Consider the following 102,510-nt stretch of genomic DNA (forward strand, 5'->3'; position numbering starts at 1 on the left):
TGTGTAAATGAAATGGCGCAAAACCTGCGAAAAGAACCTGCCTAATTCAGCGATGGAAGCAATAAAGAGATTTTTCTAAACGTGCATATCTTTTAAAAATGTTGGTCACTTTGCTAGTTACTCAGGGATGGAAAATACAATTTTTAAGAAAGTACAAAAAAGGTATTTTTTGAGCGGAAAGGTACTTTTTACTAAATTTCAACAAAAATTTCACTGGAAGATTATTGTCAAGAGACTGAATTTTAAAGAAAATAAAATTTTGACAAAATTTTCTATATTTTCTATAAAATTTTGACAAAATTTTCTATAAAAATAAAATTTTGCAAAAATTCTATATAGAAATAAAATGTTGACAACTATTTCTACCGAAATAAAAAATCGATAATATAGAATCGAATTCTTTTTTCGACTAAAACTTTCTTGAAGTTCAATAAAATCCTGTTTTTGACTATGTCTTTTACAAAATCGAGATTTTCTTCCCTCTGAACATGTCTGTTTTGCCATATTTGTAAAAGACTATTAGCAAATAAGGTTGATAAAGACTTTCTCAAAATATTAAAATATTTTGTCAAAGCTATTGTACCATAAATCTGATATCGACTTAAAAATGTCTACACAAAAGTTACTAAATCATTCCCGGGGGTACTACGATACTGACCGGGCTGAGAAAGGTTTGAAAAAAGTACTATAGTGCTGCATTTTCCATCCCTGCAGTTACTACGTGCTCATCCGAACGTTCATTTTCAACAATGAAGAGATTAAAGACGTATCCTTGAAATTCGACTAGCGAGAGTCGAATAAATGTGCCGACTGAAGAAGTCATTGATTTATTTGCTGCCCAAAAAGCCCGTCGGCTCAATTTAATATTATAACAAGTATATACAGCACTAAGTTCGGCCGGGCCTAATCTTAAATACCCACCACCATGAACCAAATATTAGGGTTTCCTTTGAAATTTCAGGAGGGCTTGAGGACTTGAGGATATTCCCGAAGATAAATTTAAAGATTTCACCTATGAGGACTATATCAGATTCTGGATTTATAAGAACCATTTTTGTTTGAGTTTTAGAGGAATCATTAACATCTCTTGTAAGTGTGCAAGAAAATTATAAAATAAAGTCTTGATTTGAAATCTTAAATCTGTAGAAGTAAAATCTGGAAATTTTACATTGAGTTTCAAGCAACTTTCATGATCAGTGCGCCTTCTACACCCTCAAGAAGTGAAGTCGGTCTATATGGAGGCATTACCAAATGGATCGATAAAAACTTAATCCGATACACGTTTTTGTGAGCCTAAAATACCAGAATATTTACAATTTCAGGCAAATCATATAAAAACTACGGTTTCTAGAAACCTAAGGAGTTAAATCGGGAGATCGTTCTTATGGGGGCTATACTAAAATACGGACCGATACTCACCGTTTTCGGCACACCTCTTTATGACCCGAAAATACCTCTAGATTTCCAATTTCAGGCAAATAGGATAAAAACTTCGGATTCTAGAAACCCAAGAAGTAAAATCTTGAAATCGGTCTATATGGGGGCTATACCAAAATATGGACCGATACTCACCATTTTCGGCACACCTCTTTATGGTCCTAAAATACCTCTAGATTTCCAATTTCAGACAAATTGGATAAAAACTAAGGTTTCTATAAGCCCAAGACCCCCAAATCGGGAGGTCGTTTTATATGGGGACCATACCAAAACATGGACCGATACTCACAATTTTTGGCACACGTATTTGTGGTCCTACAATACCTCTAGATTTCCAATTTCAGGTAAATTGAATAAAAACTGCGGTTTCTATAAGCCCAAGAAATAAAATCGGGAGATCGGTCTATGTGGGGGCTATACCAAAACATGGACCGATAATCACCATTTTTGGCACACCTCTTTATGGTCATAAAATACCTCTAGGTTTCAAATTTCAGGCAAATTGGATAAAAACTACGATTTCTATAAGCCCAAGACCCCAAATCGGGAGGTCGGTTTATATGGGGACTGTATCAAAACTTGGACCGATAAGCCCATCTTCGAACTTGACCTGCCTGCAGACAAAAGACGAGTTTGTGCAAAATTTCAGTACGATTGCTTCATTATTGAAGACTGTAGCGTGACTACAACAGACATACATACGGACAGACGGACATCGTTATATCGTCTTAGAATTTCTCCCTGATCAAGAATATATATACATTATATAGTCGGAAATCGATATTTCGATGTGTTACAAACGGAATGACAAACTTATTATACCCCCGTCACCATTCTATGGTGGTAGGTATAAAAATATTGTATACATACCTATGCATAAATAAAATTTTCTACACATGAGATTATATGAATATTTTTTTTTTAAGTTGAACCCCCCCCGAATTAAAATCCTGGCTACGGCCTTGATGGGAGCTATATCTAAATCTGAACCGATTTCAATAAAATTTGGCGCACTTGACTACACTACTAATTGTACTCGTAGTGCAAAATTTCAACCAAATTGGGGTAAAACTCTGGCTTCTGGGACCGTATTAGTCCATATCGGGCGAAAGATATATATGGGAGCTATATCTAAATCTGAACCGACTTCTATAAAATTAAGCACACTTGACTATAGTACTAATTGTTCTTATTGTGCAAAATTTTAAACAAATTAGGGTAAAACTTTGGCTTCTGGGGCCATATAAGTCCATATCGGGCGAAAGATATATATCGGAGCTATATCTAAATCTGAACCGATTTCAATAAAATTTGGCACACTTGACTATAATACTAATTGTTCTTCTTGTGCAAAATTTTATATATATATATATATATATATATATATATATATATATATATATATATATATATATATATATATATATATATATATATATATATATATATATATATATATATATATATATATATATATATATATATATATATATATATATATATATATATATATATATATATATATATATATATATATATATATATATATATATATATATATATATATATATATATATATATATATATATATATATATATATATATATATGTCCGTCTGTCTGTCTGTCTGTCCGTCTGTCTGTCTGTCTGTCTGTCTGTTGATGTATTTTTGTGTGCAAAGTACAGCTCGCAGTTTTAGTCCGATTGTCCTAAAATTTGGTGTAGGGTCCTGTTTCGGCTCAAAGACGATCCCTATTGATTTTGGAAAAAATCGGTTCAGATTTAGATATAGCTGCCATATATATTTTTCATCGATCTGGTCATAATTGGCGTGTATATCAACCGATCTTCCTCACATTCCGTACATCCGAATATTTCATGGGTCTCGAAAAACTTGCAAAATATCAGCCAAATCGGTTCAGATTTAGATATAGCTCCCGTATATAGCTTTCGCCCGATTTACACTCATTTGCCCACAGAGGCCAATTTTGTGCTCCGATTTAGTTGAAATTTTGCATAGGGAGTAGAATTAGCATTGTAACTATGCGTGCCAAATTTGGTTGAAATCGGTTCAGATTTGGATATATCTCCCATATATAGCTTTCGCCCGATTTACACTCATATGACCACAGAGGCCAATTTTTAACTCCGATTTAGTTGAAATATTGCACAGGGAGTAGGATTAGCATTGTTACTATGCGTGCCAAATTTGGTTGAAATAGGTTCAGATTTAGATATAGCTCCCATATATATGTTTTTCTGATTTCGACAAAAATGGTCAAAATACCAACATTTGCCTTGTAAAATCGCCACTGCTTAGTCCAAAAGTGGTAAAAATGACTCTAATTTCCCTAAACTTCTAATACATATATATCGAGCGATAAATCATAAATAAACTTTTGTTTCCTTAAAATTGCTTCAGATTTAAATGTTTCCCATATTTGTTTACTAACATTGTGTTCCACCCTAGTGCACTAACCGACTTAAATTTTGAGTCTATAGATTTGTAGAAGTCTATCAAATTCTGTCCAGATCGAGTGATATTTAAATGTATGTATTTGGGACAAACCTTTATATATAGCACCCAACACATTTGACGGATGTGATATGGTATCGAAAATTTAGATCTACAAAGTGGTGCAGGGTATTATACCCTGCACCACTTTGTAGTCGGCCCTGCCCGACTTTAGACTTTCCGTACTTGTTTATTTATTCAATATTTCGTCTTTTCATTGAATAAATAAAAAATAATCATACAGACCTCAAGCTCGTTTTTATCAACAATTATCAATTGGAAAATCTATATACAGGTAGAATATAATAAAAACATCCATAATATAAGAAATTAAATTTTGAAAAATTTTCTATATAATAAAATTTTGACAGAATTTTACATATAAATAAAATTTTGCCAAAATTTCCTATAGAAATGAAATTTAAAAAAAAAATCCTATAGAAATAAAATTTTGACAAAATTTTCCATAGAAATGAAATTTTTGCAAAATTTTCTATAGAAATGAAATTTTGGCAAAATGTTCTATAGAAATTAAATTTTGAAAAAATTTCCTATAAGAAATGAAATTTTGAAAAAAATTTCCTATAAGAAATGAAATTTTGTCAAAATTTTCCGGATTCGATGAACTTTCCTTCTCGAGAAGTCAAATTATAGGGTTCGATTAATATGGGGACTATATATAGTTATGAACCGATATGGATAAATTTTTCCATGCTTGTTCGCCCACCAAATTTCCAGCAGATCAGATGAAATTTGATCCTCCAGGAGGCTCCGAAAGTCAAATTTGATGATCGGAAAATCGTACATTCTTCTATTCATTCAGCGTTTTTTTCGTTTTACTCTAAAATAAGCCTCGCACTAAGAAACAATTTCGAAAATTGAATACCCCTAACTATTAGGAAATTTTGTTCCACTGTGCACCATTTTCACGCTCTCTCTCTCTTGCTATGACCCACATTGTAGCATTTATTTTAGGGATATTTTCATAAAATTAGTACACTACACTGATGAATAGTTTTTCTTTAAGGCACGTTTGTTTGTTTGTTGTGTTAACTTTCTTGTTGTTGTTGTTGTTGGTGGTAACGTAAACATTTGAAATGCTATTCAAATGTGTTATAGTAAAAATAATGAGAAAACCCCATGTAGCTGTTGACGAGACCAATCGAATCGTCGTCATTCACAGCTTCCATAGCACAAGGCAGCATCATTTTTACGTGAACTGTCTGAAATTGGAAATATTTTGGCTACTTTTGGCAAGCCTTCATGTGTTCATTCACATGTCATCATCATGGCTGAGTATCTAAGGGAAATTCAAGAAGAAAATTAGATTTCAGATACACGCAAAGAAAAAAAAACGTTTGGAAAACGTGTACCGAAAACGTTTTTCTTTTGTTAGAGTTTTTTGAATTGCTTCGAAAATTTTAAACTTTTATCACCAAAAAAAATTCGTTTGTTACAAAATTTTTATTTTTTCAATAAAAAAAGTTATTTTTGAAGCAACAACACAGTCCATTTCGTTTATATCAAACACTGTTCTTTTCTGACTTTAGGTCTTTAATAAGACACATTTTACAGTTCAAAATTTTATATACTACAATGTAATGTTGAACATTTTTCGAAATCTTCCGAACATATCTGGAATATATGTAAAAAAAAAATAAAAAAAACTTTGGTCGGAGCAGGGATCGAACCCACGACCCTTGGCATGCAAGTCGGACGTAGCAACTACTGCTCCACGGTGCCAAACTAAATGTTTGTTTCTGTTAAATAAACTTTGTTTATTCGGTTCGTGGGCGCCGCAAGCTATGCTATATAAATATAACTTATATGGATATTTATCTATTGATGACCATAACAGGTACATAGCTCAGTTGTTAGTATGTTGGCTTACAAAGTGCATGGTCCGCGGTTCGATTCTCCGTCCAGGCGAAAGGTAAAAAAAAATTTAAAAATTTATAAAATCGTATAATTTCTTCTACATTGTTGGTATTACAGGAAAAGGTGTTAAGAACTAAAAAACATTGTGGATGTGAGAAAGATGTGAGGGAAAATGCAATTAGCAAGAAAACATTGTTTTTTTTTTTTGAGTTTGTCCTTATGAAATTGTTTTTACGTCCTGCAAAAGAATAAACGCTTATCACAAAAAGTATATACTTTTCTCCCAAATACACTTCCTTACATCGAAAAGCAAATGAGAAACGAACTTTGTTTGTCTAAAATTTCGTTTGGGAGGAAAGAATTATTTTTTTGCGTGTACCACACCAAGTGATACCACAGTGGTGAAGTAGTGCCAAATTGGAAACAGAAATGTTTGTGGAAGAACTGCCAATTTTTGATGGGTATATTTGGCATTGCGCTCTATGGATTTAAATACATCAAGTTTTTAAATTTTAAGTGATTCGGATAAAAATTGTCCCTTCCATGCACGGTTGCCTATCAAAAACGGCAGATTTTTTACTGTTTAGTAGATTGGTAGAATTCTTGATGTTTTGGTAGATTTTTCAAAATATTCCTTTCCAACTAAGAGGTAATTCATAAATAGAAATGAAATTTTGACAAAATTTTCTATAGAAATAATATTTCGACAAAATCTTTTATAAAAACAAAATGTTGAGATTTTTCTATATAAATGTTGACAAAATTTTCTATAGAAGTAAAATTTTGACAATATTTCTATAGTAATAAAATTTTGACAAAATTTTCTATAGTAATAAAATTTTGACAAAATTTTCTATGGTAATAAAATTTCGACAAAATCTTCTATAGAAATAAAATTTTGACAAACTCTTCTATAGAAATAAAAAATTGACAAAATTTTCTATAGAGATAAAGATTTTACAAAATTTTCTACAGAAAACAAAATTGACAAAATTTTCTATATAAATAAAAATCTTGCCAAAAATTTCTATAGAAATAAAAACTTGACAAAATTTTCTACAGAAATAAAATTTTGACAAAATTTCCTATATAAATAAAATTTTGACAAAATTTTCCATAGAAATAAAAATTTGACAAAATTTTCTATAGAAATAAAATTTTGACAAAATCTTCTATAGAAATAAAAAATTGACAAAATTTTCTATAGAGATAAAGATTTGACGAAATTTTCTACAGAAACCAAAATTGACAAAATTATCTATATAAATAAAAATGTTGCCAAAATTTTCTATAAAAAATAAAAATTTGACAAAATTTTCTACAGAAATAAAATTTTGACAAAATTTTCTATAGAAATAAAATTTTGACAAAATTTTCTATAGAAATAAAATTTCGACAAAACCTTCTACAGAAATAAAATTTTGAAAAAACCTTCTATAGAAATAAAATTTTGACAAAACCGGCTATAAAAATAAAAATTTGACACAATTTTCTATACAAATAGCTCTCATATAGAACCATTTGCCGATTTAACTTCTTCAGGGCTTGCAAGTGCAAGTGCCACTCGAGTCAAAAATAATCTACCAAAATTTGGAGAAAAATGTACAAAAAATACTACTAATTCACTATAGAAAATTTTGTCAAAAATTTATTTATATGCAAATTTTTCCCAAAAACGTATTTCTGTAGAAAATTTTGTCAAAATATTACACATATGACACAGACCACTGTGCACAGATTTACAGAAATCTAATACAAAATCGCAAACACAATTAAGATAATAAATCAGTTAGACATGAGCATTGTAAGGAGAAAGTCTATTACTTTGTAAAATGTAAATATAATTAATGTTATATTTTTGTTTCAAAACGTTGTTGAAGTTAATATTGTTAAATATTTAAATTATTACAATTTAAAGATAATATCTCGCTGAAGATGATCACCGATGGTGTATCGAAATATCCGAGAATATCAATATTTCAATAAAAAGTAATGAAAAACATTAACACCAGCATTTTTCATTAGTCCATGACCTCAAGCAAAACAAATAATCCCAAAATTGTAAAATATTATTTCTATAAAAATTTTGTCAAAATTTTATTTATATAGCAAATTTTGTCAAATTTTTATTTCTATAGAAAATTTTGTCAAATTATTATTTCTATAAAAAATTTTGTCAAATTTTTATTTCTATAGAAAATTTTATCAAAATATAGAAAATTTTGTCAAAATTTTATTTCTATAGAAAATTTTGTAAAATTATTTTCTATAGAAAATTTTGTCAAAATTTTATTTCTATAGAAAATTTTGACAAAATTTTTTTGTGGAAAATATTGTCAAAATTTTACTTCCATAGAAAAATTTGTCCAAATTATATTTCTACAGAAAACTTTGTCAAAATTCTATTTCAAAAAAAAAAAATGTAAAATTTTTATTTCTATAGAAAATTTTGGCAAAATTTTTGGACTGTACATGTTTCGGTTCGGGCGAATGAAAAATAAGATTAAGGGACTTGTAAGTTATATGAAAAGATGATGTACAGTGGGAGAAAGATGATTCAATTTGTAAGAAAAAATTTCCCAAATGTTTTCTACATAAGGAGTTAGCATAAAGGGCCCAAAATTGAGTTATCTCTCCCAGCCAGATCTATACTAAAGGCTGTGGAAAGGTTCATTCGCCCGAACCGAAACATGTACAGTCCAGGCGTGTATAGATTTGTATCTGGCGTTTTCTTTTCAATGGCTCTATTAAACATGTTCCTTAATCTATATCTGTCCGTGAAGCTCGAAAAATAATTGTATAATTAAAAATTTTATTTCTATAGAAAATTTTGGCAAAATTTTTATTTATATAGAAAATTTTGTTAAAATTTTTTCTGTAGAAAATTTTGTCAAAATTTTATTTCTATAGAAAATTTTGTCAAAATTTTATATCTATAGAAAATTTAGTCAAAATTTTATTTCTATAGAAATTGTATATAGAAGAGACAATTTTTTCAAAATATTATTTATATAGAAAATTTTGTCAAAATTTTATTTCTATAGAAAATTTTGTCAAAATTTTACTTCTATAGAAAAATCTGTCAAAATTGTATTTCTAGAGAAAATTTTGTCAAAATTTTATTGCTATAGAAAATTTTGTCAAATTTTTATTTCTATAGAAAATTTTGTCAAAATTTTTATTTCTATAGAAAATTTTGTCAAAATTTTATTTCTTTAGAAAATTTAGTAAAATTTTTATTTCTATAGAAAATTTTGGCAAAATTTTTATTTATATAGAAAATTTTGTCAAAATTTTATTTCTATAGAAAATTTCGTCAAAACTTTATTTCAATAGAAAATTTTGTCAAAATTTTTTTCTGTAGAAAATTTTGTCAAAATTGTACTTCCATAAAAAAAAAAAATTGTCAAAATTTTATTTATGGAAAGGTTCATTCGCCCGAACCGAAACATGTACAGTCCAGGCGTGTATAGATTTGTATCTGGCGTTTTCGTTTCAATGGCTCTATTAACCATGTTCCTTAATCTATATCTGTCCATGAAGCTCGAAAAATAATTGTATAATTAAAAATTTTATTTCTATAGAAACTTTTGTCACAATTTAATTTCTATAGAAAATTTTGTCAAAATTTTATTTCTATAGAAAATTTTGTCAAAATTTTACTTCTATAGAAAAATCTGTCAAAATTGTATTTCTATAGAAAATTTTGTCAAATTTTTATTTCTATAGAAATTGTCTATAGAAGAGACAATTTTTTCAAAATATTATTTATATAGAAAATTTTGTCAAAATTTTATTTCTATAGAAAATTTTGTCAAAATTTTACTTCTATAGAAAAATCTGTCAAAATTGTATTTCTAGAGAAAATTTTGTCAAAATTTTATTGCTATAGAAAATTTTGTCAAATTTTTATTTCTATAGAAAATTTTGTCAAAATTTTTATTTCTATAGAAAATTTTGTCAAAATTTTATTTCTTTAGAAAATTTAGTAAAATTTTTATTTCTATAGAAAATTTTGGCAAAATTTTTATTTATATAGAAAATTTTGTCAAAATTTTATTTCTATAGAAAATTTCGTCAAAACTTTATTTCAATAGAAAATTTTGTCAAAATTTTTTTCTGTAGAAAATTTTGTCAAAATTGTACTTCCATAAAAAAAAAATTGTCAAAATTTTATTTATGGAAAGGTTCATTCGCCCGAACCGAAACATGTACAGTCCAGGCGTGTATAGATTTGTATCTGGCGTTTTCGTTTCAATGGCTCTATTAACCATGTTCCTTAATCTATATCTGTCCATGAAGCTCGAAAAATAATTGTATAATTAAAAATTTTATTTCTATAGAAACTTTTGTCACAATTTAATTTCTATAGAAAATTTTGTCAAAATTTTATTTCTATAGAAAATTTTGTCAAAATTTTACTTCTATAGAAAAATCTGTCAAAATTGTATTTCTATAGAAAATTTTGTCAAATTTTTATTTCTATAGAAATTGTCTATAGAAGAGACAATTTTTTCAAAATATTATTTATATAGAAAATTTTGTCAAAATTTTATTTCTATAGAAAATTTTGTCAAAATTTTACTTCTATAGAAAAATCTGTCAAAATTGTATTTCTAGAGTAAATTTTGTAAAAATTTTATTTCTATAGAAAATTTTGTCAAATCTTTATTTCTATAGAAAATTTTGTCAAAATTTTTATTTCTATAGAAAATTTTGTCAAAATTTTATTTCTTTAGAAAATTTTGTAAAATTTTTATTTATATAGAAAATTTTGTCAAAATTTTATTTCTATAGAAAATTTTGTCAAAATTTTATTTCAATAGAAAATTTTGTCAAAATTGTACTTCCATAAAAAAAATTGTCAAAATTTTATTTCTACAGAAAACTTTGTCAAAATTTTATTTCAATAAAAAATGTTAAATTTTTATTTCTATAGAAAATTTTGTCAAAATTTTATTTCTGTAGAAAATTTTGTCAAATTTTTTTCTTGTAGAAAATTTTGTCAAAATTTTACTTCTATAGAAAAATTTGTCAAAATTTTATTTCTACAGAAAACTTTGTCAAAATTGTGTTTCTATAGAAAATTTTGTCAAATTTTTATTTCTATAGAAAATTTTGTCAGATTTTTATTTATATAGAAAAATTTGTCAAAATTTTTAAAAATTGTATTTCTACAAAAAAATGTATTTCTACAGAAAACTTTGTCAACGTTTTATTTCTATAAAAAAGGTCAAAATTGTTTCTATAGAAAATTTTGTCAAATTTTGTTTCTATAGTAAATTTGTCAAAATTTTATTTCTTTGGAAAATTTTGTCAAACATCCAAATCACTGAATTCGAATTACACCTTAAGAAGTGGACATCCGTCCTATGGACAGCCCATATTAAACGCATCACTTCTGCGCTAATTTTGCGTCCACTTCCGAATCCAAAAAGAATATTTTAATTACTTTTTTGGCGACGCTTTTTCTTTGCTGGGTATTATTACAAATTTTGATTCTCTTCCAGTGAGAAAATAGAAAATAAGTGAAACAATTGCAGAATTAATAAAAAAAATACATTTAGTTCATTTTGCATATTAAGTGATTTTGTACACTGTGTGCATTCTTTTTTTGTAATTCATAAATAAGGAAAAACAAATCATAATTAATTGATTTTTAATTTATTGGGCATTAGAAATCGCCCACACCACAAAGAGAACATCGGACATTATGGTCTATATGCATTTTTATTAAAGCGTTTTAATTTCCTAATCAACATCGAGCAGAAATTTTCATCAAATTCGGCTAAGCAATTCGAAGACGAAGAGGCAGCAGGAAGGTTCTAATATAGCAAATCAATCATTTCAGCATTGATCATTGCCAAAAAGAAACCAACACAAAATTAATTACAAAACAAATCAAATTATTCGAACTGGACCATAAACCATTGCCAAACCAAAGCAAAGCAAATCAAACACTAACCCATAGTCGAATTTTTCTTCCCGAACGGTAATAATGTCGACTCGCCGAGCCCATTCACTGCCGCCACATATGCTTGAACCGGTCAAGCGGGAACGTGGACGATGCGTCACAGCCATCTGCTTTTCATGGAAGGTGATCACTTGTATTGTGTCGCACGTGACATTGATTCTGATGGTGGTGTGCTATTGTGTCGGTGGGGCCTATCTCTTTCAGCATTTGGAAGGGGATCACGAAACTGAGGTAAGTGAAAAAAAAAACGAAAAAATATTTCTTTTAGCCCATCCGATCGTCCACTCATGGCTAGCAGATAATGACTACTATAAATGAATCACCCACCATACATAGAAAATAAGCATGCCTCACATCTGGTGGTCTAGTGGCCAACCACTATGGTGTTGCTGGTCAATATGATCATTTTTGCTTGTTGTTTTTTTGTAAAATTTTTTAGAAATATTTAAGCGCCTTTATTGTTATTTATTGGAAGTTTTTATTGAATCATAGAATTATGAGAGTGTCGTTGCAAATCACTATGGCCAATAAAGTGTAGGGCAGATTATTCGAATTTATTTGAATTGAAATTGAAAGAGATTTCTTTAAATTCAAAATCCATAAATATTTCCCATGAGGGAAATTTCTTGTATCCATGATTTTCTTAGAACATTTCAATGATTAGCTTCTAAACCAGTACTATATAGTGTTAGGCACAGAAGTTTTGTAATATTGTAAGTAGGGTTGCCAGGGTTGGTTAATTTTTGTCCGATTTTCTTCAAATCGGTAATTTTTCAAAATTGTTAAAATTTTGAGAAAATTTTCTGTAGAAAAAAATTGACAAAAATTTTCTATAGAAATAAAATTTTGATAAAATTTTCTATAGAAACAAAATTTTGATAAAATTTTCTATAGAAATAAAATTGTGACAAAATGTTCTATAGAAATAAAGTTTTGACAAAATTTTCTATAGAAAAAAAAATTTTGACAAAAATTTCTATAGAAATAAAATTTTGGCAAAATTTTCTAAAGAAATACAATTTTGATAAAATTTTCTATAGAAATAAAATTGTGACAAAATGTTCTATAGAAATAAAATTTTCACAAAATTTTCTATAGAAATAAAATTTTGACAAAAAATCTATAGAAAAAAAATTTGACAAAATTTTCTATAGAAATACAATTTTGACAAAATTTTCTATAGAAATAAAATTTTGACAAAATTTTCTATAGAAATAAAATTTTGACAAAATTTTCTATAGAAATAAAAATTTGACAAAATTTTCTATAGAAATAAAATTTTGACAAATTTTTTTTATACAAATAAATAGAAATGTTTGCAACACCCAGAAGGAGACGAGATAGACACATGGTGTCTTTGGCAAAAAATGCTCAGGGTGGGCTCCTGAGTCGATATAGCCATGTCCGTCTGTCCGTGAACACGTTTTTGTAATCAAAGTCTAGGTCGCAGTTTTAGTCCAATCGATTTCAAACTTGGCACAAGTATGTGTTTGGGCTCAGAATAGAACCCTATTGATTTTGGAAGAAATCGGTTCAGATTTAGATATAACTCCCATATATATCTTTCGCCCGATATGAACTAATACGGTCCCAGAAGCCAGAGTTTTACCCCAATTTGGTTGAAATTTTGCACAGGGAGCACAATTAGTAGTGTAGTCAAGTGTGCCAAATTTTATTAAAATCGGTTCAGATTTAGATATAGCTCCCATATATAGCTTTCGCCCGATTTACACTCATATGACCACAGAGGCCAATTTTTTGCTCCGATTTAGTTGAAATTTTGCACAGGGAGTAGAATTAGCATTGTAGCTATGCGTGTCAAATTTGGTTGAAATCGGTTCAGATTTAGATATAGCTCCCATATATAGCTTTCGCCCGATTTACACTCAGAGGCCAATTTTTAACTCCGATTTAGTTGAAATTTTGCACATGGAGTAGAATTAGCATTGTAGCTATGCGTGCCAAATTTTGTTAAATCGGTTCAGATTTAGATATAGCTCCCATATATATGTTTTTCTGATTTCGACAAAAATGGTCAAAATACCAACATTTTCCTTGTAAAATCGCCACTGCTTAGTCGAAAAGTTGTAAAAATTACTCTAATTTTCCTAAACTTCTAATATGTTACATATATATCGAGCGATAAATCATAAATAAACTTTTGCGAAGTTTCCTTAAAATTGCTTCAGATTTAAATGTTTCCCACATTTTTTTTAGTAACATTGTGTACCACCCTAGTGCATTAGCCGACTTAAATTTTGAGTCTATAGATTTTGTAGAAGTCTATCAAATTCTGTCCAGATCGTGTGATATTTAAATGTCTGTATTTGGGACAAACCTTTATATATAGCCCCCAACACATTTGACGGCTGTGATATGGTATCGAAAATTTAGATCTACAAAGTGGTGCAGGGTATAATATAGTCGGCCCCGCCCGACTTTAGACTTTCCTTACTTGTTTCACAATAACAAAAGTTGCTTCACAAAAGACGCTCTATCTCACAAACTAATTGACTTACAGACGTCAAATTTTGACACGAATCAATTGAAGGTTGGTACTATATAAAAATAATATGCATTTAATACTAGCGGCGCCATCTATGTGTCAGACCGGGGGCTTATCAGCCAACCTGTTACAATAGCAGAACAAAAAAATCTTTGTGCTTGTGACAATATTTTTTTCAGTGTATCAATTTTTACTTTAGAATGTTTTTTTTTTTTTTTAATTTCAGGTGAAAAAGGATATCCATAAAATGCGCTATAACTTAACGGAAATAATCTGGAAACATTCGGATAATCAAACCTTCCTCCAGGAAACGGAATGGAAAAATCAAATACAGGGTAAACTGAAATTTTTCGAACAACAAATATTGACAGCTATGAAAACCAATGGCTGGGATGGTGACGACAATGTCAATACAACACAATGGACATTTGCTGGATCATTGTTTTATTCAATTATTGTTATCACAACAATAGGTAAGGAATAACAAAACTTAAAGCTAAAAAATATACATTGACATTAAAAAAAAAAAACTAAACTTAAATTTAGGATGAATTTTAAGATGAAGGTGAATAACTTAATTTTAATATTACAATATTGTTTGCTATACAACAGTGAACACAATAGTAACAGTTGGCGCTTTAAGGGGAATTTCGCCAGCCACTGAAATTGTTGATTGCATTTTCTTTTTATGAAAATTTAAATATATATGAAATATTACTTTATGGAAACCTATCACGATGAATGAATTTAGTATTGGCCTCTAAGCTTAGCACGCAAATGAAAAACAAAATGTTTCTCCTCACATCCAACAATATATTTTCCTTCGGGACGAAATTTTAGACAATTGAAATTACACACAAAAATTGTTTTCACATTCAATCACAAAATTTAATTGATCAAATAACTTTTTTAATTGAAAAAAAAAATGTCGAACATGATAGTATGAAGCACAGTTTTAATTGAGCATCAAAAAATACTTGATTAAAAAATTAATTGATTTCATTAGAAAATTTCAATTAATTTTTTAATTGATTCAATTAAATTTTTAATTGATATTGATTGCAAAACTTCATTATTTTTTTAACTAAAAACGAAACAATATCGCTATACTATATTTCAATCACTTTCTATAACTATTTTTATTCCTTTTAGTTTGATTCAAAAATTTATAGTTAAAAAAAAATAATAATAATAATTAATTAAGAATTTAAAAACAAAAATATCCATAATTTTTTGACGAGTTTGATTAAAAAGTTAATTGTATCAATTAATTTTTTAATTGAAAAATTTAAAAAAATATCAATAATGTTTCTAGTTTTATTCAATGGTTAATAGTATCAATTACTTTTTTCCGAGTTTGATTAACAAGTTAATTGTATCTATTAATTTTTAATTGAAAAATTCAAACAAATATCAATAATGTTTCTAGTTTGATTAAATGGTTAAGAGTATCAATTACTTTTTTAATTGAAAAAGTTTTCAATTTCGATCAACTTTTCAATTGGGAATTTTTTTGTGATATTTTTTACTGTGTAGATAATTTTTAATAAGGTATTTTGTTTAAGAGCAACAACATTTTTATTTGCTTCTGAAGAAATATATTTAGTGTCACATTATATTGTAATCACGGTTGCCACAGTTCCACAAATGGTAGTTTTTTTATTGTTTGGTAGAATTTTCTATAGAAATAAAATTTAGACACAATTTTCTATAGAAATCAAATTTTGACAAAATTTCCTATAAAAATAAAATTTTAAAAAAAATTTCTATAGAAATAAACTTTTCACAAAATTTTCTATAGAAATAAAATTTTCACAAAATTTAACGAAATTTCGTATAGAAATAAAATTTTGACAACATTTTCTATAGAAATATAATTTTGACTAAATTTTCTATAGAAATAAAATTTTGACAAAATTTTCTATAGACATAAAATTTTGACAAAGTTGTCCACAGAAATAAATTTTTGACAAAGTTGTCTACAGAAATAAATTTTTGACAAAATTTTCCATAGAAATAAAATTTTGACAAAATTTTCTATAGAAATAAAATTTTGACAAAATTTTCTATAGAAATAAAATTTTGACAAAATTTTCTATAGAAATAAAATTTTGACAAAATTTTCTATAGAAATACAATTTTGACAAAGTTGTATACAGAAATAAATTTTTGACAAAATTTTCCATAGAAATAAAATTTTGACAAAATATTCTATAGAAATAAAATTTTGACAAAATTTTCTATAGAAATAAAATTTTGGCAAAATTTTCTATAGATATAAAATTTTGGCAAAATTTTCTATAGAAATACAATTTTAACAAAATTTTCTATAGAAATACAATTTTAACAAAATTTTCTATAGAAATAAAATTTTGACAAAATTTTCTATTGAAATAAAATTTTGACAAAATTTTCTATAGAAATAAAATTTTGACAAAATTTTCTATAGAAATAAAATTTTGACAACATTTTCTATAGAAAAAAAATTTTGACAAAATTTTCTATAGAAATAAAATTTTGACAAAATTTTCTATAGAAATAAATTTTTGACAAAATTTTCTATAGAAATAAAATTTTGACAAAGTTTTCTATAAAAATAAAATTTTGACACAATTTTCTCTAGAAAAAAAAAATGTTGACAAAATTTTCTATAGAAATCAAATGTTGACAAAATTTTCTATAGAAATTAAAAAAAACGTATTTTTGACTCTGGCTTTTACAAAATCGAGATTTTCTTGCTGCATGAACATGTCTGTTTTGCCAAATTTGTAAAAGACCATTAGCAAATAAGTATGCTAAAGATTTTCTCAAAATATTTAAATTTTTTGTCAATACTATTGTACCATAAATATCGGCTCAAAACTTTATCTGTATTTGGATATGGGAGTAAAGTTCGTTCTTCACCTGCGTAGAAATAAAATTTTGACAAAATTTTCTATAGAAATAAAATTTTGACAAAATTTTGTATAGAAATAAATTTTTGACAAACTTTTCTATAAAAATAACATTTAGACTAACTTTTCTCTAGAAAAAAAAATGTTCACAAAATTTTCTATAGAAATACAATTTTGATAAAATTTTCTATAGATATAACATTTTGACAAAGTTGTCTACAGAAATAAATTTTTGACAAAATTTTCTATAGAAATAAAATTTTGACAAAATTTTCTATAGAAATAATATTTTGACAAAATTTTCTATAGAAATAAAATTTTGACAAAATTTTCTATAGAAATAAAATTTTGACAAAATTTTCTATTGAAATAAAATTTTGACAAAATTTTCGATAGAAATAAACTTTTGACAAAATTTTCTATTGAAATAAAATTTTGACAAAATTTTCTATAGACATAAAATTTATTTCTACAGAAATAAATTTTTGACAAAATTTTCTATAGAAATAAAATTTTGACAAAGTTTTCTATAAAATAAAATTTTCTCTAGAAAAAAAATATTGACAAAATTTTTTATAGAAATCAAATTTTGACAAAATTTTCTATAGAATTAAAAAAAAAAATCTCGATTTTGTAAAAGCCAGAGTCAAAGGCTTTTACAAAATCGAGATTTTCTTGCTGCATGAACTTGTCTGTTTTGCTAAAATTTTCTATTGAAATAAAATTTTGGCAAAATTTTATTGACAAAAATTTCTATAGAAATAAAATTTTGACAAAAATTTCTATAGAAATAAAATTTTGACAAAATGTTCTATAGAAATAAAATTTTGACAAAATTTTCTACAGAAATAAAATTTTGACAAAATTTTCTATAGAAATAAAATTTTGACAAAATTTTCTATAGAAATAAAATTTTGACAAAATTTTCTATAGAAATAAAATTTTGACAAAATTTTCTATAGAAATAAAATTTTGACAACATTTTCTATAAAAATAAAATTTTGACAAAGTTTTTGATAAAAATAAAATTTTGACTAAGTTTTCTATAGAAATAAAATTTTGCCAAATTTTGTATATAAAAAAAAATTTTGACACACTTTTGTCAAAATGTTATTTTTATAACATTATAAAAAAAATATTGAAAAAATTTTCTCTAGAAAAAAAAATTTCTATAGAAATACAATTTTGACAAAATTTTCTATAGAAATAAAATTTTTACAAAATTTTCTATTGAAATAAAATTTTGACAAAATTTTCTATGGACATAAAATTTTGACAAAGTTGTCTACAGAAATAAATTTTTGACAAAATTTTCTATAGAAATAAAATTTTGACAAAGTTTTCTATAAAAATAAAATTTTGACAAAATTTTCTCTAAAAAAATTTTGACAAAATTTTATATAGAAATCAAATTTTGACAAAATTTTCTATAGAACTTAAGAAAAGCGTGTTTTTGACTCTGGCTTTTACAAAATCGAGATTTTCTTGCTGCATGAACTTGTCTGTTTTGCCAAATTTGTAAAAGACCATTAGCAAATAAGTATGTTAAGCTAAAGATTTTCTCAAAATATTTAAATATTTTGTCAATACTATTGTACCATAAATCTGATATCGGCTAAAAGCTTTATCTCTATTTGGATATGGGAGTAAAGTTCGTTCTTCATCTGCGTACTAACTTTTAGATGGGATTGATGATTTTTGTTGTTGTTTTTTTGGTACAAACTAAGCAAAATTTGTTTTAGGAATTTTTAAGATTTTTCACCACTTTATCATCGATTCTCTTTTCGTTGTTTTTTACACTGGCACTTTTTTCTCGAAACTGGGGAACATATTCATCTAGGCCGGGATAGCCTCCATAACCAGAATAACCATTGAAATTTTGTTGTGGTGCTACATTTGTTGGATAACCATTCCCCGGTTGATATGTTGATAAACCATAGCCTTCAGTGAATTGAGGTGGTAGAACTGGTACAGGATATTGTTGACTAGGAGCTATGGGATATTGAGGTCCACCGAACTGTTGTTGTTGCGTATTGGGATATGTGGGTCCAGCAAATTGCCCAACACCTCCATTATACAGTGTATTGGGATTAGTGGGTCCTAAGAAATTTTGTGTATTATAGGCAGGATATCCGGGATAACTCACTTGACCGGGATAGCCAGAGGGTGGACGTCCTATGATACCCGTAGGACCACCAGGACCTACTAGAATTCCAGGATTAGAATGGCCAGGATAACCAGGTGCTCCAACTCCAACTCCCCCTGGACCACCATATTGGGGATATTGATTAAAACCTCCATAGCCCGATCCTGCTCCATAGGCTGGTTGTGCTCCTCCAAAATTATCTCCTGGTAAATAGGGGCTATTTTGTCTTGTTGGTGGCTGTTCATTCTCATCATTATAGTCTTCGATTTCATCATTGGCCACTTCACCAGGTAAAGGTCTTCGTGTTGTAGGTTCACGATCTCGATCCTTATCGGCGCGGGCATAGGAATCTTCTGTGTAGTACACTTTCTTATTGGCCGAGGGATAATAACCGAGTACCTTTTGATTTTTCGATTTTGTCCAAACCCATTTATCCTGGGCCCCAATGACACTAACAACCAACGTGAGGCTTAGTATGGCCAAACGATATATTGACATGACGGCTTTGATTCGGATATGTTCTGTTTTCGTTTTTTTATTATTTAATTAATTAACTGATGTTTGATTCTTTTCCAAAATTTCTTGTTTATTATTTCGTATGCGCGTCTTTATTTTGTTGTGTCAAATTCCCGGCGCGTTGTCTACAGCGTGGGCGCTGTAAGAATATTTTGTCTGCTTTGAAGTGCAGACGGTTTTATAAAATTTGGTTGGCCCTGTTCTCGTTGGCTTGGTTGGTGTGTGCGACAACAACGATAATCACACAAATCACTCAAGCATAGCCGGCCATCAGGTATCATAAAGCTGGCCGCCTCATCCCGCCTCCACCATAAAACATCACAATGGAATGGATCAGAAGAAGAAAACGTCATCGTTTCTTTTATAGTTTTTTGTTTTTTGTTGGGAACATCATCAAACTAGCTATAAAATATACGTCCGTCCAGAGCCAATATCATCCGAAAGACTTGTCATGCTTCTGATCGTACATCCATTCGGTACGCCTGGAATTCGAACAGTAGGATAGAAAAAATATCACAAAATTTTTTAACATTTAAAAAAAATAAAATTTGCCTACATTTTATTTCAAAGAAAATTTTGTCAAAATTTTATTTCCATAGAATATTTGGTCGCACTTTTATTTCTATAGCAAATTTTGTCAAAATTTTATTCCTATAAAAATTTTGCCAACATTTTATTTCTATAGAAAATTTTGTCAAAATTTTATTTTTAAAGAAAATTTTGTCAAAATTTTATTTCTATAGAAAATTTTGTCAAAATTTTATTTCTATAGAAAATTTTGTCAAAATTTTATTTCTATAGAAAATTTTGTTACAATTGTATTTCTATAGAAAATTTTGTCAAAATTTTATTTCTATAGAAAATTTTATCAAAATTTTATTTCTATAGAAAATTTTGTCAAAATTTTATTTCTATAGAAAATTTTATTAAAACTTTATTTCTATAGAAAATTTTGTCACAATTTTATTTCTATAGAAAATTTTGTCACAATTGTGTTTACAGAAAATTTTATCAAAAATTTATTTATATTGAGAATTTTGTCAAAATTTTATTTCTATAGAAAATTTTGCCAACATTTTATTTCTATAGAAAATTTTGTTAAAATGTTATTTCTATAGAAAATTTTGTCAAAATTTTATTTCTATAGAAAATTTTATCAAAATTTTATTTCTATAGAAAATTTTGTCAAAATTGTAACATATTTCTATAAAAAATTATGTCAAAACTTTATTTCTATAGAAAATTTTGTCAAAATTTTATTTCTATAGAAAATTTTGTCAAAATTTTATTTCTATAGAAAATTTTGTCAAAATTTTTTTTCTATAGAAAATTTGTCACAATTTTATTTCTATAGAAAATTTTGTGTTTACAGAAAATTTTATCAAAATTTTATTTCTATAGAAAATTTTGTCAAAATTTTATTTCTATAGAAAATTTTGTCAAAATTGTAACATATTTCTATAAAAAATTTTGTCAAAACTTTATTTCTATAGAATATTTTGTCAAAATTTTATTTCTATAGAAAATTTTGTCAAAATTGTAACATATTTCTATAAAAAATTATGTCAAAACTTTATTTCTATAGAAAATTTTGTCAAAATTTAAAATTCTATAGAAAATTTTGTCAAAATGTTTTTTCTATAGAAAATGTTGTCAAATTTGTATTTCTATAGAATATTTGGTCACACTTTTATTTCTATAGCAAATTTTGTCAAAATTTTATTCCTATAAAAAATTTTGTCAACATTTTATTTCTATAGAAAATTTTGTCAAAATTTTATTTCTATAGAAAATTTTGTCAAAATTTTATTTCTATAGAAAATTTTGTCAAAATTTTATTTCTATAGAAAATATTGTCAAAATTTTATTTCTATAGAAAATTTTGTCAAAATTTTATTTCTATAGAAAATTTTGTCAAAATTTTATTTCTATAGAAAATTTTGTCACAATTTTATTTCTATAGAAAATTTTGTCACAATTGTGTTTACAGAAAATTTTATCAAAAATTTATTTATATAGAGAATTTTGTCAAAATTGTAACATATTTCTATAAAAAATTATGTCAAAACTTTATTTCTATAGAAAATTTTGTCAAAATTTTATTTCTATAGAAAATTTTGTCAAAATTTTTTTTTATAGAAAATTTTGTCAAAATTTTATTTCTATAGAAAATTTTGTCAAAATTTTATTTCTATAGAAAATTTTGTCAAAATTTTATTTCTATAGAAAATGTTGTCAAATTTGTATTTCTATAGAATATTTGGTCACACTTTTATTTCTATAGCAAATTTTGTCAAAATTTTATTCCTATAAAAAATTTTGTCAACATTTTATTTCTATAGAAAATTTTGTCAAAATTTTATTTTTATAGAAAATTTTGTCAAAATTGTATTTGTATAGAAAATTTTGTCAAAATTTTATTTCTATAGAAAATTTTGTCAAAATTTTATTTCTATAGAAAATTTTGTTACAATTTTATTTCTATAGAAAATTTTGTCAAAATTTTATTTCTATAGAAAATTTTGTCAAAACTATATTTCTATAGAAAATTTTGACAAAATTTTATTTCTATAGAAAATTTTGTCAAAACTATATTTCTATAGAAAATTTTGTCAAAACTATATTTCTATAGAAAATTTTGTCAAAATTTTATTTCTATAGAAAATTTTGTCAACATTTTATTTCTATAGAAAATTTTGTGAAAACTATATTCCTATAAAAAATTTTGTCAACATTTTATTTTTATAGAAAATTTTGTGAAAACTATATTTCTATGGGAAATTTTGTCACAATTTTATTTCTGTAGAAAATTTTGTCAACATTTTATTTCTATAGAAAATTTTGTCAAAATTTTTTTCTATAGACAATATTCTCAAAATTTTATTTCTTTAGAAATTTTTGTCAAAATTTTATTTCTATAGAAAATTTTGTCAAAATTTTATTTCTATAGAAAATTTTGTCAAAATTTTATTTCTAAAAAAATTTTGTCAAAATTTTATTTCTATAGAAAATGTTGTCAAAATTTTATTTCTATAGAAAATTTTGTCAAAATTTTATTTCTGTAGAAAATTTTGTCACAGTTTTATTTCTATAGAAAATTTTGTCAAAATTTTATTTCTATAGCAAATTTTGTTAATTTTTTTTCTATAGAAAATTTTGTCAAAATTTTATTTCTATAGAAAATTTTGTCAAAATTGTAACATATTTCTATAAAAAATTTTGTCAAAACTTTATTTCTATAGAAAATTTTGTCAAAATTTTATTTCTATAGAAAATTTTGTAAAAATTGTATTCCTATAGAAAATTTTGTCAAAATTTTATTTCTATAGAAAATTTTGTCAAAATATTATTTCTATAGAAAATTTTGTCAAAATATTATTTCTATAGCAAATTTTGTCAAAATTTTATTTCTATAGAAAATTTTGTCAAAATTTTATTTCTATAGAAAATTTTGTCAAAATTTTATTTCTATAGAAAACTTGTCAAAGTTTTATTTCTTTATTTTATTTTATTTTATTTCTCTAGAATATTTTGTCAAAATTTTATTTCTATAGAAAATTTTGTCAAAATGTTATTTCTATAGAAGGTTAGGTTAGGTTATGTGGCAGCCCGATGTATCAGGCTCACTTAGACTATTCAGTCCATTGTGATACCACAGTGGTGAACTTCTCTCTTATCACTGAGTGCTGCCCGATTCCATGTTAAGCTCAATGACAAGGGACCTCCTTTTTATAGCCGAGTCCGAACGGCGTTCCACATTCCAGTGAAACCACTTAGAGAAGCTTTGAAACCCTCAGAAATGTCACCAGCATTACTGAGGTGGGATAATCCACCGCTGAAAAACTTTTTGGTGTTCGGTCGTAGCAGGAATCGAACCCACGACCTTGTGTATGCAAGGCGGGCATTCTAACCATTGCACCACGGTGGCTCCGTATTTCTATAGAAAGTGTTGTAATAAAAATGTTATTCTATAGAAAATGTTGTCACAATTCTGTTTACAGAAATTTTATCAAAAATTTACTTATATAGAGAATTTTGTCAAATTTTTATTTCTATAGAAAATTTTGTCAAAATTTTATTTCTATAGAAAATTTTGTCAAAATTTTATTTCTATAGAAAATTTTGTTAACATTTTATTTCTACAGCAATTTTGTCAAAATTTTGTTTCTATATAAAATTTTGTCAAAATTTTATTTCTATAGAATATTTTGTCAACATATTATTTCGATAGAAAATTTTGTCAACATATTATTTCGGTAGAAAATTTTGTCAAAAGTCTTCATAAAAGCAACGAAAACATTCATTAGTATGTAGTATGTTTTCGTTTTTTTATTTACTCTTCATAACAATAACGAAAAATTTCATTGAATTTATGACTTGGTTGCATTGGCTTTATTTTAATGAAAATTTTCGTTAATAGTACCAAATATTTTCTGCCTTTACACTGGCAGAAAATGTCCAAAACTTGAAAAGTCGACTTTTTGATTCATGATTCATAACGAAAATATATCATTAAGACAATGAAATTGTGCATTAATAGTTCGAAAATATCGTAATTTATCAGAATATTCAATAATTGTATTGAATTTATGAATTTAGCTCAATTTTAATGAAAATTTATTTAACATTAAGAGTGTATAATTTACAGTGAAACCTCTCAAAATTGGTGCACACAAAAAAATTATTTTTTTTGATTCAATCACGAAATTAATTGATCCAATTAATTTTTTAATTGAAATGTCTTCAATCACACAAATGATAGTATCAATTAAAAAATTAATTGAAGATCAAGTAAAAAATTAATTTATACTATTAATTTTTGTTTCAATTAAAATATTTGTTGAATCAATTAAATTTTTAATTGAATATTTTTTAAAACTCATTTAAAAATTTAATTGGAATAATTTTTGTGAATTTTGTTTTTCTATGTGGACAACTTTCTTGAGACGTTTGCTATATTATCACATTAAAATTAACCTCTCACAAGAGGACATGTCTCAAATTTGGAGAAAAAAATTGAGACGTGGGGATTTTAATAGACCTCAAGATCTTTTTTCATTCAAGCCCACTGTGCTTAATTTTGTCCCATCCAATGTAATGGTTTTTTTGTGAATTTGCGTGGACATAAATTTTAGTTAAATAAAATTCCGATTCATAAATTTATTTTCTTTACACAATAATCAGTTATCCACTTGTGCATGCGCAATTCATGCAATCAATCAATGGTACACGGATGGATGGATTGCTTTGTTGGCTATGGTGGATACTCCCACTTCTCGACTTCCTATCCTAAGCCTATCGACAACAAATCTTTGCGTGCTTCACTGAGCTCACGTACTCAATTGTGGCCCAATGTGTTCTCGTTAATCACGTAAACTGATTTATTTTTTTTGTTTTTAATTTCTTTCCAAGATTTTCTAATTGTTAAGAATAATATATCGCTGACAGGCTTTTGTTATGAACAAATTATTGGGCCTTACATATTTCACCGTTCGATTCGGCGAAACAGAGGATTTATCAACAGTTCTCAGAATTTTATTACAAAAAACAAAAACTATATTGTGAGAGGTGTGAATCTTGTTCATTGGGATAATAGGCTCAGTCACACCACCATCACTGCCACGAAGGTTGGCCATTGACATTGATTTTCAAGTGATGTTATCAGATTAATATGCCCAACACAAAGGGCTTATCTTGGATGTATTAATTGGTAGAATATTATGAAATTGGAAGGACTCGTGCGAATAAAATATCCACCAAAACGAGGAAAACGAGGTTTACTTGAAATTTTCAAGAATTTTAAGGGGGGGGGGTTTATTATTATTTGATAGGGAGCCACCGTGGTGCAATGGTTAGCATGCCCGCCTTGCATACACAAGGTCGTGTGTTCGATTCCTGCTTGGACCGAACACCAAAAAGTTTTTCAGCGGTGGATTATCCCACCTCAGTAATGCTGGTGACATTTCTGAGGGTTTCAAAGCTTCTCTCTAAGTGGTTTCACTGGAATGTGGAACACCGTTCGGACTCGGCTATAAAAAGGAGGTCCCTTGTCATTGAGCTTAACATGGAATCGGCCAGCACTCAGTGATAAGAGAGAAGTTCACCAATGTGGTATCACAATGGACTGAATAGTCTAAGTGAGACTGATACATCGGGCTGCCACCTAATCTAACCTAACCTAACCTATTATTTGATAGATTCGTAGAACTCTTGATGTTTTGGTAGATTTTGCAAAATATTCCTCTCCCACTAGAGGTACTTTACAAATTTTTATATAAATAAAATTTTCACTAAAAATTGTATAAAATTTTCTATAGAAATAAAATGTTGACAAAATTTTCTATAGAAATAAAATGTTGACAAAATTTTCTATAAAAATTAAATATTAACAAAATTTTCTATAGAAATAAAATTTTAACAAAATTTTCTATAGAAATAAAATTTTAACAAAATTTTCTATGGAAATAAAATTTGACAAAATTTTGACAAAATTTTCTATAGAAATAAAATGATGACAAAATTTTCCATAGAAATATAATTGTGACAAAATTTTTTATAGAAATAAAACTATGACAAAATTTTCTATGAAAATAAAATTTTAACAAAATTTTCTATGGAAATAAAATTTTGACAAAATTCTCTATAGAAATAAAATTTTAACAAACTTTTCTATGGAAATAAAATTTTGACAAAATTGTCTATAGAAATAAAATTTAGAAAAAACATTCTATAGAAAAACAAGTATATACGGCCGTAAGTTCGGCCAGGCCGAAGCTTATGTACCCTCCACCATGGATTGCGTAGAAACTTCTACTGAAGACTGTCATCCACAATCGAATTACTTGGGTTGCGGTAACACTTGCCGATGGCAAGGTATCTTAAAACTTCCTAACACCGTCTTCTAAATTACAAGGTAGTCCATACGTAGTATATATTAAACTAAAAAAGGCCGATTAAATACGTATATAATTAAGTTTAAAGTTTCTATAGAAATAAAATTTTCACAAAATTTTCTATAGAAATAAAATTTTTACAAAATTTTCTATAGAAATAAAATTTTTACAAAATTTTCTATAGAAATAAAATTTTCTATAGAAATAAAATTTTGACAAAATTTTCTATAGAATTAACATTTTGACAATGTTTTCCATAAAAAAAAAATTTTGGTAGATTATTTTGGCAACCATGAATATGAACCGATATGGACCAATTTTTGTGTGATTGGGGATCGGCTATATATAACTATAGACCGATATGGACCAATTTTGGCATGGATATTAGCGGCCTTATACTAACACCACGTTGCAAATTTCAACCGGATCGGATGAAGTTTGCTCCTCCAAGAGGCTCCGGAGATCAAATCTGGGGAACGGTTTATATGGGGGCTATATATAATTATGGACCGATATATACCAATTCTTTCGTATTTGTTAGAGACCACATTCTAACACCATGTTCCAAATTTCAACCGTATCGGATGAATTTTGCCCCTCCAAGACTCTCCGGAGGACAAATCTGGGAATCGATTTATATGGGGGCTATATATAATTATGGACCGATATGGCCCAATTTTTGCATGGTCATTAGAGAACATATACCAACACCATGTACCAAATTTCAGCCGGATCGGATGAAATTTTCGTTTCTTAGAGGCTCCGCAAGCCAAATCGGGGGATCGGTTTATATGGGGGCTATATATAATTATGGACCGATATGGACCAATTTTCGCATGGTCATTAGAGAACATATACCAATACCATGTACCAAATTTCAGCCGGATCGGATGAAATTTGCTTCTCTTTGAGGCTCCGCAAGCCAAATCGGGGGATCGGTTTATATGGGGGCTATATGTAATTATGGACCGATATGGACCATTTTTGGCATGGTTGTTAGAGACCATATACTAACACCATGTACTAAATTTCAGCCGGATTGGATGAAATTTGCTTCTCTTAGAGCAATCACAAGCCAAATTTGGGGGCTATACGTAAAAGTGGACCGATATGGACCAAGTTTTGCATGGTTGTTAGAGACCATATACTAACACTATGTACCAAATTTCAGCCGGATCGGATGAAATTTGCTTCTCTTAGAGCAATCGCAAGCCAAATTTGGGGGTCCGTTTATATGGAGGCTATACGTAAAAGTGGACCGATATGGTCCATTTGCAATACCATCCGACCTACATCTATAACAACTACTTGTGCTAAGATTCAAGTCGATAGCTTGTTTCGTTCGGAAGTTAGCGTGATTTCAACAGACGGACGGACATGCTCAGATCGACTCAGAATTTCACCACGACCCAGAATATATATACTTTATGGGGTCTTAGAGCAATATTTCGATGTGTTACAAACGGAATGACAAAGTTAATATACCCCCGAAATATGGTGGAGGGTATAAAAAATTGACAAAATTTTCTACAGAAATAAAATGTTGACAAAATTTTCTATGGAAATAAAATTTGGACAAAATTTTCTATAGAAATAAAATTTTAACAAAATTTTCTATGAAAATAAAATTTTAACAAAATTTTCTATGGAAATAAAATTTGACAAAATTTTCTATATAAATAAAATTTTAACAAAATTTTCTATGGAAATAAAATTTTAACAAAATTTTCTATGGAAATAAAATTTTGGCAAAATTTTCTATAGAAATAAAATTTAGAAAAAATATTCTATAGAAAAAAATTTTGACAAAATTTTCCATAGAAATAATATGATGACAAAATTTTCCATAGAAATATAATTGTGACAAAATTTTCTATAGAAATAAAATTTTGACAAAATTTTCTATAGAAATAAAATTTTAAAAAAATTTTCTATAGAAATTACATTTTAACAAAATTTTCTATAGAAATAAAATTTTGCAATCTAAGTTTGTTTTGTTGTTTTTGATTTCAGCTTAAAACCATGCATTGACTAAACTACAAGTGTAGCTTAACCAACAGAGGAAAATAATGTTTGTCAAATTTATTATTTATATTATTTATGGTTGGATGGACGCACGTTTCGGAATTACCACATTCCTCATCAGCATCCTCTACTTGCAGCAAAACTATCAACCAATTATCAGAATAAATTCAGGCAGTTCACTAAACCCAAAAGTGAACCACACTTGAACCTTCCGAAAAAAGTTTTACAAGATAGCCAGCTTATGCCGAAATAAATTCGTACAAACATATATCTTTTCCTTTGCCACCGTCAAATCATCATTGGGCAAAGCCCAAATAAATTGGTAACATCTTCTCCAAATTTTGGTATATTATTTTTGGCTCGAGTGCACGCAGAGAAGGAATATGATCACCTCAAACATGTTTCAAGAGCAAAATGTTATTTTTGTATGGTGACCATGTAACATGTTTGTCACTAAAATGTTATTTTCTCCTCAAATATAACCTGCTTGCCGAAATCAGATACATGATTTCCGAGAAAATAACATGGTTGCGAAAACCATGTTACATGGTCACCACCGAAAAATAACATTTTGCTCTTAAAACACGTTTGAGGTGATCATATTCCTTCTCTGGGTATGGCAACCGTGGTTGGAACCCACACAATTTGTCAATTGCTCTCAAAAGGCTCATTGGTCGATAGAAATGCTACAAAAACACGATCGCAGTGTTTGGAAATACGTCTAAGACATCGTAAAATTTCTTTCCTTTGAAAAGAAATCTATTCTTTGAGTGTATATTCAAAAAAAAATAAACAAATATATAAATAAAATTCACGAAATTTCCAAAAAAAAAAATCTAACAAAACTTCCAAGAAAGTAAAACGACAAAGGGTGCACCCAGCTGGTGCAAAATTTCTATAAATATATTATTGGAAATTTCACAAAAATTAATAAAATTTAACTAGAAACAAATAATTTTTTTCCAACAAAAAAAAAGGTTACAAAATTTAAAATTAGCGTTTTTATACCCTGCTCCACACTGTGGAACAGGGTATTATAAGTTAGTGCATATGTTTGCAACACCCAGAAGGAGGCGAGATAGACACATGGTGTCTTTGGCAAAAATGCTCAGGGTGGGTTCCTGAGTCGATATAGCGATGTCCGTCTGTCCGTCTGTCCGTGAACACATTTTTGTAATCAAAGTCTAGGTCGCAGTTTTAGTCCAATCGACTTCAAATTTGGTACAAGTATGTGTTTTGGCTCAGAATAGATTCCTATTGATTTTGGAAGAAATCGGTTCAGATTTAGATATAGCTCCCATATATATATTTCGCCCGATATGCACTAATATGGACCCAGCAGCCAGAGTTTTATACCGATTTGCTTGAAATTTTGTATTAGCATAACACTTAGTCGTATAGTCAAGTGTGCAAAATTTGACTTAAATCGGTTCAGATTTAGATATAGCTCCCATATATATCTTTCGCCCGATATGGACTTATATGGCCCCAGAAGCCAGATTTTTGGCCGAATTTGGTTGAAATTTTGCACTTGGAGTACTATTAGTAGTATAGTCAAGTGTGCAAAATTTGATTGAAATCGGTTCAGATTTAGATATAGCTCCCATATATATCTTTCGCCCGATATGGACTAATATGGTCCTAAAAGCTAGAGTTTTGACCCAATTTGGTTGAAATTTTGCACAGGGAGTAGATTTAGCATTCTAGCTATGCGTGCCAAATTTGATTGAAATTGGTTCAGATTTATATATAGCTCCCATATATAGCTTTCGCCCGATTTACACTCATATGACCACAGAGGCCAATTTTTAAATCCGATTTAGTTGAAATTTTGCACAGGGAGTAGATTTAGCATTGTATCTATGTGTGCCAAATTTGGTTCAAATCGATTCAGATTTAGATATAGCTCCCATATATATCTTTCGCCCGATATGCACCAATATGGACCCAGCAGCCAGAGTTTTATACCGATTTGCTTGAAATTTTGTATTAGCATAACACTTAGTCGTATAGTCAAGTGTGCAAAATTTGATTGAAATCGGTTCAGATTTAGATATAGCTTCCATATATATTTTTCGCCCGATATGGACTTATATGGCCCCAGAAGCCCGAGTTTTGGCCCAATTTGGTTGAAATTTTGCACAGGGAGTAGATTTAGCATTCTAGCTATGCGTGCCAAATTTGATTGAAATCGGTTCAGATTTATATATAGCTCCCATATATAGCTTTTGCCCGATTTACACTCATATGACCACAGAGGCCAATTTTTTGCTCCGATTTAAATGAAATTTTTCACATGGAGTAGAATTAGCATTGTAGCTATGCCTGCCAAATTTGGTTGAAATCGGTTAAGATTTAGATATAGCTCCCATATATATGTTTTTCTGATTTCGACAAAAATGGTCAAAATACCAACATTTTCCTTGTAAAATCGCCACTGCTTAGTCGAAAAGTTGTAAAAATGACTCTAATTTTCCTAAACTTCTAATGCATATATATCGAGCGATAAATCATAAATAAACTTTTGCGAAGTTTCTTTAAAATTGCTTCAGATTTAAATGTTTCCCATATTTTTTTACTAAAATTGTGTTCCACCCTAGTGCATTAGCCAACTTAAATTTTGAGTCTATAGATTTTGTAAAAGTCTATCAAATTCTGTCCAAATCAAGTGATATTTAAATGTATGTATTTGGGACGAACCTTTATATAGCACCCAACACATTTGACGGATGTGATATGGTATCGAAAATTTAGACCTACAAAGTGATGCAGGGTATAATATAGTCGGTCCCGCCCGACTTTATACTTTCCTTACTTGTTTGGTATAAATGAGTCCAATTTGCTTGGCATCTAAACAAATCTTCGAGAGATTAAAAGTTAAAACCAAAGAAATGAATTTCAAAAACTTATCATTCCTTAATGCGACCTCTTTTTAGTAAAATAAGAAAAATATAAATATATACATATATACAGTACAACAGTTGAATGATCTCTTCAGTATTAGTATTTGGCTTTTATTTATTTTCATTACTCGTATTTTAATTATTGGGCCAAATCAAGTGCTGCAATGCGACTGAATGAAAAAATGAATCAAATGTTTGAACTTGACCTCCAAAAAATGTGTGCTACATTTAATGGGCCAAAATAATATGAAAAGTGAAAACGAGGAAAAATCCCACAAAATAAAAACAAAACCATTAACAAGGTCTCATTCTAAGCTCGAATAAAACAATGGAAAAAAATAATTTAGAATAAATCTCACGAAATGCCGTTGATGGTCCGCTCTGATAAGCTTTAAGTTGACCGTTAAATTTTGAAAACTTAAAACAAATTTGTATACAAACAAAACAACAATCAGTAATTTGGTAAATTCTTATAAGATTTTCTGTTGTTTTGAATTTGCTTAGTCAAATTGTGCTTTTATTACTCTACAGTTAATTGTATATTTTTCCATCATTTCCTGAAGCTGTAAAAATTTGCAATTTATTTGCGGATATAATGATGTGTTTGTTATCATTAGAATATAACTTAGTTTTGTTCCTTTGGAGATTCGCTTCCAAATATTTATTTTGTATAATTTTTTTTTTCTTTTTATTTAAATAATTTTTATATCTACACCCAAAGAAAAAATAATTCTATAGAAAGGTATTTTCGATCAGACTAAATTAGCCCGAATTTTTGGATTTATTTTTAAAAAAATTTAACGTCAAAAGACGACTTCGTTTGTTTAAAATTTCGTTCTTAGGAAAATAAAACTCTTCTTTCGGTATATGTGGTCAGTAATTTTTTTTTCGTAAGATCAAAATCTTGACACAAAAACAAATACGGCAAATACGAACTTTTCACTCAAATTGGATTAAAAATGCGCCTACCAGAAGTCAAATCAGTAATTGGATTCATATGCACGGTTGCCACTCGAGCCAAGAATAATCTATCACAATTTGGGAAAATTTTACCACAAAACTACCAAAGAAAAAAATATTACTTTGCAAAATTTTATTTCTATAGATTTTGTCAAAATTGTATTTATATTTTGTCAAAATTGAAAATTTTGTCAAAATTTTATTTTATTTATTTCTATAGAAAATTTTGTCAAAATTGTATTTATATAGAAAATGTTGTCAAAATTGTATTTATATAGAAAATGTTGTCAAAATTTTATTTCTATAGAAAATTTTGTCAAAATTTTATTTCTATAGAAATTTTTGACAAAATTGTATTTATATAGAAAATGTTGTCAAAATTGTATTTATATAGAAAATTTTGCCAAAATCTTATTCTATAGAAAATGTTGTCAAATTTTTTTTCTATAGACGATTTTTTTCAAAATTTTATTTGTACAGAAAAATTTGTCAAAATTTTATTTCTATAGAAAATTTTGTCAAAATTTTATTTCTATAAAAAATTTTGTCAACATTTTATTTCCATAGAAAATGTTGTCAAAATTTTATTTCTATAGCAAATGTTGTCAAATTTTTATACCCTTCACCACTACTGTGGTACAGGGTATAATAAGTATGTGCATTTGTATGTAACGCCAAGAAGGAGTAATCATAGACCAACCTTTTAGTATACGGATCGGCTTAGAATTAAATTCTGAGTCGATTTAGCGATGTCCGTCCGTCTGTCTGTCTGTCTGTCCGTCTGTCTGTCTGTTGATGTAATTTTGTGTGCAACGTACAGCTCGCAGTTTAAGTCCGATTGTCCTAAAATTTGGTATAGGGTCCTGTTTCGGCTCAAAGACGATCCCTATTGATTTTGGAAAAAATAGGTTCAGATTTAGATATAGCTGCCATATATATTTTTCACCGATCTGGTCATAATTGGCGTGTATATTAACCGATCTTCCTCAAATTCCGTACATTCGAATATTTTATGGGTCTCGAAAAACTTGAAAAATATCGGACAAATCGGTTCAGATTTAGATATAGCTCCCATATATAGCTTTCGCCCGATTTACACTCATTTGCCCATAGAGGCCAATTTTTTGCTCCGATTTAGTTGAAATTTTGCATAAGGAGTAGAATTAGCATTGTAACTATGCGTGCCAAATTTGGTTGAAATCGGTTCAGATTTGGATATATCTCCCATATATAGCTTTCACCCGATTTACACTCATATGACCACAGAGGCCAATTTTTAACTCCGATTTAGTTGAAATTTTGCACAGAGAGTAGAATTAGCATTGTTGCTATGCGTGCCAAATTTGGTTGAAGTCGGTTCAGATTTAGATATAGCTCCCATATATATGTTTTTCTGATTTCGACAAAAATGGTCAAAATACCAACATTTTCCTTGTAAAATCGCCACTGCTTAATCGAAAAGTTGTAAAAATGACTCTATTTTTCCTAAACTTCTAATACATATATATCGAGCGATAATTTATAAATAAACTTTTGCGAAGTTTCCTTAAATTGCTTCAGATTTAAATGTTTCACATATTTTTTTACTAATATTGTGTTCCACCCTAGTGCATTAGCCGACTTAAATTTTGAGTCTATAGATTTGTAGAAGTCTATAAAATTCTGTCCAGATCGAGTGATATTTAAAGGTATGTATTTGGGACAAACCTTTATATATAGCACCCAACACATTTGACGGATGTGATATGGTATCGAAAATTTAGATCTACAAAGTGGTGCAGGGTATAATATAGTCGGACCCGCCCGACTTTAGACTTTCCTTACTTGTTTTTTCTATAGACGATTTTTTCAAAATTTTATTTCTATAGAAAAATTTGTCAAAAATTTATTTCTATAAAAAAATTTGTCAACATTTTATTTCTATAGAAAATTTTGTCAAAATTTTATTTCTATAGAAAATTTTGTCAAAATTTTATTTCTATAGAAAATTTTTTCAAAATTTTATTTCTATAGACAATTTTGACAAAATTGTATTTATATAGAAAATGTTGTCAAAATTGTATTTCTATAGAAAATTTTGTCAAAATTTTATTTCTATAGAAAATTTTGACAAAATTGTATTTATATCGGAAATGTTGTCAAAATTGTATTTATATAAAAAATTTTGTCAAAATTTTATTTCCATAGAAAATGTTGTCAAATTTTTTTTTTATAGATGATTTTTTCAAAATTTTATTTCTATAGAAAAATTTGTCAAAATTTTATTTCTATGGAAAGATTTGTCAAAATTTTATTTCTATAGAAAATTTTGTCAAAACTTTATTTCCATAGAAAATTTTGTCAAAATTTTATTTCTATAGCAAATGTTGTCAATTTTTTTTCTATAGACGATTTTTTCAAAATTTTATATCTATAGAAAAATTTGTCAAAATTTTATTTCTATAAAAAAATTTATCAAAATTTTATTTCTAAAGAAAATGTTGTCAACATTTTATTTCTATAGAAATTTTTGTCAGAATTGTATTTATATAGAAAATGTTGTCAAAATTGATAGAAAATTTTGTCAAAATTTTATTTCTATAGAAAATGTTGTCAATTTTTTTTGTGCTATAGACGATTTTTTCAAAATTTTATTTCTATATACAAATTTGTCAACATTTTATTTCTATAGAAAATTTTGTCAAAATTTTATTTCTATAGAAAATGTTGTCAAAATTTTATTTCTATAGAAAACGTTTGTCAAAATTTTTTTTCTATAGACGAATTTTTCAAAATTTTATTTCTATAGAAAAATTTGTCAAAATTTTATTTCAATAGAGAATTTTGTCAAAATTTTATTTCTATAGAAAATGTTGTCAATTTTTTTTTTATTGTTGGTTTTGTTCTTTAAGCATTGTTGTTGTTTTTTGATTTCAGCTTAAAGCCATGCATTGACTAAACTACAAGTGTACCTTAACCAACATAGGAAAATAATGTTTGTCACATTTATTTGGGCAAAGCCCTATAGACTGCAAGATGGTTGGATGGACGCACGTTTCGGAATGCCACTGTCAAATCATCGATTTGAGTGCAGTTGCATAGGAAAAGAGATATGTTTGTACGAATTTATTTCGGCATAAGCTGGCTATCGTGTAAAACTTTTTTCGGAAGGTTCAAGTGTGGTTCATTGTTGGGTTTAATGAAGTGCCTGAATTTATTCTGATAATTGGTTGATAGTTTTGCTGCAAGTAGAGGATGCTGATGAGGAATGTGGTAATTCCGAAACGTGCGTCCATTGATAGACCATCTTGCAGTCTGTAGGGCTTTGTCCAAATAAATTTGACAAACATTCTTTTCCTCTGTTGGTTAAGCTACACTTGTAGTTTAGTCAATGCATGGTTTTAAGCTGAAATCAAAAAACAACAAAATTTTATTTTTATAGAAAATTTGTCAAAATTTATTTCTATAGTAAATTTTGACAAAATTTTATTTCTATAGAAAATTTTGTCAAAATTTATTTCTATAGAAAATTTTGTCAAAATTTTATTTCTATAGACAATTTTGTCGAAATTTTATTTCTGTAGAATATTTTGTCAAAGTTTTATTTCTATCGAAAATTTTGTCAAATTTTACTTTCTTTAGAAAATTTTGCCAAAATTTTATTTCTTTAGAAGATTTGGCAAAATTTTATTTCTATAGGAAAATTTGTCAAAATTTTATTTCTATAGAAAATGTTGTCAAAATTTCTTTTCTATAGACGATTTTTTCAAAATTTTATTTTTATAGAAAAATTTGTCACAATTTTATTTCTAAAGAAAATTTTGTCAAAATTCTATTTCTATAGAGAAGTTTATGAAAATTTTATTTCTATAGAAAATTTTGTAAAAATTTATTTCTATAGAAAATTTTTTGACAAAAATTTTGACAAAATTCTCTATAGAAATAAAATTTTGACGAAATTTTCTATTAAAATAAAATTTTGTCAAAATTTACTATAGAAATGAATTTTGACAAAATTTTATTTCTATAGAGAATTTTGACAAAATTTTATTTCTATAGAAAATTTTGTCAAAATTTTATTTTTTGACAAAGTTTTATTTCTATAGAAAATTTTGTCAAAATTGTTATAGAAAATTTTGTCAAAATTTATTTCTATAGTAAATTTTGACAAAATTTTATTTTAATAGAAAATTTTGTCAAAATTTTATTTCTATAGAAAATTTTGTTAAAGAATTTTGAAAGAATTTTCTATAGAGAATTTTGTCAAAATTTTATTTGTATAGAAAATTTTCATTCTTTTCCACTGTTGGTTAAGCTACACTTGTAGTTTAGTCAATGTATGGTTTTAAGCTGAAATAAAAAAACGACAATTTCGTTAAAATTTTATTTCTATTGAAAAATTTGTCAAAATTTTATTTCTATAGAAAAATTTGTCAAAATTTTACTTCTATGGAAAATTTTGTCAAAATGTTATTTCTGTAGAAAATTTTGCAATTTTTTTTCTACAAAAAATTTTGTCAAAAATTTTGTAATTTTTTTTCTATAGAAAATTTTGTCCATATTTTATTTCTGTAGAACATTTTGTCCATATATTATTTCTGGGGAAAATTTTGTCAATATTTTATTTCTATAGAAATAACCGTGTTTATATATGCCAGCTTTATAGAAAATGAAGTGGCAGTATAGTAGTGTAGTGTTTCGTTTAATCGACTCAGTTCAATTTTGGTCTATTCCGTTTTTAATTTTTTTAAGAAACCTGTTAAAATATGTTTGTATTTTTTTAAATTTAGTTCACATGAAAAACATGCCGTTGTTCATGACAACCTTCATAGCTACCCATAGTGTGATAGTAACTCTTCACCCACCACTAACAAATTATCTGCAATTGTCTAAATGTTATTCTTTTTGAGTGCCGGCAAATATTTTAAGAATTAAAAAGTCCATTATCTTGTTGAATGATATACGGCTAAGTGGTTTGATATGAATGCCGAATAACTAATGTGGGAAAAACTTATTTTTCCGGAAGTAATTGTGTCAACGTTTATGAATGGGCTCTAAGGCTAAACAAAATAGTATAGACAAATGGGCTCCACCGAATATTCGGTTTCGATCGGGCAAAGTGTTCGGATTCCCTATGAATTTATAAAGACAAGCCAAAGTAAGTAAGCAACGAGCTATAGTAAGGCAGAGATGGACTCGCCGAATCTAGGAATCTACGTAGTAGGCAAGAACAGTAGGAATCTACGTAGTAGATAGGGTTAATATTAATCTATGAATACGGTATGTATCCAGTAAAAAGGAAATAGTTTTAGAAAATTGATAGAGGATCCCTCCCCAGGATCCTCTATGGCTTTTTTTCTCGTTTGATTCAATTATTTGGACAAGGAATTTATATAGTAGATAGGGATAATAGGAATCTATGCATACAGTATATAAACAACAACAAAATTGGAATCTGTTTTACATAACTAAATATTTAAGCTTATCCCGGGGTCATCTATCAATTTTTTCCACTTATGATTAAGTTACTTTGGACAAGTCTTGGGAATCTGTTTTACAAAACTAAATATTTAAGCTTATCCCGGTGTCATCTATCAATTTTTTCCACTTGTGATTAAGTTACTTTGGACAAGTCTTTGGAAATACGTCATTTGGCCGTTTTAAGTGAAAGTTTTATTTTTGGATTATTAAATGTCGCAGAAAAGAAAAGAATAGAAAATCAATGAAAAAGTAAAACAGAACCAATAAAAATAAAATTAAATCTGAATCTATGTAGTAGATATGAACATTAGGAATCTAATAAATATCTAATCTATTCTAGTATATAGGGATAATAGGAATGTATACCTACAGTATATAACCACTAATAAAATTGGAAGATAGATCTTAAACGCATCCCGGCTCTTCTATCAATTTTCCACTACTGATTAAGTTATTTTTGAAAAGTCTTAGAAACTACGTTATTTGGCTGCTTTAAAGGAAAATTTTAATTTGTGGACAATGTCGCAAAAAGGATAGAAAATCTATGAAAGAGTACCAAAGAAATAATGAAAATAAAGTTAAGTAGGAATCTATGTAGTAGATAGGAACAGTAGGAGTCAGAAAATAAATCCACCGAGTCGAGCCGCCAATTTCAGTTGACGCCGACCATTTTTTGCTAGTCGACGCCGCCGCCGAATATGTCGACTCATCTCGACTCAAATTTAGCCGCCAATTATAATCGATCATATTCAAGCTGCTACAATAATTTTGCAAAAATTAAGCTCAGAAAATTTGATCTAAATGTGATTGTAAGATTGGTTATACAACTAATCTCATTACCATTCGGATAACTTCAAATTGATTTTTTAATGAATAATTGTCCGCCACCGAATAGACAAATTAATTTCGGCTTAGCCGTCAAGCCGCCGCCGCCGGAGGCAAGAAAATTAAAAATTTCCGCCGACAAAAATAGTAGATAGGGACAGTAGGAATCTATGCCCTGATATGATATGATTAATTCATTAATTTATTTATAATATTTATAACCATAATAAATTATGAATATAAATAATGACAGATGGTAGGGAACTAACAACAAAGGTTTTCGACCTAGATATAATTAAGTTATTTCGGAAAAGTCTTAGAAAATACGGTATATGGCCATTGTAACTGAAAATTTTAATTATAGGCAATTAAATATCGCAAAAAGATTTAAAAACATACCATGAACATAAAGTTAAGCAGGAATTTTCTTCACTTGTGCTGTGTCATCGACCTGAGTAAGCTGTAACTCTCCGAATAAACTTACCTCAACATTTTCTTAACGGTTTACAATTTCTGTAGCTTTTTAACTGAAACCCCAACTTTAGTCCGTTGCAGAAAAACTTGCTAGGAAATTGTACAGTAACAATTAAAACAAAATTATTACGAATCAATGTGGTAGATAGGAACAGTAGGAATCTAGATAGTATATAAGAACAGAGGGAATATATAAGGTAGATAGGAGCAGTAGGAATCTTTGCATAATGGAGGTATTAACAGTAGGAACATACGGAAAGTAGGCATGTATTTAGTAGAATCCAAATATTTAGAATTTTGGTTTTAAAAGTGTTATCAAAAACTCCACTTTCCAAATTTCGGATGAGATGAGAAATATGACATCAACTTTATTGTGAATCGGTTCATATGGAGACTATATCTCATAAAGAATAGATATGAACTAAATTTTAAGTGGATGGTAGGTTATGGGTCTATTATCAAAAACAATGAACCCACCAAAAAAGAAACGCAGATTTTATAAAAATAAATAAATAATTTTCGACAAATTAAAGAAAATTTATAAGACAAAAATATTATTTTTCATTTGTTAAAGAAAATTTCGTAGTTTGAAGGAAAATATTGGAGTTCAAAATTGCAAAAATGTCTTTAGTGCTATACGAAGTTCATGATGCGCGTATTGTTGGTAAAATTTACAAATTTTAAGAAATTCTGAATTATTTTATGGGAGACAAAAATTTAGTTAGTCTTTAAATTAGTACAATTTTTCCTATCTTTTAGTTAACTAACGTATGAATAGAATTAAATCGGCTTTAGTGAAATATAGGGTTCTCATTTTTTGAGTGTATGTAGTAGATAGCAACAGTAGGAATCTGTGCATACTGTATATAGTTGTACAAGCCATCTACACAAGCCTAGTTATATATGCTTCATCGGAGGATGGTGCAAATTACCATAGCCTCCCGTATTGATATGGGGGTGAGGTTTATAGCAAAGAAAATCCAAGAAAAGTTTCAACGGAAAAGCGGAAAAATCTTTTTTATATACAGCGCTATCTCTGATGCAACTCCAGAGCGCACGAACCGATTTCCACGGTTTTATTTTCGTTGGAAAGGTCTCGAGCTCTGTGAGGTTTATAGCAAAGAAAATTCAAGAAAAGTTTCAACGGAAAAGCGGGAATATCTTTTTTTTTAAATACAGCGCACATTAAAAAAATGTATAATTTTTTCACATGAAAAATGTTCGGAGAACGTAGAGGGTAATCATGTGATGAAAATAGGATTCCTCATTTTTTGATATCTGGTGGGGAAGGGGGACATCCTCCTTGCCCCTTTATACGATTTTTGTGAAACAATTAAACTTTTCCAATTTACTTGAAATCTACAGAGGATGTGGGGTAGGTTATAACATATTTTTATAATGGATATTTGATTTTGTGATATTCGGAAGGGGCCCCTCTTCCCTTCCGAATATCACAAAATCAAATATCCATTATAAAAATATGTTAGAACCTACCCCACATCCTCTGTAGATTTCAAGTAAATTGGAAAAGTTTAATTGTTTCACAAAAATCGTATAAAGGGGCAAGGAGGATGTCCCCCTTCCCCACCAGATATCAAAAAATGAGGAATCCTATTTTCATCACATGATTATCCTCTTACCCAATGTGCGCTATATCATTTTCAGTAGGGGAAGGATATGAAATCAATATGGTGTACTTGATTTTTGGGTATTTGGACGGGAACCTTCTCCTTGCCTCCTTCTTCGAATTTGCAGATAAAGTTACGGCCGTTTACAAACAATAGAGCAAAATCTGACCTTCTCCGATTTACTTGAAATTGGAAGAAGATGATTAAATTTATACAGGGTACATGATTTTTCGATGTCTGGTTGGGGAAGGGGAATAGTGTATGTTAGTTGGGTAGGTTGTGAAATTAATACAGGGTACGTGAATATACGATATCTGCCCGATTTTTTTTAAATATAAAGTAGAGGATTTTCGATAAATGGGAACTCTGTACATAATTTTATGATTTTTCCACAGGCTTCTGCCATTAAAAAACTTAAATTTACATGAAGTTGACAGGCAACGTAGAGGGTGCTTCATTTTCCGGAAAAGGCGTGTTCTCCGTGTCCAACACTGTAACAAATGTTAATATGGGTAATTTTTAAGTACTTTTACTTTTTCTGATTTATTGGACGGTAAAGGGTGATACGGTCAAAATTTGGTCAAGGGAAAACGCGTGTAAATTGGTGAAATCGTTTATTTAAAAAATCAAATTAAATTTCTTTTTCAAGTTCAATTAGTATAAAATTCAGGAAAAATATTCAGTTAGGCTTTCGCTTTTCCAAATCCGAATTGCCGGGCCTCACGCTTGACACCTGCCATCAGATTTTGTACAGCCACCTTGTCCACCTTCTTCGCCGCAGAAAGCCAGTTTGCCTTGAACTGCTGCTCGTCCTTAGCAGTTTTTTTGGTCTTTTTTAGGTTCCGCTTGACAATAGCCCAGTATTTCTCAATTGGGCGGAGCTCTGGCGTGTTGGGAGGGTTCTTGTCCTTGGGAACCACCTGCACGTTGTTGGCGGCGTACCACTCCATGGCCATTTTACCGTAATGGCAAGATGCCAAATCCGGTCAAAACAGTACGGAACAACCGTGTTTCTTCAGGAAAGGCAGCAGACGTTTATTCAAACACTCTTTCACGTAAATTTCTTGGTTGACAGTCCCGGAAGCTATGAAAATGCTGCTTTTCAAGCCACAGGTACAGATGACTTGCCAAACCAGATATTTCTTTGCGAACTTTGACAGTTTTATGTGCTTGAAAATATCTGCTACCTTTCCCCTTCCTTTTGCCGTATAAAACTCCTGTCCCGGAAACTGCTTGTAGTCGGCTTTGATGTAGGTTTCGTCGTCCATTACCACGCAGTCAAACTTCGTCAGCATCGTCGTGTACAGCCTCCGGGATCGCGCTTTGGCCGTCGTATTTTGTTTATCGTCGCGATTTGGAGTCACTACCTTCTTGTAAGTCGATAGTCCGGCTCGTTTTTTGCCTCGATGCACGGTTGTAGACGATACACCCAGCTTATTTGCGGCATCTCGGAGAGAGGTTTGGGTTTTCGCTTTAAACTACCGGCAACTCTCTTTGTCGTCTCAGCGGCTTCCGGTTTTCGATTTCCCCCCGATCCAGACTTCCTGGCTGTCGACAAACGTTCCCCAAACACTTTAATTACATTTGTAACGGTTGATTTGGCAACTTTTAGCGATTTTGCCAGCTTTGCGTGCGAGTAGCTCGGATTTTCGCGATGCGCGAGCAAAATTTTGATACGCTGCTGTTCTTGCTTGGACGGCATTTTGACAACTGAAGAGTGAATTCAAAATAAGGGGTGTTCAGGTTTTTTAAATGCAAAATTGAAAGAAATACGTCAAGCTTATATTGACCAAATTTTGACCGTATCACCCTTTATGTTGAGAAGATGTATACCTTCTCTTGACAAATCACGCTTGACATTCACAGGAAGTGTATAAGATTGTCCAACGATTTGAATACAGAACACTTAAAAAACAAACAAGTATAAACGGCCGTAAGTTCGGCCAGGCCGAATCTTATGTACCCTCCACCATGGATTGCGTAGAAACTTCTACGAAAGACTGTCATCCACAATGGAATTACTTGGGTTGTGGTATCTTAAATCGTTTTCTAAATTGTGAGTTAGTCCATACGTGGTATAGTCTACAAATAATTACGAATCGATATGGACTTTTGCACGGTACGTAGGGAGCCAGAATTGAAATATGGGGGTCGCTTATATGGGGGCTATATACAATTATTGATATGGACCAATTTTTGTGTGATTGGGGATCGATTTATCTGAGGGCTATATATAACTATAGACCGATATGGACCTAGTTAGGCATGGTTGTTAACGGCCATATACTATCACAATGTACCAAATTTCAACTGACTCGGATGAAATTTGCTCCTCCAAGAGGCTCCAAAACCAAATCTCGGGATCAGTTTATATGGGGGCTATATATGATTATGGACTGATATGGACCACTTTTGGCATGGTTGTTAAATATCATATACTACCACCACGTACAAAATTTCAACCAGATCGGATGAATTTTGCTTTTCCAAAAGGCACCGGAGGTCAAATCTGGGGATCGGTTTATATGGGTGCTATATATTATTATGGACTGATATGAACCAATTCCTGCATGGTTGTTGGATACCTTATAAAGGGTGATCCGGTCAAAATTTGGTCAATATAAACTTGACGTATTTCTTTCAATTTTGCATTTAAAAAACCTGAACATCCCTCATTTTGAAGGTGTGTGTGTGTGTGGAAGGTTGCTCCTATTTTGATTTTGGAATTCACTCTTCAGTTGTCAAAATGCCGTCCATGCAAGAAGAGCAGCGTATTAAAATTTTGCTCGCGCATCACGAAAATCCGAGCTACTCGCAAGCAAAGCTGGAAAAATCGCTAAAAGTTGCCAAATCAACCGTTACAAATGTAATTAAAGTGTTTGGGGAACGTTTGTCGACAGCCAGGAAGTCTGGATCGGAGGGAAATCGAAAACCGGAAGCCGCTGAGACGACACAGAGAGTTGCCGGTAGTTTCAAGCGAAACCCTAACCTCTCTCTCCGAGATGCCGCAAATAAGCTGGGTGTATCGTCTACAACCGTGCATCGAGCCGGACTATCGACTTACAAGAAGGTAGTGAGTCCAAATCGCGATGATAAACAAAATACGACGGCCAAAGCGCGATCCCGGAGGCTGTATACGACGATGCTGACGAAGTTTGACTGCGTGGTAATGGACGACGAAACCTACGTCAAAGCCGACTACAAGCAGCTTCCGGGACAAGAGTTTTATACGGCAAAAGGAAGGGGAAAAGTAGCAGATATTTTCAAGCACATAAAACTGTCAAAGTTCGCAAAGAAATATCTGTTTTGGCAAGCCATCTGTACCTGTGGCTTGAAAAGCAGCATTTTCATAGCTTCCGGGACTGTCAACCAAGAAATTTACGTGAAAGAATGTTTTTATAAACGTCTGCTGCCTTTCCTGAAGAAACACGGTTGTTCCGTAGTGTTTTGGCCGGATTTGGCATCTTGCCATTACGGTAAAAAGGCCATGGAGTGGTACGCCGCCAACAACGTGCAGGTGGTTCCCAAGGACAAGAACCCTCCCAACACGCCAGAGCTCCGCCCAATTGAGAAATACTGGGCTATTGTCAAGCGGAACCTAAAGAAGACCAAAAAACTGCTAAGGACGAGCAGCAGTTCAAAGCAAACTGGCTTTCTGCGGCGAAGAAGGTGGACAAGGTGGCTGTACAAAATCTGATGGCAGGTGTCAAGCGTGAGGCCCGGCAATTCGGATTTGGAAAAGCGAAAGCCTAACTGAATATTTTTCCTGAATTTTATACTAATTGAACTTGAAAAAGAAATTTAATTTGATTTTTTAAATAAACGATTTCACCGATTTACACGCGTTTTCCCTTGACCAAATTTTGACCGTATCACCCTTTACTAACACCACGTACCAAATTTCAACCGAATCGGATGAAATATGCTTCTGTTAGAGGCTCCGCAAGCCAAATCTGAGGGTCCCTGTGGACCAATTTTGCATGGTTTTTAGAGACCATATACCAACACCATGTACCAAATTTCAGCCGGATCGGATGAAATTTGCTTCTCTTAGAGGGTCTGCTATACGTAAAAGTGGGGCTATACGTAAAAGTGGACCGATATGGCCCATTTGCAATACCATCCGACCTACATCAATAACAACTACTTGTGCCAAGTTTCAACTCAATAGCTTGTTTCGTTCGGAAGTTAGCGTGATTTCAACAGACGGACGGACGGACATGCTTAGATCGACTCAGAATTTCACCACGACCCAGAATATATATACTTTATGGGGTCTTCGAGCAATATTTCGATGTGTTACAAACGGAATGGCAAAGTTAATATACCCCCATCCTATGGTGGAGGGTATAAAAATTGGTTGAAAGGGAACACCCCCAACCCGACGTTTGTTAAGCCGGTCCGTTTTACATCTGCATAACCGCCCTATTTCTGTATATAAACGAAAAAGCAAGAAGTCCGATTTTTTTTTTTTTGAAATGTACGGGACATGTGTGTGGAAACTATGAAGTTATTAATTAGTACTTCAGTTTTTGGGCCAGACTTCCCCTAACCCTATTTTCGAAAAGAATTCAAATCTTTTCGAATTTGTTTTCAGATCGAAGGATATGGTTATACGAAAATATGCTTCGGGAGGCGCAGTGAAGCGGGCCGGCTTACGCTAGTTGTGTATAAAATCATTCTTTGTGATTGATTAGGCCCCACGTTGGACGCCAAAAACGATTTTGGTAAAAAGCTTTAAAACAAAATAGGCAATGAGAAAATGAAACGTGAATGTAAAGACTCCCGTTTATGGACTTAAGCTAGTAAACTTCGCCAAGCCAAAAAAAAAGAAAATTAAATTTAGTGGCACCAAATATCGAAGGAAAGATTCATTCAGTGAATTACCTTAAAGACTTCATAAAAGCATAAATTAATTAAGTATGCACTGGAAGAGGGGTGCTTTCTTTCTACTTACATCTGAGAGTTTAATTTCTGATTTTTTTTCTCAATATATTGCAGGTTATGGCCACATATCACCTCGTACGGATTGGGGTAAAGTTACCACTATATTCTATGCCATTGTAGGTATACCTCTTATGCTTCTTTGTCTCTCAAATATTGGTGATGTTATGGCTACCTCATTTCGGTTAGTAATCTGAGAAAGAAGTAAAACCTTGGAACTATCATCTAACGGCCATCTCCTAATCTCTTTCAGTTTCATTTATTGGCGTGTTTGCTGTTACATCTGTACAAGAAATGCCCATAAAAATCGTCGAAACAGGCAACGTTCCATAAGGGCTCACCGTTATGCATCACGTTCGCAGCCACCTCCATTACGTAGATCTATACGAATGTCCCATAGACCGGGACATGGTGAACTGAAACATGCTTACTCGGATCCAGAGCTAAGAACTACCGGTCGAAATGGTTACGATCGTGATTTTGATTATGACCGACATAACGATCGTCGTTTCCAACAATCAGTGGGCCGTGAACGGCGACGTGATAATCACATGCTTACCGCACCTCCTATTTCCAGAGGTGGTTCGCGACATCAGATTCCCTATGACGATGATCCAATGTTGGACGAAGGGCCACCCTACACACAAACCCTTAATAGAGGAGGAGGCCGATTTAGTGGACGCCAAAGTCGTCGTGATCGCATGCATGATCGTCATACCGTAGAGCGGGAACGTCATTTGAGTCGATCAAAACACCACTTTGATTCAATGGAAGATCTTGAGGATTTACCACCCACCACCAAGCGGGCAATGAGTGTGCGTTCCATGAGATCTCCCCAAATGAAACGCGATGAGATCTCTAGAGACCACAGGGAATCGAAAGAAATGAAAGAATTGAATCGTCTCAATGCTCAACATAATTTGCAGCGGGGCAAATCAATGCCTCATTCTAATGCTAGAGCAAGGGCCAAGTCTGTAGATCCTCGCCTTTCAGCTCCCCAATACGAGGAAGTTGATGAGGAGGTAGTACGTAAAACTCCCATTATATCCAATCGATATGCCATTACCGAAATGGAACATCGTGAATCACGTAGCAAAAGTTATATGAGAAGTCAATCAATGCCTCGATCGGCATTCCACAAGAATAGTTTGAATCATCCACCGACACCCACGCACCATCATTCTTCAACTAGACATTATGCCGACGATTTGGGAAATCGTCCGAATGGGGGTAATCGTCGTTCAGTACCCTTACCCAATACAAATCATTCACCTCGTCGCGGTAGTTTTGGTAGACAGACATCACTTGGACCACTTCCTAGTAATGGTTCCAGATATGGTAATCACTTAGAATTGCCTGAGTACACGGCACCGCACAGAATGAAACGGGGACCCTCACCAAGGCGTCACGAAATCTACGATGAAGAATATGAGGATCAATATATCGATGATCCCGATGAATATATGCGGCCTCAGCATATGGACCGCAGAGATCTTGGTGATAGGAATTATGATGATATTGACTACCATCGATCATCAATGCGAAGAGAGAAGAGACCGAGAAAGGAAAAACAAGGTAGGCATTGGTATTCATAGTACAAGAGGGAGATCACTGATGGTGAGTGTTAAAAGTGCCAGTTACATTAACATTCCCAAAACATCTCGGTCTATGTGACAGGCATTTCGGAATAGTGTATGCCCCACCATTGAGCCGGGCTACAGTGTTAGAGCAGTGACTTGGCGTTCAATGCCCTGTTCGCACCATACAGTGAGAGCCCTCTCCAAGCCCGCTACAAGGGATGATTGGGATTCAGTCAGGGACAGTGAATGGTACGAGCATCCCGAGAGTGATAGAGCCAAAACGAAAGACATTCGTCGAATTCGTTGTATCCGAGCCTGTAACACGCCACAATTTACCTCAGCCGTAATTACCAATGTCATCAACAGCGCAAAACCATACAAGCCGTTGGTCCCCGGCGGAATTTCAATGCTAAGGTTGAAACATCTGCAAATATTGGGAAATGAGTATTTGACCAGACTTTTCAATTTATCCGTGGAATCACTAATAATACCCGATGTCTGGAAAATGAGTGGGGGTTTTCCTCTACTGAAACCAGGGAAAGACTCGAGCAAGGGTGAATCGTACAGACCGAGCTCCCTCCTCTCGGCAAGAATTTCTAGCTACCAACCAACAACATGGATTCCGTAACGTTCATAATTCCATAAAATTCATACAGCTTTGCATGTCATCACAGCATACTTAAAAAAAGAACTCAACTAGCCCAAGCCGTGTCACAGGAGACGGTCCTTGCCCACGACAGACTGTTGGAGAACATCGAAAACACGTTCCTACCGGCTGGAACTTAGAACTGCGGCAGCAGTACTCCCCTGAACTTTTATATGGAGTTCAAGAGCCTCCCCTTGTGTAGGCATAATTTCCTGCTCTTAAAGCAGTATCTGCTGGGTTATTGTCGCAGTAACACAGGTTTAATCTTCACCTTTTACAGCGTTAGATCCATCGTTGCAAAACAGAGCTTCTAGATCAGGCAGTATCAGGTATGAGCAGGATTCATGAGGATACTGTAGATGATATGGTTGATCTCCTGCACGGAGTTCGACCACCGGCCAAAGAGATCACCCAAGCCAGATCAGGATAGCATTGGCTCAACTAATTGGTACAAGTACAAACTCCTTAATTGGGGGCGCCACAGATGGGACACTTGAAAGCCGGAGTGCAGAGCTACGCAGGTGTTTAGGTTTGGTTGTAGAGGATGGTATAAATTTTTGTCTTGAATTGATATCTACTTAGACCCCTGTAGGTCCATTGTGATTCCTCGATGTAATCTCTCCAGCTTCTTCCTCCCGATGTTAAAGTAACATAGTCTCAGAACTTCCACTTGTTCTTCTTCTATAAAAGTAATTTTAGAACAACTAACCAGAGGTCCTAATGAAGGCAAGTATGTTGTTTAAGCTGCACTCTCGCAGATCAGTGAGAGCTTGAAAGAAAAAGGAGCCCAGCATCTTGTTTCTTCTAAAGAATAATGCTGGACACTGACATAGGAAGCGGTGCGAGTCTTTCGTATTTTCCGTACATTCGCTGTACATCTCATGGAGTAAACTCTGCTCGTGATTGGTTGCAAACAGATTGAACACACGTACTTCACTGATCCTGGATTGCTTTCAATGTCGCCGGCACAAAGGAAGAGGATTCTGAACAGGCTGATCTGCAGACTCTGCCCAGGAGGGAAAAAAGAGATGGGTTGGAAAGGGGATTGGAAATTGTGGTAGGGAGTGGGCTTGGATAGTCATACATACTTGAATTCCCCTAGCGTGGTTGTAGTCCATGGGCAAGGAGGAGTTCCTTATATCGTGTAGTAGAACCGACTGCAAAAATTGTCGTCTACTTGTCATTTATTAATAGCAGTGATCGATATCTGTAATCAAGGGCAACATGGCACGAGTCGCCTTTTGGCTTGCCCAGCCAATCACTCTTGACGCATCCAACTTCAGTTGCCGAGTTTCTCAATCTGGATACAAATTGATGTACTATCCGGAACTGGTTCAACAATATTGGGTGTAAGATGCTGCGGCGGATAATATTGTTGAGCGGGAGATGTCGGGGGGTCGCATAGTCTGATGACTCACTGCTCCTGACGTTGGCTCAGCATCCTGCCACGTAGTCAGTATGACATACACCTGCAGCGGTGTTAGGCCAGAGCAGTTACGGAAGTGCACCCATTCCAAGCACCGGGTATCCCTCACCGAAACCGAACGGTGGTGGATCAGGTTTCGGCAGACCAAACTGTACCGTGGTCCGCGGTTTTCCTCTATCCCGGCTCGGACCAACAGCAAACGGAGTAGGTTCCCTGGCATACATCTTCTCCAAGACAAAAATACGGACGAAACTCGTATACTGCTGTGGCAACCGATGGATAGGACCCCTCGGGTCAATCCGATACAAGGAACCCGCCACCGTGGGATTGGTCCGAACGGTGTTCCAAATTGCGATGAAACCACTTAAAGAATTGGAAAATATGATTACACTAATTTTGTTTGTTTTTTTATTCAGAAACTTTTCTGAAGCTAACAAAAATAGGTCTAAAATGTTCCTAAAAAATATTGTTTCATGTCTCTTTTTGCACAGAACGACTACCACCCTCTCCACGGATCATGTCACCCATGGGTTTCGCAGTTAAAAGACAGATTCGCCGACGACCCAGTTATGACTATGATGACGATTCAATGTATGGCGATGAAATGAGTGATTATTATGGTGACATACCACCAAAAGATCGACCAGTACCAATATGGTTGTGTGTTTTCTTGGTGATAAGCTATATCTTGGGAGGAGCTGCATTGTTTGCCTATTGGGAGAAATGGTCATTTTTAGATTCAGCCTATTTTTGTTTCATAACATTAACGACAATAGGTGAGTTCCTTCCTCTTTTTATAAAATCTCAAGTAGTCAATTACAATTTTTTGTTTAAAGGTTTCGGAGATTTTGTCCCAGCTAAAGGTGTTAAAGATGAATCCGAACAATCGATAGCCTATTGTTCGCTATATCTTCTCTTTGGTATAGCCCTATTGGCCATGAGTTTTAATTTAGTACAAGAAGAATTTATAGCAAATGTCAAAGAGGTAGCCCGACGATTGGGTATTCTGAAAGATGAGGATGATGATGATGACTAGCAGCAGTGCTGACATGGAGGTATAAAATAATGCATTTTAGTTGTAATGTCTATAAAAAATTTTTATTTATTTAAAGCTATTTATTTACACATAAACAAACGAAATACAATGCAAAACATATTAAATTGAAATCAAACATAAAATTTGTACATCAATTATTAAAATATTAAGAGAGATAGAGGGATAGCAGGTGAGAGAAAAACCAAAACTAAGGCTTTTAAAATTAAAACTTGTAGGCTATGTCTTCCATATACAAGCTTCATTACTAGAGGAGGTAAGATTTGTGCTGTGAATATGAATATGGGAATATGTAAACAGAATCCCAAAAAATAAGAATAATATTAATACTAATAAAAATTGTAGGCATATCCGAAGTTTTTTATTCTATATTTTCCTTATTTTCCTAAAAAAAAAACAAAAATATAATTAAATATTAATAAACACATCAACCATAAAAATGTGAATATGCTCAAATCTTACCTTTAGGAAAGCTGGTGAGTTTGTTCGCGAAGCTGGTTTACGTGGTGAAATGCTGCCAGACAATGATCCTGGTCGGCCATTTTGTTGTGGTACTTTCAATAAATTGGAATTTCTGTCTGATTTTCTTTGAGTTACATAGGAAGTTCGAACAGATGGTGTTACTTCAGTTTCTACGGGAGTAGAATTCAATAGTGTCTCCGTATCCGATATGGAGTGCATTGAATTTTCTGGTTCACTTTCCTATAATATATACAAAAAACGAATTTTTTCATAATTTTTTTTTGAAAAACATTCATAAACATTCATTTTCTTCCAACGGAGATTTCTTTTAAGCAAACCTACACTCAAAAGGAAACTTTTGTTTTCTGTAGTTTTTGTCCATTAGAAAAAGAAAAAAGACAAAACGGGAAAGCCGTGTCGATTGGGTTTTGCCACTAGTGTTAAAAATAATCTACCAACATTTTAAGAAAATTTTACTTTGGTAAGAGATTTGAGATTTTTGAATTTCAAAAATTTTATTTCTATAGAAAATTTTTTAAAATTTTATTTATACGGATATTTCGTCAAACTTTTATTTCTATAGAAATTTTTGTCAAACTTTTATTTCCATAGAAAATTTTGTCATAATTTTATTTCTATAGAAAATTTTTATCAACATTTTATTTCTAAAGGAAATGTTGTCGAAATTTTATTTCTATAGAAAATTTTTTCAAAATTTTATTTATACAGATATTTTGTCAAACTTTTATTTCTATAGAAAATTTTGTCAAACTTTTATTTCTATAGAAATTTTTGTCAAACTTTTATTTCCATAGAAAATTTTGTCAACATTTTATTTCTATAGAAAATTTTGTCAAAATTGTAACATATTTCTATAAAAAATTATGTCAAAACTTTATTTCTATAGAAAATTTTTACAGTTTACAGTTTTAGAATCTCTCAATGATTGTAATAAAAACTGTGAAAAAAGATTTTGAAAAACTTTTGCCAAAAAGTTGCTCAACGCGGTTGAAGTCAGGATTTTGGCAATTTTCGAAAATGTTAAAGGCATACGTACAAACAAAATTTTAAATAATTTATTAGTAAATATAAGAAATATCTAAAAGCGCAATCTTTGAGCTAAATGCTCAAGCAAATAATAAAACATTCAAAACGTGAAATTTATTGAGCCGTTTGCTTGCTGTAGCCTCTGGAAATAAAAAAATTCAGAAAATTTCCGCAATTTTTTTTTCAATGCATTATATGTTTTTGAAAAAAAAAAATTATATGCGTTTGCATATTTTTTATATATTCTTGGAACAATAAGGTATAAAAAACATTTAGATTAAGAATTTTTGGATGTGTCATTAGTCGCTAAAAAAATAAATTACTTTATGAAAGTCTCACTTAACTCATATGTGTTATTGTGAAATATCAGTCTATGAGCTAAAAGTCAAAGCAATAATAAGATAGATTAAGATTTTTAAAGAGTGCCACATATAACTAAAAGTAAAATATTTAAGTGAGACCTTTCATAAAGAAATTAATTTTTTAGCGACTAATGACACATCCAAAAATGTTTAATCTAAATGTTTTTTATACCTTATTGTTCCAAGAATATATAAAAAATATGCAAACGTATATAATTTTTTTTTTTCGAAAACATATAATGCATTGAAAAAAAAAAATTGCGGAAATTTTCTGCATTTTTTATTTCCAGAGGCTACAGCAAGCAAACGGCTCAATAAATTTCACGTTTTGAATTTTTTATTATTTGCTTGAGCATTTAGTTCAAAGATTGCGCTTTTAGATATTTCTTATATTTATTAATAAATTATTTAAAATTTTGTTTGTACGTATACCTTTAAAATTTTCGAAAATTGCCAAAATCCTGACTTCAACCGCGTTGAGCAACTTTTTGGCAAAAGTTTTTCAAAATCTTTTTTCATAGCTCTTATTACAATCATTGAGAGATTCTAAAACTGTAAGTGCTCATTAAAAAATGTGAACTTTGGAAATCTGGACAGGTCTAATAAACATTCATTTTCTTCCAACGGAGATTTCTTTTAATCAAACCTACACTCAAAAGGAAACTTTTGTTTTCTGTAGTTTTTGTCCATTAGAAAAAGAAAAGACAAAACGGGAAAGCCGTGTCGATTGGGTTTTGCCACTAGTGTCAAAAATAATCTACCAACATTCTAAGAAAATTTTACTTTGGTAAGAGATTTGAGATTTTTGAATTTCAAAAATTTTATATCTATAAAAAACTTTTTTAAAATTTTATTTATACGGATATTTCGTCAAACTTTTATTTCTATAGAAATTTTTGTCAAACTTTTATTTCCATAGAAAATTTTGTCATAATTTTATTTCTATAGAAAATTCTTGTCAACATTTTATTTCTAAAGGAAATGTTATCGAAATTTTATTTCTATAGAAATGTTGCCGAAATTTTATTTCTATAGAAAATTTTGTCAAAATTTTATTTCTAAAGGAAATGTTGCCGAAATTTTATTTCTATAGAAATTTTTTTTCAAAATTTTATTTATACAGATATTTTGTCAAACTTTTATTTCTATAGAAAATTTTGTCAAACTTTTATTTCTATAGAAAATTGTATCCAAATTTTATTTCTATAGAAAATTTTGTCAAAATTTCATTTCTAAAGGGAATGTAGTCGAAATTTTATTTCTATAGAAAATTTTGGCAAAATTTTATTTCTATAGACAATTTGTCAACATTTCGTTTCTTTAGAATATTTTGTCACAATTTTATTTCTATAGAAAATTTTGTCAAAATTTTATTTCTAAAGGAAATGTTGTCGAAATTTTATTTCTATAGAAAATTTTGCAAATTTTTATTTCTATAGAAAATTTTGTCAGAATTTTATTTCTATAGAAAATTTTGTCACACTTTTACTTCTATAGAAAATTTTTTCAAAATTTTATTTCTATAGAAAATGTTGTCAAAATTTTATTCTATAGAAAATTTTGTCAAAATTTTATTCTATAGAAAATTTGGTCAAAATTTTATTATATAGAAAATTTTGTCAAAATTTTATTCTATAGGAAATTTGGTCAAAATTTTATTTCTATAGAAAATTTTGTCAAAATTTTATTTCCATAGAAAATTTTGTCAAAATTGTATTTCTATAGAAAATTTTGTCAAAATTTTATTTCTATAGAAAATTTTGTCAAAATTTTATTTCTATAGAAAATTTTGTCAAAATTTTATTTCTGTAGAAAATTTTGTCAAAATTTTATTTCTATACAAAATTTTGTCAAAATTTTATTTCTATACAAAATTTTGTCAAAATTTTATTTCTATACAAAATTTTGTCAAAATTGTATTTCTATAGAAAATTTTGTCAAAATTTTATTTCTATAGAATATTTTGTCAAAATTTTATTTCTATAGAAAATTTTATTTCTATAGAAAATTTTGTTCAAATTTTATTTCTGTAGAAAATTTTGTCAACATTTTATTTCTATAGAAAATTTTGAAAAATTTTCATTTCTATAGAAAATTTTGTCAAAATTTTATTTCTATAGAAAATTTTGTCAAAATTTTATTTCTATAGAAATTTTTGTCAAAATTTTATTTCTATAGAAAATTTTGTCAAAATTTTATTTCTAAAGAAAATCTTGTCGAAATTTTATTTCTATAGACAATTTTGTCAATATTGTATTTCAATAGAAAATTTTGTCAAAATTTTATTTCTATAGACACTTTTCTCAAAATTTTATTTCTATAGAAAATTTTGGCAAAATTTTATTTCTATAAAAAATTTGTCAAAATTTATTTCTATAGAAAATTTTGTTAAAATTTTATTTCTATAGAAAAGTTTGTCAAAATATTATTTCTATAGAAAATTTTTGTCAAAATTTTATTTCTACAGAAACTTTTTTCCAAATTTTATTTCTAAAGAAAATCTCGTCGAAATTTTATTTCCATACACAATTTTGTCAAAATTTTATTTGTATAAAAAATTTTGTCAAAATTTTATTTCTATAGAAAATTTTGTCAAAATTTTATTTCTATATAAAATTTTGTCAAAATTTTATTTCTATATAAAATTTTGTCAAAATTTTATTTCTATAGAAAATTTTGTGAAAATTATATTTCTTTAGAAAATTTTGTCAAAATTTTATTTCTATAGAAAATTTTGTCAAAATTTTATTTCTATAGAAAATTTTGTCAAAATTTTATTTCTATAGAAAATTTTGTCAAAATTTTATTTCTATAGAAAATTTTGTCAAAATTTTATTTCTATAGAAAATTTTGTGAAAATTATATTTCTTTAGAAAATTTTGTCAAAATTTTAGTTCTATAGAAAATTTTGTCAAAATTTTAGTTCTATAGAAAATTTTGTCAAAATTTTATTTCTATAGAAGAGTTTGTCAAAATTTTATTTCTAAAGAAAATGCTGTCGAAATTTTATTTCTATAGAAAATTTTGTCAACATTTTATTTCTATAGAAAATTTTGTGAAAATTATATTTCTATAGACAATTTTGTCAACATTTTGTTTCTATAGAAAATTTTGTGAAAATTTTATTTCTATAGAAAATTTTGTGAAAATTATATTTCTATAGACAATTTTGTCAAAATGTTATTTCTATAGAAAATTTGGTCAACATTTTATTTCTATAGAAATTTTTCTCAAAAGTTTATTTTTATAGAAAATTTTCTCAAAATTTTATTTTTATAACAAAAACATTTTGATGCTCTCGGACTTCAATCCAAATTTTGGGGTTTGAGATTCCTCTAAAAACGAAATGGCAAATTGTTTATACCCATCTATGCTATGGTACTCATAATGGCATACAATAGAAGAGATCCCTAGGCTATACAATAAAATATTTACGTTCGAACTTACCTCATCTACAGGTATTGTCATATCCAAATCTGACCATTCGTTTTCTTGACGGAAACGTTTAACAATATTCGTATGTGGAGATGTAGACGCCAATACTCGAGGATATTTGAATTCTTTCTTCGATGGTGTGGCCCCAGTTGCAGTATAGGTTTTAAGTTCATTCTTTCGGAATGTCTCCAAATCTCCGGAACAACCTTGCATTTGTTTTTTATACTCATTCGAGTAGTTTTTCAAAAATTGATTTAAACTAAAATTGAAACTTTTAGCAGCTGTTAAATGGTGTCGTGAACGATTGATACCATCCTCAAGTGATGCAGAGAGAGCTTCGGATTTGGTCTTGTGTTGTTCACGATATTCGGAACAGACGCGTTTCACTTGTGGTCCATATGCCTGTAAAGTTTCCTTTAATTTATCATAATGGATGGTATCGCTTTGTGATTTTGTTTCCAAAAATTTAGTAGTTTCTTGGACTTTATTATCCACTTGTATATTTAGAGTGGAACATTTCACAACATTTTGATCTATACAAAGTTCAATGTTACTGGTTAGCTTATCAACCAATTTACAATTCTCATCCAAGGCATTGGCATTTTTCTCTAGGAAAGTATTCTTTAGTATTGACGAGCCCTCAACTTGGGCAGTGATAAAATGTTGTGCCTTCTCCAATGTATCCAAATTGGATGAAATTTTATTGGCACATGTGGATCGTTGTTTTTGCAGTTCATTCATTTCTCTTTGGAAATTTTCCATTAACTTTTGTTCCTTCTCTATGAGGACTCTTTCTTCATTTAATGAAGCGGTTATTTGTTCAAGTTCTTGTAAATTTTCCAAAGTTTTTTGCTTTATGGCATCCATTTCGGTTTGTATACGTTTCGAGTGCTGTTGTAATTTTGTATTGCTTTCAGTTAATTTCTCCTTAATTGTGTCCCGCATATTTGCCAAGGATTGTTGTTGTTGTTCATTAGAGCACTCTAGAGCTTCTAGGCTTTCTTTTATTTGAGCCTTTATTTTGAGTTCCTTGTCTTTCAACTCATTTAGGAATTTCACATCAGTCTCCCTATGTTCTTCATCCAATTTGGTTAAGGATGTAGTAAATGTTTCACTAATTGAAGTAATTGTATTTTCATAAGATTCCAACATTTCTCGTAGAGTTTTAACATGCTGTCGACTTGAATCAATAAGTGTATACTGAATGTCTGAAGTATTAACTATAAAAAAAGGAAAGATTTTAGTGATATGATACAGGAACAATACACAAAATTGTATCCAAAGATCATTGATTGATTAAATGTATAAATAATAAATGTATTTTGCAAGGTGACTTAGACTGACCCCCACCATAATTACGTGAGAAGATCCGTCACTGGGTTTAGCAATCAGAATCAGAGAAAGTTGATTAGGATGATTTCAGAATCTACACCGATTTTACCTTCAATAAGTCTACTTTTTGTGATCTACAAATTTTGAAATAACATCAAATGTCGATTGACTCAATTTTGAAGATTACAAAAAGTGACCACTTTTCAATCATTGTTGACATATAGTCGATTAGTTGTAAAGTCGACTTTCTACTTTGAATGAACAGGGAGTTTTTCGTTCCGTTTGCCAAAGATGTTCGGATCATATTCTCGTATTTTTAAAAATTTAAATTATGTTAATTATAGCTAACTGAAAAAAAACTTCGGTTTCGATTAATCTGTCTCTTTACTCCGAAGGCCTATATAAGTGGCATTGCTCTAGAGCGACACTCATTATTGACTCATCTTGAAGTTTTACTTCCCTCCAATCCCAGGACGGTGGTTACAAAAACCGACCTATGATATTCTCTAAATCTTACCCAATTCATCCTCTATGCTATGAATAAAATTATCATGTTTTTCTTCAAACTGTTGTAGGCATCCGTCCATTTGATCAAAATTTTCAAACATACGCTCTGCAAAACGTTCACAAGCCGTTTGAATTTGAACATCAACATTTTTACGACGATCAATAGTTTCCTAAAATAAGACCATATAAATAAATAAAAAAAAAAAAAACAAATTGAATAAAATTCCCTTCCAACTTACGTGCAAAGCTTCTGTATCCTTTGTTGCTACATCAGCAACTTGCAATATTTGTGTTGCTTGATTTTTTAACTCTTCCTCCGTTTTCACATGAGACTCTAGCAATATCTTTTTCTCTTTGTAACGTCTTTTGGTGGTGTGTAAGACTTTTTTAGTATTCAATAGGGCTCCCTTGGTCGTTTGTAAATGGTCTTCCTTTTTTTGCAACTCAGCTGTCTTTTCCACTAAATTTAAGCTAACCTCATTGAAAATTTTCTCCTTTGATGACAGTTCATCCTTGAGAGCTTTAAGCAAGTGAACTTTTTCATTGAGTTCACGTGTTTGTGAATCCATTTTAAGTGTCATCTCATTGTATGTTTCTGTGGCCAAATAAATACCATTTTTGTCGCGGGCAGCCATTAGATCGCGTTTAAGTTTGTCAATTTCTTCGGTATATTCTTTGAGAACAGTTTTCTTGGTAAGTTTTTGATTAACTTCCGGTTTATTTTGAATATTTTTAGCTCGATGAGCATATTCAAGAGTACTAAGGGTTTCTTCGACATCCTTGTGACCAGGAGATATTGTAGCAATAATAGATGTTTTTGTTCTACCACCTGGAATTAGAAACAGGGGAATTGAAGATCACTCATACATGAAAAAGAATCTCATAAATATTTTTCCAATTAAAATTTTAGATGAATTTTAAAAAACATTTAATTAAAAATTAAAATTTACTTTTATTCTTATATTTTTGTATAGATTAAAATTTTTTAGCGGCAGAACACTATTATTAACTTCATTTGGCTTATTTTGTCTTAACAAAAATTGAAAATTAAATTTTGAACAAAAAATTTTTTTTTTTAAGATTAAAATAAATCATAAAAATAAATTATATGAATTATTTTTTAATATGACCAATTAATTTTTTAATTGACGATGGTAATTGATACTATTCAGATAATGAAGCCGTCGGTTTTAGCTGTCGCCGAGCGTTTTTTGCACGTCAACGCAGCCGCCGAATATGTCGACCCATCTCAACTCAAATTTAGCCGCCAATTAAACAAAAATATTAATTTAAATGTGAAAAATGTATTCATAGTTGTTGTATTTTTGCCAAAATTTTGTATTAATCAATATCAAGTAGCTATAATAATTTTGCAAATAGCACAGAAAATTTTAATTAAATGCAAATTTGATTTTCAGATTGGTTGTACAACTAATCTCACTACCATTCGAACAACTTCAAATTAATCTTAACATCTTAATTGAGTTTTAAAAAATATTCAATTAAAAATTTAATTGATTCAACAATTTTTTTTAATTGAAACAAAAATCAATCAGAAAAATTAATAGTATCAATTAGTTTTTTAATTGATACTATCATTTCTGTGACTGAAGATATTTCAATTAAAAAATTAATTGGATCAATTAATTTCGTGATTGAATCAGAATTGATTGAATTTTTTGTGTATGATTAAGAAAATTTCAATTAAAAATGGGATCAATTAATTCCGAGTTTGAATACAAAAAAAAAATTGTTATAGTGTTAGGTAGTATTCAACTTTATCTATAAAAACTTTATCATTATTTCCAGCCTCGCGTTAAACTTTTCTTCTTCGCCAGACTATATTGAGTACAGGGACTACAACAACATAGATTGGGACGGTTTTATGGAATGTGTTGGCCACTTTGATCCATATGTTGTCTTCAATGCTATGCTATACTAAGTGGGCATATATTTCTTCACTTTTTACTGATCTTTTTTCTTATGTGCCCACAGTAAGAAGGAGGGTTCGTAAGGTTAGGAATTGGATGCATGCTGAGGATATTAGGTTCTCAAGATCTCTTAGAAATCTTTCTTTTGCTGCTTTTCAAGCGAATAGGACTCAGGACAATTGGAGAACTTATTGTAAGTACCGCAATAAAGCTAAATCGGTTATTAGGAAAGCTAGGAGGAAACATTTGTCTGGTCTCTTTGAAGGGTTGGACTCTTCTGGCTTGTGGAAGCTACTTCGTAACTCTGGATGTGTTGGTGAGGATTTTGTGGACTCTAACTTGGATGTTAATGATGTCAATCGATTTTTCACAGGTGTATCTTCTTCTTCAAATTATTTTGAGGATTTGGACCTAAATGGCTTGATAGAGTCTGAGTCATCCTTCTCTTTCCACTGTATAGATGAGTTTGAGTTGGTTGAGGCCATGGGATAGGATTACCTACAAGTCAGTTGGGATTGACGGAATTAACATTACTTTTTTGAGGATAATCATTCCATATGTTTCCACCATTATCTTGGATCTGGTAAACTCCATTTTGACAACATCTGTGTTCCCATCCGAATGGAAAGCGCTCGAATAGTTCCGATTCCTAAAACGCGCATAGTCTCTGGACCTGAGGATCTTCGACCGATCTCGATATTGCCTACTGTATCGAAGGTGGTTGAGCACGTTTTGAAGGGTCAACTGCTTGAGATGTCGTCTAATTTGTTGCACAGTTCTCAATTTGCTTTTCGTCGAGGTCTTAATACGACACATTTGCTTCTTTCGTTTACTGATTCCATTCGGGCTGAAATTAATGACGGGAAATTGAGTACGCTTGTATCACTAGATCTATCCAAGGCATTCAACTCTATTAATCATTTGCGATTGGTTGCCAAACTCAATGATGAGTTCAATTTTTCTCCTTCTGCTTGCAGGCTTGTATATTCCTATATATGTAATAGGTCCCAATTTGTTGTTCTCAATTGTGCTCAGTCTGGTACTCTGCCGCTTTATTCGGGCGTACCTCAGGGCTCAGTTTTGGGTCCATTGCTTTTTATTTTATATGTGAATGGCCTATATAGATATACCGATTCCAGGAGTTGTAAGACATTCATGTTCGCTGGTGACATTTTCTTACTATTTAATGGCGCTAGTTCTTCATCTGAAATTTTTGAGAGTGATGTCAATTCCTGTCTAGATCGCTTTCTGGTGTTCTATTAACCATCTCACAGTGAACGCGTTGAAAAGCAGAGCTATGGTATTTAGGTCGTCTAGAGGTTCGTTTGCATGTCCTGGGTCAGGAGGAGTTTCAGATGGTGGACAGGCATCGTTGCTTGAGTGTAATCATTGATACTGATCTTTCTTTTCAATATCATATCGATTCCGTATCAGGTAGAGTTTGGGGGACATTGCGCAGGATTTATGGGACCAACTTATTTTTGCCTCTTACGGTTAAAATTAAATTGGCTCATACTCTATTGATGTCCCTAGTATTATATGGACTAGAAGTTGTTTTTGGAACTTGCGACTTGAATCTTGCAACATTTTTCTAAGTTGAAGCGCATTGTCAATGTGATTGTACGCTTTGTATATAATGTAAGGCGTAGAAATTCCATTTCTGCACATGTAGTACGATTTCTTGGATGTTCGTTTAGGAGATTTGTTGATTATCGCAATCTCCTATTGTTTTATAACATCATCCACACTTCTAGACCTTTCGATTTGGTTTCCGTTTTTACCTTTTCGCGTTCTATTAGAAATGTTCAGATATTTGCTCCTCGTATAAGGAGGAATATTTATGCCAGATCTTTTGTGGTTGGAATCGATTGCCTCTAGAACTACGCATTTTTTCTTATTGTAATAACGCATTTCGTCTCAAACTCGTGGAATATATGGCTAGTGCTACCTAAACTGTAAGGTTCTTGGACGATTTACATCCATCTATTGCATACACACTTGGTATATTCTATGGAACTCCTATGTATTTTTAAGTTATTTATTTTATGTTGACTTGCACTGTATATGGGACCAATTTCCACTTATTTAATCGCTATTTTAATAATCACTACTACTCTTGCGGCTGGGGAGCCAATTAAGTTAGTTTCTTCTTAGTTTAAGGTATTAACTTGTTTACATTATATCGATGGCTCAGTATTTGATGTAATATATTTTTATAGGCCTCTATTTGCTTTGTATTACAGAATTTTTGAATAAATAAAAAATAAATAAAAATAAAAAAAACTTGGAATTTTTGCCCCTTTCACTTTTTTAAAAGTACATAGTTCTTTTAGCGGAATTTCGGAATAAATTTTTAAAACAAATATTTTAAATTTACTAATAAAACAAACATGAAATTTCCCCCAATATACTTCGTAGTACAATTGCTCCCACAGGTTTTTTATTTTACAAAATATGCATACCCATACTCACCCAATGATTCCTGCAATAAACGCGTCAATTTCGACTCACGATATGGTATATGAGGTGTACGTTCCACTAAAGCGGTGATAACTCTTCCCAAAGTTAGCAAGGACTGATTTATATTGACAGTCTCTCGAACACGGACGGCTTTCTCATTGCCAGCTTTTGAAACATTTTCGCTACCAGCCAAATCGACTAAATTCAATTTGCCAATTTTAAGCATTTCCTCACCATCAATTCCATTTTCTTTGATATGTACCAGAATGGAGAATACAGTATGCGAACGAGATGATTGAGCATTCATTAGTGTTGATGCTGTACGACGACGTTCTTGACCTTTTTCCAATAGTTTGTAGACATCATCTTTGCTATGTACAGGAATTTCCTCCAAACCCTGGATTATAACAGAACCCTTTTTCGTACTATCATCAAAAATGCGTATTTTTGTATTATCATCGGTGGATAGTAAATCGAAGAGTTCTTCATTGTATAATTCAAGATAGGATATACGCATAGAGAATTCCACTTCCATCATACGTAATTCATCGAAGAGGTGACATAGAGCGCGTGGTATTATGCCAATATCAGAATCCTGCAATATGAGAAAACAACGAATGAGTCATTTTCTAATAAATAAAAACCGAAACGCAACTCCTTATCAAAGGCTTTATTGATTGGCAATAAAAAAAAACTGGTCTGACTGGTCTTTTGTGCAGCATCATTTTTGTTGCTTTTTTCTACCTGCTTTTCTAATATTCCTATACTATACTTACATCTTCCCAAGATGATTTCAATTCAGCGGACTGATTTCCCACCATTGTGTGTGTTTTACCCGTACCAGTTTGGCCATAAGCGAAAACAGTACAATTGTATCCGGATAGAACCTCTTCGATGAGTGGTCCCACCACAGCAGAATATACATCGACTTGTCTAGATTCCGGTCCAAATGTACGATCAAATGTGAATTTCTTTGTCAATTTTGAATCCAGTGTGTGGCGGGTCAATATTTCTTTGGGCGAAAGAACTTCCACAATTTCTGTTGAATGAATACATCGCTCGCGTTTATTTAAGGGCCTAGGAAAATAAAATTAAATGTTGAGAGTGCAAGAGTTTTGTTATAAGAAAAAGGGTGGCATTAATTACCTGACTCTCACATATACTTGTATATTTTGGTTAGTTTTTCGCGGCGGCTGATTCACATGCGACGAATTCTGTGAAGATGTATTCATACTCATTATCAAAATCTATCAGGCTCACTACTTTTTAATTTTCACAAGTTCTTGTTGTTTTAATTGCAATTTTCTTCTTTGAAATATGTATTGCGCGGTGCTTCCTTGTCTTTTAGACGCGACAATTCGAAAAAACCGTTCCAGTGATGGTATTTTAATCGATTATTATGTTCTGTTATCGATACTTCTTCTTTTGCTGTCAAAACATAACCGATTTGTAATCGAATTTACAGTTATGCCATCGCAAGAACCAATGGTATATTCCAAAAAAAAAAACATTAACCCCCATTTTCATGAAGCTCCGTTAGTGCTACGTTAGCTAACGAACTTTTAAACCGTGATATCTACATATCTGTCATCTTGCGTATAGATTCCATATGCCAGTTAGAAACTTAACTGCTGAAAATTTTTCAGTTAAAGTTAACCGGAGAAAATATATTTATATTTTTCTTTCTGTTAACTGACAGTTAAAGCCTAACGGAGCTACATGAAAATGACCGTAAATTTGAAACCGAATTGAAAACAAAGACCTTACAAACCAATTAGAACTCAAACCGCATCGGAATGATAATACGCGAATATCATATCCGAAACGAGCAATTACCAGATAATGAAGCCGATGTATATTCGTCGGCGGCTCCCTGCCAGCATTTCAAAGTTCCATTTCATCCTCATCGCTACCACAGACTCGTAAGTGACACTACAACTATCGCCAACTGTAGGCCAGTACTATGTTCATTCTTGCGAAAAAATTCTATAGAAACCATTATTTCGCACATAGGAAGCGGTGTTTATTTAGGTAACAGGGAGCGATATTGAACTAAGTTGGTGGTTGCTGCTTGCTATTACAAAATTAACATTTTATTTTTCCTTGGGCAATTGATCTGCTACTCCTTTGATCCTTTGTATATTTTCGAAACAAAAATATAATCTGTGTTTGCGTTATAAACCCGCACAAATAGTTTTAATAAATAAATTATTTCTTAATTCACATTGCAAATGGCGCCATGCTATAAACATCAGTTTTTCAACTAAAAAAAAAAAAATAATGTACCACAAATGGAAAAATTTTGCTAGTTTTTCGCATTTTGTGGTTTTGTATGGAATTTCAACGCGAAAACCGAACAGAGTACCGGCCTATAAACGGAAAATGTTATATTTATAAGAATTTTTAAATGTTTAATCAAATTAATAAACATCTACAGAATCGTGTTTTACTTGACTAAAATGATTCTTTTACAACTACCTGAAAGTGCACTTTTTCTGATAGTTTGAAGGGGCTCTTATTGGCGTCGTTCTAAATTGATCTAAAAAGGCACCTAATAATTGCACTAATGAGAATTTTTTTATAGTAACTTGGCGTGGTACAACTTCTCAATAGTGACCGCGTTTTTCCGACGAGTTTTGAATGTCATATACGATTGTTTTCGACATGGTGGGGATTCTCAGTAGTGCCGTCAAATTGAAAAAATGTTGGCAGGGCTGACACTAAATTTGTGCTTAGCCCCCTCAGAGTTGGCGATTTTTATAGTGAGGTTAGCCCCTACCGAGTCTGTGGTAGCGATGGGGATGAAATGGAACTTTGAAATGCTGGCAAGATATAAGGCACATAATAATTGAACTCATGCGATACTTTTTTATAGTACCTTTGTATGGTACAACTTTGACGGCATTTTTGCGAGGAGTTTTGGATATCGTATACGACAGTTCTCGACGTGGTGGGGATTCTCAGAAGTGCCGTCAAATTCAAAAAATATTGACAGTGCTTACCCTGCCAACATTTTTTGAATTTGGGGGCGCTTCTGAGAATCCCCACTACGTCGAGAACAATCATATACGACATCAAAAACTCGTCGGAAAAGCGCCGTCACTATTGAGAAGTTGTACCACGCCAAGTTACTACGAACAAGTTTCTCATCAGTGCAATTATTAGGTGCCTATTTAGATCAATTTCGAAGGACGCCAATAAGAACCCCTGCAAACTATCAGAAAAAGTGCATTTTAAGGTAATTGTAGAAGAATCATTGTGGTCAAGTAAAACACGATTGTGTAGATGTTTATTGATTTGATTAAACATTTATAATTTCTTATAAATATAACATTTTTCGGTTTATCTCATCACATTTAACATAATTTGCATTAAAGGCCGGTATGCACCTCTAGCGAAATTTTCGGTAGCAAAAATTTATTTAAGTCTACAACAAAAAAACAGGGCTGTGTACACAAATTTTAAACCAGCTAATCGCTTTAAAAAATTGTTAATATATGTTCCAAATATTCCTCAAATAAATTGTTTATTATTTACAGACCTTTTAAAACTTTTACGCACACAATGATTGTAATAAATTAAATGTTTGCTGCCAAAATATGCTTTTGACAACCCTGTTATTTTCATTAGAGGTGCGTACCAGCTTACAAAATTGAACGCTACCGAAAATTTCGTTAGCATAAATAGCAATGCATTTCTTATGGGAATGAAATTTTTCGCTAGAGGTGCATACCGGCCTTAATAAAAGAATGATGTTGAGTTTTAAGTAGCAAGTTACATATTGCAGCGTCTATCAGCCAGTTTGTTTATTTTCGATGGAGACAGCGTGCCTGGAAAAATATTTGAAAAACGATCACTTTATTCTATTTGGAAAGTTGAAAATTGTTCACCATATACCTTTCACAATTTTAAGCGTAATATCTATGTTTTCAGAACTTTATTTTCGTTTTTATTTAAATAAAATATAACAAGCTGGTTGCGCTTGGGGTTTCACAAAAAATAAAATGGCTCTTCTAACAGTAGTGATGGCAAAATACTTTCATGTACATTTTGTACTTTTTGATATGCTTCCCCCATCACAGTTCGCGATGGTTGTGGTGACATTTACGAGTCTGTGGTAGCGATGAGGATGAAATGGAACTTTGAAATGCTGGCAGGGTATAGGTTAGGTTAGGTTATGTGGCAGCCCGATGTATCAGGCTCACTTAGACTATTCAGTCCATTGTGATACCACAGTGGTGAACTTCTCTCTTATCACTGAGTGCTGCCCGATTCCATGTTAAGCTCAATGACAAGGGACCTCCTTTTTATAGCCGAGTCCGAACGGCGTTACACATTGCAGTGAAACCACTTAGAGAAGCTTTGTAACCCTCAGAAATGTCACCAGCATTACTGAGGTGGGATAATCCGCCGCTGAAAAACTTTTTGGTGTTCGGTCGTAGCAGGAATCGAACCCACGACCTTGTGTATGCAAGGCGGGCATGCTAACCATTGCACCACGGAGGCTCCCACCGGGTGCTGGGTATGTGCTTTTGTTAATAAAAGTGAATTAACCTAAATTGGTTTTTTGGCGCTGTAGATTGTTATTACTTAAAATATTTAAAGAATCCCGAGAATTTTGAAAAAATCCCGGGATTCTGTAGTTTGAAATTCCGAATGCCTGGATTTATGAAAATCGATTCCGAATGACAGCCCTAAACACTTAAAGATACTAAGTTTATAAGTTTTTAGGCAACTTTTATTATAAATTGGTGGAAATGAGCCAAATCATAATAAAACAATTGAAAAAGATATTTACTTTAAAATCAATTCTTAAAGGAAAGTAAAAAACAACAATTGTAGCGCGATAATGCAATCTTAATTCTGGCTTAAAAGTCTGTGGAAGCGATGGGAGTAAAATCAAACTTTAATATACAGCCAAGGTGCTTACCGGCCTTTAATTATTTAAATGGTTATGTCAGGTGCGTAATTTTGTAAATCCGTTACCAAAAGAGCAAACCTGCCGCCATGGATGTGTTCAGCAATTTTGTCCGTTGACCGTTAAACGCTTACCGCCAGTCGTTGGCAGTTTAATATCCATTCGTAAAAATGCTATCAATTCCGTTTGCATGACGAGCAGACAAGCAGACAAGAAGAACGTGTAAATAATCGTGAACTTTGCGGAAATAAATAATCTTAACAAATTCATCAAATTTATTTTGAAAGATGGTTAATGCAAAAAATTTGAAAACTCCATTAAGCAGACCGCACACAAAGCCACAAACCAACAAATTCAAGCTTGCCAAAGGTCCTGGTGGTGCACATAAGGGAAACGGTCCTAAACCTCGATTCAAAGGATCACCACATGGCAAAGGACCATTTGTGAAATCAAAGGAGGACTTAAAAAAGGTGGATAATTATAATAGCTATGTGTTTTGATTTTTGAGAACATTTGATCTGTTTTAGGAAAGAGCTTTGAAATTTCAACAACGTCAAGAGGCAAAAGCCGAAAAACAAAAAGAGTTGGAGGAACAACGTGCAAAGGCAAAACAAGAAAAAGAAGAAAAAATACGACAATATAAAAAGAAACGTCTGGAGAGGACAAAAGCCCTTAGTAAGAAGACACAACGTGGTCAACCGCTAATGAAAGATAGAATGCAACTTTTGCTCAAACAAATTCAAGAAATGAAAAGAAACGGTTGACATCAGGCAATGTATTCTAGTAAATTATTGTAAGTTTAGCTAGCCCTAGGATAATACCCATATTCGAAAATCCACTTCCAGGTGAATGTGAATCAATTCCACGATCCACTTTCACCGGAAGTTCCGTGAAATCAATTCACTTGCAAAAGGACACCAAATTTTCACGTTCGTGGAATTGACACGAATAGTGGAAGTGGAATTGAAGTGGATATCCGAACGTGGGTGTAAAAGTTTAACAAAAAATTATATGTTATTAAAAATAAATAAAATCGATCGATTTCAGAAAAAGTATTTTTTATTTATTCATAATCATAGAAACATACATCTTAGGATGCCAATTTTCTTATATAAAAACCAAGAAACAAAAAAATTGAAAATTTGAAAAAACAAATTTAGTATTTAAAAATTCATGAAAATAATGTAGAGACATCTATGGAGAAATCATCGAAATTTGCAACAAAGATTTCTTCCTCCAATTTCATCAAAAGTTGTCCTTCCTTATCCTTTAATCCAATATATGATTCACGTAATTATTCACATAATACCATAAAATTTTTGAGACACAAAATAGGGACCAAACTCCCATCCAAATGTATCCGGAAGATTCACCATCCATGAGAGTTGAATAGGCAGAACTATCATTGGTCATCTTGACGTTTAAAATTATTGATCCAATAAAATGGCGTGAGAAAAAGTTTTTCTAGTAAAAACGAAGCTTCCTTGAAATGAACTGAATACGTCGAAAAATATAGAGAAATATTTTAAAATTTGAAAAATTTGTTTAGAAAATAAAATAATTGCCTACTATTTGTTTGAAGAAATATTTGAAGGACGAGTGGGTTTTTTATACACTCATAGAAAAAAGTCTACTAAAAACAACAATCGATGTCTTCAGTTATATTTTTGTATTTCAAGGTCTAACGAACAACAAATTATAAAATTTGTATGTTATAAATATACCCCTAAAGCAAATTTAAGAATGAAAAGTAGTTTTTGGTATATTTTTGCATTGCAATATACTTACAAGCTTCTAAATGCGCTCAGCAAACATTTTGTTTGCTGTTATGCCTCAATTTGATAAATATTCGGAGCTTTGGCCATATACTATAGATATTTATAAAATATTGTTTTAATTGTGTTACGATAGCCCCTAAGTTCACATTTTTATTTCTTTTAGCCAAACTAAAACATGTTTTAGTGTAATCGAGCTTAGAAAATAATAGACAATATTTGCTATTTCAGCAAACATCGACTGCATTCCCTTTTTCAGCAGACTTTTTGCTGTTTTTCCAGACTTTTCTGCTGTTTCTGGGACTTTTCTGCTGTATGGTGAGGCATATACTATAGAGCAATCCGGTACTATAATATCAATAACAATCTTCACCATTTTCCATGTCAATAGTCTAAGTGAGCCCTAACCTATAATCCACCACTGAAAATTTTTTTTGGTTGGCGGTTTGTAGAAAACAGCGACTTCAAAATTAATAATTTTAATAATAAAGGCAACGTTTACAATATTTTGGAGAAAGTCAACGCTTATGCCGTATATTAACTTTGTCATTCCGTATTCGTGGTGAAATTCTGAGTCACGTCCGTTCGTCTGTTGAAATCACGCCAACTTCCGAAACAAGCTATCGACTTGAAACTTGGCACAAGTAGTTGCTGATGATATAGGTCGGATGGTATTGCCAATGGGCCATATCGGACCACTTTTACGTATAGCCCCCCCCCCCCCCCCCCATATAAACCGACCCCCAGGTTTGGCTTACGGAGCCTCTTAGAGAAGCAAATTTTATCCGATTTGTTTGAAATTTGGTATGTGGTGTTAGTATATGGTCTCTAACAATCATGCAAAAATTGGTCCATATCGGTCTATAGTTATAAATAGCCCCCATATAAACCGATCCCCAGATTTGACCCTCCGGAGGAGCAAATTTCATCCGTTAGTATATGGTCTCTAACAATCATGCAAAAATTGGTCCATATCGGTCTATAATTATATATAGCCCTTATATACACCGATCCCCAGATTTGACCTCCGAAGCCTCTTGGACGGGCAAAATTCCGGTTAAAATTTGCTATGTGGTGTTAGTATATGGTCTCTAACAATCACGCAAAAATTGTTTTATATCGGTGCATAATTATATATACCCCTCATAAACACTGATCCCCAGATTTGACCTCCGGAGCCTCTTGGAGGGGCAAAATTCATTCGATCCGGTTAAAATTGGCTATGTGGTGTTAGTATATGGTCTCTAACAATCATGCAAAAATTATTTTATATCGGTGCATAATTATATATAGCCCTCATATACACCGATCCCCTGATTTGACCTCCGGAGCCTCTTGGACGGGAAAAATGCCGGTTAGAATTTGCTATGTGGTGTTGTTGTTGTTGTAACAGTTTATTGTGGTTTCATCCATTTTTATGTTATACGCTTTGGTACTTCAGCTTGTGGCCAGATCGAGGAACTCTGCGACTAAGGTGGGATGCGTCCAGAGTGACCTGGCGGTAAGTCGGGTTGGTTTAGCTGGGCAAGAGAAAGATGACGCGTGTCGTGTGGCCCTTGGTTGCAAATTGGACATACGTCAGCTACGCTGCTTTCAATCAGTGATAAATAGGATTTGAGGCGGCTGCACTTGCCTGATCTTAACTGGGCTAAAACTACCCTGGGAGGTCTCTTTCCTCCGGTGCTATGGGCGGTGGACGGAGTCCGAGAACAGGATTAACCTTGTAGCTTCTCACCGCTTCAGCTACAGTATCCTCATGAATCCTGTTCAAACCTGCCTGGTACGCTGCTTGATCTTGAGGTTCTCTTTTGTAGCGTTGGATCTCGCGCTCTAGATTATGTATATCAATCCTTATGTTCCTGGGTGGTGGTTGTGCATCCATGAGAAGGTGGTTTGGATGATTACTGCGATAACAACCCAGGAGATACTGCTTTGTTGTGTCTTCGCTCAAGGATGATCTTTGTCTCCACATAAAGGTGATCCAGGGGTGTGCTGCGGAGACACCCAGTCGCAGTTCTAAGGGCAGCGTTCTGACAGGTTTGAATGTTATTCCACTGCGTATCACTAGTCTGCGGTGTCCACACTGGCGCTGCATAGTTTACCACTGACCGGCCAATTGCCTTATAGGTAGTTAACAAGGTTTCTTTGTCCGCACCCCAAGTACTGCCGGCAAGTGACTTGAGGACCTTGTTTCTACCACGGAGCTTATTACAAATTGCAGTGGCATGGGCAGACGACCTGAAAAAGCTGTCGAATGTGACCCCAAGAATCTTGGGGTAATTTGTGGTCGGAATTATTTCGCCATCGACACTAATATTCAACTGCCTGCGCACTTCTGCCGTCCATGTAGTGAATAGTGTGGCTGAGGATTTGGTGGGGGATGTCCTCAAGTTTCTCGCAGTGAAATAACTGGTAAGATTAGCTAAGTAGACATTTAAACGATCGCAGATGTCATCAACATTGGGCCCAGATGCCAAGATTGTACAGTCATCCGCATATGAAACAATCTCGACGCCGTCAGGATGACCGTATCGAATGCTTTCGACAGGTCAAGTATATGGTCTCTAACAATCATGCAAACATTGTTTTATATCGGTGCATAATTATATATAGCCCTCATATGCACCGATCCCCAGATTTAACTTCCATAGTCTTTTGGAGGGGCAAAATTCATCTAATCCAGTTAAAATTTGGTATATGATGTTAGTATATGGTCTCTAACAATCATGCAAAAATTGGTCCATATCGGTCTATAATTATAAATAGCCTCCATATAAACCGATCCCCAGATTTGACCTCCGGAGCCTCTTGGAGGGGCAAATTTCATCCGTACTGGTTGCAACTTGGTATGTGGTGTTAGTAATTGGTCTCTAATAATCATGCACAAATGGTCCATATCGGTCTTTAATTATAAATAGCCCCCATATAAACCGATCCCCAGATTTGACCTCCGGAGTCCCTTGGAGGGGCAAATTTCATCCGTTCTGGTTGAAACTTGGTATGTAGTGTTAGTATATGGTCTCTAACAATCATGCAAAAATTGGTCCATATCGGTCCATAATTATATATAGCCCCCATATAAACCGATAGCCAGATTTGACCTCCGGAGCCTTTTGGAGGGGCAAAATTCATTCGATCCGGTTACGGTTATGGTCTCTAACAATCATGCAAAAATTGTTTTATATGGGTCCGTAATTATATATAGCCCCCATATAAACCGATCCCCAGATTTGACTTCCATAGTCTCTTGGAGGGGCAAAATTCATCCAATCCGGTTAAAATTTGGTATATGGTGTTAGTATATGGTCTCTAACAACCATGCAAAAATTGGTCCATATCGGTCCGTAATTATATATAGCCCCCATATAAACCGATACCCAGATTTGAGCTCCGGATCCTCTTGGAGGGGCAAATTTCATCCGTTCTGGTTGAAACTTGGTATGTGGTGTTAGTATATGGTCTCTAACAATCATGCACAAATGGTCCATATCGGTCTTTAATTATAAATAGCCCCCATATAAACCGATCCCCAGATTTGACCTCCGGAGTCCCTTGGAGGGGCAAATTTCATCCGTTCTGGTTGAAACTTGGTATGTAGTGTTAGTATATGGTCTCTAACAATCATGCAAAAATTGGTCCATATCGGTCCATAATTATATATAGCCCCCATATAAACCGATAGCCAGATTTGACCTCCGGAGCCTTTTGGAGGGGAAAATTTCACCCGTTCTGGTTGAAACTTGGTATGTGGTATAGTATATGGTCTCTAACAAGCATGCAAAAATTGGTTTATATCGGTCCATAATTATATATAGCCCTCATATACACCGGTCCCCAGATTTGACCTCCGGAGCCTCTTGGAGGGGCAAAATTCATTCGATCCGGTTACAATCTGCTATGTGGTGTTAGTATATGGTCTCTAACAATCATGCAAAAATTGTTTTATATCGGTCCATAATTATATATAGCCCTCATATACACCGATCCCCAGATTTGACTTCCATAGTCTCTTGGAGGGGCAAAACTCATCCAATCCGGTTAAAATTTGGTATATGGTGTTAGTATATGGTATCTAACAATCATGCAAACAATGTTTTATATCGGTGCATAATTATATATAGCCCTCATATACACCGATTCCCAGATTTCACCTCCGGATCCTTTTAGAGGGCAAAATTCTTCCGATTCGTGTGAATTTGGTATATAAAGGTGTACTTTTCATTTTTAATAATAATAGAGAAAATCCAAGTGTTTGAATTTTAAAAATTTTGCAAAAATTCTCCTCCACCATTGGTGTTTGTTTTTTACTTTACAAAGAAAATAAAAAAAAAAATATTTCACTAAGCAAACCATGAATATTCGATCGCTTCATTTTCTAAAATATTTTTTTCGTATTAAGTTTTTTATTTTCATATCGGAAATAGTTTTGCTTTTTTTTTAAATAATTTTTCGAAATATAGTACATCGTTTGCTTTATTAAATTAGCTACGAGAGCACCATAAAGTCTTCATTCCAAAATGGCTCAAAATTTCTTATACATGTTTGAATTTGTAATCGATGATTTGCTAATCACCCGACCAAATCATTGCGCTCCCGAAGAGTATCCAACATGCTGTGAGATTTCATTTCGTAATAGTGTCTTCGTGTCAATATGTGACCGTGAATATGGTCATTGTGTCAATCCAAATGGACCGAAATGTGGTAAAAGTTGCATATTCTCTTTGGAGAAACCTATTCAGGATGTGGATCGTTTAATGATACATGTCTACAAGAAGAAAACGGAAACATGTAAATTCCTGCTTGGTTTCACCGATATGCCCATCAAAGGTCTCTTTGACAAGGTCATGGAAAATTTCCATGTGGAAAATCCCAATTGGGAGAATGTAATGCAAAAACATTTGCAAACTATGCCGGTTGTGGGTGTGAAACCAAAATGTCCCGACATTGTGGATAATGATTGTGATGAAGAGACAATGGGTAGACGTGAGCAGCTATGTCCCACATCGGAGTTGACCAAACGTCTTTTGCCATTGTTCAATTTAAAGGGTTGCCAAACTGGAAATATAGTAATGCTAATACGTCTGGTAGCCAATGGACCGGCTATGGTATTTTCTTTTCCATTTGCTAAAGTTTGTAATACAGGATGTCATAGTGGTGGAGAAACTACGATTCGTTGTGGTGGCGGTGGCAATGATAATGAGACCAGTGTAAATGATTGTTCACGCCGCGTGGGTGGAAATGACGATTTTGAAGGCGATGCCAATACCGACAAAGCCTGTGGTGGCAGTAGCAAGGCTTATAGGAATCATAAAAGTCCTTGTAATGGTTGTCCACCTTTGGCTGATCCTTGTTATACGCCGGAAAAGAAGCATCCGTGTCAAAGGTATTTTGCATGTAATGCTGATAAAGGATGCCCTTGTGACGAAGTGGAAGATGAGTGTTCTAGAGGTGAGTAGAGATACAAATATGGAGTTTTGGAATATTGAATATGCTCTATAGGATACCTAAATGATACGGTTGACTTGTCTTGAGGTTGTGAAAAAGCATAAAATTTTATTTAAAATTATTCAATATTAAGAATATTTAAATTGTCCAAAGGATTATTGAAAGGTCGATTTTTGACATCGCGACTTTAGACTTTTTGATGTGTTGTTATCATGAAATTGTCTACATTAGGTTATGTTAGGTTAGGTGGTAGGCTCACTTAGACTATTCAGTGGTTGCTACGTCCGACTTGCATGTCAAGGGTCGTGGGATCGATCCCTGCTTCGACAAAAGATATGATCGGAAGATTCCGAAAAAATGTTCAACATTACATTACTACTATATTAAATTTTTACTATGAACTGTAAAATGTGTCTTATTAAAGACCTAAAGTCAGAAAAGAACAGTGTTTGATATAAACGAAATGGACTATGTTGTTGGTTCAAAAATAACTTTTTTATTGAAAAAATAAAAATTTTGTAACAAACGAATTATTTTGGTGATAAAAGTGTATACTTTTCGAATCAATTCAAAAAACTCTAACAAAAGAAAAACGTTTTCCAAACGTTTTTTTTCTTTGCGTGTAGGATGGAGGGTTTATTAACTCTGTCATTCCGTTTGTAATACATCGAAATATTGCGCTAAGACCCTATGAAGTATATACATTCTGGGTCGTGGTGAAATTCTGAGTCGATCTAGTCCATCCGTCTGTCGAAATCACCCTAAATTCCGAACGAATATCGACTTGAAATGTGGCACAAGTAGTTGTTATTGATGGAGGTCAGATGGTATTATAGCCCCCATATAAACCGACCCCAGGTTTGACTTGCGGAGCCTCTTAGTAAGTATATGGTATCTTAACAACCATGCAAAAATTGGTCCATGTCGGTCCATAATTATATATAGCCCCCATATAGACCGATCCCCAGATTTGACCTACGACACGGTAGCCACTCGATCCAAAAATAAACTACCAACATTTGGAGAAAATTTTACCAAAAAACTACCAAACGAAAACAAACTCTTATTTTGCATAATTTCAATTCTAATGAAAATTTTGCACAATATTATTTCTGCAGAAAATTTTTGTCAAAATTTTATTTCTATAGAAAGTTTTGTCAAAATTTTATTTCTATAGAACATTTTGTCAAAATTTTATTTCTATAGAACATTTTGTCAAAATGTTATTTCTATAGAAAATTTTGTCAAAATTTTATTTCTATAGAAAATGTTGTCAAAATTTTATTCATATAGAAAATTTTATTTCTATAGAAAATTTTGTCAAAATTTTATTCCTATAGAAAATTTTGCACAATTTTATTTCTGTAGAAAATTGTTGTCAAAATTTTATTTCTATAGAAATTTTTTGTCAAAATTTTATTTCTATAGAAAATTTTGTCAAAATTTTATTTCTATAGAAAATTTTGTCAAAATTTTATTTCTATAGAAAATTTTGTCAAAATTTTATTTCTATAGAAAATTTTGTCAAAATTATTTCTATAGAAAATTTTGTCAAAATTTTATTTCTATAGAACATTTTGTCAAAATGTTATTTCTATAGAAAATTTTGTCAAAATTTTATTTCTATAGAAAATGTTGTCAAAATTTTATTCATATAGAAAATTTTATTTCTATAGAAAATTTTGTCAAAATTTTATTCCTATAGAAAATTTTGCACAATTTTATTTCTGTAGAAAATTGTTGTCAAAATTTTATTTCTATAGAGAATTTTTGTCAAAATTTTATTTCTATAGAACATTTTGTCAAAATTTTATTTCTATAGAAAATTTTGTCTAAATTTTATTTCTATAGAAAATTTTGTCAAAATTTTATTTCTATAGAAAATTTTGTCAAAATTTTATTTCTATAGAAAATTTTGTCAAAATTTTATTTCTATAGAAAATTTTGTCAAAATTTTATTTCTATAGAAAATTTTGTCAAAATTTTATTCCTATAGAAAATTTCGTCAAAATTTTATTTCTATAGAAAATTTTGTCAAAATTTTATTTCTATAGAAAATTTTGTCAAAATTTTATTTCTATAGAAAATTTTGTCAAAATTTTATTTCTATAGAAAATTTTGTCAAAATTTATTTCTATAGAAAATTTTGTCAAAATTTTATTTCTATGGAAAATTTTGTCAAAAATTTATTTCTATAGAAAATTTTGTCAAAATTTTATTTCTATAGAAAATTTTGTCAAATTTTCATTTCTATAGAAAATTTTGTCAAAATTTTATTTCTATAGAAAATGTTGTCAAAATTTTATTCATATAGAAAATTTTATTTCTATAGAAAATTTTGTCAAAATTTTATTCCTATAGAAAATTTTGCACAATTTTATTTCTGTAGAAAATTGTTGTAAAAATTTTATTTCTATAGAAATTTTTTGTCAAAATTTTATTTCTATAGAAAATTTTGTCAAAATTTTATTTCTATAGAAAATTTTGTCAAAATTTTATTTCTATAGAAAATTTTGTCAAAATTTTATTTCTATAGAACATTTTGTCAAAATTTTATTTCTATAGAAAATGTTGTCAAAATTATTTTTATAGAAAATTTTGTCAAAATTTTATTTCTATAGAAAATTTTGTCAAAATTTTATTTCTATAGAAAATTTTGTCAAAATTTTATTTCTATAGAAAATTTTGTCAAAATTTTATTTCTATAGAAAATTTTGTCAAAATTTTATTCCTATAGAAAATTTCGTCAAAATTTTATTTCTATAGAAAATTTTGTCAAAATTTTATTTCTATAGAAAATTTTGTCAAAATTTTATTTCTATAGAAAATTTTGTCAAAATTTTATTTCTATAGAAAATTTTGTCAAAATTTATTTCTATAGAAAATTTTGTCAAAATTTTATTTCTATGGAAAATTTTGTCAAAAATTTATTTCTATAGAAAGTTTTGTCAAGATTTTATTTCTATAGAAAATTTTGTCAAAATTTCATTTCTATAGAAAATTTTGTCAAAATTTTATTTCTATAGAAAATTTTGTCAAAATTTTATTTCTATAGAAAATTTTGTGAAAATTTTATTTCTATAGAATATTTTAACAAAATTTTATTTCTATAGAAAATCTTGTCAAAATTTTATTTCTATAGAAAATTTTGTCAAAATTTTATTTCTATAGAAAATTTTGTAAAAATTTTATTTCTATAGAAAATTTTGTCAAAATTTTATTTCTATAGAAAATTTTGTCAAAATTTTATTTCTATAGAAAATTTTGTCAAAATTTTATTTCTATAGAAAATTTTTGTCAAAATTTTATTCCTATAGAAAATTTTTGAAGTACTTCATAGTTGTAGAGGAAAATTGTGAAAAAGCTACCAAAACATCAAGTATTCTACCAAACAGTAAACAATTTACCATTTTTGGTAGAATTCTACCAAATGTCCGTCTGGATGTCTGTTGTAATCACGCTACAGCCTTCAATAATAAAGCTATCTTGCTTAATTTTTGCACAAACTCGTTTTTTGTCTCCAAGCAGGTCAAGTTCGAAGATGGGCTACACGGTTCCTATTGTGGTATAGCCCCCATATAAACCGATTTGGCGTCTTGGGCTTCTAGAACCCGTATTTTCTATCCGATTTGCCTAAAATTGGAAATCTAGAGGTACTTTAGAACCATAAATAAGTGTGCCGAAAATGGTGCCTATCGGTCCACCTTTTGGTATAGCCCCCATGTAGACCGATCTCCCTATTTTGCTTCCTGGGCTTCTAGAATCCGTAATTTTTATCCAATTTACCTGAAATTGGATATCTAGAGGTAATCTAGGACCATGAAGAGCTGTGCCGAAAATAGTGAGCATTGGTCCACGGTTTGATATAGCCCCTATATAGACCGACCTCCCAATATTACTTCTTGGGCTTCGAGAATCCGTTGGTGTAGCCCCCATATAGACCGATCTCCAGATTTTATTCTTGGGCTTATAGAAACCGTAGTTTTTATCCAACTTGCCTCAAATTGGAAATCTAGAGGTATTTTAGGACCATAAAAAGGTATGCCGAAAATGGTGAATATAGGTCCATGTTTTGATATAGCTATCAGATAGACCGATCTCCCGATATTACTTTTTGGGCTTCTAAAAACCGTAATTGTTGTCCACTTTGCCTGAAATCGAAAATATGGAGGTTTTTAGGAATACAAATAGGTGTGCAAGAAATGATTTTATTTTTTAGGCTTCTGGAGTCCGTAGTTTTTATCCAATTTGCTAGAAATGAGAAATCTACAGGTATTTTAGGACCTTAAATATGAGAGCCGAAAATGACGTGTATTGGTCCATGTTTTGGTTTATCTCCCAAGTTGACCGATCTCCCGATTTTACTTCTTGGGCTTTTAGAAACCATAGTTTTTTTTTATCAAATTTGCATGAAATTTTAAATCTAGAAGTATTTTAGGAACATAAAGAGGTGTGCCGAAAATGGTGAATATCGGTCCATGTGCACACGGATGAAAAATACTGTTTTTCATATGTTTGGCTATAAACATTATATGTTTGGAACACAAATTTTTAAACACAATATTTTTGAGTGCAAGCATATAATGTTCATAAACTAGCATAACATGTTTGGGACTATATGTTAATATGTTAGAACATATTATGTTTGGGACATAAAATGTTTGTAAATATAATATGCTTGGATGCAAACATATATTAATTTAGAAATAGCCTATAAACATATCTGTGTTTAGTAGCTTGGAGCGCTATTTAACAGGGAGCGATATTGAATTAAGTTGGTGGTTGTTGCTTGTTATTACAAAATTAACATTTTATTTTTCCTTGGGCAATTGATCAGCTACTTCTTTGATCCTTACAAACTGTGTGGTTCGCTGTTCGAATCCCCGTCCGGCAAAAGGTAAAATTAAAATAAAAAAAAATCATACAATTGAATAATTTCTTCTACAATGTTTGTATTACAGAAAAAGGTGCTAAGAACTAAAAAATCTCGTGGAAGTGAGAAAGATGTGGGGGAATATACAATTGGGCAGAAACAAAATTTTGAGCATTCAGGACGAAAACCTATGTTGTTAGCATATAGGTGCTGTTTATTTTCATAATTCATTATGATTGTAAATATATAAATAAATAAATAAAATTTTGAGCACAATATTGTTTGGGAGAATTTTTTTAAGCATATAATATTTTTAGGTGCAATATGCTTCCAAACATATTATATGTTCACATAATAACATATTGTTTTTTGGAAGACAACATTATTGAATTTGGATGCAAAAATACAAAATGTTTGGAACTTAGACTACCCAAACATATATTGTTTAGACCAATATGCTTTCAAACATATTATATATTGGAAGAGATCAAACATATAAATGTTTGGACAATACCCAAAAATGTATATGCTTGAAGCAGAATATGTTTGGGAGTATATGTTACAGAAGCGATTTTTTGTGAGCGTGCACTGATAATGAAAATTGCTTGAAACTGAATTATAGTTTCCAGATTTCACTTCTGGTAATCATTTAAATAATGGGGGTAAAAATCTACAGATGTTAGATTTTAAATCAAGGCGTTATTTCATCGTTTTCTTGCACACTTGCCCACGATGTTTATGATTCCTCTAAAACTCAAACAAATAGGGTTTTTATAAATCCAGAATCTGATCTAGTCTTCATAGGTAAAATCTTTGAATTTATCTTCGGGAAGTGTACTGGGTGAACTGATCTGCTTGTCACCAAATCCCCCTGAAATTTTCAAAGGAAACTATAATATTTGATTCATGGTTGTGGGTATTTAAGATTCGGCCCGGCCGAATTTACTGCTTTATATACTTGTACTCTCTCAAAAATCTCAGATATTTTTTATTTCTGCTATTTTGTCATGGATGTGAACATGATTTGGCCGAGCGAATTACATGTACTGACATCTCTTGCATGGTACTCTGCCGAATTTCATAATACTGATCGGCCGAATTTAGAGTCTTTCATATTTTCCATTCTCATAAAGCTCCCAAATGTAAACAACAAATGTGCCACTTGAAAGCTTGCAGTGGATCCTGTGCTCCGTCTCAACCCGTTGGTCCACAATCTAAGACTATTGGTGGATGTAGTCAATCGTCTGGTGGTGGTGGTGGTGGATGTTCCTGTGATGAATGTTTAGACGCCTGTGAATCAGGTAAGACTTCTAATGTTTTCCAAGGATCCTACCCTTTTTGAATGTTATCAGTCAGAGATTTCCTTCCATAGACTCTTTTTTCATGATCTTTGGCTAGAAGGCTTATTCTTCTCTTTCGTTTATTGCAGCCAAGACCAAAGCATTGAGGAAACTACGATATTTGATCAAAAAGTACAGTGGTGAAATTTAATAAAGTTTCGATGCATCAAACCAGAAATATCGACGACATTCTAAATTCAAAATTTACCGTTAAAAAAAAAAAACCAAAAAAAAAAACGAAAAATTACCAAAAGGGTGGATTCCTTGGAATGCTATTTCAAAAAAGGGCCTAACATAAAATTTAATTTTTCTAAAATTTTTAGCCCAGTCTTGTGATCCTTGCAGTAGTGCCCTCCAACCATGTTTTGTAACACCACGTAAAACTGATCCCGGACCAGAGGCCTATGATGAATTTGAAGCTTGTCTCAATGGTAGTGGTTTGGTGATACGAGTTCTCAAAGATAGCCACTGTGTGGAGAATATTACAGATGGCACCGAGAATTTCCATAATGATGGGGACACTGAATGCTGTGAGAAGGTTGGTAACCATTTTAGTTTCTTTCTTATTCTTGACTATCTAACTCGATTATCTTCTTCTAGAATAACAGTCAGCATGCAAGCAATGATGTGGCAGCTAAGGTGAAACAAATTTTAGAACATAGTTCAGCTGCTCGAAATTTTATAAAACGTCAAACTGGTGGTCATATTATCAATAATCCCAAACTACCTCAAATTCGTGCGAATATTAAATATTCTGGAAATGAGACCTGTTATACTCCAGAGAGTTATTATGTTCCCTATTCGAAGATCAAGAAATTCTGTAATGATCGAAAGAATAAAATCGAAAGTTATCGTAGTCGTCGTAATAGAGCTGGTGCTGATTGCCAACCCATATGTCCTCCTCTACATCCCAATGACAATAGGAATTGTTGTATTCAGGTGGATCGTGATGACATCCGAAATACCATGAAGGGTATTGACAATGATATGCGAAAGAAGGGTATTGAGGTAAGTAGAAATGGCATGAAGAATATCATGTTCACTAGATAGGGTCACGAAAAAAAGTTGATGCGGTCACCCCACAGGTTTGTAGCATATTCGAAGACAATTTCAGAACACCAAAAGTTTGTTTTTTTCGTGCATGCTACGACCCCCCCCCGAAATACAATTTATTGTGCTGTGTCGTCATTTGAAGTCCGATCGAAAAGAAACGCATATCGTTGTTCGTTGTTGATCAGGGCTATATTTCGTGCATTGGTCATTTTTGACTCCGACGTCAAATTTGATTTTTAATTTTTTATTTCGCTTCGTATAACCCTATGATGCCCATTTCTGATAACCATTATAAAGATCTTAACAAAATATGAAACTTTTGCTTTTGAAGTATATTCATAAGTATATTCATAAACAAAAAGTATATTCATAAACAAAAAAGTTACAGAGATTTTAAAAAGTCAATAGGTCACCCTACACACCAACAAATAGTTTTTGCTGTGTTGTCATGATGTCCGATCGAAACCACATGCACATCGTTATTCACATCTACGAAACTAATTTATAAGGTGTTTAGAACACAAAGGGTACCTTTGTATACATACTCGTTGTTTGCACTACGGCATTTTCATGGTTATGCAAAGTGCATGAGTTTTTGCTAGAACAATTTGAGAGCTTACTGTTTTAAAATTCTAACAATCACTTTCGCTTTCGGGGGGTCGTAGGGTACACGGTAAAAAAGTTTTGGTGTTCTGAAATTGTCTTCGAATATGCTACAAAACTGGGGGTGACCGCATCAACTTTTTTTCCCTTTAGGCCCTGACCCTATCATAAGCGTAGCTAGAAAATTGTCCTAGGGGGGGCTATAGCCCCCCCTAGCTAAAAATGAATGGACTGAAGTTATAGGTTATAGTATTGTTTTATTTTATAAAAATGAATAAAAAATCAGATTCCAATATAACTAGACAATTAATTTATAATAAAAAAACTAAAAGCAGTTCCAAACTTTTTCCCTACTTCCAAAAATGTCCTCAGAAAGAAGTTAACAGGAAATTTTTTAATTCAATTTTTTATAACTCGTTTTTTCATATTTTTTCTTTTTGAAGCATTGTTAAGATATTCGTTTATTAAAGAATAGTTTTAATATCAATTACCATTTTTTAATTAAATCGACTAAAAATTAGACTAAACAAAAAATCCGACTAAACAAAATAAAATTTTGCATGAAAGTCATTAGCGGAACTTGGTGCGGTTGTATTTACTAGTTTAATATTATATAACAACAATGGAAAATCCTAAATAGGTTTCCAAATTCTTGGGGGGGGGGGCTAAAATTTTTCTGGGGGGTCTAAGCCCCCTCCCCAGAGGCCTTCCTACGCTTATGGGCCCTATCTAATGTTCACTCCATTGCTCCAAGAGCAAAATTTAATTTTTGGCGGGAAAACATTTTGGCGGCAAATATGTTGTTTTTCACACAAACAGAAATACAATTTTGACAAAATTTTCTAAAGAAAAAAAAGGTGGACAAAATTTTCTATAGAAATAAAATTGTAAAAGTGAAATAGAAAATCCATAGAAAGAAAATTTTTACAAAATTTTATATAAAAAGAAAATGTTAACAAAATTTTCTATAGAAAGAAAATATTGACAAACTTTTTCTAAAGAAAGAATTTTCTAAATAAAAAAATTTGGACAAAATTTTCTATAAAAATAAAATTGTGAAAAGTGAAATAGAAAATCTATAGAAAGAAAATATTGACAAAATTTTTCTAAAGGAAGAACATTTTGACAAAATTTTCTATAGAAAGAGAATTTTGACAAAATTTTCTATAGAAAGACAATTTTGATAAAAGTTTCTATAGAATGGCAATTTTGACAATATTTTCTATAGAAATAAAATTTTGACAAAATTTTCTATATAAATAAAATGTTGACAAAATTTTCCATAGAAATAAAATTTTGACACAATTTCCTATAGAAATAAAATTTTGACACAATTTCCTATAGAAATAAAATTTTGACAAAATTTTCTATAGAAATAAAATGTTGACAAAATTTTCTATAGAAATAAAATTTTGACAAAATTTTCTATAGAAATAAAATTTTGACAAAATTTTCTATAGAAATAAAATTTTGACAAAATTTTCTTTAGAAATAAAAGTTCGACAAAATTTTTTATAAAAAAAATATAGAAATAAAAAATTTTCTATAGAAATAAACTGTTGACCAAATTTTCGACAAAAATAAAGTTTTTTTTTTCAAAATTTTCTATAGAAATCAAATATTGAAAAATTTTTCTATAGAAATAATATAATATAGAATAATATAATAGAAATTAAATTTTGAAAAAATTTTCTATAGAAATAAAATTTTGACAAAATTTTCTATAGAAATAAAATTTTGACAAAATTTTCTATAGAAATAAAATTTTCACAAAATTTTCTATACACATAAAATTTTGACAAAATTTTGTATAGAAATAAAATTTTGAGAAAATTTTTTATAGAAATAAAATTTTAACAAAATTTTCTATAGAAATAAAATTTTGACAAAATTTGCCATAAATATAATATTTTGACTAAATTTTCTATAGAAATAAAATATTGACAAAATTTTTCTATAGAAATAAACTGTTGACCAAATTTTCGACAAAAATAAAATTTTGTCAACATTTTCTATAGAAATCAAATATTGAAAAATTTTCTATAGAAATAAAATTTTGACAAATTTTTCTATAGAAATAAAATTTTGACAAATTTTTCTATAGAAATTAAATTTTGACAAAATTTTCTATAGAAATAAAATTTTGACACAATTTTCTATAGAAATAAAATTTTAACAACATTTTCTATAGAAATTAAATTTTGACAAAATTTTCCATAGAAATAAAATTTTGAAAAAAATTTCTATAGAAATAAAATTTTGACAAATTTTCTATAGAAATTAAAATTTGACAGAATTTTCTATAGAAATAAAACTTTGACAAAATTTGCTATAAAAATAATATTTTGACAACGTTTTCTATAGAAACAAAATTTTGACAAAATTTTCTATAGAAATAAAATTTTGACAACATTTTCTATAGAAATACAATTTTGACCAAATTTTCTGTAGAAATAAAATTTTGACAAAATTTGCTATAAAAATAATATTTTGACAACGTTTTCTATAGAAATAAAATTTAAAAAATTTTTGTTTTATAGAAATCAAATGTTCGTTTTGTTTGTTATTGTTGGTTTACTCTTCAATCATTATTGTTGTTTTTGATTTCAGCTTAAAACCATGCATTGACTAAACTAAAAGTGTAGCTTAACCAACAGAGGAAAAGTATGCTTTTCAAATTTATTTGGGCAAAGCCCTATAGACTGCAAGACGGTTGGATGGACAGCTGTTTCGGAATTACCACATACCTCATCAGCATCCTTTACTTGCAGCAAAACCATCAACCAATTATCAGAATAAGTTCGGGTAATTCACTCAACCCAGAGTGAACTACACTTGAATCTCCCGCAAAAATGTTTTGATAGTCGGCTACTGCCTAAACAAATTTGCAAGCAATTCTATAGTAATAAAATGTTTACAAAATTTTCTATAGAAATGAAATTTTGACAAAATTTTCTATAGAAATGACATTTTGACAAAATTTTCTATAGAAATAAAATTTTGACAAAATTTTCTATAGAAATAAAATTTTGACAAAATTTTCTATAGAAATAAAATTTTGACAAAATTTTCTATAGAAATAAAATTTTGACAAAATTTTCTATAGAAATAAAATGTTGACAAAATTTTCTATAGTAATAAAATTTTGTCAAAATTTTCTATAGGAATAAAATTTTGACAAAATTTTCTATAGAAATTAAATTCTGACAAAATTTTCTATAGAAATAAAATTTTGAAAATTTTTGTTTTATAGAAATTAAATGTTCGTTTTGTTTGTTATTGTTGGTTTACTCTTCAATCATTATTGTTGTTTTTGATTTCAGCTTAAAACCATGCATTGACTAAACTACAAGTGTAACTTAAACAACAGAGGAAAAGTATGCTCGTCAAATTTATTTGGGCAAAGCCCTATAGACTGCAAGACGGTTGGATGGACAGCTGTTTCGGAATTACCACATTCCCCATCAGCATCCTCTACTTGCAGCAAAACCATCAACCAATTATCAGAATAAGTTCGGGTAATTCACTCAACCTAGAGTGAACTACACTTGAATCTCGCGAAAAAAGGTTTTGATAGTCGGCTACTGCCTAAACAAAGTTGCAAGCAATTCTATAGTAATAAAATGTTTACAAAATTTTCTATAGAAATAAAATGGTTACAAAATTTTCTATAGAAATGAAATTTTGATAAAATTTTCTATAGAATTAAATTTTTGACAAAATTTTCTATAGAAATAAAATTTTGACAAAATTTTCTATAGAAATGATATTTTGACAATATTTTCTATAGATATAAAATTTGGACAAAATTTTCTAGGAAATTCCTCCCCGATTCCTTTCGATTGTGGCGAAACCAGCAAACCCCTATAACTACAGAGAACTCCATAATTATCAGTTAATAAAAACAACAACATATCATTATCATCCATTGAATAATTTCAGAGCATTGCAATAAAATCAATCAATTCAGTTTAAAGCTATCTTAAGCCATAAATTACTTGAATTTCATACAAATTATAATTTTCTCTTCATTTTTTGTTGAATTCATGCATTTGCTATTTTTTGTTGGGTTTTTTTATTTCAAGGTTTGCTATAAGACCTGTGACGATACGGAGACCGATGTCTTTCTGGTTAAGTTGGGAAGTAAACAAAAATGCCAACATAAGAAGAATAACATTGAGATTGAATTGAGAACTCCAAAGATGCCTATAGTCTTGCCTAATCGCCGAGTAACCACAGAAACACAAATCGATGAAGTTGAATTGGATGCTGCCCTATCCGGTATGTGCAAGGGCAAAGGAAAAAAAGGCAAAAAGGGTAAAAATGCCAAGAAATAAATTTCAAGCTATTGCAATGTTGAGTGAAGACGGCGATGTGTGATGTAAGGCATGCCATAATAATATATTAAAAATTTTATAGCCTTATTTTGGGCAAGGATAAAAATAATACAAAAAAAATTGGTTTGGTACATTAAATTATTTTTAAATTAAAATTAAAAATGTTCAAATCTCATTTGGCGAGATATTAGCCAATTCGAAACTCCGTTAATGGGATCCAAATAAATCGGCCAAATTTTAAATTTAAGAATTCTGTTAAAACAGCAAGAAGTCTGCCAAAAAAGAAAGCATTGACTGTTTGTTGAAATAGCAATAATTCTCTGCTACTTTTTTTTCATATTAGGTCAATATTTTTTTTAGTATAGGATCTATATGGAGGGTATAAAAAGGCTTCTATGATAACCTCAAATAAATTATAGGGAATTCGAATTAGCCCTTCTATCCTTCATGCTTGCCGCCAACACCACGAAATGTACACATTGATATCCTCTCAAAACACCATCATCCATCGTAAACAAAAAAACAGTAGCTTCCATAATAAAGCCTTCTTTAAAATTAATGCATCCATCATTGTTTTATTCAGCTATTGAGAAATTCTTGAGTTGAAGTTTCCAGTATCCAAATGCCGTATCAACAGCATTCCATTCGATTTGAGTGAGAAAAATAAAACAAAAAAACAAAATGAATTTTTGGGTGAGAGAAAACCCCCAAAGTTGTGTGCAGTGTGGAACCAGCGTTGCCAGAATTGTTTCACCAAAAACCGCTAGATTTGTCCAAAAAACTAGCCAAAAAAGCTAAAAAATTTTAAAAAATAGCTAGAAAAAAGCTAAATTTTTTTGTATCAAAAGTCACGTTTTTGATTGAAATTTAACAAATTTAAAGGCTTTATTTCACTTAAAATGCATATTATTTTAATTGTATTCATTTTATTTCCATTTCTGTGAGACCGTAAGAAAATCTAAGTCATATTACCTCTGTTTGCGTACTCGATACATTTGGATTACTATCACAAATTTTTACTGGAAGTCCTTCGTTTATATTTCCTAGTAAAAACATTTTTCCAAGTAAACTTGCAATTATCAGCTGGTTAATCATCAACAAGTCAAATGTGCGATATTTTGCACAATGTCACATAGAACTGCATTCGAAAATATCAACATATTTCATTTTAACTGAATTAATGATAAATTCGTGAACGAGTACACTTCTCCTAATATTTCCCAAGAGAATAAAACCCATTCTAACTATCTTGCAAGTTTATACTGAATAACTTTTATTCAAAAATTTCCCTACAAACCTATTGTTGTCCAATTTTCGTAAATGTAAATCCATTCCTTTAATTCCTTCCTTTAATCCTATCACTACGATTTTTTTTATTGCATATTTTTATGTTAAAAAATAATACCACATTCAAAACTTTATTATTATTATTTTATTTATTATTATTATATTATTTCTATGTTCGGTTCCAAAGATTTTGAACACTAATGATTTTGGTATTGATTCCGAGTCAAATTTGAACTTATTCGTTTTTTCAGCTTTTTATTCATGAACTACCACAGTGCTTTAAAAACGTGCTAACGAAAACTTAAATTTCCAAATTCAGACTCTAAGTAGGAATTATTCTATGTATACGTTTTTAAAATAAAATGTTGAAAACCCTCTTCTATTTTTGAGCCCTATTTTGGTTTGTGGTCAAGATACAAAAACTCCACAAATTTAAAGACTATTTCATTAATTTTAAGAATTTTGTAGAATTGACCCTAGCCTTCTTTCATGTAAAGATACCCACTTTTAAGTTAAATCAATTAACTATAAGGACAAAACGACTTTATCGGCTTTTGGACAAGGAAAAAAGTTTATATAAGAGAAATTCACAAATGCTATTATAACCAAAATTCGCGTTCGTATTTTAAGGACATGAAATTCACAAATGCTATTATAACCAAAATTCGCGGACGTATTTTAAGGACATGAAATCTTTGGCCTCACGACAATGTTTTTTTAGTGTACAAAGCAATTCACATCTACTATTTTAGTTTAGTAATATCATAATAAATTTAGAATATTATAATAACATAAAAAGGATAAACGAGTCAAATGCTAATATTCCTAATAATTTACTGACAGTTTATATAAGGAATTTGTATGGTAATAGTAGATTTAAAGTTTACGATAACTTTTACGAATACGAGGAAAAAACTTTACAACAAGGTGTATTTGCTCCAAAAATGCCCGGATAATGGCTGGAATAATTATTAATGCTTCAATTGAGCTTCGAATTATTTCATATTTCAATAGGAACATGTCGAAAATAAAAAATCCAAAAATAGCTAAAAACGTCATGAAAAAAAGCCAGAAAAAAAGCTAAAAGCTAAATGCATTTTTTTCCCGCTAAACGTCTTCAAAAAAAGCCAAATCTAGCGGGAAAAAAGCTAAATTGGCAACGCTGTGTGGAACGTACGAACGGATATGTAAAACGCTTGTAAAACTTGTCGAAGCGGAACCGAATGTTGAAGACAATCATCATATTTTACATTGTAACCATTCATTCATACCATTGCATGCATTGTGGAAGCACACATGGAACCACGGGCCGGAGTACACTGGGAAATATATATTTCGTTGGATAAGTATAGGTTAGGTATAGTGGCAGGCCGATATTTCAGGCTCACTTAGATTTTGTTAAAAATTTATTTCTATAGCAAATTTTGTTAAAAATTTATTTCTATAAAAAATTTGTTATATAAAAATGTTATTTCTATAGAAAATTTTAGTTATATAGAAAACTTTTTTATTTCTATAAAAAATTTTGTCAAAATTTTACTCCTATAGCGAATTTTGTCAAAATGTTATTTCTATAGAAAATTTTGTTAAAAATTTATTTCTATAGAAAATTTTGTCAAAATTTTATTTCTATAGAAAATTTTGTCAAAAGTTTATTTCTATAGAGAATTTTGTCAAAAGTTTATTTCTATAGAAAATTTTGTCAACATTTTGCTTCTATAGAGAATTTTGTCAAAAGTTTATTTCTATAGAAAAATTTGTCAAAAGTTTATTTCCATAAAAAATTTTGTCAAAATTTTGCTTCTATAGAAAACTTGACTCCTATAGAGAATTTTGTCAAAATGTTATTTCTATAGAAAATTTTGTTAAAAATTTATTTCTATAGAAAATTTTGTCAAAATTTTATTTCTAAAGAAAATTTTGTCAAAAGTTTATTTCTATAGAAAATTTTGTCAAAAGTTTATTTCTATAAAAAATTTTGTCAAAAGTTTATTTCTATTAAAAAATTTTATCAAAATTTAATTTTATAAAAAATTTTTACTTCTATGGAAAATTTTGTCAAAATTTTATTTCTATGAAAAAATTGTGAAAATTTCATTTCTATAAAAAATTTTGTCAAAATTTTATTTTTATAGACAATTTTATTTCTATAGAAAACTTTTTTATTTCTATAAAAAATTTTGTCAAAAACTTTACTCCTATAGAGAATTTTGTCAAAATGTTATTTCTATAGAAAATTTTATTAAAAATTTATTTCTATAGAAAATTTTGTCAAAATTTTATTTCTATAGAAAATTTTGTCAAAAGTTTATTTCTATATAAAATTTTGTCAAAAGGTTATTTCTATATAAAATTTTGTCAAAAGTTTATTTCTATAAAAAATTTTGTCAAAATTTTATTTCTACAAAAAATTTTACTTCTATAGAGAGTTTTGTCAAAAACTTTACTCCTATAGAGAATTTTGTCAAAATGTTATTTCTATAGAAAATTTTGTTAAAAATTTATTTCTATAGAAAATTTTGTCAAATTTTATTTCTATAGAAATTGTTGTCAAAAGTTTATTTCTATAGAAAATTTTGTCAAAAGTTTATTTTTATAGAAAATTTTGTTGAAAATTTATTTCTATAGAAAATTTTTGCAAAATTTTATTTCTAAAGAAAATTTTGTCAAAAGTTTATTTCTATAGAAAATTTTGTCAAAAGTTTATATCTATAAAAAATGTTGTCAAAATTTTATTTCTATAAAAAAATTGTCAAAATTTCATTTCTATAAAAATTTTTGTCAAAATTTTATTTTTATAGAAAATTTTGTCAAACTTTTATTCCTATAGAAAATTTTGTTAAAATTTCATTTCTATAGAAAACTTTATTTCTATAGAAAACTTTTTTATTTCTATTAAAAATTTTACTTCTATAGAAAATTTTGTCAAAATTTTATTTCTGTAAAAAAATTGTCAAAATTTCATTTCTATAAAAATTTTTGCCAAAATTTTATTTTTATAGAAAATTTTGTCAAAATTTTATTTCTACAGAAAATTTTGTTAAAATTTTGTTTCTATAGAAAACTTTTTTATTTCTATAAAAAACTTTACTTCTATAGAAAATTTTGTCAAAATTTTATTTCTATAAAAAATTGTCAAAATTTCATTTCTATAAAAATTTTTGTCAAAATGTTATTTCTATAGAAAATTTTGTTAAAAATTTATTTCTATAGAAAATTTTGTTAAAAATTTATTTCTATAGAAAATTTTGTCAAAATATTATTTCTATAGAAAATTTTGTCAAAAGTTTATTTCTATAGAAAATTTTGTCGAAAGTTTATTTCTATATAAAATTTTGTCAAAAGTTTATTTCTATAAATTTTTTTTCAAAATTTTATATCTATAAAAAATTTTACTTCTATAGTTTTGTCAAAATTGTGTTTCTATAAAAAAATTGTCAAAATTTCATTTCTGTAAAAAATTTTGTCAACATTTTATTTTTATAGAAAAATTTGTCAAAATTTTATTTCTATAGAAAATTTTGTCAAAATTTTATTTCTATAGAAAATTTTATTTCTATAGAAATTTTTTTTATTTCTATAAAAAATTTTGTCAAAAACTTTGCTCCTATATAGAATTTTGTCAAAATGTTATTTCTATAGAAAATTTTGTTAAAAATTTATTTCTATAGAAAATTTTGTCAAAATATTATTTCTATAGAAAATTTTGTCAAAAGTTTATTTCTATAGAAAAATTTGTCAAAATTTTATTTCTATAGAAAATTTTGTCAAAATTTTATTTCTATAGAAAATTTTGTCAACATTTTATTTCTATAGAAAATTTTTTTATTTCTATAAAAAAGTTTATCAAAAACTTTGCTCCTATATAGAATTTTGTCAAAATGTTATTTCTATGGAAAATTTTGTTAAAAATTTATTTCTATAGAAGATTTTGTCAAAATTTTATTTCTATAGAAAATGTTGTCAAAAGTTTATTTCTATAGAAAATTTTGTCAAAAGTTTATTTCTATAGAAAATTTTGTCAAAAGTTTATATCTATAAAAAAATGTTGTCAAAATTTTGTTTCTATAAAAAAATTGTCAAAATTTCATTTCTATAAAAATTTTTGTCAAAATTTTATTTTTATAGAAAATTTTGTCAAACTTTTATTTCTATAGAAAATTTTGTTAAAATTTCATTTCTATAGAAAATTTTATTTCTATAGAAAACTTTTTTATTTCTATAAAAAATTTTACTTCTATAGAAAATTTTGTCAAAATTTTATTTCTATAAAAAAATTGTCAAAATTTCATTTCTATAAAAATTTTTGTCAAAATTTTATTTCTACAGAAAATTTTGTTAAAATTTTATTTCTATAGAAAACGTTTTTATTTCTATAAAAAACTTTACTTCTATAGAAAATTTTGTCAAAATTTTATTTCTATAAAAAAATTGTCAAAATTTCATTTCTATAAATTTTTTTGTCAAAATGTTATTTCTATAGAAAATTTTGTTAAAAATTTATTTCTATAGAAAATTTTGTCAAAATATTATTTCTATAGAAAATTTTGTCAAAAGTTTATTTCTATAGAAAATTTTGTCGAAAGTTTATTTCTATATAAAATTTTGTCAAAAGTTTATTTTTGTCAAATTTTTATTTTTATAGAAAATTTTGTCAAAATTTTATTTTTATAGAAAATTGTGTCAAAATTGTATTTCTATAGAAAATTTTGTCAAAATTATATTTCTATAGAAAATTTGGTCAAAATTTTATGTTTATAGAAAATTTTTCAAAATTTTATTTCTATAGGAAATTTTGTCAAATTGTATTTCTATAAGGAATAATCCACAGCTGAAAAACTTTTTAGTCGAGACTGGAATCGAACCCATGATACTTTATATGCAAGGTGGACATGCTAACCACTGCATCACGGTGACTGCCTTCCTGGAGGATAAGTAGAAGTAGGCCATATAGTGTGAGATATAATGGGTTTCTTTCAAGTCGACATTATTTTTATACTCTATACACACAAAACTATATATTTTGTTTCAATCACAAAATTAATTGAATCAATTAATTTTAAATTTTTTAATTGATATGTCTTCAATAACATAAATGATTGTATCAATCACCAACGTTAATTAAAAAATTAATTAATCCAATTAAAAAATTAATTGATGCAACTAATTTTTGTGATTCATTTTTTTTAATTAAAAATTTGTTGAATTAATTAAAATTTTAATTGAATATTTTTTAAAACTCAAAATTTTAATTGGAAAAATTTTGGTGATATTTTTTTCTCTATACCTCTGAAAGATGTACACCAAAAAAAATCTTGATTAAAAAATGATTTAAATAAATCATTTTGTTAATTGAATATTTTTGTTAATATTTTGTCTGTGTAGTTGTATACAATTAAGTCAAAACTGACTCTGGTGCAGTTGCATCTTTGAAATTTAATTTTTTTTTAACTGTTTTTATTTTTTCATTTGCAACCAACTGTTGTTTTGCTTCTCTCCCTCTCCCTCCTCCTCCTACTCTCTCTCTCCCTGCAGTTGATGCCATTTGCAAACAAGATACACTTGAATGGTCAAAGAAGAATTGATTTCGAAAACGAAGAGTTGACCCAAGTACCACATTGTACTGGCATTCCTTTAGCTAAAGAATGGCTTACTAGCATATTTTTCATGGCCTGTTGTAATATTGCCAATTTGTTGTTGTTGTTTTTTTCCAAACAGACAACAATTAATCCAAATTTTCCACTACGATACATTGGATATAAAAATCCATACAACATTTAATTTTGGTCATTGCTATTTGCCGTTGCAATGACCTTCGATGCCACACAACAAAGTTGGTATTTGGTGGTTTACAGATGACTGATTCCATGGGTCGGTGTACATTTTTTTATTTTGAAGATGAGAACAGTTGCTTTGAGGATAGACTCGAAGTTTCAAAATTTATTGTACCGCCCATGCATAAAATTGTAGAACAAAATTAATTAAGTGGAATTTTCAATAATTCATGAATTCCACTTTTCATTTTTTTCAAAATTCGAAAAGTAGACGTTTGATTTTTTCAAAATTGTAAAAATGGAATGAAGTGACGGAGGTGACGGATGGACAACAAATAGATCAACTTCGCATTTCACAACAATTGAATATTTTAATGCCTTACAGACAGAAAGACACATCTGATATACACCAATGATGGAGGGTATAAACCTCAAAAAAAACAAAAAAACATTTATGGAAAATGATTGCCTTTCTCTACCATTTCAATGTGCATAGGAAACCCAAAATCATTACACTTTTATTTGATGGATATTGACAATTAAAAAGACAGATATCTAAAGCAATTTATCTCAGCACAACGTCAATAATGGCCCGCTTATAATTACAAGGTAAAAAAGCAAACTTCATCTGCATCTATCGATATGAAAAATCAATGGAGATAGTCTAACTAGTGGTCATCTGTTCAAGTCAGACTTCTGCTTGTGTATGTTTGTGATCTACCTAATGTTGACAACGATCCGTATTTTATTGTTAGGTAACCACCTACTCCAGCTCTTTCTATGTGATTGAAAAAATATATATGGAAATTTTAATTTTATGCTTTAATTTTGAGATAACACCATACAACAAACATTTTAGAAATTTGAAAAAAGAAAAAAAAAAAAATAATTTAAAATTAAATATTGACTATTCGACTAAAGATTAAAAATCTTCGAATGCAGACTTATTTTGATTTCTTTTTTTTTTAACTATGAAAACATGAAAATTTTGTCAAAATGTTATTTCTATAGAAAATTTTGTAAAAATTTTATTTATATAGAAAATTTTGTCAAATTTTATTTCTACATTTTGAGAAAATTTTATTTCTATAGAAAATTTTGTCAAAATTGTATTTCTATAGAAACTTTTGTCAAAATTTTATTTCTATAGAAAATTTTGTCAAAATTTTATTTCTATAGAAAATTTTGTCAAAATTTTATTTCTATAGGAAATTTTGTCAAAATGTTATTTCAATAGAAAATTTTGTCAAAATTTTATTTCTATAGAAAATTTTGTCAAAATTTTATTTTTATAGAAAATTTTGTCAAAATTTTATTTTTATAGAAAATTTTTTCAAAATTTTGTTATATAGAAAATTTTGTCAAAATTTTATTTATGTAGAACATTTTGTCAAAATTTTATTTCCATTTGTCAACATTTTATTTTTATAGAAAAGTTTGTCAAAATTTTATTTCTATAGAAAATTTTGTCAAAAATTTTTTTGTATAGAAAATTTTGTCAATATTTCATTTCTATTGAAAATTTTGTCAAAATTTTATTTTTATAGAAAATTTGTCAAAAATTTGTTTGTATAGAAATTTTTTAAAAATTTTGTTATATAGAAAATTTTGTCAAAATGTTGTTATATAGAAAAATTTATTTATGTAGAACATTTTGTCAAAATTTTATTTCAATAGAAAATTTTTATTTATATAGAAAAGTTTGTCAACATTTTTTTTGTATAGAAAATGTTGTCAAAATTTTATTTTTATAGAAAATGTTGTCAAAATTTTATTTATATTCAAAATTGTGTCAACATTTTATTTGTTAGCAAATTTTGTCAACATTTATTTATATAGAAAATTTTGCCAAAATTTATTTCTATAGCAAATTTTTCAACATTTTATTTATATAGAAAATTTTGTCAAAATTTTATTTATATAAAAAATTTTGTCAAAATTTTATTTCTATAGAAAATGTTGTCAAAATTTTATTTGTTAGCAAATTTTATCAAATATTTATTTCTCTAGAAAATTTTGTCAAAATTTTATTTCTATAGAAAATTTTGTCACAATTTTATTTTTATAGAAAATGTTGTCAACATTTTAGTTTTATAGAAAATTTGTCAAAATTTTGTCACATTTTATTTCTATAGAAAACGTTGTCAAAATTTTATTTGTTAGCAAATTTTATCAAACATTTATTTATATTGAAAATTTTGTCACAATTTTATTTTTATAGAAAATGTTGTCAAAATTTTATTTATATTCAAAATTTTGTCAAAATTTTATTTGTTAGCAAATTTTGTCAACATTTATTTATATAGAAAAATTTGCCAAAATTTATTTCTATAGAAAATTTTGTTAAAATTTTATTTCTATAGAAAATTTTGCCCAAATTTTATTTCTATAGAAAATTTTGTCCAAATTGTATTTCTGTAGAAAATGTTGTCAAAATTTATTTATATAGAAAATTTTGCCAAAATTTTATTTCTATAGAAAATTTTGCCAAAATTTTATTTCTATAGAAAATTTTGTTAAAATTTTATTTCTATAGAAAATTTTGTTAAAATTTTATTTCTAGAGAAAATTTTGTCAAAATTTTATTTCTATAGAAAATTTTGTCCAAATTTTATTTCTATAGAAAATGTTGTCAAAATTTTATTTGTTAGCAAATTTTAACAAACATTTATTTATATGGAAAATTTTGTCACAATTTTATTTTTACAGAAAATGTTGTCAAAATTTTGTCACATTTTATTTCTATAGAAAATTTTGTCAAAATTTTATTTATATACAAACCCAGCAAAAATTAGGTAACCACATCTCATTACAATTGACATTACCAGGAGTAAAGCTGTCATTACACGTTGCATTACATTGCGGCGAGTTATAATGACTAACTTGTAATGACAAAAATAAATACTTGTCGGTAATTTTCGAATTGTTATTTTCAAATTTTTAGGCAGTTGTAGTTAACGAACTTATAAAATAGAACAAATGATGGTACCATTAGGTATAATTATTCACATAATCGAGCGCTTAAATAAAAAATCAAAAATAATACGTAATATGACGGTAATTCTGAAAAATTTTCCGTTAAGAAATTTTTATCACAAATATTTCATAATAATTGTGTTTAATGACATTATCATATTATGTTTTAAATAAATGCTTTTTTATACCTCATTCACATTACACTTCCAAAATGCGCTTAAACTAAATTTCAAATGCCATTTGCCTTATAAAAAAGAAACTTAAAATCCACTTTTAGTAGATTCGAACCTTATGTGAATTGGCTATTGGATATATTATAACGTAATTCACGAATCCAACTCCCTAAAACAACCTACATCTATTTCTATTTTAAGTGTGAAATTAATTTGCGTGTAATCTTATTTAGATTATTTATTAGTTTTTTGTTTATTTATACAATATTCGTTTCTATTCAAGTAGTTCTCCTATTACAGCATCACTCGCCATATTTTGATCCATTGTAATCGGCGACAGAAATCAATATATTCGAGATTTGGTTGGCTGAGACAATAAGTGGCTATTTTGCAAACTTTGGTGTATCTACGAATAAGTCATTACATATTAGGTGATTATATGCTTTAAATGCACTACTTATTTTATGGCCGAAAGTATGCCTGGGGAGAAGTACTTTCCTTCTAGGACATGCGTATGTAAATGTAATCCGAAGCGATGCCGATTAATAAGTGGTTATTAATTTTAAAATAGGCTTACCTTCAAGATTACCGGGTAATGAAAGTTTTTGCTGGGAAGTTTTGTCAAAATTTTATTTCTATAGAAAATTTTGTCAAAATTTTAATTCTATAGAAAATTTTGTCAAAATTTTATTTCTATAGAAAATGTTGTCAAAATGTTATTTGTTAGCAAATTTTATGAAACATTTATTTATATGGAAAATTTTGTCAAAATTTTATTTGCATAGAAAATTTTGTCAAAATTTTATTTACATAGAAAATTTTGTCCAAATTTTATTTTTATAGAAAATTTGTCATCATTTTATTTTTATAGAAAATTTCATCTGTTGCAATTTAATTTATTTTTTTTATAATTTAATAATTTTTTAAACTGACATTTATTTGTGTGTGAATAGCTTTGCTAATATATTCCAGCCTAATTTTAATTTAATTTAATAATTTTAATTCTCCATCAGGAGAATTTGCAGCACGAAAATGGGAAGTTTTAACTTTTTTTGTCCTTCCGATCGATGAAGCATGACTTCGCTGATCAGCATTTCCGTTCTTATAAGGAAGCCAACAATTTGGTCGATCCAAATTGATGACTCATTTTTTCGAAATAATCAAACATTTGAAAAAAAAAAATCCAGAATTTTCAATTTGCGCTCACATTATTACGTTTGAACTCCATTACGCATAAATTTCTCAAATGCTTCTGGTAGCTTGTAAACAATATAATGAATTGTCAAGAAAATAAATATCATGTAGCTGTCATTTTTAAGTATAAAAATCAACCAAAAGCAACTACCCTGGTTAGTGTATGCTCCCTGATGCATAGTGTAATCAATATATACAGTGGCTAGGAAAGAAGAAATGTCCCATCATCCATATTTCTCTTAATTAGCATAAAGTTTTGTGGAATTCGATTATAATTTATGTATGGCTGTAGTTTAATAGAGACGATGGTGGTGAGTGTATATTTTACCAAAATCAAATAACAAAAAAAAAAAAAAAAATACGTTATCTAAATTTTGGTTATACTGCCAAGAAACAAAGAGCTAATTAATCAAGAAGCTTTATGAGAATATGTAATAAGAGTTCTAAGATTATATAATATTTAATCGAGAAGTGAATAACCTTTTGTGTGATATATTAATCTAATTTGATTGGTAAATTAGTATGTATGGCAAATTGAGATTACCACATAGCCTATTGCACAGTGGATACTCACCATTGATAGTGTACTCGTATAAATCTACCAAAAATGGTACTATTTGGTAGAATTCTTGATGTTTTGGTAGATTTTACAAAGAGGCATTTCATAAATTTTTTATAGAAATAAAATTTTGACAACATTTTCTATAGAAATAAAATTTTGACAAAATTTCCTGTACAAATAAAATTTTGACAACATTTTCTATAGAAATAACATTTTGACATAATTTTCTATAGAAATACAATTTTGACAAAATTTTTTATAGAAATAAAATGTGACAAAATTTTCTATAGAAATAAAATGTGACAAAATTTTCTATAGAAATAAAATTGTGACAAAATTGTCTATATAAATAAATGTTTGATAAAATTTGCTAACAAATAAAATTTTGACAACATTTTCTATAGAAATAAAATTTTGACAAAATTTTCTATAGAAATGAAATGTAACAAAATTTTGACAAAATGTTCTATAAAAATAAAATTTAGACATTTTCTGTAAAACATGTGACAACATTTTCCATATAAATAAATGTTTGATAAAATTTGCTAACAAATAAAATTTTGACAACATTTTCTATAGAAATAAAATGTTGACAAAATTTTCTATAGAAATAAAATTTTGACAAAATTTTCTAGAGAAATAAAATATTGATAAAATTTTCTATAAAAATAAATAATTGATAAAATTTTCTATAAAAATAAAATTGTGACAAAGTTTTCTATATAAATAAATAATTGATAAAATTTACTAACAAATTAAATTTTGACAACATTTTCTATAGAAATAAAATGTTGAAAAATTTTTGTATATAAATAAAATTTTGACAAAATTTTGTATAGAAATAAAATTTTAACAAAAATTTCTATAGAAATAAAATTTTGATAAAATTTTCTATAAAAATAAAATTTTGACAAAATTTTCTATATAAATAAATGTTTGATAAAATTTTCTATATAAATAAATGTTTGATAAAATTTTCTATACAAATACAATTTTGACAACATTTTCTATAGAAATATAAATTTTAACAAAATTTTGTATATAAATAAAATTTTGACAAAATTTTCTATAGAAATAAAATGTTACAAAATTTTCTATAGGAATAAAATTGCGACAAAATTGTCTATATAAATAAATGTTTGATAAAATTTGCTAACAAATACAATTTTGACAACATTTTCTATAGAAATAAAATTTTGACAAAATTTTCTATAGAAATAAAATTTTGACAAAATTTTCTATAGAAATAAAATGTGACAAAATTTTCTATAGAAATAAAATTGTGACAAAATTGTCTATATAAATAAATGTTTGATAAAATTTGCTAACAAATAAAATTTTGACAAAATTTTCTATAGAAATAAATTGTGACAAAATTTTCTATAGAAATAAAACTTTGACAACATTTTCTATAGAAATAAAACTTTGACAAAATTTTCTATAAAAATAAAATCGTGACAAAATTGTCTATATAAATAAATGTTTGATAAAATGTGCTAACAAATAAAATTTTGACATTTTCTATAGAAATAAAATTTTGTATATAAAAAAAAAATTTTGACAAAATTTTCTATAGAAATAAAATTTTGACAAAATTTTCTTTAGAAATAAAATGTGACAAAATTTTGGCAAAATTTTCTATAAAAATAAAATTTTAACAATATTTTCTTTAAAAATAAAATTGTGACAAAATTTTCTATAAAAATAAAATTGTGACAAAATTTTCTATATAAATAAATGTTTGATAAAATTTGCTAACAAATAAAATTTGTACAGCATTTTCAATAGAAATAAAATTTTGACAAAATTTGCTATAAACATAAAATTTTGACAACATTTTCTATAAAAATAAAATTGTGACAAAATTGTCTATATAAATAAATGTTTGATAAAATTTGGAAACAAATAAAATTTTTACAACATTTTCTATGGAAATAAAATTTTGACAAAATTTTCTATAGAAATAAAATTTTGACAAAATTTTCTATAGAAATAAAATTTTGATAAAATATTCTATAAAAATAAAATTTTGACAAAATTTTCTATAAAAATAAAATTATGACAAAATTTTCTATATAAATACATGTTTGATAAAATTTGCTAACAAATATAATTTTGACAACATTAGCTATAGAAATAAAATTTTAACAAAATTTTGTATATAAATAATATTTTGACAAAATTTTCTATAGAAATAAAATGTGACAAAATTTTCTAGTGTAATACAATTTTGACAAATTTTTGTAAGAAATACAATTTTTTGTTTGGTGTTTTTTTTTGATAAAATGTTCTCTCAATTACATGTTCACCGTCCAAAAATAATATTTTGTTCTAGGAGGTGATCATATTCCTATTATGTGTGAATTGATTGATTTGGTAGAAATCGGTTAGATTTAGATATGGCTCCAATATATATCTTTTCCCGTTATGTATTTTTATGGCTAAAGAAGCCATAGTTTGATTTGCTTTAAATTTGCACGAAGAGACCAATTGTTAATACCATAGAGTATATCAAGTTCATATATTTTCATTTGATTTATGACCACAGAGGCTTAGGTCGCATAAATCGATGGCGTCTTAATTTTATCTTTAGGGCAATTCCTTACTTTTTTTGCCTTGGAATCAATACCACATTCGTTAGAGTTAATATGAGTCAATTCAATTGTAACTCAATTCTATTCAGTTCAAGTCATCTCAATTCATTTCATTTCAAACGAAATGGATAGTGAGGGTTGGACCATCCCTTTAACCAACACTCATTTAAAAGCAACCTAACCACTGTGCATAACAAAACACACAATACCCAAACTAGGTAACGAGAACGTTATGCTTACACAAAATATCATCCATAATTCATTTAGAATTGTTGAATGCTCCTCATATTTCAATTTTAAATATTTGAATGGCTGATTTTTGGAGCTGTTCATTAAATGAAATTCTTATTTTTCTTCAAGATTTTTTATTGGTTTATTAAAAGAAATCAAAACACATTCCCACTGAGCCGAAAATTGACTATATTGACAAATTTAAAAACAATCTTTGCATACTAAGGTCATTAAAAGAATATTTTATTGATTGAGCATATTAAGAAACGGTAAGCATTAAGATAGTCGGTGAATCCGTTAGAAATGTATATTCTTTCATTGGAAATTACTTTCTTATGAATAGATTTAGATTTTGTATTTTGCTTAAGATATCAACTGAAATTTGTGATAATTTGAATTTCTGATGTTAATTATAAGATGTGGCAATGTCATGAATTAAAAATGTAAAGAATCGTTTAATTAATATGTGCTTAATAGGATATTTAGATAAGAAATCTACTGCATTCAATACCAAATAATAATTAATTATTTAAAAACAAAAATATTTGATTGGAAATATTTTGGCCTTAATTGAATAATAATTTGAAAGATGCAAGTATAAATTTATACTATATCATTATTTTACGAATTATAGCATTTGGTCGGGGAAAAATAAAATTGCACAGGGAGACCTCATTTCTCCTCAAGTAGTTACCGTGAAACAATTAAACTTTTCCAATTTAATTGAAATTTACAGAGGATGTGGAGAAGGTTATATTATTATAATGGAGATCTGATTTAGTGATATTCGGAAAGGAAGAGGGGCCTCCCCTTGCCCTGCTGTTTAAAAATTGGGCTTATAATTTTCCTGAGATTTTCTGGGGCGTCTACACACTATACGCTATATCATTTGGTGTACTTGATTTTTGGGTATTTGGACGGGAACTTTCTCCTTGCCCCACGCTACGAAACTTGAAGGAAAGTTTACAGATTTACAAAAAATAGAGCAAAACCTAACCATCACCGATTTACTTGAAATTGGGAAAAGATGATTAAATTAATACAGGGTACATGATTGGATAGTTTGTGAAATGAATATGGGGTACGTCAAGTTACGTTATCTGGTCGGGGAGGAACGAAGGAGGAGATTCCCTTTTGCCAGATTTTTTGAAAATA

The 102,510-nt window shown here is 29.7% G+C and overlaps 5 protein-coding genes and 1 long non-coding RNA gene across 6 annotated transcripts; 3 read left to right on the top strand and 3 right to left on the bottom strand.

Annotated features, from left to right (window-relative positions):
• Window positions 1-11,527: 11,527 nt before the first annotated feature.
• Window positions 11,528-50,809, top strand: galene (potassium two pore domain channel subfamily K member galene). The gene is made up of 6 exons (XM_075303566.1): window positions 11,528-12,035; window positions 14,537-14,783; window positions 46,036-46,162; window positions 46,232-47,553; window positions 50,122-50,406; window positions 50,467-50,809. The coding sequence occupies exons 1-6, from the start codon at window positions 11,829-11,831 to the stop codon at window positions 50,664-50,666; spliced, it is 2,388 nt and encodes a 795-aa protein (XP_075159681.1). The 5' UTR covers window positions 11,528-11,828; the 3' UTR covers window positions 50,667-50,809.
• LOC142232863 (uncharacterized) lies at window positions 18,486-20,019 on the bottom strand. Its single transcript, XM_075303567.1, has one exon. The coding sequence runs from the start codon at window positions 19,846-19,848 to the stop codon at window positions 18,943-18,945; it is 906 nt and encodes a 301-aa protein (XP_075159682.1). The 5' UTR covers window positions 19,849-20,019; the 3' UTR covers window positions 18,486-18,942.
• On the bottom strand, window positions 50,701-63,590 carry Klp61F (Kinesin-like protein at 61F). Its single transcript, XM_075303565.1, has 8 exons — window positions 63,367-63,590; window positions 62,997-63,297; window positions 62,233-62,815; window positions 58,069-58,658; window positions 57,840-57,999; window positions 56,003-57,210; window positions 51,147-51,386; window positions 50,701-51,069 (listed from the first exon to the last, which is right to left on the bottom strand). Exons 1-8 carry the CDS (start codon window positions 63,456-63,458, stop codon window positions 51,046-51,048), a joined length of 3,198 nt encoding a protein of 1,065 aa, XP_075159680.1. The 5' UTR covers window positions 63,459-63,590; the 3' UTR covers window positions 50,701-51,045.
• Window positions 63,591-65,476: 1,886 nt separating this feature from the next.
• Window positions 65,477-66,218, bottom strand: LOC142236611 (uncharacterized). Its single transcript, XR_012722113.1, has 2 exons — window positions 66,118-66,218; window positions 65,477-66,050 (listed from the first exon to the last, which is right to left on the bottom strand). It is a non-coding gene; the product is annotated as an uncharacterized LOC142236611 (long non-coding RNA).
• A 1,110-nt stretch (window positions 66,219-67,328) lies between these two features.
• On the top strand, window positions 67,329-68,190 carry LOC142234920 (uncharacterized). Its single transcript, XM_075306131.1, has 2 exons — window positions 67,329-67,608; window positions 67,666-68,190. The coding sequence occupies exons 1-2, from the start codon at window positions 67,426-67,428 to the stop codon at window positions 67,900-67,902; spliced, it is 420 nt and encodes a 139-aa protein (XP_075162246.1). The 5' UTR covers window positions 67,329-67,425; the 3' UTR covers window positions 67,903-68,190.
• A 5,091-nt stretch (window positions 68,191-73,281) lies between these two features.
• On the top strand, window positions 73,282-86,726 carry LOC142234846 (uncharacterized). The gene is made up of 5 exons (XM_075306048.1): window positions 73,282-74,361; window positions 80,365-80,532; window positions 80,895-81,109; window positions 81,172-81,579; window positions 86,313-86,726. The coding sequence occupies exons 1-5, from the start codon at window positions 73,431-73,433 to the stop codon at window positions 86,562-86,564; spliced, it is 1,974 nt and encodes a 657-aa protein (XP_075162163.1). The 5' UTR covers window positions 73,282-73,430; the 3' UTR covers window positions 86,565-86,726.
• Window positions 86,727-102,510: the final 15,784 nt, after the last annotated feature.

Source organism: Haematobia irritans, chromosome 4 (genome assembly GCF_050003625.1).
Source record: "Haematobia irritans isolate KBUSLIRL chromosome 4, ASM5000362v1, whole genome shotgun sequence".
In the NCBI taxonomy this organism is placed as follows: Eukaryota; Metazoa; Arthropoda; class Insecta; order Diptera; family Muscidae; genus Haematobia; species Haematobia irritans.

Bases quoted from the DNA above. Each gene is read 5' to 3' on its own strand.
- galene (XM_075303566.1), top strand. From the start codon at position 11,829: ATGTCGACTCGCCGAGCCCATTCACTGCCGCCACATATGCTTGAACCG. The intron at 46,163-46,231 runs GTTAGTAATCTG...AATCTCTTTCAG, and splicing joins GTTATGGCTACCTCATTTCG to TTTCATTTATTGGCGTGTTT. The intron at 47,554-50,121 runs GTAGGCATTGGT...CTTTTTGCACAG, and splicing joins ACCGAGAAAGGAAAAACAAG to AACGACTACCACCCTCTCCA.
- LOC142232863 (XM_075303567.1), bottom strand. From the start codon at position 19,848: ATGTCAATATATCGTTTGGCCATACTAAGCCTCACGTTGGTTGTTAGT.
- Klp61F (XM_075303565.1), bottom strand. From the start codon at position 63,458: ATGAGTATGAATACATCTTCACAGAATTCGTCGCATGTGAATCAGCCG. The intron at 58,659-62,232 runs GTGAGTATGGGT...TTCTAATTCCAG, and splicing joins TTTATTGCAGGAATCATTGG to GTGGTAGAACAAAAACATCT. The intron at 58,000-58,068 runs GTAAGTTGGAAG...GTCTTATTTTAG, and splicing joins AGGATACAGAAGCTTTGCAC to GAAACTATTGATCGTCGTAA.
- LOC142234920 (XM_075306131.1), top strand. From the start codon at position 67,426: ATGGTTAATGCAAAAAATTTGAAAACTCCATTAAGCAGACCGCACACA. The intron at 67,609-67,665 runs GTGGATAATTAT...GATCTGTTTTAG, and splicing joins CAAAGGAGGACTTAAAAAAG to GAAAGAGCTTTGAAATTTCA.
- LOC142234846 (XM_075306048.1), top strand. From the start codon at position 73,431: ATGGCTCAAAATTTCTTATACATGTTTGAATTTGTAATCGATGATTTG. The intron at 80,533-80,894 runs GTAAGACTTCTA...TAAAATTTTTAG, and splicing joins TTTAGACGCCTGTGAATCAG to CCCAGTCTTGTGATCCTTGC. The intron at 81,110-81,171 runs GTTGGTAACCAT...ATCTTCTTCTAG, and splicing joins ACACTGAATGCTGTGAGAAG to AATAACAGTCAGCATGCAAG.